Source organism: Diceros bicornis, chromosome 22, assembly GCF_020826845.1.
Source record: "Diceros bicornis minor isolate mBicDic1 chromosome 22, mDicBic1.mat.cur, whole genome shotgun sequence".
NCBI classification, from domain to species: Eukaryota; Metazoa; Chordata; class Mammalia; order Perissodactyla; family Rhinocerotidae; genus Diceros; species Diceros bicornis.
The window spans coordinates 37,552,703-37,674,598 of NC_080761.1; the positions used below are offsets into that span (position 1 = coordinate 37,552,703).

The 121,896-nt window shown below is 36.4% G+C and overlaps 1 protein-coding gene across 3 annotated transcripts; it reads right to left on the reverse strand.

Annotated features, from left to right (window-relative positions):
• Window positions 1-34,816: 34,816 nt before the first annotated feature.
• ZDHHC21 (zinc finger DHHC-type palmitoyltransferase 21) lies at window positions 34,817-120,553 on the reverse strand. Of its 3 annotated transcripts, XM_058565825.1 has the most exons (10): window positions 120,475-120,495; window positions 111,155-111,250; window positions 108,766-108,897; window positions 102,358-102,555; window positions 101,014-101,112; window positions 94,619-94,730; window positions 91,431-91,569; window positions 61,615-61,731; window positions 49,159-49,202; window positions 48,288-48,612 (listed from the first exon to the last, which is right to left on the reverse strand). In XM_058565825.1, the coding sequence occupies exons 4-10, from the start codon at window positions 102,509-102,511 to the stop codon at window positions 48,480-48,482; spliced, it is 798 nt and encodes a 265-aa protein (XP_058421808.1). In that variant the 5' UTR covers window positions 102,512-102,555; window positions 108,766-108,897; window positions 111,155-111,250; window positions 120,475-120,495; the 3' UTR covers window positions 48,288-48,479. The 3 variants fall into 3 exon arrangements, with proteins under 3 accessions (XP_058421810.1, XP_058421808.1, XP_058421809.1); XM_058565827.1 differs by lacking the exons at window positions 48,288-48,612; window positions 49,159-49,202 and adding an exon at window positions 34,817-35,119 and having other exon boundaries at window positions 120,475-120,510; XM_058565826.1 differs by lacking the exon at window positions 111,155-111,250 and having other exon boundaries at window positions 120,475-120,553.
• Between the last annotated feature and the right edge of the window lie 1,343 nt (window positions 120,554-121,896).

Here is a 121,896-nt window from a genome sequence, read left to right on the forward strand (position 1 = left end):
CTGGAGAAGGGAATCCTCTGGGAAAATCACAGAGAGTGTCCCTCGAGGAGGTGAGATCCGAACTGTCATAAGGATGAGTACGTGTTTTTTAGCTGGAGATGGGAGGAAGGGATTTCATGGTGGTAGAAGAGCATTTACAAAAGCACAGAGGTGTGAAAGACACAGCAAGGCCGGGAATGACGACAAAGTTTAATAACCTGGGACACATAATACGCCCGAGTTGAGTCCAGAGGCGAGACCAGAGAAAAAAGCTATCTCTGATTTTGCAGAACGTTGTAGGTATTGCTAAACACATGTCCTTTCTCCCTTCTTCATAGAGAAAACATATGCTGACATATTTGTGGAAATGGTGTGTTCTACTCAATTAAATGCAGCATATATACCTCAAGCAATCCTGAGGACACCGAGATGAACACAAGAAGAACCCAATGGTCGGACGTTAGCAATGTAGTGGGCCCGAGTTCTTCCACACAACTTTGGAATTCACTTTAATCATTTGTTACTCTGTCGGTTGGTACCACACCCCATATCTCACTTCTGAGGTCAAGAGCAGTAAGGCACAGTGGGAGGCGTGGGGCTCTAGCATCAGACTTCCCGGGCTCGACTCCCAAATCCCACAAATACTAGTCGCGTGACTTTGGGCAAGCTAATGGGGTTTCCACCTCTGGGAGCCCTGACAGTTCAGTCTCAGGGCTGTTGTGTGGATGAGGAGAGATAATGTAGGCACAGCACTCAGCGAGGCACCTGGCAAGTTGTAAGTGCTGGAGAAATGTAAGCTGTTATTACGGGCACGTTAGATGGGCATCTGTGTTCCGCTGAAGAACCATATGGCTCCTCCCAGCATCGTGTGCGGCTCTACAGGGAAGAAACAACCACTGCTGATTGCTCGTGTTCTGTGACTGCTCTCTGTCCTTTGCAAGATGAAAACAGATATAATTTGGAGATGTTTGTTCATTATCTTCTGTAGAGCCATTGTCATCGTCACCAGCATTGTCATCATCCCCTCATGTACTGATGGAGGAGGCTACAGTTTACACGTGGCTTCCAGCTGCATGTAAGTGGACACGAAACCAGTTAGAGAGCAAACCCCAGGCCGTACATCCCAAGCGGACATGCAGTACCATGGCAGAGGAAATAAACTGGTGAATTCTTTTTTTAAATAAAGTAAATGGAGATTAAATCTGGAGAAAAGTGTTTTCTCTTCCCTTCAAATGGTGTACTTATTTTTGCTCCTGAGTGCATTTTCCTAACCTCATTTCTATTCACCCAAAGTTGAAAAATCAGATGAGGAGACAGAGGGGTTCAGGAAGATGAAGTCCAAGAATATAAATAAAACAGACGGCCTACCTGACATGTGTGATATATTGAGAGGATATTTTAACTTCTGGCAACGAGCTTAGGACTAAATCCCTGACTGGTATATTAAAAAGTAAACAATTTAAAAATCGTGGCAATTATTAACTCCAGGGAAAATAAAAAGTTATTCAAGAAAGGAAATGCAGTCATAATATATAACATGGCCCAGATGTGAGAAAATATTCACCTAGTTATGTTAATGTAAAGTCTGACTGTGTATCTACCAAACTTATGATATAACCATAGCGAGAGGATGTGGCAGGGAAAGTGTGTGTGTGTGAGTTGGGAAGGCAGGAGAGCGCAAAAATAAAGTAAGAATGTTAAATCTGAAAAATCAAAACAGGACACTTAATCATGTTATTTAGACGCATGCAGGGAAACACAAAAGAAACAGCTAAAAGAGTCAAAAATGGAGCAGGAGCACAGGCAGAAGTTACTGTTTTTCATAATAAACCTTGTAAAGCAGGAATTTTTTCACTATAGAAACTATGCACATGTATGAATTTAATGCAAATAAACATTAAATATATTTAAAGGCATAAAGATAATGGTACTTAGTTTGAAGTATTTGAATCAAGGGCTGCAAAGAGTGATGAATTATGATCGAGCCCATTGTGCAGGGCTTCAGAAGGCAAGGAAAAGATGCACGTTTTTAGCAAAGGAGTCATATGATCTGACTATACTCTGGAGCAACTTCTTAATATACATATATAAATATAAATTTACAATTATTAAATATATATTATATATAAGTAATTATATTAATTATAAATTTATATATAAATATGTATATAAAATAAAAGCTAACCATAAGGGAGTAGGAAGAGTTTAAAAACGGGGAGGCCAGTCTGCAAACTTTTGCAATAGTCCTGGCAAGCAGTGATAACTCTCAGAACCAAAGCAGTGGATGTGGGCATTGAGAGAAGAACATGGATCTGAGTGATATGTACAAGACAGGCTTGTTTTGCCGATATGGGGAAGAGAGGAGGGCAAAGTGAAGACCCCAGGTTCCTGGCTTTGCAGACTGGGAGGATGGGGGTGCCGTTAACGAAAATGGAACTTCAGAAGAAGAGGCAGGTCTCTAGAGGGGAGGCCAGAGAGAAAAGATGGTACACCTGTTTCTGTACACATCTGAAATGCCTGAGGGACATTCAGAGGAAGAACTTGTAAATGCCAACCAGGTGATCTAGATGGGAAAAGGACCAGAAGATAGATATTTGGGAGTCCCTGGTTTTTACGTGGTAATCAGAGCTTCAGGAGGCCATCACAATGCCCAAATGATGCTTATGGTATAAGTCAGGGCAAAGAGCTGTCCTGGGGAATAAAAATTTTGAGGAAATAATCAGTTGGGCACGGGCCAACAGACAGTAAACTGTAAACGCAGAAGTCAGAGAGAGTGGCACCACTGAAGTCACAACGATGAGGGTTTTGGAGAAGGAAGGAGGGTTTCACTGGGTCAAAACCCCTGGGAAGAAGTCAAAGACAGTGAAGGAAGATATCAGCGACCTTCACAAAGCACATGCAGTCATGGAAGGGGAAAGACAGAAGCCCAAGCAAGTGAAAGTGGATTAAGTAGATACAGAACGCACGGCAATGCCTTCAAGAAATTTGGTAGAAAAGGAAAGTAGGAAGATAGGGTATATCATGAACATCCATTTACTTCCACTGCCCAGTGCCCCTCCTTTCTTCTGGTTACAGTAAATCCGCCTTCTTTTGGAGATCTGCTCTATCCACATGGTGCAGAGAACGTACAATCAGGGTACCCACCACAGGGTGACACAAGGCCCAAGAAAGGCTGATTGGAGCCCGTCTCTGGGGAATTATTAAATTGGAACTGAGAAAAGTTGGTTGTTCCTCTCTAGTGGCAATGCTGAAAAGAGATGACCCTGGGAGATGCCCACAGCCATGTTTCCAGCCTGGTGGAGAAACACGGTCTGAGTGGCGGAAGCCACGCAGAGAAAAGCAGAGATAAGCAATATAGAGAAAGAGCATCCTATAGAGTAACCCTGGGGCTCCCCTGGTTCTCCTTGGGACACCTGAAATGCCCGAGGCTGTCTTTCCTTGAGCCTGGCTGCTCAGCTCTTTTGGTTCTCGCTTCAGTTCTCTGAGCCACCCCAGGGTGGCTTCTTCTAATCAATCGCTCTTTTTACTCAAACTCACTCATTGCTTTTTCTGTCATTTACCACTAAAAAAAAAAAAAGTTCGAATAGAGAGTGGTAACTTGATGGAAAGGCAGGTTGAGGAGAGAGATGACAGATAGATAGATAGATAGATGAGTATTAACGTATCAATATATCTGTATCTATCTATACATATCTAGAGACATATATCTATATGTATATCTATCTATCTAGATATGTATAGATAGACATCGATTTATTCAGGGAAGTAAGCATCAGTTGAAAGCATAGGGAAATGAGCCAGAAAATGAAAAGGCTAAACATATAAGGAGAGAGGACAGCTGACGGAGTGTCAGAGAAAGTAGGATGAGATGGAATTGTGAGCCCAGGTGGAGGGAGCAATCCCTCTAAGACAGAAACCAAAGATGGAAGCAGTTAAATTTGGTAAGGAAGGAGCTTGAAGAAACTCATCCTTGTGCTACATTTTATCCCCCCTGTGAAGTGGGAGGCTAGAGTATTTCTGAAAAGTGAGTGAAGGTTTTAAGGTAAGAGAATCTGAGGCAAGTAGAAATAGTTTTAAGCCACTGCCAGGAGCCATGAGAATAAGAGTTCGCTAGGGACAAGAATCCAAGTCTTAGCTTCCTTATCTGTAAATACTCTACCCTGGCACCACGTATTAACGTTTGTGAAAGTGATCATTTGTGAAATTATGTGTGAGGTGCTGTGTATACAGTCTATTCATTTTCAACAAGATGAATGACACTTACATAGCCAATTCTCAATTACCTAAAGCAGAGGTTGGCAAGCTTTTTCTGTAAAGGACCAGATAGTAAATATTTTGGACTTTGTGGGCCATGTGGTCTTTGTGATTGTAGCTCAGAAAACACCCTCAGCTAATATGTAAATGAATGGGTGAGGGGGTGTTCCAATAAAACTTCATTTCCAAAAAGAAGCCACTGGCACAACCCAATTAAAAAATGGACAAAGGACTTAAATAGACATTTCTACAAAAAAAAAAAAGATATACTAATGACCAATAAGCACATGAAAAGCTTAACATCACTAATCATTAGGGAAATGAAAATCAAAACCACAATGAGATATCACCTCACATCCGTTAGGATCCCTACCCTCAAAAATACAGACCATGACAAGTGTTGGCAAGGATGTGGAGAAATGAGAACCCTGAGCACTGTTGGTGGAATTGTAAAACGGTACAGCTCTGTGGCAAACAGTATGGCCATTCCTCAAAAAATTAAACATAGAATTAACATGTGATCCAGCTATTCCACTTCTGGGTACATACCCAAAAGAATTGAAAGCAGTGTCTTAAAGAGACACTTGTACACCCACATTCATAGCAGCACTATTCACAATAGCCAAAAGGTGGAAGCAACCCAAATATCCATTGACAGATGAATGGATAAACAAAATATGGTGCATACATACAATGGAATATTATTGAGCCTTTAAAAAGGAAGGAAATTCGGACACATGCTACAACATGGATGAACCTTTGAGGACATTATGCTAAGTGAAATAAGCTAGTCACAAAAAGACAAATACTGTATGATTCTCCTTATATGAGGTTCCTGGAGTAGTCAAATTCATAGAAATAGAAAGTAAAAGGTGGTTGCCAGGAACTGGGGAAAGGAGAAATGGAAAGCTGTTGCTCAATGTGTATAGAATTTCAGTTTTACAAGATAAAAAGAGTTTTGGACATTGGTTGCACAACAAGAATGTATTTAACACTGCTAAACTGTACACTTAGAAATGGGTAAGACAGTGGATTTTATGTTATGTATATTTTACCCCAATTTTCTTTTAAAAATTAAAAAAACAAACAGGTCAATGGCCAAATGTATCCCTCAGGCCATCTTTTGCCAGCCCCCGATCTAGAGATTCACGGGGTAATAATGATTAAAGAGTAGGAATAAAAATTTCCTTCAGAGCCATGAGTGCTGCAAAGGCAGGGCATTTTCTGGGCCTCTCTGCATCTCCAGTACTTAGTCTTGTGGGTGGCAAATCATAGATGCTCAGTACATATTCACTGAATTGCACTGTAGTTTCTCTGCAGCAAACTCCTGGAGAGGGTTGAGTCTGGAGTGAATCAAATGGGGAGGGAGAGAAGGAAAGAAGTAACAAACATCATTTCCTTCAGAGGAAAACTGGTTTCAATAACACCTGGGCTCTCCCTCAAAAGTAAAAGTTCCAGTCGCCTACATGAAAGGTATCCTATGTCCAGGGACCCTGTAATAAGCCTCTGAAAAGGTCTATAACCTCCACAGAGCTGCTTTGTCTTCTGCGCTGGCTTTTTTTAAGGTGTACCTAAGATGATGTCAAGAAATCTTTTGATAGGGTTTCCAACTGTCCCGCTGTGCTGCAAATGCAGGGTTTCTGGGTTTAAAGAAGAGAACAAAGTTACCAGTGACCTGAAGGCCCACATTATACACATCCTCTTGGGAGCAGGTTACCTGAGGGGGGGGGGTGGCCGAGGTGAGGGGGATGGCTAGATTTTCTAATGCACAAGTGCTGGCAGTTGTCATCCTCAAGGATGGCATTTACGTCCCTCCATTTATGCCCAGGCCTCCCCATCCTCTTTGAACTACCTGACGGCACAGGAGTTTGATCAAGCCTTTAAAGGATACCTCCCCTGAAGTTTAGAAAAGATTTTAATAAGAAATGAGGGATGGCATAGGGTCACCAAATGATCAAGGGGCATCATAAAGGGATTTCTGGAACCTTCAGAACCAATGCCCATTTCTTAGCCTTCCTCTTAGAAAGCCAAACCCCCAGGTGGGGAGCTGGAGAACTCTCAAATCCACGTCCAAAGTTGAAACCTGCTCACATTTTACAAGGTTAAATGTTGAAAGTGAAGGTTTGATTGTTGGCTCTCTAAAAATGAGAAAGGAAGAAAAGGGACAAAAATGCAGCTTTTCAGGGTAAGACTTTTATCGAAAGCAGGTACATTGTACAACTCCAAGCCGAGAAACAAAGGGAGCCTTGTGCACCTCCCTCCGCAGGTCGTTCTAAGGCTGCGATGGAAGTAAAAGGAGTCAGGGAAATGGCTTTTGTGTGCCCTGGAAAAGAAAGAGCAATTCATGAGCACTGCAAACGGGGGGCTTGCTCTGAGGTGCGCCTGCAGGCCTGGCTTGAGCAGCGGTCATGTTTCACGTAAGCAGAGGAGGCCTGCTGGGCACTGGAACCTGAGGGAGGCTAAGGTCTCCCTGCGGCCTATCAACCAGCGACAGGAGGGTCGGACGATGCAGTCTCTCCCTGAAAACGTAATAAGAGTGGGAGTCCAGGACTCGTTGGGGTGAGGCACCCAACAGAGAGGTACCGGTGATGAGAAACTCGCCCTGTTGCTCAACAGTCTGTTCCCTGAGGCAAACCCAGGGGAGCGCGCTGTCCAACACGGCAGCCACTAGCCAAAGGTGGCTACTGAGGACTGGAAAAGTGGCGGTCCGTAATGAGGTGTGCTGAAAATTTAAAAGCTACACCATATTTTGAAGAAGAGTGTGCACAAAAAAGGAATGTAAAATGTTTCAGCAGTGTTTGTATTGATTATATGCCGAAAGGATCACATTTTGGATACACTGGGTTAAATAAAATATATCATTGATTTTACCCGCTTCTTTTTACTTTTTAAAAATGTGACAGCTAGAAAATTTCAAATTATATATATGGCTTGCATTATATTTCCATTGGACTGTGCTACCTTAGAGAACAGTCAGAATGGCTCTGACATTCTCAACTAAATTTCTTTTGGGTATTGGATAAACGGGAGACTAGGATTGTGGACAGAGTCCTTGTGAAGAATGTACTTATGGTCCTAAAGCCCATGGCTCCTGAGTTGAGGTAGGTAGTTCCTATGGCACAGATCCATCCTGCTCCCTTTCTCACCATCAAGCCCCTTGTATCTGATTCACATTGTGATCCCAGCCCCAGCCTGGCACCGAGAGGCCCCTGTGTTTGTCTAACAAAGGGGTGTGGCTGGGTGGATGAATGACTGTTCATTCTGTAGAGTTTTTCCTGTAGTTCTCCATCTTTCCCTCCCCATCCCTGCCTCCAATTTGTGGAGAGAGAAATTTGAAAATGAATATGCAGTTACAATTCCTTATAATTACTACAGACCAAGCCTTGGGGAGTTTCTGTGTGGAAAAGACTGAAAACACAGGTAGACAAGGATGTCAGCTCTCTTGGGGGTGGCTTCATTTTCCAGGTGACAGTGTGTGGTGTAAAGGGCTCTGGTGAGGAGTCCAAAGCCCTAATTCTAGTGTAATTTCACCACCACTAGCCACGTGACTCTGGGCAAGTGACTTAGAGTGGCAAGACCTTATCTTCCTTTTCTGTCCAACAAAAATGCTAATCACTGCCCTAATTTCCTGTTAGGATGAGAATCAAATGAGAAAATGTACTCCAAAGCTCATGCAGGCATTGGAGTTGAACAGTTTAATGTTATTTGGTGTTGGGATTCTATTGAATAAAAAACAAAGGTCACAGTGTTTCCCTCTGAAGCAAGAAATGGTACCCAGGACAGATTGGAGGGCAGGGGAACTCGATTCTGATCCCAACTCCATCAGTCAGTCAAGAACTCTGGATGATTACTCTGTCTACACTCCCCTCAAGCTACTGAAGGACGGGAGCAGTCATCAGAAATGTGTTCACTTCACCAACGTTGGAGCTAAAAGAGCTCTCAGAATCATTTGTGCTACACCCTTATGTATGAATAAGGATCATGACAGGCAAGGAGGATGAAATGGTGGTCTTGGGTCTCTCAGCCAGTGGACACCAAGCCCTTGTGGAACTCACTTCCCCCACACAGGGCAGTGCTCATCCCATGGGGCCACATGTGGATCTTTAGACCCCATAGGCCCTACCACCGCAGAGCTTGTGACAGTGTGAGGGAGACGGGATCTGAAGGCCACATCAAAACGAATGTGAGGAAACAATCTGATCTGAAACCAGGCTGGTTCATCTGGAAACTGCTAGCAAGGATCTACCCAATTATAGAGAAGTAACTGAAACTCATGGCCAAACAATGAAGAAACTGAGTTATTTATGTTCAAGTATGAAAAAAGTCAATTTTATTAACATAATGTTGTGTTTAAAAGGAACAAAATTGTTAACAGATTATTTATTTTATCAGTGCTGGCTGAGGACACCGTGAGTGGCTGCACGCACCTAGAACGTTGTGTATGCCGCATGGGCATTATCTAATAAATCATCCTAGCTTCACAAGAAAAAGAGTTAAACTAACATTATTGGTCCCCACTAGTTTTTAAATCCTGAATAGGACTTGGAACCTATCTGTAAATTGTTCAGATTTGCTAGTTACTGTCGCCAGGAAGGGCTGACTCCCAGTGCAGAGGGGAATCCAGAGAAGGGAGGTGTAGCGCCAGACGCGGTCAGACTCTCGGGTCTCCCAGGATAACAAAGTGTGTCTCTTTCATCTCCCTGAGCTGAGGGCTCTCCAGCTCCCAGGAGGCCTGCCTCTTGCAAACCCGACCCACTGTGCTAAGGCTGGGAACTACTTTGGTTTTGCCATCTGCCTTACAGCTTTTTTCTGATGTTCTGAGATAATTTTTTTTCTGGCATGGGAGGGAGAGTATACAATATGGATGCAGTTTATGGAAAGTCTTCCTTCTCTTTTCCCCTACCTCCAGGACACACAAAAAAATGTGATTTGAGAATAAATGATAATAAGGCTTAGACTAAGACTTATTATTTGATTTGAGAGGTGAAGGTACTGGATTCATGGTAAAGCTGTTACCCAGGAGAAACTCTAATTTGGGAGACCTGGGCCTGGGGGAAGATCATTCCAGGTGATGCCCAGGGGCAGAAGATGGAGGTGTTTTTAAAACACTGGTTCAGAGAGCCTAAGAACATAGTTGATTGAACAAAGTGTGACACAGCACGGGGCTGCTGGCCACCGAACACTGGAAACCTGCAGTTGTTTATCGGAGAATCCAAAGGGCCATGGAATCAGTGACTTGAAGGATATGAGAAAGATGAATGGGTTTTCCATTAAGATTGAGAGATAAAGACAGCCCAGATAGAATGACCTTTTTCTTTAATAATTAAAAGAGTTCTTGGAGAGCTAAGCAGTAGATGTGGAATTGAGTGTAAAAACCAGCACTATCAGTAAGTTACATGCCTGGTAACAAAGTCACTGCTGAGGCGGTGAGATTGGGAACTTTAAACAGCTGCCTGAGCCTATGGGATTGGAGGGGGTGGAGAGAGAAGGGGAGGTGAAGAGCGATACCGCCCCAGTGGTGAGATGTGGGCAGGAGGAATATGCTGAGGAAGAAATCTAGGTACCTTAGTGTAGGCAGGAAGAAACATCTAAAGCCACAGCAAAACCCACTGAAAGGACTAAAGTTCACAGAGTTTTCAGCCCAGAGGAGACCTTGGAGATCTCAAGGTACCGTGGTTCTTAACCACTGGTGTCTGAAATGCCTGCTAGCCTGGCTGCACCCAAATCGCCAGGAACTATAGAAAATTATAGAGTTTTTCCAATCTTATAAGATTGGAGACAGAATTGCTATTTTTAACAAGCTATTAGGTGATTCACACATGCAAAGAAGCTTGAAAACCACTTATCTGGTCCACTTTCCAGCGTCTTTAGTTAACAGATGGAGAGGCTGAGGTTAAGTGACTTGCCCAAGGACACATAACTAGTTGGTAGCAAAGGAAGAAGTACAATCTGATCCTGTAATTCTAACCAGTATTCTTTCCTTGGCCCCACAATGCCTCTTCAATTTTCTAATTGGGGCTATATCTTAGCTCTAGTTGAGTGACAAACTGCCCCAAAACAGAGTCACTTAAAACAACCACCACATTTTTGGATCATAATTCTGTGCATTGGCAACTTGGACATGTCTCAGTTGGGTGCCTTTTCTGGTCTCAATTGGGCCCCCTCGTGTGTGTGGTCAGCTGCAAGTCAGCTAAGTGGTTGCCTCTGGGGATTGACTGGCTATGAGCTGGGGCTATGGGGGATGACTGGGTCACATGTCTCTCATCTGCTCCAGCAGGCTAGCTGAGCCTGTTCCCATGGCATCTCGGCAGGTTCCAGAACAACGAGTGGAAGATGCAGGGCCCCTCGTACATTATCACTTCTGCCACATTCTATCCATCAAAGCTCTCACAAGGCCAACCCAGATTCCAGGAACTGGGAAACAGACTATCCCTCTTGATGGAGGAAGCAGCAAAGTCACATTGCAAGGAGTGTACATAAAGGGAGGGAAATAATTTGGGCCATTTTTGCAACCAATCTACCACAGGGGCCTTGTCTACTTCCCTTAGATCCCCCTGTCCCTTATACTTTATACTCCAGCTAAACCGTAATCCCCTTTTCCCAAACATGATGACAGATCCTTTCAGAAATCTGTTTTTGGACTTGCTATTTCCTTGACCCAAAATGCCCTTTTCATTCCCCCATGACTTCACCCTTTAATTGTCCTTCAATGTGTAACTTAGGACTCCAAGTTAAAAGAGGCCAACTGAAGATGCATTCTCCTCTGCTCCCTCATGAAAACCTAGTAAAAGTATATAAAAAGCATTGTTTACAAAGATGCATAAACCCACAAGGGCAAAGAGAAGAGAAGACGACAGGTGATAAAATATTTCAACAAAACTTTGGGATATGGAAAGCACATGTATGGTGCCCATCTTAACAGATAGAAATGGCTGAGTGCCCGCGGGGTAGGGGAGCCAAGCAACAAAGTGAACCTCATCACAGAATCCAGAGGACTCAGGAACTAGGGGGCTGGATGCCTCAGAAGGGAGTGGGAGGGGCTGAACACAGGATTTGTTGGACATACAAGAAGCTGTTGATCCCTGGATCTACTCACTCTCTCCACACAGCCAGGTGAACACCGTTCTCCACCCAGAAGCCCAGAGGTTTAATCCTGGGGAAGTTAAGCCTGAGGAAACCTGGAGTTGGAAAGAGCAGGCATAGCTCATTGCAGGGGCGCCATTGTGAAAAGAGGAATTAAGGGCAAGTCTACATACTAGAAGGTGGAAATCCCAGCAGCATGCCGGCCTTGGCAACCAGACTTATACATCCCAAGCCAGAGACCGTCCGATTCCTCTTTAGGGAAACTGACCAGCCCAAAAGAGAAGAGGTAAAAATATTGACATTTGTGAGCTGCCCAGTAAAATGTCAAATACCTGCCTGATTCCTCCAGAGGGAAGCCTCCAGCCACAGGCCTAGCCCTCCACACAGATTGTTCCAGGCAGCTCTAAACAGGAACAATCTGCCAAAGTCAAGAGACCTTTGAACAAAGTCTCTACTATGACAGATGGCAACAAAACCAATCAAAGAGACTGGAGGTGGGCTATGGAGGTCAGGTAATAAGAAACCAAGTTCCTGTTTCCGTAGACACAAGTCAACACCCAATACTTACATTTGAAAAAATTAAGAAACAACATCATAAACATATCATTTAGAAATATATTGGTAGCAGAACTAAAACTGAAAAGTGCTGGAAATCATTGTCTTTAAGGAGTGGGACTCTAGGGAGGAGAGAGCAGAGCTTGGCTGAGTTCATGAAAACTTTCTAAAACTATTAGACATACTAAACTATGCACGTTCATTACTTTGATAGAATAAAAATTTATTATTTTTTAAATAAACAAAACCTACTTAAATGTCCTCTTTTCTTTAAAGACATCTCCATCTCCCAGGCAAGTCCAGGGCTCTGCTTTATGTGTTTTCACATGCATGTTCATAGGACTAGTTTATTGAAATATTCGTGAATGAATATATTGATGAGAACATATTCACGCCTTTAATCATGTTTTATCTGTAATGTATCTGTTTAATTGTCTATCTTCCTACTAGGCTTTACACTTTTTGAGGTCAGATTAAATCTTAATTTAGTGCTGGGTGTTCAGGAGACGTTCCCTATGTGTGATTGGGTGGGTGGGGGAGTCGTGATTAAATTACAGCCAGTTCATAAGGCAAAATTTTCTCCCTTTATTCATTGTCCTTCCATTTTATTTATTTTTAATGTATCTATTCATATTTAGCCTTGTTCCTAAAAAGAATTTAAGTTGACATAAAAACATATCCAATTATAAAAGAAAGAAATGAAGAAGTGAGGACAAATGGAAGCCTGTTTTTAAAAAGTCACACCAACATATTGTTGAAAACAAGAAAGCAAGAAGTGTGGGGAAGAAGGACAGGAGGAGGAAAGGAAGGGAGGGAGGGAGGGAGAGAGGAAGGAAGGAAGGAAGGAAATTTATTTATTTATTTTGTGAGGAAGATCAGCCCTGTGCTAATATCTGCTAATTCTCCTCTTTTTTTTTTTTTTTTTTGCTGAGGAAGACTGGCCCTGGGCTAACATCCGTCCCCATCTTCCTCCACTTTATAAGGGACGCCGCCACAGCATGGCTTGCTAAGCAGTGCATCGGTGCGCGCCCGGGATCCGAACCGGCGAACCCTGGGCCGCCGCAGCAGAGCGCGCGCACTTAACCGCTTGCGCCACCTGGCCGGCCCTGAGAAATTTAAATAGCTACTGCTTTCAGTCTTTGATTTTTCTCTTCTAGTTATTATTATGTGTATCCATTTAATATTTTTTTAATCATAGCATGATAAAATTTTGTATTACAATTTATTCTGTGCTAGTGTTCAAGTCACAAATTATATTCTTTGATGAGAGTAGTAAGTTGGTGAATTTCGATCTCCATAATTATTTTTAAGGGGTTATATTTATATTACATCCTATTAATATGCCATAATTTAATAACTTATTCTCTTATTATTATTGGACATTTAGGTTTTTAAATCAATGCCACAATGGTATCTTGTAAATATAGTGGGTTTTTTTCCTTTTTAAAAATTATTTCCTATAGACGAGCTCTCAGGCATGCAATTACAGGGTCTAGGATTTGCAAATTGCTTTTCATTCAAATGTTTTATGCTGCTAAAAGCAGTGCAGTAGTGTGCAAGTCAAAATCATCACTATTAGCAATTGGAGTTTTTTTCTAATTTAATTTTATTAACATTTTAACACGTTCATCTTATGAGCTCCATTTTTATCTTATGTCAATGTTATGTTTATTATGAGCTCCATTTTTATCTTATGTCAATGTTATGTTCTCCTGCCCTCTACTCATTTATCTGTTGTATTCTTGATGTTTTCCTCACTAACGTATGTAAATTATTTATATAATATAGATATTGATCCTTTTTCAATGTAGTTATAAATATTTTTTCCAGTTGATTTTCCATTTCATTTTGGCTTTATGTTTGTAACAGAAATTTTTCACGTTAAAGTAGACTTTAATCTGTAGATTTTTCACTTGTGATTTCTTCTGCCCCTCTGTTTGTTGCTTTGAGCCCCTGGACAGTTAGACATAAGCATCATTTGCTTTGTTTATAGCTGAGTTGAATGCCAATCATATGCAGTTTCTCATTCAAATAAACAGCATTCTGAAACTAGGAAACCAGCTCATCTGAACAACACCCAGAAGCTTAACTTAAACCAATTCTAAAGTTTTGAGTTAGAAATTAACCTAATCGAAGCTAGGAAAAATTCTCATAATGAGCATGAGTGATGCTGGGGTCAACCAAAAAAATACATGTTACAAAGTTGCCTTTTTTTTTAAAGTTCATTTAACTTTAAAAAACTTCCACTCCCTTTCCAGGTTTTAGGTTCAGAAAATTAAAATGTGAGACTGACCCCTGACTCCTCTAATCCTTGAATTTGAATTTAAAGATTCTAATTCATCCATTGCATTTATACACATAATTCTATGTGCTTTGCAAGCTTGGGAATCAAACTCCAGAATGTTAAAATAAGAATTTGGGGCCTGCCCCGTGGCTTAGCGGTTAAGTGCACGCGCTCTGCTGCTGGCGGCCCGGGTTCGGATCCCGGGCGCGCACCGACGCACCGATTCTCCGGCCATGCTGAGGCCGTGTCCCACATACAGCAACTAGGAGGATGTGCAGCTATGACATATAACTATCTACTGGGGCTTTGGGGGAAAAAATAAATAAATAAAAATTATTAAAAAAATAAATAAATAAATAAAAATAAAATAAGAATTTGAAGTGTTCTCAGACAGGAACTGAGAAGGGAAATGGAGCAGTTCCCTTGGATCACATCTTCCCCTCTTTCCTTTTGCATTGTGATCACAGAATATTCATGATTACAGGTTTGGAATGAGAGGAGGAGAATACACAGATTGAAGGAGAGAACATATCTGAGAGAAGAAAAGATACTGAAGGCGAAAAGTTGGAGGGAGTACTCAAGCATAGCTCACATGGGCCAGGAGTAAAAGACAGTCACTCAAATGTCCAAAGAATTTGCCCAATGCTTCCACGTCATCCCCAGCCCCACCCTCCACTCATGAAATCTCACGGCAGGCTGTATCTTTGCTCAGGATGTCCTCTCCACTGCCTAATCCCTTCCCTTAGCTGATGGCTGATGCTTATGCATCCTTTAAGACAAGGCCACTCAAAGTGTGGTCTATGGATTTGTGTCAGTCTGTGAACTGCGTTTTCTTTTGCTTTTAACTGGTGAATTAAGGTAAGTCTGGAGGTTGAAAGTAAGCATTTAGAGATGTTTTATAGAAATATGTTAGAGTAATTTTATATCTGTGTACTCGAATAACAAAATTGGGCTTGCAGTTTTTTATTTGACTTTTCTAGTCAATCATTTTTATTGTATTTACAAGGCAGTTTGGAAATTAAAAAGAGATAAAAGGTTCGCCCTTTAGTATGAGTAGTTTGAGAAGCTGCATAAGACTCATTCAAATATCTGGGAAACCTCACCACTTCCTCCCAGGTGGGGTGGGTGCTTTTCTTCTGTATTTTCAAATATCCAAGCAAACCTATAACCTTGTACAGTTGTTTTAATTATCTGTTTATGTGTCTATTTCCTCCAATAAACTGTGAACTTCTTGAGGGCAAGTCCTATATCTTCATTATCTTTGCATGCCCCACACCTAGTACAGTGTATGGCCCACAGTAGATGTTCAATAAATGTTTGCTGAATATAACTAACTGAATTGTCCTGCTTGGGAATGTACAGCCAACATTTGATTCAGTGATGCTTGCTTATCTAAGTTTCCATTATTAATCAAATCATCTTTTGATTGACAATCTTACCAAGCAGTGTTTTTCCCTCAAGAGAGAAGAACTGGTAAATACCAATCTCCCTTAGCCTTACTTGACAAGGAGGAAATCTTTGTGTCAGTCCCTAGGATGAGGTATGGAGAGTGAATGGGTGATTCAGATACAAAATTAAGTGAAAAAGAATACAAAATTATATTACCCTATGAGTACAATTATGTAATAAATATGCATTACAAATAAATACTGGATGGGAATACATCAAAATAAAGATTGTAGTCTCTCTTAGAATGTAGTTTTGGGTAATTTTTTCAGATGTCTTATAATGTAGTTTTATTAAAAATTAATGAAGTGACTATTTCACATTCTACAATTTTCTAAATAAAAGGAACACTTAAGAATAGGGAAAACAGGGGTCTCTCAAGTTGTAAGGGCGTGAAGCAAGGAGATCGGGTATGTAAACGGTGAGCACTTTGTTGGTTTCCTGATTCTTGGTGATGTACAGGAAGAGAGACAAACCCATCTAAAGGCAGCCATATGTCAAAATCATAAAAAAATGCGATTTCCATATCCCCCAAGAAGGGTAGGTCTTGTTACCTCAATAAAAGAACCAAGGATTGATTTTCTAACTGTACTATTTTAGCTTTTGTGTGTGTGTGTCTTTTGAGGTCAGAAATAAGTATGGACCATCTGGAATCAGAGTCTCTTCTTTGTATAACCTGGTTTTATTCCAGAAGCACATGATGGAGTTACCACATCCATACAGCTTATGAACTGGAAGTTTGTGTATCCTCTTCAAATACTCCAATATTGACTGAGTTAAAGGGCCCATTTTAATCTGACCATCACTGTAACATGTTACAGAGACAGCAGCTTGCAAAAAATAATAAGAGAAACAAAAGAATGTTGTCCTTTTGTTGTAATCTGTTGGAAGAGATGAGATGAATGCTTTGAAATGAAGCATTTAATAAGAGAACTCTGAAAACTGTGTCGCTATGAGGAAGCCGTCTTGTTTATCTACAAGATAAGGGCCATGTGTAGCCAGGTGCATTACTAGCTGTTTCCAGAAACTTGGCGTCTGGGTTGGAAATGACTTGAGTATTTTTTCTCCCAGAGGCTATAGTTTTCTCTCCTCTAATTATTACTGGAATGTTGTATAAAAGTCAAAGTTGTGATCTTTTCTTAAGTTTCAAGTTCATCTCCATCCTGTGGTATTGTATTTTTCATCCATCGTCTTTAGAATAACTGCCTTATAAGGCTCTCTCATGTTGGTGCCTAACACTTTTAAAAAAATTTTCTCCAATCTCCTGAAAATACAGATTCATATACAAAAAGACTTCTACCCACCCACTTTGGCTTGCATGCAGCATGCCATTTGGCATTGCAAAACAGGATTGAATTGATCTTGACTCTTGACTTGTATTGACAGATTTCTTGGGAGAGTTAGCGGTCCATTCATTCTGCCTGGTTCAGCTCGCTCACCTCTTAACCTCTGTTTTCTTGGCTCTCCTACCACCAACCCCTCCCTACTCACCACCACTCTGGAATCAAACTTGCTCTTAAGATCTTTTCTCTGATTTCAACTTCCTCGACTGTCGGCCCCATTTCCTAATGTCAGTCATTCTTTTTTTCTAGACACACCGTTCTTTGGTTTTCATGGCATTGTCCTTTCTTGGTTCTCCTTCTCCCTTTCTGCTACTTCCTGACCTCCTTTAAGAGCTCCTCATCACCCGCCTGCCCTCTATATGTAGGAATTTCCAAAGGGGAGGCCTTCTCTCTCCGCTTCTCGCGCCTGCTCCCTCAATGGCCCAATCCACTATCACCTTCATTTGAGCGCCTCCTCCAACTATATATTTGGTTGCACCGCTGTCCACTCAGGTTGATGTACTTCAACTTTAATAACCTGCCTGCACTTTGAAGTTGCCCTATTCCAAACTGAGATCATTATCTCCCTTCCTAAACTAACTCTTCTTTCTTAATTCCCTATTTTCATTTATGGCAACCCAATTCTTTCAGGGACCTGGACTCAAACAGATCTATATTTGATACCTCACTCTCTGTGGCCCCAAATATCTAGACAGTTGTGAGGTTCTGCCAACTCCACGTTGCAATGGTTTTCTGAATTCTCCCCTTTCACATTTTTGACACTGGTTCAGATCCTCCTTCTATCCCAAGAACATTGCAATGGCCTCCTTCTAGTCTCAGTGTTGCCTGCCACAATGATCTTCCTTAAAGTATGGCTTTGATCATGACACGTTCCTTGCTCAAAAACATTCAATGGCTCTCCATTCTCCTACAATGTCAGAGCAAATCCTTCAGACTTGCATTCAAGCACAAATAGCTTTCTAGTCCAGTCTCCCAGAACACCCCATGTGCACGTCATACTGTGGTGAATTTATGAGAGCGTATCTGTTTCTTTCTGAATTCTCCATGTCTTGTGCTTTTGCTCATTCTCTTGTATTCATCTGAAATAGCCTTCCTGGTTATTTCTGTTTCTATAAATCTTACTCATCTGATTAGGCCCAGTTCACTTCCTTCATCAGCCTCTCCCTTTCTATTTCCTTTCCTATTCTGCCTTTTAGTATAGTTGTTTGTATACATGTTTAATCCTCTTTACTAGATTGATCAGAAGATAGGGGCTTGATCCTCAGTCTAGCTGTGATACCCAGGGTAAGTCTACAACCCCTTTGAGCCCTGGTTTCCTCATTCACAAAATGCAGAGAATGATACAGTATAACAGTGATTAAGACTTTGGGATCTGGAGACGGGCAGACCTGGATGTGAGTTTTGATCCCAGAATCGCGACATTGGTTGCAGTGGCCTTATGTGTAAAATATGGATGAATAGGTCCTAACAGCTATTTTAAGGATTAAATGAGACAATATGGAAATCTCTTAGCTTAGTGCCTGGCACATGATAAGTGCTTACTAAATATTGCACACCATTATGATTGTTGTCAGTTCCTTCATAACATTGTTGTGATAATCACATGAGATAAGACAAAAATACTCCCTTAGTACCAAGGCCCCCACAAATGCGGGTTATTATCAGCTCCATAAAAGCAACATGGAATACAGGACAGAGAGCAGCTCTGGGATCCAAGTCTCCATATAGAATGTGGATGTGCAGGTAATTACAAACCATAATATACCATATAAATAAGGTCAGACCCTGTTCCATCTTTGTTTTTGAAACTTCTGAGGTGGTATGACAAAGTAGAAAGAGTAGAGCCTTGGGTTTTATAAAATACTAGGACAATGAACTCTAGGAGTCTCTGTTTCTTTATCCGTAAAACACAGCTAACTGTATCAATCGCAGACACTAAATAAGGTGATTACAAAGTCCTTAGTCCAGTTCTTGACATAAAATAGCTGCTCAATAAATGTCAGAATTATTTCTCTTTTTTCCTCCTTTTTCCAGAAGTGCCTCTAACCTAGTATAAACTTACCAAATATTTGTTGAAATTAATTGAACTTAAAAAATACTAAGAGGGCCGGCCCGGTGGTGCAAGTGGTTAAGTGCGTGCGCTCCGCTGCGGCAGCCCGGGGTTCGCGGGTTCGGATCCTCGCGCACCGATGCACTGCTTGGCAAGCCACGCTGTGGCGGCGTCCCATATAAAATGGAAGAAGATGGGCACGGATGTTAGCTCAGGGCCAGTCTTCCTCAGCAAAAAAAAACAGAGGAGGATTGGCAGATGTTAGCACAGGGCTGATCTCCTCACACACACATGCAAAAAAAATGCTAAGAGTATGTGCCTAGAATATGTCTGTTTGTGACAGGGAGATTGGTGCCTTGTTTAGCTAACAGGCTGACTCTGAGAGAAGCCAAAAGTAATCTCTTTAGAGCTTTTTTAAAAGTAAAATTAACTCTTTATTAAAATTGGGTTCCATAAGACAGTTTTTAAGGGAGATATAAATTAAAGCAAGAATTAAAGGAAAAATCTGGCACTGAGGGGTAACTCCATAGACTCTTTCTATGCCTGGATATTGTAATGGCTAGACAGAGGTAGAGCAAGGCAATTTCCTGTTTCCCTACAGGATTTAAACAAAATAAACCTCAAGCAAATATACAGCTATTTTTTCTTTCTTCTAAATAAGTTTACACTTAAAACAGTTTATTGAGGGAGTGCTATATTCTAAGTGCTATAATCTAACTGCTATATATGCTATTTCATCTGATCTTCAAACCACCCCATGAGGTAGGTACTATGATCATGCCCATAGCAGAGATCATGAAAATAAGGCACAAAGAGGCTAAGTGTCCAAGATCACACTGCTAGTAAGTGGCAGAGCCAGGATTGGAACCTTCGCTCTAGAGACCTTTCTTGTAACTCTTACAAAGAATACATTTTGTGTCCCATTCTAGAAAGCACAAATGTAGTGGTTCTCAACCCCAGCCACACATCTCAATCATCTATGGATTGATACATGGATGCAGATTCCCAAGCCATCAAGACCTACTGGATCAAACTCTCCAGGTGAGGTCTGACTGTGTGTAGTTTTGGAGGCACCACTGGAAATTCTATAAAGGTGGAGCATAATGGTACTAAGGCTTGGCAAGCTGATTCTGGGGCAGGAAGAGTCTGGGGCAATGAGATATCATTGTTGGTGGCTCTGGAAGGCATGTTTCCTACTGTGGGCTTAACCTAGGACTGGCAATATATCTAAAACCTAGACCAACTTACTACATACCCATGTCCTCTAAGGTGCAACTGTCAGGGGCTCTGCAGCATGTATAAGAGACTGCAGTCACTGCACGCAGAGTTAAAGGCCAGGCTGGGTAATCTTATTGTGCCCACATAAACGTCTCATCAGTGCTTGTGCCAGCCATAAGGCAATTCCAGGTCCCTGTGAAATTCCCAGAATCCAGACACTGACTAACTGCAGATGCTGTAAGATGTGCTCACGCATCTTAGAGAGGGCTGCTGCCATGTGACCGTACATCTCCTTGACTGTCTTTTCAGCCGGATAGTGGTGAGTGCTTTTCTGTTGGTTAGGGTTTTTTTTAGGGGCTGGGGAACAGGATGGGAAAGGGTCTTCATTTCTGTATTGCCGCCGCTGCCACAAAGAGGCAAAGTTGAGGGTAACTGCCAAGAGCTTCCCCCTTCTCTTCTTTTTGTTCACTCGATCTGTCTGGACCAATGCACAAGGAAAAAAGACAGAAAGAATGGCCCTCCAAAGTTGCACTCTGTTTTAAAGCTGATAAAGGATGTTTCCCACAGCTTAGGAGAAAAATATATTATAAACTGCCTAAGCAATTAAACAAATGGTATTTGCAAACATCTGCTGTCCAGCACCGTTGCCTGTGTTCAAACAAAGCCTCACAGTGTCTTTGGCAAACCAGGGTGAGAAAAGCTGGGTGCCATTTGCTAAATGAACTCTTCCAGATTAAAATTCTGTGGCCTGAGGGAATTCATTCAAATCCACATGGGGAAATTCATTCCCAAAGAGGTAGTTATTCCCTAAGAGAACCAAAGAAGCTAGGACCAAGAGTAAAGTTGGCAGTAAGTCAATGAGTGTTTTATTAACCTCTACTAAATCATATTTATTACTTATGTCTGAATCACAGAATCCTAAAGTTAAAAAGACTGCAAGGGTAAAATGAGATTCCCCCATAAAGTATATGTTATTATTATTAGTTATAAAGCTGATGGAGCAAGATTTAAAAAGAGAACCATATATAGAGGCTTCAATTCACAACTGACTCTGGCTTTATTTCATGAAACAGAAATAGCCTGAGAAAAGGCATAAAGGTTCCACATCTTTCCACCATGAGCCCACTGACTCAGATGACCAAGCCTATACCAACCAGGTAACCGGGCTCCTATCCTTCTCTACCCATTGGGAATTGCTCTGTGAAAACAATTCTTCCTATAGTGGTCTTTATCAGCATTTTCTTGCAACCAAGCAGGTAACACGAATACAAAAAAAAGGCCTGGCTCAGAAATTAGAGGGCAAACTGTGGGGCTGCCTGAAATCTGCAGCCCCACTCACACAGCGCTGGGGAGAGCGGTAAAGGGGAAGAGCCTCAACAGCAATGTGCTCTGGTCATTGTACTTCTCCACGCCTTCTCCTGGCTCAGAACACCAGAGAAACACATGGGAAAAGAAGAAGCAACTGCTGAGAGCAGAGGTTCACTAGGTCAGAGTCTCCTGGAAAGGAAGCAGCGGAATGAAAACAATATAAACTAATTTGTCTTTCAGCTAAAGAACGATCAAGTCAGTGAGTCAAGTGAGGCCTATGACCACTTGAAACAGAGATACAATCTAGGGAATGAATTCAAGAGTCCAAAGTATTCTTAAAATAGAAGATTTTAAGATTTTAAATGTTTTTGTAAACTACTTTATTGAAGTGGGAGACTGGAACGTAAAAAGGTATACACATTTAATGTATACAGCTCAATGAGTTTGAAGATAAGTATACACCTTTGAAACCATCACCACCATCCAGACCATAAACAAGAAAGAAATCTTTCCATTTGGGACAACATGGATGGACCTGGAAAATATTATGCTAAGTGAAATAAGCCAGACACAGAAGGACAAATATTGTATGGTCTCACTTACATGTGGGATCTAAAATAGTCAAACTCATAGAAACAGAGAGTAGGGTGGTGGTTGTTAGGGACTAGAGGGAGGGAAAAATGGGGAGGTGATGGTCAAATGGTACAAAACGTTTTGGATATGCAAGATAAATTCTGGAGGTACACTATAAAGCAATATGCCTATAGCTAACAAAACTGTATTGTACACTTAAAATTTGCTAAGAGGGTAGGTCTTATGTTAAGTGTTTTTACCACACACACAAAAATAATAAAGAAGGTGGGAGGAAACTTTAAGTCGTGATAGATATGTTTACGGCCTTGATGGTGAAGATTTTAAATGTTTAAAAAGTAATGTAGGTCCCCATAACAACTAAAAAACCGGACAAAATATATGAAACAACTGTTTTCAGACACTGGCTGACAAGCAGTACAGAGCTAGGACCTCTTAAAAAAAGGAAAACAAATGAGGTAACTCCTAAAATCCCCTGCTGTGTAAGGAGGGCAATCCCAAGCAGAGCATGGCAGTCTCACTGAATTGAGGAGACAGAGACTGGAATCTAGGGAGGCAGAGGAGGTTGGAATTTGCAGAGCAGAGAACCACAAGGAAAGGTATCACACAGAGCAAGAACTCCAGAAATCTTCCTGGGGATCTCTGAGACCATTGCTGAATACTGAACCATACTTGTGTTGGGTGAATTTCCACAAGGCTGAGCAAAAAATGACTGGGAAATTGTGACCTGAATAATTTTCAGAGTTCACACAATATTGGAGATGTTCAAGTTGAACACTCATGCCTTAATACTAGGATCAAACTAGCCTTTTTAACAAAGGTTAAAAACAAGTCTTGGAAAGGTCAAGCCAATCAGCAAGTAACATAACTGCCTGTCATAACCAAGTCCAATATTCTTAGAGGAAGACAACATCCATCACTCAAAATTGTGAAATTCAAAAAGTTTCCAGCATCTAAGCAAACATTACTAGACACAGGAAAAAGCAAGGACATGTAACTCATAATGAAAAATTAGTCAATAAAAACAGATGCAAAAATGACAGAAATGGGGCCGGCCCCGTGGCTTAGTGGTTAAGTGCGCACGCTCCGCTACTGGTGGCCCAGGTTCGGATCCTGGGCGCGCACTGACGCACCGCTTCTCCGACCATGCTGAGGCCGCGTCCCACATACAGCAACTAGCAGGATGTGCAACTACGACATACAACTATCTACTGGGGCTTTGGGGAAAAAAAAAAGGAGGAAGCTTGGCAATAGATGTTAGCTCAGAGCTGGTCTTCCTCAGCAAAAAGAGGAGGATTGGCATGGATGTTAGCTCAGGGCTGATCTTCCTCACAAAAAAAAAAAAAATGACAGAAATTATTACATTAACAGAAAAGAGCTTAAAACACAGCTGTTATAATCATGTTTAGTATTTAAAGGAAAACATATACATCACAAAGAGAGGAATGATATAAAGAACTAAATATAACTTTTAGAAATGAAAAGTATATCTAAAAGGAAAAATTCACTGTTATGAGATTAACAGTAGATTAGACACTGCAGAAGAAAAGAGTGAACTTGGAACATCACAATATAAACTATTCAAACAGAAGAACAGAAAAAAAGACTGAAAAAAATAAACAGCCCCTCAGTAACCTACAAAACAATACCAGATGGTATAGCATATGTTTAAAAGTGATGGAGCAGACAAAATATTTGAAGATATAATGGTCAAAGTTTTCAAAATTTGGTGAAAAAAATAAGCCCACAGATCTAAGGTGTTCAATAAACCTAAGCAGGATAAACACAAAGAAAACCACACCAAGACACATCACAATTAAACTGCTAAACAACACAAATAAAGGGACCATTTTAAAAAAGAGAAAAATGACACACTGAGTAGAGGGGGAAAAAACTAAAGAACTACAAAGACTTCTCAGCAGAAAATATGGATACCAGGAAACAATGGAGTGGAAGGGGCTGAATGTGGGGCGAAGAAATCCCATCAGCCTAGAATCCTAAATTCAACAAGAATAGCCTTCAAAAATGAAAGTGAAATAAAACCTTTCCAGACAAACGAAAGTTGATTTAATTCATTACCAGCAGAATTGAATCACAAGAAATGCAAAAGAAAATTCTCAGGCAGAAGGAAAAAGACATACATAGAAACCAAAATCTGCAAAAGGAATGAAAAGCACCAAAAGTGGTAAACAGATCAGCAAATTTTAAAAATATTTTTCCTACTTTTAAATTTCTTTAAAGGATAATTGACTAGTAAAAGAAAAGTAATAACAATGCATTGTGAGGTTTATAACACATGTACCAGTAAAATATATGACAACAATATCCAAAAGGAAAGAGGATGGAAATGGAAGCAAAATATTGTATAATTTTTACATTATATCTGAAGTGGAATAATAATATTTGAAAGTAGACTGATAAATTAAAAAAGCATATTGTAATTCTGAGAGAAATCATTAAAAAATTAAGAGGTACAGTTAATTAACCAATAGCAGGGACAAAACAAAATACTAAGGAAATGCTAAATTAATCCAAAAGAGGCAGGAAAACAGAACAAAGAAGAGATAGGACAAACAGTAAACAAATAGCAAGATGACAGATTCAAACATAACCATATGATAATTATATTAAGTGTAAATGGCCTAAATCAGCAGTTCTAAAACTGTGGTCTATGTCCCCTCAGCACAAATCAAAACAGAACATCAAACTGTACTAGCAATCATTGTACTGTTTATTATCATCAAATCTGTAGGGGGAAAAAGTCAGTCACTTAAGAAAATCCTTCATGAAGCAGTAAAAATGATTGGTATTGTTAAATCATTACCCTTCAGTATACCTCTTTCATAAAATATCCCTTTGTCTCTAGTAATACTTCTTGACATAAAATCTATTTTGTCTGACATCATTATAGCTATTCTAGCTCTCTTATGATTACTGCTTGCATGGCATATCTTTTCTAATCCTTTTATTTTCAATCTATTCACGTTTTTGAACATAAATTTTGTCTCTTTAGAGAGCATATAGTTGGATCTTGCTTTTTTATCCAGTCTGATCATCTGTGCCTTTTGATTGAAGTTTTTATTCCATCTATATTAAAGTAATTATTGATATGGTTGGATTTACATGTACCATTTTACTATTTCTTTCCTATGTCTTACATCTTTTTTCCCCTCTGTTCCTCCCCTACTGCCTTCTTTTGTCTTACATATATTTTGTAGTGTGCCAATTTAATTCCTCTACTGGTGGATTTTTTTTTTTTTTTTGGTGAAGAAGATTCACCCTTAGCTAACATCTGTTGCCATTCTTCCTCTTTTATTGCTTGAGGAAGACCAGCCCTGAGCTAACATCTGTACAAATATTCATCTAGTTTGTATGTGGGATGTCTCCACAGCATGGCTGATGAGTGGAGTAGGTCTGAACCCAGGATCCAAACCTGCGAACCTGGGCCACTGAAGCAGAGTGCACGGAACTTTAACCACTCAGCCCTGGGCCGGCCCCTCCTCTACTGGTTTTAAACTACATTTTACTGGATTATTTTCTTAGTGATTACTCCAGTGATTAGAACGTCCATTGTAACTCATCACAATTTACTACGGATTAATACTAACTTAATACAGTAAAATACAGAAACTTTTTTCCAATATAGGTCCATTTCCTCTCCTCCTTTGTGTTATTTTGTTGTGTGTATATATATATATATATATACATATATCATATATATTATACATACATATTAATATATTATATATGTATGCAATATGTATATATACATGTCAATATAATATCAATATATTATATGTAATATATGTATGTAACATGTATATATACATATTTTATATATATATAAAATATATGATATATATTACAAACCAAACAGTATGACAGTATGGAACACAACCAGGAAAATATAGCAATTATAAATCCATACTTACCTAACAATAGAACACTAAAGTACATGAAGCAAAAACACAAAGAATTAAAAGGAGAAATATACAATTCAACAATAATATTTGGAAATTTCAATACCCTAATTTCAATCATTGAAGAACTAGACACAAAACCACTAAAGATACAGAAGACTTGTACAAACATATCAACCAATTTGCCATAACTGACATTTATAAAATGCTGTACCCCAAACAAGCAGAATACATATTCTTTTCAAACACTCTTGGAACATTCTTCAAGAGACATCATATGCTAGGCCACAAAATAAATCTCAATAAATTAAAAGGACTGAAGTCACACAAAGTGTGCATTCCAACCACAATGGAATTAAATAAAAAATCAATGGTAGAAATAAACTTGTGAAATTTCTAAATTCTTGCAAATTAAACACACTTCTAAATAATACATGGTTAAAAAATAAATCACAAGGGAAATTAAAATATTTTGAATTGAATGACAACAAAGACACAACATATCAAAATTATGAGATACAGCTAAAGCAGTACTAAGAGGGCAATTTATTGCTTTGAAAAATCTATGTTAGAAAAGAATAAAGGTTTCAAATCAATGATTTAACCTTTCACCTTAACAAACTAGAAAAAGAAGAGCAAAGTAAACTCAAAGCAAGTAGAAGAAAAGAAATAGAGTGGAAATAAGAAATTTAGTACAAATCAATGAAACAGAAAACAAAAAACAGAGAAAAATCAATGAAAACAAAAGTACGTCTTTTAAAAAGATTACAAAATTGACAAAACTTTAAGTAGACTAACAACAAAACAAAAAAAAGGAAGACAGGTTACCAAAATTAGGAATGAAAGAGGGGACATCACTACTGACACTATAGAAATTAAAAGGCATCTAAGGAAATACTATGAACAATTTTGTGCCCACAAATTAGGCAACTTAGATGAAACAGACAACTTTGTAGAAAGACATAAATTCCCAAAACAGACTTAAGAAGAAATAGAAAACCTGAACAGACCTATAACAAGTTAACAAATTGAATGAGTAATTAAAAATATTCCAGCAAAGAAAAGCCCAGGTCCAATTAGCTTCATTGGTGAAATCTATCAAATATTTAAAGAAATAATATGAATCCCTCATAATTGCTTCAGGAAGTGAAATAGATCATAAATTGAGGATTATTCATACAACAGAATACCACTCAGCAACAAAAAAGAAACAAACTGATACAACATGAATGAATCTCAAAAACATGCTGAGCAGAAGCCTATTATAAAAAAGAGGACATATTGTATAATTCCATTTATGTGAAGTTCTGGAAAAGGCAAATCTAATCTATAGTGAGAGAAAGCAGATCAGTGTTTCCTAGAGCTGGGAGTGAGCTGCCCCAGGGAACTTTATGGGATGACTGAATATTCTATATCTTGATTATGTTGGTAGTTACATGGGTGTATATATTTGTAAGAGCTAACTGAAATATACACTTAAAATAGGTACATTTTGTGGTATGCAAACTATACCTCAATAAAGTTGATTCTAAAATGGAAGATATAAAATAATCTGACTAAAATTCTAAATTATAATCATAAAAAATCAGTGGGAATGGGGAATAAAAATATGACAAATTTCTTGTTTCAAATGGATGGGGGTATTAAAAAATACAATTTCTTGGAGTGACATCAGCATCATGGCGGAGTGAGCTTTCCCGTGAATTCTTCCCCCACAAGATACAATAAAAGCAACAGCCACAGACCAACAACGGAATCCCACAGTGAAAAGCTAGAGCAGAGGGATCCACACTGCCGCACATCTGAGAGCGGAACGTGCTGGGCCCCCGGAGGAAGTGGGGAGAGGTAAGGAGAACTCCGCTCCCTCCCCATCAGATCAGCGATCCGGTCCGCGCGGCTCCCAGAGAGGGGGGAGGGGCGGCCCTCGGCGGGGAAACTGTAGCTCTTCGGGCTCTCTCAGCCAGTGGGAAACTCCCGCACAGAGGGCTCAGAGGAGCCACAGGGCTACCATCAACATCTGAGCACCCCAGAGAGCGGATAAAGAGGGGCAAACGAGAAGCCTCCCACGTCAGGGACCCAGAGGGCAAAAGAGAGAGCTCCCCCCTCCCCGCAACCCAGAGTCTGCAGCTCGACCAGATCTAGTGATCCGAGGCAGACCTGAACAAACTGGACTGGACCCGTGGATCGCAGTGGGGAAAAAAAACAAAACAAAACAAAACAAAACTGCGGATCGCAGCAGAAAAACTGGGGCAGAGCGCAGGGGGCTTAGACTACACAGCCCTTTACCACCACACAGTGGCGGCAGGTGGAAATTGCAACCAGAGACTTCCAGGATGAGGAAAATCAAAACCAACACAGGAACCACAATGCAAAAATATATGAAATCACCAGACCAGAAACAAAATGACAAGCACCCAGAAATCAACCCTGAAGACACAGAAATCCATAAACTAAATGACAGAGATTTCAAAATAGCTATCATAAAAACACTCAACGAAATACGAGACAACACAGACAAACAATTAAATGAGATTAGGAGTTTCTTCACAAAAGAGATTGAAATCATAAAGAAAAACCTATCAGTGCTGATGGAGATGAAGAACACAATGGAGGAGATAAAGGAGAATCTGGAATCTTTAAAGAACAGAGCTGACAATATGGAGGAAAGAATTAGTACTTTAGAGGATAGGAATACAGATATACTCCAGATGGAAGAAGAGAGAGAACTAAGACTAAAACGAAATGAAGAAAGACTCCGAGAAATATCGGACTCTATTAGAAAATGTAACATAAGAATTATAGGTATTCCTGAGGGAGAGGAGAGGGAAAGAGGAACAGAGAGCCTATTCAAGGAAATAATAGCTGAAAATTTCCCAAATCTGGGGAAGGAGCAGGAAATACCAGTAAGCGAAGCCAACAGGACGCCTATATATATTAACAGACAAAGGCCTTCACCACGACACCTAGTGGTAAGGCTAGCCAGGGTCAACGACAAAGAAACAATATTAAGGGCAGCTAGACAAAAACAAAAAATAACGTACAAAGGAACTCCCATCAGGCTCTCAGCGGATTTCTCAACAGAAACTTTTCAGGCTAGAAGAGACTGGAATGATATATTCAAAATACTAAAAGACAAAAACTTTCAGCCAAGAATACTCTATCCAGCAAAAATATCCTTCAAATATGATGGAGAAATAGTAACTCTCCCAGATAAACAAAAGCTAAGGGAGTTCATGGCCACGAGACCGCCGCTACAAGAAATACTCAAGAAGGCCCTCAGGCCTGAAAACAAGAAGAGAAAGGGAACACAAAGCTTGGAGTAAGGAGAAAAGTAGGTAGACAAAATCAGAGAAATAGTAGATCTTTACCGGAATAGGTTAGCAACCACTTAAATACTAAACTCAAAGATCAAAGGAAGAAATTCACCCAAAATAAATTTAACCTCATCACTGTAAACACACAGCCACAACACAAGATAGAACAAGGTATAACAAGAGCAACTTAGAAGGGGAAGAGGAAAGTGACTGAATTGACTTAGTATAAGGAAATAGGAGGCTATCAGATAATGAACTATCTCATACAGAAGATTTTTTGCCCAAACCTCAAGGTAACCACTAAACAAATAATCAAATTAAAACCACATATGATAAACAAAGAGAAAACTAGAAGAATCATAAGACAGAACAACCAAACTGAATTGGCAGTCCAAAACAAATGGGACAAGAAACAAAGGAAATGCAAAAGAACCAGAAAATAAGTGACAAAACAGCAACATTCAGCCCTCATATTTCAATAATTACCCTAAATGTAAATGGATTGAACTCTCCAATCAAAAGATACAGAGTGGCAGGATGGATTAAAAAGCAAGACCCAACAATATGCTGCCTTCAGGAAACACATCTTAGCACTAAAGACAAGCACAGGCTCAGAGTGAAAGGATGGAAGACAATACTCCAAGCTAATGGCAAACAAAAGAAAGCAGGTGTTGCCATACTCATATCAGACAAAGTAGACTTCAAGATAAAACAGGTTAAGAAAGACAAAGAAGGGAAATATATAATGATAAAAGGGACACTCCATCAAGAAGACATATCACTTATAAATATATATGCACCCAACATAGGAGCACCAATGTACATAAAACAACTATTAACAAACCTAAAAGGAGACATCAACAACAACACAATAATAGTAGGGGATCTTAACACCCCACTTACAGCAATGGATAGATCATCCAGACAAAAAGTCAATAAAGAAATAGTAGACTTAAATGAAAAACTGGACGAGATGGACCTAGTAGACATATACAGAGCACTCCACCCAAAAACAGCTGACTACACATTCTTCTCAAGCGCGCATGGAACATTCTCTAGGATAGACCATATGTTGGGAAACAAAGCAAGCCTCAATAAATTTAAGAGGATTGAAATCATAACAAGCATCTTTTCAGACCATAAGGCTATGAAACTGGAAATGAACCAGGAAAAAAAAACTGGGAAAGTGACAAAAATGTGGAGATTAAACAACATGCTACTGAACAACCAATGGATCATTGATGAAATTAAAGGAGAAATCAAAAACTATCTGGAAACAAACGAAAATGATAACATGCCATATCAAACCATATGGGACGCAGCAAAAGCGGTCCTGAGAGGGAAACTCATAGCGATACAAGCCCACCTTAACAAACAAGAAAAAGCCCTAATAGGCAACCTTAAATTACACCTAACAGAACTAGAAAAAGAAGAACAAACAAAGCCCAAAGCCAGCAGAAGGAGAGAAATAATAAAAATCAGAGCAGAAATAAATGATATTGAGACCAAAAAAACAGTAGAAAGGATTAATGAAACAAAGAGTTGGTTCTTCGAGAAGATAAACAAAATAGACAAACCCTTAGCCAGGCTAACTAAGAAAAAAAGAGAAAAGGCTCAAGTAAATAAAATTAGAAATGAAAGAGGAGAAATTACAACGGATACCATGGAAATACAGAGGATTATAAGAGAATACTATGAGAAATTATATGCCAACAAATTGGACAATCTAGAAGAAATGGATAAATTCTTAGACTTATACAACCTCCCAAAATTGAACCAAGAAGAAATGGAGAATCTGAATAGACCAATCACAAGTAAAGAGATTGAAATAGTAATCAAAAACCTCCCAAAAAATAAAAGTCCAGGACCAGATGGCTTCTCCAGTGAATTTTACCAAACATTCAAAGAAGATTTAATACCCATCCTCCTCAAACTATTCCAAAAAATAGAGGAAGATGGAACACTTCCTGAATCATTCTATGAGGCCAACATCACCCTGATACCAAAACCAGACAAAGACAATACAAAGAAAGAAAATTACAGGCCAATATCGCTGATGAACATTGATGCAAAAATCCTCAACAAAATATTGGCAAACCGAATACAACAATATATTAAAAAGATCATACACCATGATCAAGTGGGATTTATACCAGAGACGCAGGGATGGTTCAACATCCGCAAATCAATCAACGTGATACATCACATCAACAAAACAAAGAATAAAAACCACATGATCGTCTCAATAGACGCAGAGAAGGCATTTGACAAGATACAACATCCATTTATGATAAAAACTCTCAATAAAATGGGAATAGAAGGAAAGTACCTCAACATAATAAAGGCCATATATGACAAACCCACAGCTAACATCATACTCAACGGGGAAAGACTGAAAGCCATTCCTCTGAGAACAGGAACGAGGCAGGGCTGCCCACTCTCACCACTCCTGTTCAACATAGTACTGGAGGTTTTGGCCAGAGCAATTAGGCAAGAAAAAGGAATAAAAGGAATCCAAATAGGTAACGAAGAAGTGAAACTCTCACTATTTGCAGATGACATGATTGTATATATAGAAAACCCTAAAGAATCTGTTGGAAAACTGTTAGAAACAATCAACAACTACAGCAAAGTTGCAGGGTACAAAATCAATCTACAAAAATCAGTTGCATTTCTTTATGCTAATAATGAACTAACAGAAAGAGAGCTCAAAAAGATAATACCATTTACAATTGCATCAAAAAGAATAAAATACCTAGGAATAAATCTTACCAAGGAGGTGAAGGACCTATACAATGAGAACTACAAGACATTATTGAGGGAAATCCACGATGACATAAAGAAATGGAAAGATATCCCATGCACGTGGATTGGAAGAATAAACATAGTTAAAATGTCTATATTACCTAAAGCAATCTACAGATTCAATGCAATCCCAATCAGAATCCCAATGACATTCTTCACAGAAATAGAAAAAAGAATACTAAAATTTATATGGGGCAACAAAAGACCCCGAATAGCTAAAGAAATCCTAAAGAAAATGAACAAAGCAGGAGGCATCACAATTCCTGACTTCAAAACATACTACAAAGCAATAGTAATCAAAACAGCATGGTACTGGTACAAAAACAGACACACAGATCAATGGAACAGAATTGAAAGCCCAGAAATAAAACCACACATATACGGACAGCTAATTTTCGACAAAGGTGCTAAGAACATGCAATGGAGAAAGGAAAGTCTCTTCAATAAATGGTGTTGGGAAAACTGGACATCCACATGCAAAAGAATGAAAGTGGACCATGTGCTATCGCCATTCACAAAAATTAACTCAAAATGGATCAAAGACCTGAAGGTGAGACCTGAAACTATAAAACTCATAGAAGAAAATATAGGCAACACACTATTTGACATTGGGTTTAAAGGAATCTTTTCGGATGACATGCCTACCCAGACTAGGGAAACTAAAGAAATAATAAACAAGTGGGACTTTATCAGACTAAAGAGCTTTTATAAGACAAATGAAACCAGAATCAAGATGAACAAACAACCAACCAGCTGGGAGAGAATATTTGCAAAACATACATCTGACAAGGGGTTGATCTCCATAATATATAAAGAACTCACACAATTGAACAACAAAAAAACAAACAACCTGATCAAAAAATGGGCAGAGGAAATGAACAGACACTTCTCCAAGGAAGATATACAGATGGCCAATAGGCACATGAAAAGATGCTCAACATCACTAATCATCAGGGAAATGCAAATCAAAACAACACTAAGATACCACCTCACGCCCGTTAGAATGGCTATAATCACCAAGACAAAAAACAACAAATGTTGGAGAGGATGTGGAGAAACAGGAACCCTCATACACAGCTGGTGGGAATGCAAATTGGTGCAGCCTCTATGGAAAACGGTATGGAGATTCCTCAAAGAATTAAAAATAGAGATGCCCTAGGATCCAGCCATCCCACTACTGGGAATCTATCCAACGCACCTGAAATCAACAATCCAAAGAGGCTTATGCACCCCTATGTTCATTGCAGCATTATTCACCATAGCCAAGAAGTGGAAGCAACCTAAGTGTCCCTCGACTGACGATTGGATTAAGAAAATGTGGTATATATATACAATGGAATACTACTCAGCCATAAAAAACGACAAAATCGTCCCATTTGCAACAACATGGATGGGCCTGGAGCGTATTATGTTAAGTGAAATAAGCCAGAAAGAGAAAGACAAACACTGTATGATCTCACTCATATGTGGAATATAAACCAACACATGGACAGAGAAAACTGGACTGTGGTTACCCGGGAAGTGGGGGTGGGGGGTGGGCACAAGGGGTGAAGGGAGTCATATATGGGGTGATGGACAAACAAAAATGTACAACCCAAAATTTCACAATGTTAGAAACCATTAAAACATCAATAAAAAAAAAATATGCACTGTTCATTTTGTGGTTAATGAATAATTTTTTCCAAAAAATATTATGTTAATAAACTACCTTACCACTCAGAAAAAAAAAAAAAAATACAATTTCTTACATGAAGGTTACAATTAGAAAAATATAGGTGAATGCCTCTGAAATTTTTTTTTTTTTTTTTTTTTTTTTTTTTTTTTTAATTTTTTTTGTGAGGAGATCAGCCCTGAGCTAACATCCGCCAATCCTCCTCTTTTTTTGCTGAGGAAGATGGCCCTGGGCTAACATCCGTGCCTATCTTCCTCCACTTTATATGGGACGCCGCCACAGCATGGCTTACCAAGCAGTACTTCGGTGCGCGCCCAGGATCCGAACCAGCGAACCCCGGGCCGCCGCAGCGGAGCGCGCGCACTTAACCGCTTGCGCCACCGGGCCGGCCCCTCTGAAATTTTTAACAATAATTATTAGAAGAATTAAATGCATGCTATATATCTTCAAAAACACAAGAAGTATTACAAATCAGATATGAAAAAATGAACCGTGTAAAAAATTGCATTGGTGATATTTTGTACATTTAAAAAAATTAAAGGGGCCGACCCAGTGGTGCAGTGGTTAAGTGCGCGCGCTCTGCTTTGGCAGCCCAAGGTTCACAGGTTCCCATCCCGGGCATGCACCGACGCACTGCTTGTCAAGTCATGCTGTGGCAGCGTCCCATATAAAGTAGAGGAAGATGGGCACAGATGTTAGCCCAGGGCCAATCTTCCTCAGCAAAAAGAGGAGGATTGACATTGGATGTTAGCTCAGGGCTAGTCTTCCTCACACAGAAAAAAAAAAAAATTAAAAGTTAGTCTCTTGCTATAAACTTATTACATGGTAAAAGTTTACAGAAATATACAAAAACATTGAAATTCATAAAAATTAAAGTTACATTGGAGTTTACAAAAACAGACTTCAAATGGATTCAACAGCATAATACAAGAGTAAAACTATCAAAAGTTTTTGAAATATAAAGGAAAATACATAATCTTGATTTAGGAAAGGCCTTTTTAAATAAGACAAAACCTAGAATTCTTAAAGAAAATGATTAGATTTCAAGACAGTTTAATTCCTCCATGAAACATCATGATTGCGGCAAATTTTATTTTCCATAGATATCCTCAACATCTCCCACCCAACATGCTTTTCTTGTGAAATGTGACTTTGACACTCTTCCCAAGAGGTGGAGTCTACGTTCTCTTTCTCTGAATCTGGGTAGGCTTGTGACGTGTGATGCTAGGTCTCAAAAGATGATATAGCTTCTGCCTGGTTCTCTTGGGCCACTCTCTTCTGGAACGCAGCCACCGTGCTGTGAGGAAGCCGAAACAGACATAGTCATCAAGACAAGGTGTTCTTGATGACAGCCCCAGCTGAGGTCCCAGCTGACAGCCAGCATCAACCATCAGACATGTGAGTAATGAGACTTTGTCTGCAGTCCCCAATAAGAGACTCCTAGCAGTCTTTCTAGTTGAGGCCTCAGACACCAGGGAACAGAGAAAAGCTGCTGTGCCCTTTCTGAATTCCTGACCTACAGAACCTGTGACCATAAAAAATGGTTGGTTGTTTTCTGTCATTAAGTTTGGGGCTGCTACACAGCAATAGTTACAGGAACAATCACCATAAAGAAAAACAAGAGACTGGGACTAAAATTTAGAAACATATTGAATGAATAAAAAATAATATATAGAAAATATAAAGAGTTACTAATATTCAACAAAGAGAAGTAAACTAACAACCCAGTCAAATGCCATAAACAAGGAATTTGAAGAGGAAAAAAAATGAACAGATGCTTATCTTTATTAGATTGACACAAATTTTAAAGATTAATAGTATCAAGCGAGGCTGTGTGTAAATTAAAGAATTCTGGAAGACAATTTGGTATTTCCTACCAAAATTTAAAACACGCACATGCTTTGACTTATCAATTTCACTTCTACGAATTTACCTACAGAAATACCAGCAAAGGGGCACAAAGATTTTTGTGCAATTGTGTTTACTGTAGTATTGTTACTAATAGCAAAAAAAAAACGGGGGCCGGCTCCGTGGCTTAGTGGTTAAGTGCGTGCGCTCTGCTGTTGGCGGTCCGGGTTTGGATCCCGGGCGCACACCGACACACCGCTTCTCCGGCCGTGCTAAGGGGGCGTCCCACATACAGCAACTAGAAGGATGTGCAACTATGACATACAACTATCTACTGGGGCTTTGGGGAGAAAAAGGGGAAAAAAAAGGAGGATTGGCAATAGATGTTAGCTCAGGGCTGATCTTCCCCACAAAAAAAAAAAAAGAAAGAAAGAAAGAAATTTATTTGATGTTCATTATAGAGGCATGGTTAAATAAACTATAGGATATTGATATGATGAAATCCACAGAAATGTAAGTAAGAATGGGGTAGACTATTATGTCTTGATATAGATGATTACCAAGACATATTAAGTTAAAAATGCAAATCACAGAAAAGTTAGTAGGGTCTCCCTTGAAAACCAAACAGCCATGCATGTGACAGATACATATATTTCACATACATACATACATATATATATATATATGATATATATTATATGAAAAGAAGAGGAATGATGGACACCAGATTATTGCCACTAGCTACCTTTAGGGAGGACAGTAGGGGTGGGGATTTTTCACATTTTGTTCTAGATGGTGATAAGTGCTGTGGAGAAAATTAAAATAGCAGGAATGAAAGATAGCAACTGCTGCAAGGTTTACGTAAATTTTAAGAAATTGATCAAACGATAAAATATTTTTCACGTTTATACATATAAAAGTATAAAAACCTGCATGATAATGATCCATTCCAAATTTAGAATAGTGTTTACCTCCACTGAGGGTAAAGGAGAAGATTCTACAAGGGTTTGAACACCAGGAGGTGGGGATCATTGGAGGCCCTCTTAGAGGTTACCTAGCACAGTGATCACCCAAATTATTTAAATTATTTTTCAAATATAAAAAATGCACTTGGAAAATGGATCTCAAAAATTAGAGCACTTTGGGGGCTGCCCGGTGGCACAAGTGGTTAAGTGCGTGTGCTCCACTGCGGCGGCCCGGGGTTCACCAGTTCAGATCCCGGGCGTGCACCGACGCACTGCTTGGCAAGCCATGCTGTGGCGGCATCCCATATAAAGTGGAGGAGGATGGGCACGGATGTTAGCCCAGGGCCAGTCTTCCTCAGCAAAAAAAGAAGAGGATTGGCAGACGTTAGCACAGGGCTGATCTTCCTCACACATACACACACACACACACACAAATTAGAGCACTTTGGAGGAATCCTTATTTTCCACATGGTGGGTACTTTTCCATGTTGAGTACATTTGAAATGCTTTCAAACATTCAAGAATTCTCTAAATCAGACATCAAGCTATAACAAGTGTAGACCACCCAAACAACTTGGATATCGGTTTCTTCTAGTTGCCATTAAAATATGAACCTGTTAAGTGGAATGAGGGTATTTGGCCCACAGCTGCACAGCTTACACAATTTATAGAACAAACTTCACTAACTTGATGGCCATTACTTATTCATCAAGGATTACTCATCCATAGTTTCAATGTGGAACTATAAAGCCTCCATCATGTTAGATCCTCAATCATTCAGTTTCTGCCAAGAAGCATCACAGCAGAGAGGTAGGGAACACTTCTAGCTATAAAAAGAGTCAATTTCAGTATCAAGAAGGATAAATGTCATCCAGATCATGCCACAATTAAACTACTACTAACAAGACACTTAAGTGCATATGTACAGGAGTATCTGAATGTTTGGGTTTGTATATTCCAAGTTCTCTAATTCCCGAATGATACTGGCTTTTTTACATGCAAAACACATTGCTATTTGGGTGTTTGATCTTTAAGCAGAGGCGCTTTTTTGTTTGGAGAAGAGGGCTAATTTGAAAAATACTAGGCAACCAGAGCACATATAAAGAATGTGCTGTGACTGATACAAATATTTTCTTAAGTAAGCTTAGATGTATTTTTTTTAAAACTAACACACATCCTCTATCCTTCCTCAGTCCTGTTTGCTCAGCTGGATGTCCACAGGGTCCAATTTTCCCTCCAATTGCCCTTGCACGCTAATATAATTGCTGCTCATATGGGTAATTGGTCAGCCTAGAGCAGCATTTGTATGCATTTGTTCATTTGGCAGCTTCTCAAATGATTTGCAGTATTATAATACTATCATGTATTTTCAGTTTTTGTCTCTTTATAACAAGGCTAAATAGATGTGAATCTTCATGGCTGCTATATTTTTGAAGCTAGTGCTTCAAAAGCAGGAATATTGAAATACAAATTTTCTTTTCAAGCAGCTGATGTTCCTTTTCACATATTAAGTATAAAGCAAATGAATTTGAGCTTCAAATGCTTCGTGTTCTGCCCTATCTTCCCCCATTGATTTCCACCCTAAACAGTGCTGAATTAAGTAGACTCAAACAAACTTCAGCGTAAGAAGAGAATGACAAGGGGCTGGCCCGGTGGCATAGCAGTTAAGTGCGCGTGCTCAGCTTCGGCGGCCTGGGATTCGCAGGTTCGGGTCCCGGGCGCACACCAAGGCACCACTTGTAAAGCCATGCTGTGGTGGCGTCCCATACAAAGTAGAGGAAGTTAGCCCAGGGCCAGTCTTCCTCAGCAAAAAGATGAGGATTGGCAACGGATGTTAGCTCAGGGCTAATCTTTCAAAAACAAAAAAAAAAGAGAAAAAGAATGACAAGCCAGTTTCACTTAATAATGCCCTTGATGAAGCAGTAAAAATGATTAATTTTATTAAATAATGATCATTAGTATATTTTTAATATTCTGTTTGACAACATGGGAAGTACACACAAAGCACTTTACCTGCGTTCCAAAGCATGACTGTTTATTCCCGAGGGAAGGCACTGGTGCAGCTGTTTGAGTTGCAAGCTGAACTAGCCATATTTTTCATGGAACAGCATTTTTTACTTGCAAGAATAACTGACAAACTACGGTTTTTTTAGACGTGGGTATTGGCGAACATTTTCTCAAAAATGAGTGAAGTGAACCTTCAAGGAAAACCACTGACAGTATGTGGTTACCGATGATAAAATTCAAACTCTCAAGTAAAAATTAGAATTCTGAAAAATGTATTGTGTCATTATGAACTTAATAGTTTTCTAGTACTTGCTTTTCTGACAAGATCAGTGGTAATATTAATTTTTAAAATTTAATTTAATCTAATTTTATTTTATTCTACAGAATAAAATGTGTCAACACTTGAAGATCTGCATTATTCCAATTTTTTCCAGATGAGCAATGAATTATGTCACAAAATCATGTACAGGTTAAGAGAACTTCCAAAGTGAAAAGGAGACCAGTGGATTTTAATGTAACAGACTATGAAAAGTTCCTTGGAATTGTTTCTGGTTATACATTGCAACTAAAGTTTAAGAAACCATCACTTGTTGAGTTTTTGTGTACTATCAAAGAAGAATATCCACAGCCATTTGAAAAGACTATTAAATACTCTTCCTTTTTCCATCTACATTATTTGCATGAGACTGGATTTCTCCAGATGCCTCCTAACAATGCAACAGATTGAAAGAAGCAGCAGTTGAGGGTCCACTTTCTTTAATGAATGCAAATATTAGAGCTTTGCGAAAAATGTGAAATCATGGGTCTCTAAATAAAAATACACTATTTACGTTAACAAGCAATGAATTTATTGTTGTTGAAATGAATTAATAAGCATTTGAAATACTTCTCATTTTTTATTTCTAATACAGTCAATACCGATAAAGACAACCTACATAAGCAAAAACTCTGGGGCCTGCAATAATTTTTATCAGTGTAAAGGAGTCCTGAGACCAAAAAGTTGAAGAATCATTGTAATTTATCATCACTAAGAAAGCACAATTATTGCGAATGCTGCTTAGAATCAGAGCAAATGAAACTGATCCTTGAACGTTTGCTGGAATGCGACAATTTGCTTTGATATACCAATGCAACATTCACAGTTTTATCTGAAACTCTGCCCAGTCACTTATCTGTTAATCCAGACTATTTATAAGCATTGCTTTCCTAGTAATAAAAATTTAAGAACAAATTTTAAAAATAAAGGTAAGCTGCTTTCAACCTCAGTGCAGTTTCTACTCCTTCACTGTTTTAAGACATACTGATTTCTCTTTTCAGATGATATTTCTGACCAAGTTATCTTCACTAATGTACACTTCTGCTTGTGACTTCTTCCATGTACAAGTAAAGCAGTTAGTTGAGACTTAGGAGATTTGTCAATAAAAAGCTATCCAGATACTCTTAGACTATAACTCCTTAAGAGCAAAGGCTTTAAGTAATTCAATACCCCTAGATCTGAAATAATGCCTAGGCGTATACTTAAGCTGTCTGAGTTTTCTTCTATGTAAATTATTCCTCAAAGAAAAAATATTTCCATAAAATGGTGCCTGGCACAATAAATATTAAATAAATTGGGTGACTGAATCCAGCCATCTGGTTCACCTCTAAGACAAATATGCCTCACTAGGAATATTGTGCTTGGCTATTTTAACCCTAGTATGTATACCTAGTTCTTCTTGAATACATAATGAATTTTGAGATTATGGTAGGATAATATCCTAAGGCTACTAAGTAGGAATAATCATCCAAATTGCATAAAACTGACAAAGTGGCCTATCACACTGGTAGTTCTGAAATCTAGAATGTGGGATGATTTTAATAAAGAAAGGTGGAGGAGAAAACCAGTCCTATGTTTTTAAAAAATATTTATTTAAAAATAAGATTTCTAAAAATACAGTACATAATACACTTCAAGAGAAGTAAAAATTCCACAATTTAAATTAAAAACAATCTGCAAAGAAAAATAGAAATGTAACATGAATAAAATTAAATCACTAAAATAAATTTAAAAAAAATCCAAACATTATTCTTAAGGTAGATACACGGTTTGTTTTCCATTTTAAGAACCAGTGTAGACTTTTCATTTAAACAAGTATATCTCACATACACGGCTCCCACTTGTCATTCCCACCACCCCCCTTCTCAGTCTATTCTCATCTCTCTCAACTACCATTTTCCTTATTACCATTAGCATTAGAAATGTTAGTGAAGATTTTCTTTCAACGCTCTCGGGGGAAGAGACAGGTAAAATAGCAGACAATGCAGCAAAATAGCCCTCAGGTTTAAACATATTCACTGAATGAAAGAATGCCTGACAAACCTAAAAACAGGATCTTCATACAGCACTTGGAACACACCACTATTACAATAAAAGTCTTTTATTTTAGGAATATAATTAGATACAATTTGAGGTTGAAACAAAATTTTAGGAGCCTCAAAATATCACAGATTTTACCTATTCATTCAACTTGCCAGTCAGACTTTAAAAAAGACTAATTCAAGGGTCATTTGTGCTCAGTCCTCCCAACAGCCTGTCCTGTTCCCTGCATATCAGACCTGCACTCACACTGTCTGAGTATTTCTGATTGTGGTGAAAATTCTTCCTAGGATATCATTTAGTTGCTTTATTCTACCTACGCTAAAGTAGAAATTTCTTTTTAATATTCATCTCAGGAGGACAGCAGACAGTGGTGAATTCTCTACTATTCAATACCGTGAACAATAGCTGCATTCAGCCACTTTAAGTTAAATAATACATAAACAAGCTGGAGAACTCAGAACCGATACTGCGGCAACAAAATCTAGGAAATATATTGTTGACAGAGAGACATAATGTTGCTGCTTCTTCCCATTTTGCTTTCAAACAAATTTTGCTTTTACCTCTAATGACACATACATCTGTATTTCTATACATCATTAAAATGATCCTAAGTCAGGTTTCACATAAATTTCAGACTTGATTCTTTTTTTCCATTCAGAACTCACTGCAAAACCATATACTGTATCTACATTCAAAGAGAAATTGATTTTAATTGATTGAAAGTAATGCAAAACATTCTCAAATGTGATTGTCTACTTTTCCAATACATGCATGCTGTATCTTCTTGCCAGAAGTTTTAACCATTTCAGCTACAGTTTTAAGGACACTAAATGAGTGTTTTGAAAGTTTGTGGAAAAAATAGGGAATCAGAATAGTATACAAAGCAGTACTACATTTAGACAATTACAAGTACTTCTAAAGTGTGTTTTCTCCCATTTTTTTGTAAAAGAAATCACTAAGCAGAATTAGTTTTTAAGATAGTCTTACTCTAACTTTTTATGTAAAGTGAGTAACAATATCCAGACCTTTTATTTTTGTAAAGTTGTTTTGCTTAAATCAAAGTATATTTGCATTTCCTCTTGGGCAAGTGTTTATAGATATATGTATATGTATACTTTAAAAGTGTTCTTTAATTTTGCAAATATTATGTGTATATTTTAAAACTGTTCTTTAATTTTATCTTTATTTGCAAAATAGACAAATAGCAATATCTTTCTTTAATGCCACTAAGGATTACACACACACACACACACACACACACACACACACACACAGAATTCTTGATTTGTAATCAGAAGGGCCCTTAACTTTTCATTTTTGAATTTTGGTTCAGCATCCATTAAAAGGGCCCCATAACCTATATAGCTCATTTACAGAAATAAAAGTAGAGTTATTATTATTTCTCATTTTCCCGCAGAAATAAAACAAATCTTGTGAAAAGTGCTTCAATTATCTTTTGTAACCTATTAAAATACCTTTTAAAGTAGCCAATCTGTGCTAACATACAAAATGAAAAACGATGCTAATCTGCCTAACTTAAAAATAAATGTCCAAATGAGAGACATTTAAAACCAATTAAGTTGAGGCAGCAGTGTGCAAAAACTAAGATCTATTAATCAAAATTATTCTTAGTAACATAAAATTCTACTTTATAAACACAAGGATGTGAGAAGAAAAGTCTCAGTCAACCAAAAAGAAAATGAACTCTTTGGTACAGGAATTAAAAATGTCACTCAGAGCTAGAGTAGCACCAGGATGTGTTAGTTGTTGAGGGTGTAAAACACTAACGTCAGGCACCAGTAGGTTCAATATCACCCCATGCACACAGGCAAGAACACAGAGCTTACACCCTGCAGACAAGCTGTCCCTTTAGCTAACAGCCTAAGCAATTAAACCCTGTACTTGGTCCAAGAGACAAGCAAAGCCACAAAAAGAAACACACTTTTTCTTGTTGCTGTTTTGTCCACATCTTACATATAAAGCTATCAATACCAAAAAGACCAGAGGGTTGAACAACTGTGGCAAGTGCTACGTTACATGCTACAGGTATTCCCGATACCAATAGATATGGAGACCTTCAAGTATCAAGAACTCCAAAATAGCCCAAATTTTAAAGTGAAAATCACCCTTTATATACAAATTGTTGATTTTTCCTCTGTTAACAAAATTTACTACAATGCTTAGTACCCTTTCTCGACAATAGGGCACTTGGAAAAAAGGTCCCAGCTTTTTCAATCAAACTTTGGACAACCTATTCATTTCTCCTCAGCATTAAACACCTGCACCTTTCACATTATTCTTAACACTTCAGATTAGCATACACTACACAATTAAGATACTTAAAATTTTAAATAATGTTTCAAAGGCATCTGACCAGCTGAAAAGAATCAGCAATAGAAATTCCTTAGATAAAATAACTCAAACTAAATGCTTATGTGCATTCACAACTCTTACAGTAAAACGGTATCAACAAGAGATGAGGCTACGATGATTGTAGCAGGGGATTTTCTGACGTCACAGAAACTATCCAGTCAACTCTGCTGCTGAGATGTTGATTATCCATGTTCCATCTAGCCTTTGCTCCATATTAATATAAGTTCCTCTACTCTCTTTATCTAATTTTGGCTACTCACTACTGATTTAAACCTGTCTTTTATGGTGGACAAGGGAAAAATGACATAATAATAGTAAAAAATATAATGATAATGGAAAATATTGCCAATACCAATGACTTAAAAATTTTAAATACCACTGTTATCTCTGTTTCAAATTAGCACTAGCAGGCAGTATTACAACATTTGAAGAACAGACAAAAAGGCAGTAAAGTTTGCTGTTAAAAATTGCACAATGATAATGAAAGGAGAAGTCAGAGAAAACTGTCACTTTCCTGAAGCTGAATCAACATCATCCCAAAGGCAGCAGAAATGCTAAATATTGACTGATATGTAGAATAACAACGTTGGTTCAAAATACTTCAAGCAAGTTGGTTCTATTACTTTCTCACATTCAACTGTAGAATATTTTAGAATTCAATTGAGAATGGCTAACTAAAGTCAGAGCATAATGAAATTTGTGATTGATAGATAAATCCAGAGAATTCTTAGAATAGAAGGTAACAGATGTGGACATTAAATAATACACTCATTCATTTGTTAATTATATGGTTAATAATACTAGCAAGCAGAACACACTAAATGTACATGACTTACTAACTACATTTGCCAATATTTATATTTTTGAAAGTAATAGTAGTAGTGTTGGGTAAAAAATCTAATACTTGTATCTATTAGTAAACTATTTAATGTTCGTAATTGTAAACTTTACCAAATAAATTCTGGATATATCTACGTATATTAGAGGTCACATCAAAAACCTACTTAATGAAGCAGCAATAGTTTAGTAAACTTGAGCTAGGTAATCTATTCACACATGAAGCACAACGGGAGAAGCAGTCAGAGACTAGAGAAAAGTCCAGGGAGAGACTAGCAGCTCTGTTAATATTAACGCCACTGTAACCAGGGCTGGACACACTGATTTCATAGCAACACATGCGAGAACACTTGAACTGCCCCATGGTCTAACACATAGAAAATTGTGCAGCCATAATCTAAATTACTTCACATTTCCTGGCTAGAAGTGCTGCCCTAACTTAAGTCTTCATGATTAGCATTCAGAATTAACATACCCTTTTGAGTGAAACATATCTTCAACTAATTACATCTATGTAAGTGACCTGAAAAAGGCTGACGAAGAAAAGTTATAACTGGCCACCACCCTTAGAGAACTGGCCACTACCCTTAGAGAAAAATCTAAGCATTAGCAAAAATGCACTGATGTTCATTCTGACAGAAGTGTTAACTTAGCTGTTATACTGAACTTTATGCATGCTTATGTTCTCTACTTCTTACTATTAAAAGTAAACTATGCTTTCTTCTGTTAAAAGAGATTAATATGTTAACTAAAATTTTAAATATAGCTGTCTCTTATATTAACCACCAATATTTTTAATCCAACTCAAGCAAAATAGCCTTTTTCTTACAATGGAACATCAGTTAACTTAATATTTTTAAACTATAAGTCTTGGTTACAAAGTACCAAGAGCTCTTTAACTGAATGCCCACTGTTTGGGGGATTCTGAATTCAGGCAATTTTTGCCTATGATCTTGAGCCCATAAACACTTTTGTTTACAGAAAAGAATAACAACAAATATAATTGTTCAAGAGGTGTTAAGTTATAATACCTAGGTAAAAATCTTCCATTTCCAGTTGCCCAATTAATGACTTTGCTGATGTAACACATCCTTTAACATACATTTTGCTTAAAATGAAATGGAATGTTTATAAGAAAATACTTCACCCAATATTTAGATTGCATCAGTAATCTCACTGCTCATAATTATTTTCTAATACTCAACATCATTAGTTATTTGCAAGGTTAGCCAGAAAACAGAATAAATTGGCTACTAAAGCTACAGCTATAACTCTGAGTAGGCAAGTTAAAAAAGAATGAAGAAAAGTATAGAAAGAATTATCAATCTCTTACTATTTTAACGCAATAGAATCAATTAAAAAAATCATTCCAAAACTGAGATTAAAAAAAACTAAATGTTTTTTTTTTGCAGATATTCAGTAAAACACATTAGATACTTGCTTGTCATTGTAACTACAATAAATTTCTGTGTTTTGTAATAAATTGGTAATTTTAAGGTAATGGCTTTTCTAACTCTAAGGACTTAATTTGCCAAAATAAGGTTTAAAATAAAGTTCATGAAACGGTTTACATTTGCTCATCCTGATCTGATATAAATTTATAATTGATAGTACAAAATATAAAAAGAATATACATAAATGAAGCAAAGTAGTCATCATATTTGTATGAACTAGACATTGACATCATAAATAGGAACACATTCATTTTCATAAAATCTTACATTTTTGTCCGTACACTCCCCCTAAGTTTGCACCTTTGACATGTTCAGAATCTGGCTATACAACTTACTTGTGGGGCAGTAAATCTCTAGAGCCACTATAATTACATCAATTAGCCAAAAGAGGGCGCAGAGAGAACACTAGCCTGTATGTACTTCCCAGGAAACTGCCAGCAGGTTTCTCTCGTCTACCAAGAATTAGAAAACCCACAGTTAGGTGTGCTAACTTGGGAACACTGAAAGTTACAGCACAAATATATATAGATATACTTTAATATAGATTCTTATATAAATATATTGATATATAGCATTTCTGCCATTCAAACAAAATAAATATTTGCCTTGCCTAGTGTATTAGTTGGTATTCCAGTGACTTAGAGGAATCAGGTACAGAGGGATCAGGACCAGGGAGAATAAAGACAAAGGAAGGAAGAGAATGTGTCCTAGCAGTGGTAAATCTAAGAACAACAAAAACAAAAGCCCTCAGAGTGGGAAAGGAACAGCCTCTAGTTCTTATTACTGAGGCAGAGGTTGGCACTGAGTACCTCCCAGGTACTTTTCAAAGGTAGCTCCGGCTACTATATGAAGTATAAATACGTCCATAAAGCTCTTTAGGGTGTTGTCACTTGGCTTTGCTGTTTTCTCAAGGTGCTCATTTGAAAGGAATGTATACAACATAAGGCATTCAACTGATAGTTATCTATATTATCTCTACATTGCTTCTTTATAGCAGTTCTGCCACCAGACCAAATTGGTCAGTACATTAGCTTGCACAAAACCCAACCCATGTGCCTGACACAAACATACTAATTTTGTGGTTCATTAAGCTCTATAAATATATTTCTCATATTAAATTTACTATGCATCTTATCGGCACCAATAAATATTTTCATCTGCCACTTGTAAGTGCTTAAATAATAAAGCATTGTAATCAGAACATGAAAGACATGGTACTTATATCTCTGAGAAGAGCTTATTCCATTATTTTAGAATATATTTACAATTTCTGAAAGAACTAACCACAGTATAGTTAATTGGCTGACAATGGTAACCTTCTGTTTCATGATTTCTTAGGTATGATTCCTTACTATCCAAACTAACTAAAAGGAAAATACTGATATGCTCCAAGAACAGTAGACCTCTTCAATCTTCTCTTCAAGGGAAAGACTGTGAGTACATAAATATCTTTAAAAGATATATGGATTTTGCAGTATTCTAACGGAAAAAATTTAAAAGCTGAATTTTTTTCAAAGCATGCTAAATGTCTTTTCACACAAACATTCTATGCTTTCCAAGAGACCATCACTATTAGCAGTTTAAATTTGTATAAAGCTAATGATAACTCTAGATCATTATATTTTCTTATTTTTAAGGTCATTCCCTAACATTAGCTACTAACAAAAGGTCTCTCAATCCAAATTATAGTTGGCCAATTAAAATTTAATTTCAATTTGGGTCACTACAGGCACACAAAAGTTACTGACTTACTTTTACTATAAATAAAATTTCAATATTAGTTGGCCGATATCTATTATATATAAACCTTCCATGTATAATTTTAGATCTACTAGTAGGAACATAAAAGTAAAAAGTATATATATTTTTTCAAAAGCACAATATTCCTCTTTATACTGTACATTGTGTATTATCTAGTTATACTAGCATTTTAAAACATACACATTCTAATATAACTGCACTGGAAAAGGTATCTGTGGAGTTACTGCAAATTCTCTACACTTTTTGCTCATCAAAATCTTGGGGTAAAATAGGAATACATGCCCATTTGGTCAAAAATTTCTCCTTGGAGCAAATATTTGAACAACCATCAATAATTACAATGGTACAGGGAAAACAAACAGGAGAGTTAATGTGAAAAAAATTTTAATCTTTCCTTTAAAATAAGGTAGGTAGTTGGTGTTTTATTTTAGTGGTGTTTTTATTTTGTTTTTGGTGAAGAGAAAAAGAGACAACATTAGAAAGCTACTTCTAAGAAAGCACTGCCCTTTTTTTGTTGTTGTTTTGTTTTGCTATGCTGCATTTTAAAAAATCTTGCAGCACATATAAAAGGAAGTATTATGTATTTTAAATTCTATTTGAAAAAGAAAATTTACATATAAGGTATATCAACTTTTGTAAAACCTGAAGAATTAAATTCAGATTTGGTTAATACTGCTTAAGAGTGAAAAATTTAAGTAAACATCTGAAATTTCCCATAAATTAAAATCTGTAACATTATCAGTACTAAAAGAAATTATGTACAATTATTTCATCCCAATCACTGCCTTTCGAGTTTAATAACAAAAGCATTTAAAGAAATCCCTGTGGAACGCTAATTTGAAAGTAAACATGCTTTAAAACTTAAATATAGATCTTTTATTAGTCCCACAACAGGATCAAGATCACTATTAAAATAAAGCCTGGGGCACATTATGATGCCTAAGATTGGTGGGTGGATTTTAATTGACTTGAAGACTGTCATAGTTCTATTATCAGAAAACCTGTAACGCATTTCCAGCATGGAGGACCCATCTGTGCCCACCATCCATCTGTTTAGACGTGATTGGCAAAGTGGTAGGGAACTCGCAGTGGTTGCCTCTGCCTGAAAGGAATAAACCACAGGATCTTCCAACGAGTGCCAAAAACTTCTGAGAAGGTCTGCTGCCATGGCTTTCGGGGCCTCGATCTACAGAAGACAGCATTATTAGTGAAAGACAGCACTCCCATGGTGCACTTCAGTCAGCTAAAACAATACAGGTTGGCTGGGGATCCATTACTGGACTCTGATGAATTGTGTCCCAGCATCACAAATACAGCTTTTCTTTCATTATGGCATGCAGCTGAGTTTTAACTCTGGATAGCAGATATTGTATCTGTGTCGTCAATCAACCGAGGGCAACTTTTGAAGCAGAGGAGAATCTCAGGATTAACAGAATGTGTGTCAACAACACAGTAGCAAACTTCTTTTGATGTACTTTCAGGACAAATAATTTAACTTACTTTAGTTAGACAAGGAGCAAGAATGATCAGCACTTATTTTGTTTGAAAACTATCATGGCTAGAAGACCCCTACTGTAAGACTGGGTATGCTTGTCTAGCTCAGGCCTTAGACAAGGCAACAAGAAAAAGCCATCATTATATTATCTTTCCACTACACACACACATTTTTCAAATGGAGCTAGTTGTTTCCATTTTTAAATAAGAACACTACAGACTTCACTTTTATACTTACATTTCTTCACAACAGTTCGACATCTTTTCAATAGATGTTGTATCCTATTAAAAATTGAAAAAATTATACTTCAGATGCAAGAAAGTTATCAAGGCTTTATTCCATATCTATTTTATGATGTTTTTCATCTATTCAGAGAATATTCAGAAGATTTAAACAGTTTATATGGGAACTAAGAATTTTAAATTATCTACATACATTGCTGAAATTCTTTTGGAAAAATAGAATCAACATTACATTGTGCCAAAAAAAAAATTTATTCAACTACAAAACTTCACAAAAATTGTAGGATTCTCATTTTATTAAAATATAACCTTTTATTACACTTGCTTTCTTGATAATCCTTTTAAAAGACTAGTGTCTATTTTTGATTCAACTGTCAGTGAACATGCATTAAAAAATAAATACCAAAATGACAAATGAAGGGCACTAATGAACAGAAAACTGCCAAGAGACAAGAGTGCTACTGGTTCTGGATTTCTGTAAACACACACAAATTCAACAAGGCAATCTATGCATCAGCCACACTGCAACATCTATTTCTCTGAAAAGTAAAGTTAACTGATTAGTGTTCTTTGGTAACAACTATTTCCTTTTTTTCAACAGAAAAATCAGTCTCCTCATAATAACACAATTTCTTAGTATGTGTTCTCTATAAGGCTCTAACACAAACAGATAAGAAAAACAACTCAGCAAACAGAAGATAGCTCCTAGACACGTTGGTTTAATTCATGTTAACGGAAGATCTATCATTAGATTGAGAAACCGTGATGATAAGTATTGTCCAAATAATCAAAACGCAAATTACACAACCTTATTTTACACATATATTGACATTTTAAATATACTTTAAAGTAGTACAAGAGAAAATATATTCTTTTAAATATATAAAAAGGTTAGTGAAGTTTTCCTCCTCTTATCCTTTACTTTAATAGCTTGTTCACAAACAGCAGGTGGACTGTGCTGTTATTAAGCAGTACTATTCATGCAAATATTTGTGGTTGCAACTCCAATCCCAAGAACTTCTTTGGTTGTAGAACTTTCTTCCAATGATACTACGAAAAAGCTTTTACCTTAAAAAAACCTTTTATAGAAGTTACATGAATAGCTCATAATATTACATTCTCATGTATGAACAGCTAAATAACTAGTTAGCCCACAAAAGGGAAAATAAGTCCATTTTTTAGATGACTAGTAACTAATAACAGAGTTTCATTTCCAGATTTCCCAGGAATTTGCAAAGAGATTGTAGGTTAGCTATATATTCTATATTCATTAGTTTTCCTATCATGCTTTGAAATTCGTGGTATCCAATGACAATTCTATTTATAATTAACCTTTCTTGGTTCTGTTGCATAATTTCCTCATAATGATGTTGTACTTTGTGAAAACAGTCTGCAAACACATGAGAACACTGATTAGAGACTTAGAGAGAAGTTGGGTGTCTGGTTCCACATCTGTAAAGAAAGTGAATGAAGTAATTTTAATGGTTTCTTAGAACTGATGGGTAACAGGTTGTTCCAAAGCAATGAAGATAGCTTGTGCAAAAACACAAAGGGAAAGATAGGACAGAAGTCAAGAAGTACTATTAGGAAAGGTATATAAATGGCCTAAGATCGCAATTGTGGATAATACTTAAAAGATGGAAACTATTTCAGGATAAGGAATGCAATTACAAGGTCAGACTACCATAACTAGCTAATATTATACAAAATTTGTACTATGCAGAAATTTACAACTTGATTACAACTTGGAAGAACTTATTAAGGGCAATAAAAGAATCAACTTTAAAGACTGCGGATTTAGACTTCATATGGGAAAAGCTTTTATTTTCAAGTGCTTTTGACATCTTTCTAGAATCTGGTTCAAGAAATGAGTAGAATACTACCTAGTAGGTCATCATAAACACATGGTTATTCTATCAAAGGATGTGATGTTTACCACGACTTTATGAACAGGATTTGCGAGGCTAGCCAAAAAGGGCTACATTTTTCGTCTAGAAATGGCAAATGCTTATTTCTCTGAAACTCAGCTATCCAGAATACTGTTATGATATAAGAAAAAAAGTACAATTTGTATCTGAACAGCCAAACATGTCACAAAATTTTTGCCCTGGCACTTACACAACACACCCAGAGTAACACAAGTTATCACACTATCACATTCATAAGCACAACACAAACAGCAAACTAGAAGAGGAGAGAGGTTACTGCTGGGAGGACACTGAAAACCACAAGTTATTTCCAAGTGCCAAACTAGGTTTAATGTACTTTTTGTTTGCTTTTTTGAAGCGGGGAAATGTGGACTATTTTAGAAAAAACAAACTAAAAATAATTAAAATAGATTTTGCTGCAGAGAATTACATTCAATACAAAAGACTCAATACCTTTAGTGACCACCAGTAAGATAATTGCTATCTTCAAGGAGTATAAATGCAATTGATAAATTCTTAGTTATACGTAAAACTCAACTACCCAGAAAAATTTATTCTTCAAGGAACGATAAGAAACAGTTTATTGTATGTTGTCTACAATCAGGATATCTTATTTCCAGTGAAACACTTACATTTTGATTATGGTCTAATGATAAAAATATCTAAGAGTTCCATCAGTCTGCATAACTAAGAGATATATGCGAATGCTTTCCTATTTTAAAAACTGTAGGTTTATTTTCTAAAAAAAGAATAAACTAGAAACAGCAAGACTTACAGAAATATACGCCTTACCTATATCATCAAACAATACTTTATCTTCTTCTGATGGCTGATCTCGCCCTAAGAAATGATCTTTTAGGTTCAGTCTAAGAAAATGTGTTTGACTATAAAAGAAAGCTGTACCCTAACTAATAAGATTACACCTGGAATGGAAAAAAAAAAGTTCCGAGCAGAAAGGGAGAGGGAGGTATTTATTGCCTATTAAAAAAATTGGAGGGAGGGGGCAAGAGCAAGAACTGATCACCAGAGGTTTCCTGGTTAACAGACCCGAGAACCTAGTCCTCTTGGAATAGACGGCTTGATGATACAATCCACCCAACGAACTCATCCTGCTTTGAGGTCATTCTCACCAAGCAACACTCTGCCATCTATGTTGTATGGGAGACAGAATGTGCTGAAGGGTCCTTTGGCACACCTGACAATTGTACATAAGGGAATAAACAGTCCATCTGGTTTGTGACTATTGCTTTTGAGTCTGCAAGTAAGAGTCATTGGGCCTGATTAACTCTGGAAACATTTTCACAATGTTTCTAGACCTGCCAAACTGAAGACCTGATGAAAGTAAGAACATTCTATCAGAAAGATTCCTTGAAGACAGTTCAATCTAACCTCAACGATTGCCTACACTCTTTCAATGCTTTTAACTCTGTTGTGCATACCTAATTCAATAACTCTGTTGATTTAACCTGGATTTAAAAACACTATTCAGGAAAGTTTTTCACAACCAGAGATTATATACCTGTTTTTATCAATTACTAATTTCTACTAATTCTAAAATAGACTTTTGCTTGCCTTCCAAGCACCTCTGATCAACATACGGACAGCAGCTCATTTAGCTTTGCATCTTCCATAGCACCTGGTAGCATATATTGTTCAAAGTGGGTACTCAATATGTGTTTGCAGCACTAAACTAATTGAACATGGACAGAAATAGCACGATTCCTTATTTTTAATTTTTTTTTTTGCAATCCAAAGAGAGAAAATTTTCTGTTAATCTTAGCTTTCTCCTCCTTTGAAGCCAGAACTCAATATATTCCTCATTTGAAACACATGGTTCTTTAAGCACCCATCTCCAAAAGAGGACCAGCTATATCTTTTCCTAGAGATCTTAAGTTCACATAAACATTTAATCAATCAAGGAACCAAAGTGAGAGGGCAGTAGATCTTACATTTATAGCCACTGAAAATCTCTTTCCAAAATAATTCCCATACTTCTCTTCATCAAGACACTTTCTGGCTGTATAAAATCTTAGAAAAGTTACCAATACTCTGTATCTCCGTTTTCAAATAATACTATTTAACCTCATAGGTTTTTGTAGGGATTAAATGACTTAATAAATGTTAGAGCCCTTAATAACTCCTCAATAAATGGCAGTCCTAGTTTTTATTGATACTGCCTATTAAACACTTTCTGAGAGGGATTGGAGATATAATATCTCAAGTACATCAGAATGTAACCTTAAATAATCATGTTTAAACTAGAAAGTGGTTTTTATAATGAAAGATAAAATGACAGGGACTATGGGAGACTACACAGATAAAATCCAGTGTCCACAAGGGGCTTAAAATCCAGTTGAAAAAACAAGTACTAAGTACATAAACCATGATTTGTTTACTCATTTAACCATCTATCAAAAATGTACCAAGTACCTATTATGACACAGTCCTTGGCATCAAGGAGCTTATAGTCTAGGGAAAGTAGTCAAGTATACCATTTTATACTTGACTACTTTAATTTATATAGATTTATAGAAATAAATCTACAGGAACATACAGAAGATGCCAGAGGATGATTACACCCAGTAACACATCACATCAATAAACCTTACACTAAATGTTTGACACAGCTGAAAATTACGTTTGCATCAACACTCAAGGGCAACTGCTCTTACATTTTTAATACAAAATCATGGTTTCAATAAGATTTTTGGTTATCAGCAGACGTAAGATGGGCTAATGTGCCCCTTTGGCTGGGATTTGGGAAGTAACTCATATACTGATAGAATGTGACAGAGAGAAGCATATGAATCATTGTGGAAAAAGATATACAAGTTAACTATAAATATAAGATTCACTGTTTACTCCAATCCTATAATGTTTTAAAGTCAGATTAAAAATTCATGTGGATTCAGACATGAGATAATAAAATGAACGTCTGGGGAAAACTGCAAGTAAAAGGAAAACTCATAAATGTTTAGCTTCCTTCCAAAAAAAAGGCATCTATTTAATTACTCCAGCAATTAGTAATGCTTTAAGAAAATTAAAATGTACTATTCCTATTGAAAAAAATTACAGAAATACATTTAAATTGTTTTTAATTACTTTCAATCTTATCAGAAATACTTCCAAGGAGTTTATTATACTGAGCAAAGAGGGATGATGCAACACAAATACATTTTCACACAGGAACATGTTTATGCTAAAGAGCAATCCAATTCCACACATAATAATTCTGATGTTAACAGGCATTTTTTTTAAAAGAATGCTTTTATATTACTATGCAATGTAACTTAGCATGTATTTAAACTAATTCCTTGGCAAGAGGGAACATAGTTTCTATAAAGTTCTCTATTGTATCCAAAAGTCAAAGAAATACTATAGCCAATATTTGTATATGACATTAAAAGCATATAAGAAGTGACATTTTAAATTTTTATAGTTTTTCTAGGTTTTTAAAAACTACTGAGAAGATATCTCATATAACGATTGGAAACACTGTATTAGAAATACATTTTGTTTTTATTAAACAAAAATATGATCCAGAAAGGAAAACAAAATGCTGTATAGAGCTCCCTTTATGGAAATGTAAGTGAGCTAGGTTCAGCGTAATTGCAATGATTTCCATATTTGCAATGCTGATTTGGAGTTGAGTAAACCAAACATAATTTGTACAGAGATTGTACTGAATGCTACTAATTCACCACTTTGATTCAGTGGGATACTTTGAAAAATTTAATTATAAGGATTAATAATCTCAGAACTACATTTCTGGGTACATATTAAAAGGCAGGTAAAACCACTAATTGTCTGATTAATGAGAATGCTATTTAATAGATAATCTCATTTAAACTAATCTAACATTTTGAACATAAGATACTTTTCATTGCATAAGATAACTAAGTTAAAATTAAGTCACCCCTGCATTTGTGATTCTTTCTGTATTTATTTAGGTAACCATGAGCCAGTATTTAGGGGGAAATATTTTCCCCTTTTAATTTGAAAAGCTCTACATTAAGCTATCTTCAGTAACTCAAGTAGAATCCAACAATAGTACCTGTGAGACCAAAAGCAAAAAGCTCAGTTTTTCCTTTGAGAATTTAAAGCCTTTTACAAAACTGCAACTAAATACATCTTCCTCATCCTACCCTCAACCTCACCACAACTGAGAAAAGCACTAAGCCCCAGAGACGCCAGCAAAAGCTTAAGCTACTACATAAACTCCACGGTGCCCAGAAAACAAAAATGCTTGTATACAAAATTTAGATAAACTGTCAGAGCAGTGTCATGGTACACAATAGCTCACTGTCAGAACCGCACCAGAAGGCGCTCCACCAGCTGTTACAGGGCTTCTTGATGAACTCTCTCCAAGCCCAGGGACGGAAACATGACTAATACAATCGCCCAGCACTATTAGTACTGGTGCTCATCAGAATGGACTTATTCTTGGCTGTGTGTGAACTACTGCTCAATAAGAAATTCTGACAACATCAATTACATTAATAACAACATCACTATCCATTTCATTCAGAAACAGAAAAAAAACGCTAAACAGCCTAAGTAAGGAATAATTAGAATAATCTGTTCCCTAAATAAAGAATGCTTCAAAGCAGACTGCTTTGAAAACACTTTAACTTCAATATTAGTTTTAATAAAAATGCACAAACACATATTTAAATCCTGTTTAAAATTAAATCTAAAAATAATCAAAGGTAATCCTTTCAAATTGGGTTTAAGATTAGTCTATTCCACAGAAACATCTGGTTGTGTTGAGATCTTTTAACCTGGGAAATGAGATTAGAAATACAGTATTTTTAAATTTAAGTTATTTCTAATTATTTTATCTGGGTCACAGATAATCTGCTCTTGCTAGGTCTAAAATGACATCAGATTATCATTACCATGATTATCCTGTTACCTTCTACTATCAATAAGAAGATGGGATTTTTCCTTTTACACAGAAGATAAATGATTTATTTATTCCAAGTAAGAACAAATAATGAAAAAGAAATTACTGAAAATTGATATGCTGCTTCCTCAAAACCTTAACCTAAACCTAAAGAGATAGCATCTGTTTTGCTTGTTTGTTTTCTAATAGGTCTGCATTCAAGCTACAGAATTACACCGTTTATATAATGAAATGATACTCCTACCAGTGTTTTCCCAAAATGCCTCTTGGTCTTTGGGATGCAGGAGTCGGGGAAGGAGGAAGACATCAGTGAAAGGATTAAATATACTGTAATTCCTTCTGCCCCTTTTCTTTCTTATGCTACCTGATAAATTCATCACTTCTTTCACACTGTAAAGAGAGATCCATGGATTCAGATGATGACAAAAAGATGTTCAGGTGTTAAATTTCCTGTAGGTAGTATTAATATTTTCATAAAATGAAACAGCAAGCATGTTTTATAAAGAAAGTAAGCAAAATACTGAATGTACAACAACTTTAAATAATTAAGCCTTAAAGAACCTGAAACCAATGTGGCGGGGAGTGTATTCTGAAAATCTTTTAAAATTTTTCTTTAAATCCAAAAAGAGTGGTGCCTGAAGTTCACCACGAAAGCCCAGGTAAATGGAATTGAAATTTACTGTAATTTTTCAAAGTACCTGGGTTCAAGAAGAAGTACAGAGACTAAAGGTTGGACTAACAAATAGAATATATTCTCTCTCAATATTTGCATTCTTTTTTGAATGTTTCACAAAGATATAATTTCTACAGACATCAGACCTGTCTAGTACAGATTGTTCTGAGAGGATACTATCTGTATACAGAAAGAGATGAAACTTCTGGACAGAGCATTATTCAACAAATGTGGTTTCTACTGAGATTTAGAAATATCAGAACCATCAGAACCATCAGAAACATCAGAACCAATCTCCCTATATTAAGACAATGAAATGTTGTTCAAGATTATAGCAAAGGAGAAAACAGTGCAATTTGAAAATTAATATTAACATGTAGTATGGAATCGAGTCAGAATAGAACCTGATGTTATACATTCTTTAAAAACCAAAATATATGATACATAACTTTATGTCCAACTCAGAAGTGAATGCTAAAATTTTAGAGTAGGGATTCTTAAAAGATCTTGAAGCCTTTGCTGCCAAACTCCACTCTCTGAAGCTAGCAGGGCTGCCAGGTGAGAAGGAACTGTTACCCTCAGCTACAAACCCTGACGGCCCTCCTAAGCAACTTGACACCTTAGCAGGGATGTTCCCAAACGACCATTTCCAGTCATTAATCATAAGAAAATGGGGAAATCTGAGAAATCCTATTCCACGGGACATAAATACATATCAACGATCTTAATAAATTTACAAGTGGAAATCCAAAAAATGCAAGCATAATCTGGAAATTTTGACATGACTTCTGAACAGACTCTAAAGTAATTATTAATTTGTATAAAAGTAAAGAAAAAAGATTTGAGGGGAAGACCTACTCTCATCCTCAGCATTGTTATTAATATCATCATCAAAGAAATCACAAGAGGTAGCAGAAAATATTTCAAGTTAAATAATAATAAAAATATATTTAAACATTATATAATCTATGAGCAGCCAATAAACACATGAAGAAGGGTTCAATATCAATAGTCATCAGGGAAATGCAAATTAAAAAAAGATACTATTAAAACTACCAGAATAGATGTAATTAAAAAGACTGACAATAACAAATGTTGACGAGGGTGTGGAGACCAGAATTCTCATACATTGTTGGTAAGAGTGCAAAATGGTACAGTTACTTGGGAAAAGGGTCTGGCAGTTTCTTACAAAATAAAAGATAAATCTATCTTAAGTGACCCAGCAATTAGTCTCCTAGATATATACCCAAGAAAATGAAAACATGTTTCACAAAAAGACTGGAACAAGAATGTTAACAGAAGTTTTATTCATAATTGCCAAAATCTGGAACCAGACCAGTTGTCTATAAATAGAATGGATAAATAAATTGTGGTTTAGTCATACAATGGAATACTACTCAGCAATAAAAAGAAATTATCAATACATGCAACAACACGGATGAATCAAAAAACATTATATTGAGTGAAAGAAGACTTCCATAAATGGGTACATATGAAACTCTATAATCAATATTAACCTATGGCAAAAAAAAAAAAAATCAGATCAATGGTGCCTCTGCGGAGGATGCGGACTTACTGATATGAGGCATGAGGGAACTTCCTGGGGTGATGGTAACATTCTGTATTGTGAAAGGGGTTTGGGTTGCACATGGGTGCACTGGTTAGAGCTTATCAAATAGTACACTTAAATGTACGCCTTTCATTGTATGTAAATTTTGTCTCAAAGGAAAAAAATGTAAACAAGCATTGAGCTCTAATTAATGATTTGCATGGTGAACTATTTGATGCCTGCAATTTACTTTGATATGTATCAAAACATATAATGGATCAACAGATGGACAGTTTGAAATGAGACAGAGGGATATAGAGATAGAGAGATAGATATCTCCTGTATTATTTCTTTTTCTGAAAGTTAATGTTTTGTTTTTTTTTAATATTTATTTATTTAGTGTGTGTGTGTGTGGGTGGGTGGGTGGGTGGGTGTGTGTGTGTGTGAGGAAGATCAGCCCTGAGCTAACATCCATGTCAATCCTCCTCTTTTTGCTAAGGAAGACTGACCCTGAGCTAACATTCATGCCCACCTTCCTCCACTTTATACAGGACGCGGCCACAGCATGGCCTGACAAGCGGTGCGTCCGTGCACCCCCGGGATCCTAACCCCGGCCACCAGCAGCAAAGCGCGCGCACTTAACTGCTACGCCACGGAGTCGGCCCTGCAAGTTAATGTTTTTATTAACATTTCTTGTTAATGAATAACAGAAAAGGACCTTAACAGAAAATAAAGGAAATCAACAAACTATATACAAAATGAACAAATGAATGAAAATGAAAAAATGAATAAAATTAACATTTAACTTATGCTAGAAATATTCTCTTCTTTTTTTTGATAACAGCTTTATCGAGATATAATTCATATACCATACAATTCACCAACTTAAAGCGTACAATTCAATGGTTTTTTAGTATGTTCACAGAGTCATGCAGCCATTTACCAAAATTAATTTTAGAACATGTTCATCACCCCATGAAACAAACTCTGTACCCTTTAGCCATCACTTCCAGCACTCCTAGCTCCCCAACCCTAGGCAACCACTAATCTACTTTCTGTCTCCACAGACTTGCCTATTCTGAACATTTCATATAAATGGAATCAGACAAATATGTGACTTTTTGTGACTGGTTTCTTTCACTTAGGATGTTTTCAAGGTTCATCCACATTGTAGCACGTATCAATACTTCACTTCTTTTTATGGCAGAATAATATTCCATTGTATGGATATACCATATTTCTTGTATCATTTCATCAGCTGATAGATATTTGGATTGTCAGTTTTGGGCTATTACGAATAATACTGCTATAAATATTCAAGTTTTTGTGTGGACATAACATTTCATTTTTCTTGGCTACATACCTAGGAGTGGAACTGCTGAATCAAATGATAACTCTACGTTTAACTTTTTAAAGAACTGCCAGACTGTTTTCTAAAGTATTTGCACCATTTTACATTCCCACTAGCAGTGTATGAGGGTTCTGATTCCTCTAAATCCTCACCAACCTTTGTTATTATCTTTTTTTATTATAGCCATCCTACTGTGTGTGAAGTGGTACCTCATTACAGTTTTGATTTTCATTTCCCTGATGACCAATGATGTTGAGCATCTTTTCATGTATTTATTGTCCATTTGCATATCTTGTTGAAGAAATGTCCATTCAGATCCTTTGCCCATGTTTTAATTAGGTTATCTTTTTATTATTGAGTTATAAGAGTTCTTTATTCTAGATACAAGTCCCTTATCAGATATATGATTTGCAAATACTTTCTCCCATTCTGTGAGCTTTCTTTTCAGTTCCTTGATAGTGTCCCTTGAAGCACAAAAGTTCATAGTTTTGATTAAGCCCAATTTTTTTTTTCTTCCTTTGGTTGCTTGTACTTTTGGTGTCATATCTAAGATACTATTCCCTAATCCAAGATTTATTCCAATGTTTTCTTCTAAGAGTTTTATAATTTTATTATATTTTTTTATTTATTTTTTTGTGAGGAAGATCAGCCCTGAGCTAACATCCAATGCCAACCCTCCTCTTTCTTATTTTCTGAGGAAGATTGGCCCTGAGCTAACATCCGTGCCCATCTTCCTCTATTGTATATGGGATGCCGCCACAGCATGGCCTGCCAAGCAGTGCTTCGGTGCACGCCTGGGATCTGAACTGGCGAACCCCAGGCCGCCGCAGCGATGTGTGCACTTAACCGCTTGCGCCACCAGGCCGGCCCCAAGAGTTTTATAATTTTAGATCTCACATTTAAGTCTATGATCCATCTTGAGTTAATATCCATTTATGTATATGGTGTGAGGTAAGGGTCCAACTTCGTTCTTTTGCATGCGGATATCTATTTGTCCCAGCAGCGTTTGTTGAAAAGACTTTTCTTTCCCCCACTGAATAGTCTTCAACCACCCTTGTTGAAAATCAATTGATATATGTGTATATTTCTGGACTCTCAATTCTATTTCATTCATCTATATGTCTATCCTTATGCCAGTACCACACTTTCTTGATTACTGTTGCTTTACAGTAAGTTTTGATGCATTTTTTTCTTACTACCTGATTTTTTCACTGAATATATTCTGGTAAACACAAGTTTTCATATACAACATATGTTATATATAATATAATAATGGAGATCTTTTTTAACATACGTGTTTATTTACAAACATATGAATAAATAGTCCCTACAAAATAAATTTGCAGAAGTTGGTCAAAAGGACTATGCATTGTAAATTTTGACAGACATTGATAATGTGCCCTTCAAAAAAGTTATACCAATTACACTCCCACCAATAACGTAGGAGAAAGTCTTTCATCCTACATCTTCTGCAATGTAGTGTATTACCAAACATTTAAATCCTTACTCAATATTTTTCTCACTTTTTGATCTTCTCTGTTGTGATAAATCCCATTTGGCAAATAAATACATGCAAAAAAATTAAGACAATTACTAATAAAATGTTTCTACTAACAACTCCATTTTTGGGAATTTACTTTAAATAAATAGTTTAAAGAGGAAAAAAAGAGGTGTTCAAAGTAATGTTATTTGTAATACAGAAAAAAATGATTGCATACTAGAGGCTGATCGACAGGAAAATGGTTAATTAAAATATGGTATATTCACTAAACAGAGTATATCCAACTATTAAAAACTAAATGTCTGTAGCCATATAAAAATACTTTATGTTAATTTTTAAAAGCAGGATACAAAATCATATGTACACTCTCTACACTGATTATAACTATCTTAAAATTACACAGGGATATGGAAATGAGAATATATAAATGACTAGGGGTAATTTCTCCTTTAATTTCTAAACTTTCTGTAACTTTTTAGACTTAATTTCATAATTAGGGAATATGTTCATAAATACATTACTTTACATTAAAAATATACTTACTGTGATGATGCCAATTAGTTGAGTATAAAAGAGTCCAGTTATTCCAACTAACATACTAATGCCCATAAAGGCAGCTAGTCTCATTATGGCCAATTCATGTCTAACAACAAAGAGGTCCTATAAGAAGAAAAAAAAGAAAGTCTTAAAAACAATTCGATAAGTTACTTATAGTTATAATAATAATCAAGAATTGAGCCATAACATTTCCCCTTATTAACTTAAAAGAACTACTCTCCTCGTTTTTGAGTTTATTTCACTTAATACATAAATATTTGAAAATTTCAAAAACAATTGTTTTTAATTCATAGTAGCAAGCTGAAAAACAGGATTTTACTACTCTAGTGTGTCAAAAAACCTCAATTCTAAAGTTGCAAATCAGCCATGCTCATTTACTATCTGTAGAAAAAATTCTCCAAAAACAAAAACAAAACATGTTGAATCTTTGATTCGACAAAAGGAAATTTTAGTATTGTATTGCTAAAAAGCTTGAATGCACAAGCCTGATTCATAGTATTAAACTTCAAGTGACCAAGATACCTAGAGATTATCTAACTTAGTCAAAACGAGGGGGAAACATAAATAACAGGATCATATAGACAGCTCTCTTCAAGCCCACTTCATTCATTCATCCATCCACTCACGCAACTACCACTGCCAAGCACTATGCTACGTAGTAGAAATGCAAAAATGATAAAGATATGGTCCATGGCCTCAAGAAGTATGCAGTTCATTTAGAAAGAGAGTCCTACTTTGCAAAACTCCAAAACAATGTGATATTTGCTCTAACAGGGATGTGTGCAGAGAGGACAGTAGAAACATAAAGGAATGCCTAGACAGGAGGAAGAAATGGAAATGCTGTAGGGGAAAGCTGATTTTCTGGCTCTGGGTATAAAAATGAGGGTCTTGAACGTGAACCAAAGAAATCATGGTGGAAGGACAGGAAAAAAAGGAGAAGCATTTCATGACCCTCACTGTTACCAAGCAGACAGACCAGAGTGAGAGAATGAAAGAGCAAAGACTTCTCCTGAACCCTGTTGTTGCTAAGCTTTGGAATAAAACAGCCACAGGAGAAAAAAGCAACAAACGAACAGGAAGGACCCCAAAAACATAACCACCAACATGCTTTTTAATACTGATTCAGGTAAAGGCTTAGAGGTATCCTGGTAGCAATACCAAAGACAGGGAGGTCACTGAACATAACATAATGCACTTGCTCGAAACAAAAGAACTGATGCTCTTCTACATATCACTGTGATCATTCACCAGACAAGCAAAAATCTGATTCCACACCCAAATCACTCAATTCATCAGCCTGGAAAAACTGAAAATTCACCAAGACACTTAAGGTGCTATGTAGCAGTCATTTCAAAACTTCAGTAAAAAGAACCTAAAGCAGAATCCTTACAAAATATGTAAAGATGAAAAGATGGGGATAAGAATAACATAAAAAATTAAGTACAGTAAGTTCTGCTGTAATGCTGTTTGGAAACACAAATTGGTTCCAACATGACGGATATGTTAAGCAAAAATTTGAGCATAGCAAGTTTTTTATGTTTGCTTATGCATGATTTTATCTGCAAGAAACCCTAGATGAAACGAGGAAAACTGCACCCAGCCAAACCAAGCTACAGAGGAATACACAACACACACGCTCACCCCTCAAACATCTACCAGCTACCTCAATATCATACGTTATGAGCCACCCTCATCCAGATCTGCTAGTATAACTTTAGTACAACTAAATTCAGTTTAGAGAAAAGTAACACCACCTCTCAAGAACAAGAACATTTGAAACCACACAGAGGCTTTCCTCTGTGCATTCCTTTCCCATCACATTCTCCCCCTCATCCCTACCCTAAAGGTAAAGCTTCCTGATTCATTTAGATACTACCGTGCTGCAGTTGCATATTGCAAATATCTTCTCCTGCTCTGAGTCTATCTTTTCACTCTCTGCACGGCATCTTTTGATAACCCCAAGTTCTTAGTTTTATTGTAGTCCAATTTATCAATATGTTCCTTTAGTGCTTTTTATTTCCTGTTTAAGAAATCTTTCCCAACCCTGAGGATATAACAACATTCTCCTATATAATCTTCTAAACCCTTTAAAAACTTTATAGTTTTGTCTTTCACATTTAAGTCACCAATCCACCTGGCAATGATGTCTATTCTTTTGTGCACAGTGAAATACAGGGGTCTGAATTTACTTTTACTATATGGATCCAATTGTTCCTGCACGGTTTATTTAAAAAGCTGTCCTTTCCTCAGTGATCAGAGGTCACGTGTCCATACAAGCATGAGTCTGATGTGGGCTCTCTGTTCTGTGTTCTCGGTTTATTTGTTCATCCCTGTACCACTGACACACATCTTGGTTACTATGGCTTTGTAATAACTCTCCATACCTAGTAGGCCAAGTCACCCCATTTGTTCTTTTTCAAGAATGTCTTGGGAGTGACGTCAGCATCATGGCGGAGTGAGCTTTCCCGTGAATTCTTCCCCCACAAAATACAACAAAAGTAACAGCCACAGACCAACAATGGAATCCCAGACAGTCAAAAGCTGGAGCGGAGGGATCCACACTGCCGCACATCTGAGAGCGGAACGTGCTGGGCCCCTGGAGGAAGTGGGGAGAGGTAAGGAGAACTCCGCTCCCTCCCCATCAGATCAGCGATCCGGTCCGCGCAGCTCCCAGAGAGGGGGGAGGGGCGGCACTCGGCGGGAAACTGTAGCTCTTCGGGCTCTCTCAGCCAGTGGGAAACTCCCGCACAGAGGGCTCAGAGGAGCCACAGGGCTACCATCAACATCTGAGCAACCCAGAGAGCGGATAAAGAGGGGCAAACGAGAAGCCTCCCACGTCAGGGACCCAGAGGGCAAAAGAGAGAGCTCCCCCCTCCCCACAACCCGGAGTCTGCAGCTCGACCAGATCTAGCGGTCCGAGGCAGACCTGAATAAACTGGACTGGACCCGTGGATGGCAGTGGGGAAAAGAAACAAAACAAAACAAAACAAAACTGCGGATCGCAGCAGAAAAACTGGGGCAGAGCGCAGGGGGCTTAGACTACACAGCCCTTTACCACCACACAGTGGCGGCAGGTGGAAATTGCAACCAGAGACTTCCAGGATGAGGAAAATCAAAACCAACACAGGAACCACAATGCAAAAATATATGAAATCACCAGACCAGAAACAAAATGACAAGCAACCAGAAATCAACCCCGAAGACACAGAAATCCATAAACTAAATGACAGAGATTTCAAAATAGCTATCATAAAAACACTCAACGAAATACGAGACAACACAGACAAACAATTAAATGAGATTAGGAGTTTCTTCACAAAAGAGATTGAAATCATAAAGAAAAACCTATCAGGGCTGATGGAGATGAAGAACACAATGGAGGAGATAAAGGAGAATCTGGAATCTTTAAAGAACAGAGCTGACAATATGGAGGAAAGAATTAGTACTTTAGAGGATAGGAATACAGATATACTCCAGATGGAAGAAGAGAGAGAACTAAGACTAAAACGAAATGAAGAAAGACTCCGAGAAATATCGGACTCTATTAGAAAATGTAACATAAGAATTATAGGTATTCCTGAGGGAGAGGAGAGGGAAAGAGGAACAGAGAGCCTATTCAAGGAAATAATAGCTGAAAATTTCCCAAATCTGGGGAAGGAGCAGGAAATACCAGTAAGCGAAGCCAACAGGACTCCTATATATATTAACAGACAAAGGCCTTCACCACGACACCTAGTGGTAAGGCTAGCCAGGGTCAACGACAAAGAAACAATATTAAGGGCAGCTAGACAAAAACAAAAAATAACGTACAAAGGAACTCCCATCAGGCTCTCAGCGGATTTCTCAACAGAAAATTTTCAGGCTAGAAGAGACTGGAATGATATATTCAAAATACTAAAAGACAAAAACTTTCAGCCAAGAATACTCTATCCAGCAAAAATATCCTTCAAATATGATGGAGAAATAGTAACTCTCCCAGATAAACAAAAGCTAAGGGAGTTCATGGCCACGAGACCGCCGCTACAAGAAATACTCAAGAAGGCCCTCAGGCCTGAAAACAAGAAGAGAAAGGGAACACAAAGCTTGGAGTAAGGAGAAAAGTAGGTAGACAAAATCAGAGAAATAGTAGATCTTTACCGGAATAGGTTAGCAACCACTTAAATACTAAACTCAAAGATCAAAGGAAGAAATTCACCCAAAATAAATTTAACCTCATCACTGTAAACACACAGCCACAACACAAGATAGAATAAGGTATAACAAGAGCAACTTAGAAGGGGAAGAGGAAAGTGACTGAATTGACTTAGTATAAGGAAATAGGAGGCTATCAGATAATGAACTATCTCATACAGAAGATTTTTTGCCCAAACCTCAAGGTAACCACTAAACAAATAATCAAATTAAAACCACATATGATAAACAAAGAGAAAACTAGAAGAATCATAAGACAGAACAACCAAACTGAATTGGCAGTCCAAAACAAATGGGACAAGAAACAAAGGAAATGCAAAAGAACCAGAAAATAAGTGACAAAACAGCAACATTCAACCCTCATATTTCAATAATTACCCTAAATGTAAATGGATTGAACTCTCCAATCAAAAGATACAGAGTGGCAGGATGGATTAAAGAGCAAGACCCAACAATATGCTGCCTTCAGGAAACACATCTTAGCACTAAAGACAAGCACAGGCTCAGAGTGAAAGGATGGAAGACAATACTCCAAGCTAATGGCAAACAAAAGAAAGCAGGTGTTGCCATACTCATATCAGACAAAGTAGACTTCAAGATAAAACAGGTTAAGAAAGACAAAGAAGGGAAATATATAATGATAAAAGGGACACTCCATCAAGAAGACATATCACTTATAAATATATATGCACCCAACATAGGAGCACCAATGTACATAAAACAACTATTAACAAACCTAAAAGGAGACATCAACAACAACACAATAATAGTAGGGGATCTTAACACCCCACTTACAGCAATGGATAGATCATCCAGACAAAAAGTTAATAAAGAAATATTAGACTTAAATGAAAAACTGGACGAGATGGACCTAGTAGACATATACAGAGCACTCCACCCAAAAACAGCTGACTACACATTCTTCTCAAGCGCGCATGGAACATTCTCTAGGATAGACCATATGTTGGGAAACAAAGCAAGCCTCAATAAATTTAAGAGGATTGAAATCATAACAAGCATCTTTTCAGACCATAAGGCTATGAAACTGGAAATGAACCAGGAAAAAAAAACTGGGAAAGTGACAAAAATGTGGAGATTAAACAACATGCTACTGAACAACCAATGGATCATTGATGAAATTAAAGGAGAAATCAAAAACTATCTGGAAACAAACGAAAATGATAACATGCCATATCAAACCATATGGGACGCAGCAAAAGCGGTCCTGAGAGGGAAACTCATAGCGATACAAGCCCACCTTAACAAACAAGAAAAAGCCCTAATAGGCAATCTTAAATTACACCTAACAGAACTAGAAAAAGAAGAACAAACAAAGCCCAAAGCCAGCAGAAGGAGAGAAATAATAAAAATCAGAGCAGAAATAAATGATATTGAGACCAAAAAAACAGTAGAAAGGATTAATGAAACAAAGAGTTGGTTCTTCGAGAAGATAAACAAAATAGACAAACCCTTAGCCAGGCTAACTAAGAAAAAAAGAGAAAAGGCTCAAGTAAATAAAATTAGAAATGAAAGAGGAGAAATTACAACGGATACCATGGAAATACAGAGGATTATAAGAGAATACTATGAGAAATTATATGCCAACAAATTGGACAATCTAGAAGAAATGGATAAATTCTTAGACTTATACAACCTCCCAAAATTGAACCAAGAAGAAATGGAGAATCTGAATAGACCAATCACAAGTAAAGAGATTGAAATAGTAATCAAAAACCTCCCAAAAAATAAAAGTCCAGGACCAGATGGCTTCTCCAGTGAATTTTACCAAACATTCAAAGAAGATTTAATACCCATCCTCCTCAAACTATTCCAAAAAATAGAGGAAGATGGAACACTTCCTGAATCATTCTATGAGGCCAACATCACCCTGATACCAAAACCAGACAAAGACAATACAAAGAAAGAAAATTACAGGCCAATATCGCTGATGAACATTGATGCAAAAATCCTCAACAAAATATTGGCAAACCGAATACAACAATATATTAAAAAGATCATACACCATGATCAAGTGGGATTTATACCAGAGACGCAGGGATGGTTCAACATCCGAAAATCAATCAACGTGATACATCACATCAACAAAACAAAGAATAAAAACCACATGATCGTCTCAATAGACGCAGAGAAGGCATTTGACAAGATACAACATCCATTTATGATAAAAACTCTCAATAAAATGGGAATAGAAGGAAAGTACCTCAACATAATAAAGGCCATATATGACAAACCCACAGCTAACATCATACTCAACGGGGAAAGACTGAAAGCCATTCCTCTGAGAACAGGAATGAGGCAGGGCTGCCCACTCTCACCACTCCTGTTCAACATAGTACTGGAGGTTTTGGCCAGAGCAATTAGGCAAGAAAAAGGAATAAAAGGAATCCAAATAGGTAACGAAGAAGTGAAACTCTCACTATTTGCAGATGACATGATTGTATATATAGAAAACCCTAAAGAATCTGTTGGAAAACTGTTAGAAACAATCAACAACTACAGCAAAGTTGCAGGGTACAAAATCAATCTACAAAAATCAGTTGCATTTCTATATGCTAATAATGAACTAACAGAAAGAGAGCTCAAAAAGATAATACCATTTACAATTGCATCAAAAAGAATAAAATACCTAGGAATAAATCTTACCAAGGAGGTGAAAGACCTATACAATGAGAACTACAAGACATTATTGAGGGAAATCTACGATGACATAAAGAAATGGAAAGATATCCCATGCACGTGGATTGGAAGAATAAACATAGTTAAAATGTCTATATTACCTAAAGCAATCTACAGATTCAATGCAATCCCAATCAGAATCCCAATGACATTCTTCACAGAAATAGAAAAAAGAATACTAAAATTTATATGGGGCAACAAAAGACCCCGAATAGCTAAAGAAATCCTAAAGAAAAAGAACAAAGCAGGAGGCATCACAATTCCTGACTTCAAAACATACTACAAAGCAATAGTAATCAAAACAGCATGGTACTGGTACAAAAACAGACACACAGATCAATGGAACAGAATTGAAAGCCCAGAAATAAAACCACACATATACGGACAGCTAATTTTCGACAAAGGTGCTAAGGACATGCAATGGAGAAAGGAAAGTCTCTTCAATAAATGGTGTTGGGAAAACTGGACATCCACATGCAAAAGAATGAAAGTGGACCATGTGCTATCGCCATTCACAAAAATTAACTCAAAATGGATCAAAGACTTGAAGGTGAGACCTGAAACTATAAAACTCATAGAAGAAAATATAGGCAACACACTATTTGACATTGGTTTTAAAGGAATCTTTTCGGATGACATGCCTACCCAGACTAGGGAAACTAAAGAAAAAATAAACAAGTGGGACTTTATCAGACTAAAGAGCTTTTATAAGACAAATGAAACCAGAATCAAGATGAACAAACAACCAACCAGCTGGGAGAGAATATTTGCAAAACATACATCTGACAAGGGGTTGATCTCCATAATATATAAAGAACTCACACAATTGAACAACAAAAAAACAAACAACCTGATCAAAAAATGGGCAGAGGAAATGAACAGACACTTCTCCAAGGAAGATATACAGATGGCCAATAGGCACATGAAAAGATGCTCAACATCACTAATCATCAGGGAAATGCAAATCAAAACAACACTAAGATACCACCTCACGCCCGTTAGAATGGCTATAATCACCAAGACAAAAAACAACAAATGTTGGAGAGGATGTGGAGAAACAGGAACCCTCATACACAGCTGGTGGGAATGCAAATTGGTGCAGCCTCTATGGAAAACGGTATGGAGATTCCTCAAAGAATTAAAAATAGAGATGCCCTAGGATCCAGCCATCCCACTACTGGGAATCTATCCAACGCACCTGAAATCAACAATCCAAAGAGGCTTATGCACCCCTATGCTCATTGCAGCATTATTCACCATAGCCAAGAAGTGGAAGCAACCTAAGTGTCCCTCGACTGACGACTGGATTAAGAAAATGTGGTATATATATACAATGGAATACTACTCAGCCATAAAAAAAGACAAAATCGTCCCATTTGCAACAATATCAATAAAAATCAAAAAAAAAAAAAAAAAAAAAAGAATGTCTTGGCTATTCTAGATAATTTTTATTTCCATAAAAATTTTAAAATTAGATTTTCAAGTTACAACATACACTTAGATGTACACACACATATAACATCGTCTCTCCATTAGGCTTTACAATTTTCCCCCTAGAGGTTTTGTCTTTGTTTTGTCACATTTAATTTAGGAACTTTCAGTTTCTTGATTTTATTATAAATGGTTTTGCTTTTAATTTCATTGTCTAAAGGTTGTTTGTTAGCATATAGAAATAGAATTGTTTTTTTAAAATCTTGTTTTGTAGTCACACTTCTTAAACTTGCTTAGAAATCCAAAGAATCTACGGATAAATTATTTACACAATGATATCATCTAAGAGTAATGACAGTTTTCTCTTTCAGTAGTTATACCGTTTCTTTCTTTCTCTTCCCTCACTGCACTGACCAGAACTCCTAGCCCTATGTTTAATAACAATGGTGATGGGGGCATAGTGGGCGTCAATGCCTTGTCCCCCAGCTTGGAGGGAAAGAGGTCAACATTTCACCATTAAGCATGCTATAGTTCTTGTGTTGTGTTTTGTGGGGTTTTTTTTTTTTGGAAACCTTTCATCTCACTAAAGAAGTTCTCTAGTTCTAGTTGCTAAGGGTTTACGATGTGAATGGATGCTGAATTTTATCTTTGTCTTCATACATTGCTACATATATTGTCTTCAGATATATGATTTTGTTTCTAATCTGCTAATGTCATAAAATATACTGACTGATTTTCTAACTTAAAAACAACCTTTCAGTCCTAAGATAAACTCAACTTGATCAGGACGATTATATATAACCAGATTCAGTTTGCTAATATTTTATTTAGGAGTTGTTTATCTATGTTCATAATCAGACTAGTCTATAGTTTTCTTTCTTTCTCTTATCATCTTTGATAGGTTATGTATCCACCATATGCTATACACATAAAACGAGCTGGGGAGAGCTCCTTCTAATTTTCTATTCTTCACCCCCCCCAAAGCCCCAGTAGATAGCTGTATGTCATAGTTGCACAGCCTTCTAATTGCTGTACATGGGACGCGGCCTCAGCATGGCCAGAGAAGCAGTGTGTCGGTGCACGCCCAGGGTCCGAACCCGGGCCGACAGTCGCGGAGCACTTAACCGCTAAGCCACGGGGCCGGCCCTCTATTCTTTTAAAGAGTTTGTATAAGACTGGAATTACTGTTTCATTTTTTTTTTTTGTGACCAAGATCGGCCCTGAGCTAACATCTGCCAATCTTCCTCCTCTCTTTGCTGAGGAAGACCGGCCCTGGGCCAACATCCATGCCCATCCTCCTCCACTCCATATGGGACGCCGCCACAGCACGGCCAACAAGCAGCGCATCGGGTGCGCCCGGGATCCGAACCGGCGAACCCCAAGCCACCAAAGCGGAGCGTGCGCACCTAACCGCTTGCGAGGCCGGGCCGGCCCGTTTCATTTTTGATAGAGCTAGAACTCACTGGTAAATCTGTGAATATTCTTTGCAGGAAAAGTTTTAACTACTCACTCATGATTATAGAACTACCTATGTTTCCAATTTCTTCTTGAAGCAAGTTTCTTCTTGAAGCTATACTATGCTTATGACCAGGAAACTCAGTAATGTAAAGATGCCAACTATCCAAACTGATGTATAGAATTAACACAATCCCAATAAAAATCCCCCACCAGTAGATTATCTACTCTACTGGTGTGGGAGTTTTTTATTTCACTTTGATTTGTAGAAATTGTTAAGTAAGCCGTTTCTAAATTTCATAAGAACAAACACAAAGAATAACATACCACTCCTATATAAAAAGAACAAGGTAGGAAGGTTTGCTTTACTGCACGCATTCTCAATAGGGGTAGTATCACTCCCAGGAGGGAGAAAATTGGTTCTTGGAGGAAAAAAAAATCTTAGCTATTACAATGGTTTGTGGCTGTACACAAATCAATCCTTCTTGACAAAATCTTATTCCTTAGTATTTAACTTCATAGAGGGAAGGAGAGAAAATGTCTAAAAAGGCTCCTTAGGGGAGCAATAATAATGACAAAAAAGGTTGAGAAATACTCTTCTACTGGACAACAAGATTTATTATAAAACTACAGTTATGACAGTGTGGTACAACCACAAGGACAGACAAATAGACCAATGGACTAGAAAAAAACCAGAAACAGATATATACATGCATGACTCTTGGTCTATGACAAAGATGGCACTGCAGACCAGAGTGGAAAGAATTATCTTTTCAATAAATGGTGCTAAATCAATTGGATATCCATCTGTGAAAAAATGAAACCCTGATTCCAACCTCACAAGAATCACAAAAATCAATTCCAGGTGGAAATATGAAAAATATAATACTTTGAAGACAACATGAGAGAATTATATTGATGATCTGGGGATAGAAAAATATTTCTTAAATTGAACCCAAAAAAGCACTAACCAAAAAGGAAAAGATTGATCAGTTGGAGTACATTAAAATTAAAAACTTCTGTTCATCAAAAAAAACCATTAAGAGAGTGAAAAGGTAAGCCTCAGAGTAGAAGATATTTGCAACACACATAATCAGAAAAAAGCTCGAATCTAAAATATCCCACAATTATCAAAACAAAAAGTCAAATAACTCCCCTTCCAAATGGGCAAAATACCTAGGAGCACTGCACCAAAGAGACTATTCATATGGTCAGTAAATATATGAAAAGGAGCTCAATACCATTAGTCACTGGAGAAATGCAAATTAAGACTCAATAAAGTACTGCTCATCCCCACCGAAATGAACAAGTATTAGAGAGGCTGTGAAGTAACCTGAATTTATACTCCACTAGTGGGGGTTAAATTGGTACCACTAATTTGGAAAATTGTTTAACAGTATCTAAAGGAACATATACATAACCTTTGAACACTACCACTTCTAGCTATACATGCGAGGGAGCAAGAGACATAACAAGGCTGCTTCTGGCAGCACTATTTGTAACAGCCAAAAACTGTAAACAATGTAAATGTCCATCAATAGAATGGATAAATTTTTTTATCTTAAATGAAATATTAGAATATTTATAGTAATATTCATAGAAATGAAAATAAACAAACTATATCTAATGTAACAAAAAGAATAAATCTTATAAATATTGCTCAAAGAGGCTTTGTGATAATTCTGAGCTGTATGTTTTTATTTTTGTGCACTCCTCTCTATGTGTATTATATTTTATAATACAAAAGGTACAAAAAATGAAATTATAGTAAAAAGAAAGTTATGATTGTGAAATATAAAATATAAAAATACTTTCTTAATTTTAGAAATAGAAACAGAATTCTTTAAAAATACATATAACAAAATGTAAAATAAAATTTAGTTACATATGGCCTGTGAAAGGAGAGACCAGAAAAACATCAAATAAGTTACAGAAAAAGATACAACAGACAGAGGGAAAAAAGAGAGCTGAAGAGTCAGACTGGCTCTCTGATCTCATCCAGCATTTTCCTCCTGGCCCACTCTGACCCAATCACATTGATCTCCTCGCTAGTTCTCAAACATAACGTCAGGGCTGCAATATTGTTCTTCTCGCAAACTCTTTCCTCAGATATCCACATTTACTCCCTCACTCTCCTCAGGTCTCTGCTTAAAGACCACCTTATCAGACACTCATTTTTTCCGTGACCAAACTACTGAAAAACCCCAGTGTTCCCTATCCCCTTGGCCTATTTCATCTTTCCCATAGTACTCACCTCCATCTGATATGTATTTATTTATGTGCTGTCTGTCTCTCTCAGTAGTATGTAATCTTAAGATGGGGACTTTTGCCTGTTTTGTTTAAAGCTGGGTCTCTTTTTTTTTTTTTTTGAGATTTTATTTATTTATTTATTTTCCCCCCAAAGCCCCAGTAGACTGTTGTATGTCATAGCTGCACATCATTCTAGTTGCTGTATGTGGGACACGGCCTCAGCATGGCCAGAGAAGCGGTGCGTCGGTGCGCGCCCGGGATCCGAACCCGGGCCGCCAGCAGCGGAGCGCGCGCACTTAACCGCCAAGCCACGGGGCTGGCCCTGCCTGTTTTGTTTAATGTTGAGTCCCTGAAGCCTAGAACCAACTCTAGCTCACAGCAGGTGCTCAATAAATATTTACTGAATGAATGAATGAAAATGAGGACGAAATCTAAATAGCAGAGTCTCCTCCCCCAAAATGTGAAGACACAGAGAGCATTACCTACAAAGACTGTTACTCACCTGTAATAGCAGACATAAACACAGACAAAAACCCACACAGGCAACATGTACTATGCAGACATACATGTCACACAAACCAACAGAGGAGGAAAGGGGCACCTACATGAAATAATATTTCTATAGTCCTATCCGGTAATCTTCTGGAATTATATAATTTAAAATTTCAAAATGTTACAAAACTAGGGAGTGGGGGGGCATTACCTCTTGATGCAAGCTAAATGAAAATAATCCAAGAGTCAGATTTGGCTACTTATGATCTAGCAAATAATGCTTCTAATACTTGGTCTGTGATTCTTTGAACTGATTTCTTTTAATAATCTTATCTTCTACCCTAATCTCAATCCAAATTATTTGATTATATCCTATACCTTATTATTTCTCCTAAATGTACCCATAACACAATTGCAAATTCAGCACACCGCCCTCTGAATACAGCTCCTATCTTCCGAGCTAACTACCTGTAGGCCATCAATGCAGATAAATTCTCAACCTCCATGGGACCTCCAATCTGTTGACCCAACCACCATTTCACTGTCCATCACTGCCTTCCCCCAATACTTCCATTTGACTCCCCACTTGTTTACAGTCCATAGTACATTGTTATAATTTCTCCTTTAACACACCATCAACTTCCTTCACCCTCTCTTTCACCATGGTTCTCCCCCTGTTCCACTGGCTGCCCCTTCTTAGTCCCCTTTCTGGTTCCTCCTCATTTTTCTGACTTCCAAAATTTAACAGTGCCCAGGGCTTCATCTTCAGAGCTTTTTTCTTCTCTATCTATACTTACTCCCTAGAAAATCTCCTATCAGGTCCCATGGCTTTAAATACCATCTTTATGCCAAAAGCTCCCACATTTATATATCGAGCTCAGACCACTCCACTGAAATCCAGATTCCTATGTCTGTCTAGTTACCATCTCTTCCTGGATGTGGAATAGGCATCTCAAAGTAAACATGTATAAAACCAAAATATTTAATTTCTTCCTAAAACCTACTCTTCCTCCAGCCTTCTCCATTTTTGGTAAATGGTATCTCAATTCTTCCAGTTGTTCAGGCCATGAAACCTTGGAATCATCCGACTTGTCACTTTTTATCTCATACCCCACATCCAAATCATCACCAAATCTTCTTAGTTCTACAAACTGTAATGGACCACTTCTCAACACTTCCACCACTGCCATAGTCATCTCATGTTTTGACTATATTTTAACAGTGTAGTAACTGGTCTTCCTACTATTATCCTTCTCCCTCAATTTATTCTTCCTAGCAATCAGTTTTCTTTCTAAAATGTAAATGAGGTTGTGTAACTCTGCTCAAAACCCTGCAACAGCTTCCAAAGTCCCGACCACTAAGTATCCTAACAAAACAAAGTCTCCACCTCCAATTCTAGCCCTCAATTCATCTCCTACTACTCTCTCCCTAACTCACTCCACTCAAGGTACACTGGCCTCCTTACTGTTCCTTGAAATGTCAAGAATGCTCCCAATTCAGGGTCTTGGCATTGGTTCTTTCCTCTCCCTGGGTAGCCCTTCCTCCTAATATCAGTGACTTCCTTGAGTCTCAGGTCTCTGCTCCAGTGTCACTAAGAGAAAGGCCTTCCCTGACTATACCATCATTATTTCTTTATCACTTACCCAGCTTTATTATACTTCATAACACTTATCTTGTATACCATATATTTGTTTATTGCCTGTCTCACCAATAAGAATGTAAGCTCCTTAATGCAGGAACTTTCTTTTATTCACTGCTGCATTCTCAGAGCAGGGATCAGTGCACACAGTAGGCACTCAATATTTGTTGAATGATTGAATGAGTGTTCTTCATAATTTTTTAAAATAAACAACTTTATTTTACAAACAAAATTTTACATTCAAAATGGTGATAGTTTTTACATCAAACTATCCTTTTTATGTAGTTTTTTCCATGTTTTTATGAGACTAGTCCAAAAATTAACAATATGTGAGGTATTTGTGATCTTCCTCCTACTGAAGGGTTTCTCAACCTCAGCACTACTGACACTTTGGGCTAGATCATTCTTTGTTGTGCGATACTGTCCTGTGCATTGTAGCATATTTAGCAGCATCCCTGGCCTCTACCCACTAGATGCCAGTAGCACTCTCCCAGTTGTGACAACCAAAAAGGTCTCCAGACATTACCAGTGTCCCCTGGGGGGCAAAGTCTCCCTCTTTCCCCCACTGTACTACTGGGAGAGATGTGGTTTTGTCTGTTTCTCAAAAATGAAAATATCTTAGATCACAACTGAGATATCTAAAGTAAACAAATTTGTATTTTCAAATGGCTAAATAGCCAACTTCACATGCTGAGGTTAGGTTCCTGTGGCAATTACCCTTGCATAAAATAAAATCCTCTTATATCTATTTGGTTATCAGCACTTTTTGGAATGGACCTTAGCTTAAGTTTTATCATTATGTTCAAAAATACAGGAACAGAAGGTACAGAACTATTCTGTACATCTCTCTCTCACCTCCAGCCCCCAGATAAAATGCACTTTTTCAGTCTTGTTAAATCCTAATGAAAATTAATAACTAAATGAAAAAAATCACTAATCATACCTACCTAATGACTATCACTGTTCAGAATTATACATTAAATTTTGATGCAGATACAAATGCAGCTTTCTTAGAGAACAAAATTCACTGGCACTTGACTGCCAGGTTCATGGCTGAGGGTAAAATATTTCAGAAAAAATCATTTTGTCTGCTTTCTCTTATTTTAGCAGTAAAAACTATAGAAAAGTTGGAACAATTCAATAAGAAAACGATAACATATTTGCTGGCTAAATTTACCATTTAATATGGTGCTATAGTTTTTGGTAAAAGTAAAAGAGAAACCAGACAATAAAATTGCTGCCAGGGTTTAACTATTTAAACTCAAAGTGACTAAAACATTCTATAGAGAAATAAAAACTGCTAAACCTTTTATGCTAACTGCTATAATATTCATAAATAATCAGCCATATAAACAAATTTAATGAGGACATATACTCAATAGACCTGGTAGTGCAGGGCAATGTCAAGATGTATTATAAGGTTTCTGTGTTCCATCTGTCACTAAAGTCACAGGGATATACTGACACATAGAATTGACAATTGTTAGAAAAATCCGATATTCTAAAACTGTTTTTTTCCCTACAAAATAAAAAGAAAAATTTTACCAAGAGATAATATCTCCACTAGCATTTCAGGATATATGAACAAAAATGCCAAATTATCTTTCTACTAGCCTTAAAAATAATTTTCATCTCACATTATATTTATCTTAATTCCACACTATTCCTGGCTATTCTTCATTAGTCTTGCCAAAAAATCCAAAAAGCTAAACATATATTTCAGCAATTTTATCCATTCTAAAGTGACTATGATAAATAACCCTATAGATAACAAAAAACAAAGGTTATTGAGTAAAGCCTAAACTATTTTTTAAAATAGTAATAAATAACAGAAGTACTCAGGATACTTTGATTGTATAAAAAGATTAAATAAATTATAAAGAGATCTATCAATATTCAAAGCTACCTGCAACCAAGTCTTCTGGCTATTTCTATTCTTTGTTAGCCAAAAAGCTAGGCAAATAATTCTGTGGCATGGTTATATCTGACATCAAATCCCTGGCAACACTATTAGATATGAGCTATTTGGAATACTAATGTATCTTCCTAGCTGAAGAGTGGGCTGGACTGCTAAACAGTATTTATTTTCCCCTTCTGAATACTGGCAGAATGTCCTTTATTGAAATTCTCTCCCTTCCTTCTCCACTTCTGTCACTCTCCCCACAGCCTTAAATGCAGTTAGTATATTAGTTTTTGCCCTTCACATAAAAACAGGTATAAAAAAATCAATTAGAAATTATCTGAATCTACTTCATCTGAAAACAATTTGAAAAATATAACTTTAGAACTAAAATGGTATGCCACAAATGATTAGTTGCATAATCTCTACACTGATAGCCACAAATTATTTATTTAAAAAGAAAGCAACCTCTTATTTTCTCATGTAGAGACAGTATCGCCTAGATTGCCAGCAGGTATATAGTTTTAAAAATATTTTTAACCCACTATAATGCCTTTATAAGATGTATTTTGACATTCTTTGTATTACATAAACTACTAAAAATGGGTTGCCTCAACGAAAAATGAAAACTGCCAAGTATGAATTTACCAGTCAGGAGATTCAATGAGCTTTCTCTGAAGAGCAGATTTTGTGATGCTTGAGTATTTTTTAATCTGTATTGTTTTTAAATGAACAATGCTACAATAATATTGCTAAAAAATTTCCTCAGGGAAAAATGCAAAAATTGGAATAGCAGCTTGATAGCATAGAAAGAACACTGACTTAGGGAAAGACAGAAATCAGACCAAATCACACCCCTGCCAAGGGGTAATTCTCTGCTTGGACAAGTTATTGGACCTCTCTGAATCTCAGTCATCTTATCTGTACAATGGGAACCATATATTTATCCCCTCAGGGATATTTTAAATGAGTTGACATTTTTCAGTAATCAAATGTTTACACATCCGGAATAATATAAAGTAAAAATCATGAAATATATGACTAATGAAATATTCATGAATCAACAAATAATAAATTTTAGAAAGTATACTCTCTAAGTATAGTGATACCTTCCTTCATATTTAATTAAAAAGCTATAATTTTCTAATATTGGTTTTGGTAAACAACTAGCATACAATGAAATTAAATACATTATTATAATTTAATAATATGCTAAATGACCAGGCATTTACTTATAAACATTTAAAATAACTATGTAAAAAATAGTCAAATATGGACCTTGGTCAGAGAAAATTCATTTTCCTTAATATCCATCTATTTTATTCATTTAAAATGAGAATCATTCCGCAATCTACAGATTTTGAAATAAATTTAAAATAATTTTCCTCTCAATAACTACTTAAAGCAAGACATTAGTCTCAAGAGCAGTTTTAAGTAAAATTTAACATTATATTGGCATGATAAGTGCAAATCATGGTCAAACTAATTTGACATCTAACATTTGAAAATCTCCAAATATCTCAAAGTAAGCTTGTAACTCTTATTGATTTTGGATTCTGTGATTCTAACTAAAAATGTTTAATTCATTCCCATTTATTTAGAAAGACACCTATTAAAGTTTCTGTAATTTGTCTAGATACGAATTTTTCTCTTAATATTAAATGAGAATTTTGAGATTTTTTTTGTTACTCTTCACAAAGAAGATAGTAATACTAATTCTTCTTAGGTTTGCAAGTCTTCAGTATATAACTTAGAATATAAATCAGTATGTACAGCTTAAAAATAAATCCTTATTTTGGGCATTGATCCATGATGAATAAATTCCTTATCTCCTACACCTTTTACCACCTCCTTCCCTCATTAAAGGATATATTAAAGTATTTCCTCAAAACTGCACATAGTAAAAACATATAAATCCTTGCAAGTCCATGATAGATGGGTATTTTAAAAGTAAAGATGAAGAAGAAACCTAAAAAGCATTAAGTTACTCTAAAAAACAATGAGGCAGTTGCAAAGCAATGAAAACAATCCAGCACAGAAAGAACTCCCCTTAAAAGAGAAAGCTAAGAGAAGAGAGAAATGGGAGAAAATCAGGGTCCCAAACCCTTCATTACCCAGGGTGTGTGAACAGCCTGCTTTCTCTCAACTCCCTCTTTCCCATGTGCCTAACTGTAATGTACCAGTTTTCTACTGAATACAGGTTAAGTGCCATTACAACAAAGTTTAAAGGGCAATCCATTTTTTCTTTTGTTTAATGAATAAACACTTTCATCTTAAAAAAACAAAACAGAACAAAAGAAACAAAAACCTAAGGAAGAGTTAACACTTTCTTTTCCTACTCAGAGAGCAAGCATTGAGCTTTAGAATTTAAAGACGGGCTAGAAAAGCTACTATGCTGCCATCTACCTACCTGAAAGGGTATAAAGAAGAATGCCCACAAGCTTTCATATCCTCTGGCTGACAGAGAAAATAGGGTCAAAGCCCATGGCATACTTTAACTGTACTTACCTCCACAAGAAAGATGCATGGTACTCATTAATATAATCTTCAAAGATAATTAGGGACATTTGGGGATCTTTACTCCATATCCCAAATAATGGAAAAGATAACAAGGTCAATGAACAAGGTTTCTGACACTATCTGGCCAGCTTTACACACAAAATGAGGAGCTGGATATAGTTCTTTGTTTGTTTTAGAGAAAAATGAAAGAAACACACACAAGGACTTAGGAAAAAAACTGGTGGAGTAGGATTGTTTGAGGAATATTCCACTACAAAACATTATTTTTTTTTATGTTAATGGTAACAATGGTGACTTTTATATTGAAATTACTGGTAATTTTTTCTATCTTTATAAAAAAATGCAATAAATGTCATCACCAAAAGAAATGCTATAGAAAGCACAACGTTATATTATTTAGCCTTAGAATATTTGCTACACAGTATATTAGTATTTTAGAACAGATTTGACCTTAAACCCAATTATTCCAATTTCTGCCTCAAGCCTTTTGTTGTTCTCTTGTCCGGCAATGACTTCCTTCATCACTCCCCCTAGTTAATCTCTACCTATACTGTAAAGTCCATCACAAGTCTCATCCCTACAGCACTACAGCTCTCAAGCCTTAAGGCTACAGGAGTATTGTTCTGTACCCCTCCACAGCATGCTGTTTACGCAGACTATGACCTGAGTTGTGCAGTTGGCAGCACTGATTAGAATCTCTTGGGAAGACATGTTTAAACAAAATGCTACTGCCAATGACACCTATAAGGGAACAGACTGTGTGAGACTAACTCTCCCAGTAAGAACACTACTAAAAGCCAAATAACATCCAACTAATTGTTAAATAAACAGCAGACTGAAGGCAAGAGAAAGTAGCCAAACTAGCCAGGACTTAAAAGGCCAAGATTCCAGAGAGAGTAGAAATGTATTAAGGTGAGTCCTATAGTCTACACTGCTTTTTACCTTAAGGTACTTGCCAATTTATAGGCAGTATTGCATGAAAGGTCGAGTAGAAGCGGAGATTCAGAGCGTTCTGTAATCTCACAAAGCTGGGAGAACAACAAGGAGAAGGCACAATCCACAGTGAACACCTAAGTTTTTCAGCTGAGACTCTCGAAGGCTATATATAAGAGAAAAGGCAAACTGAAACTAGACCTTCACAAAGACAAAACCAATAATCATAAATCCTTGCAAAATCTCAATAAACACAATAAATGTCATCTTCAAAAGAACTGCCGTATTAAGACCAATGAGCTATTATTTAGCCTTAGAAATATTTGTTATACAAACCCTTGATTGGATCAAGATGAGCCTTCTCCTATTGCCTGTCCAAAAAAAGGAGTAAATCATATCTTGAAAAAGAAAACATCAATCAGATCTTCTACAATTTGTCATACAAAATGCCCAGTATCCAACAAAACTTATCAGATCTGTCAGAAGAAAGGACCAAATATCTGGAAACTATGAGAGAGAAGAAAAAAAAAGTCAACAGAAACAGACCCACAAATTGATCTCAATATTGAAGTTATCAGACATAGATATTAAAATTACTTTAACTAAAATGTTCAGAAATATAGATAACAAATGGAGAATTTCACCAGAGAAGTAATCTATGAAAAGAAGTATCAAATGGAAATTCTGAAAGTGAAAAACATAACTGAATTAATAACTCAACAGTTATAAAAACATAATAACTGAATTAATAACTCAACAGAAAGTGAAAAACATAATAACTGAATTAATAAAAACATAATAACTGAATTAATAACTCAATAATTGACAGTAAATTAGAGCAGAAGAGCTGATCAGGTTAGTAGAAAATAGTCAGAAGCACAGAGAAAAAAAAAGAAAATGCAGAAAAGACTGCAAAAGTTACACAGTGCAGTGAGATCTCATGTACATATAATTAGAATCCCAGAAATGCAAGAGAAAAAATTAGGCAGAAGTAATATTTGAAGTGACTTACCATGAAATGTCCATAACTTAACAATGTCATCAAGCCAGAGTCAAGAAGTTATATAAATTCTCAAATAGGAAAAATGCAAAGAAAACAACAATGAAGCACATCATAGAATAACTGCTAAAATATAAAGACCAAAAAAACTCATAGGAGTTCTGATCCAAGATGTCACCAGATGAGGCTCCTGAACTCAACTCTTCCCACAGACATGCTGAATCTACGGCTACACATGGAGAAATTCCCTTTGAAAAAAATCCAGAAACTAGCTGAGTGACCCCTACACATCAGGCACACCACTACAGAAAATCACAAAGGAAGAGAGCAAGAGAAGAAGAAATAACACAGGAATTACAAAACCGCCAGAAAACAATTAACCAAGTGGCAATAGTAAGTCCATACCTATCAATAATTACTTTAAATGTAAACAGAATAAACTATCCAATCAAAAGAAATAGAATGGCTAAATGGATACAAAAAAACAAGACTCAACTATATGATGCCTATAAGAGATTCATTTCAGCTTTAAGGACACACAGACTGGAAGTGAAGGGATGGAAAATGATATTTCACGCAAATAGAAACCAAAAGAAAGCAGAGGTAGCCATACTTATACCAGACAAAGTAGAATTTAAGCCAAAGACTATAATGAGAGACAAAGAAGGTCAATATATAATAATAAAGGGGTAAAGGGGTCAATCCAACAGGAGGATATAACCTTTCTAAATACATACACCTGCAACATATGAGGCCTAAATACATAAAGCGGATATTAACAGACCTGAAGGGAGAAATAGACAGCAATACAATAATAGTAGGGGACTTCAATACCTCAGTTTAAACAATGGATTGATCATCCAGATAGAAAATCAATAAGGAAACACTAGACTTAAACTACACGTTAGACCAGATGGACATAGACATTTACAGATCATTCCATCCAACAGCAGCAGAATACACATTCTTCTCAAGGCATACGGAATATTCTCCAGGACAGATCATATATTAGGCCACAAAAAAAAAAGTCTTAATAAATTTAAGAAGATGGAAATCATATCAAGCATCTTTTGCAACCACAATGGTATGAAACTGGAAATCAATTACAAGAAGAAAACTGGAAAATTCACAAACATGTGGAGATTAAACAACATACTACTGAACAACCAACAGGTCAAAGACGAAATCAAAAACTATCTTGAGGCAAATGAAAATGTAAATACAACATACCACAACTCATGGGAAGCAGCAGAAACAATTTTGAGGGAAGTTCATAGCAATAAATGTCTACATTAATTAAAAAAAAAATCTCAGACTTATACCTCAAGGAACTAGAAAAAGAACAAACCAAGCCGAAAGTTAGTAGAAGGAAGGAAATAACAAAGATAAGAGCAGAAATAAATGAAATAGAGACTAAAAAGACAATAGAAAAGATGAAGAAAACTAAAAGCTGGTTTTTTTTAAAGATAAAATAGACAAACCTTTAGCTAGACTCGCTAAGAAAAAAAGAGAAGTAACTCAAATAAAATCAGAAATGAAAGAGGAGACATTATAACTGATACCAAACAAATACAAAGGATCATAACAGACTACTATGAGAAATTATATACCAACATACTGGAAAACCTGCAAGAAATAGATAAATTCCTAGAAACATACAACCTACCAAGATTGAATCATGAAGAAACAGAAAATCAGAACAGACCAATTACTAGCAAGGATATTGAATCAGTAATCAAAAACCTCCCAAAAAAGAAAAGTCCAGGACCAGATGGCTTCACATGTGAATTCTACCAAACATTTAAAGAATTAACACCAGTACTTCCCAAACTTTTCAAAAAAGTTAAAGAGAAGAGAACACTTTTAAAATCATTTTACAAGGCCAGCATTAACCTGATACCAAAACCAGACAACAACATTAGAAAAAAAAAAAAATTACAAGCCAATATCCTATGAACATAGATGCAAAAATCCTCTACAAAATATCAGGAAACCAAATTCAACAATACATTAAAAGGATCATACACCATGATCAAGTAGGATTTATCCTGGGGATGCAAAGGTGCTTCAACATCTGCAAATCAATCAATGTGATACACCACATTAACAAAACAAAGAATAAAAATCACAAGATCATCTCAATAGATTTAGAAAAAGCACTTGACAAAATTCAACATCCATTCACGATAAAAACTCTCAAAAACAAAACTGGGTATAGAGGGAATGCACTTCAACATAATAAAGGTCATATACAACAAGCCCACAGAAACATCACACTTGATGGAAAAAACTGAAAGCTTTTCCTCTAAAATCAGGAACAAGGTAAGGATGCCCACTCTTATGACTTTTACTCACATAGTACTGGAAGTCAGACCAATTAGGTAAAAAAAAAAGAAATAAAACACATCCAAATTAGAAAGGAAGAAGTAAAACTGTCTCCACTTGCAAATGACATTATATTATATACAGAAAACCTAAAGAGTCCATCAAAAATCTTACAACTAATACATGCATTAAGTAAAGTTGCAGGATTCAAAATCAATATAAAAATATCAGTTACATTTCTATATACTAATAACAAACTATCAGAAAGAGATATTAAGAAAACAATGCCATTTACAATTGCATCAAAAAGAAAAATACCTAGGAATAAATTTAATCAATCAGGTGAAAGATCTGTACAGAGAAAACTATAAGACATTGATGAGAGAAATTGAAGATGACACTAATAATAATAAATGGAAATCTATCTTGTGTTCATGGATTGGAAGAATTAAATATTCTTAAAATGTCCAAACTACTCAAGCCATCTACAGATTCATTGCCTTTCCTATCAAAATTCCAATGGCACTTTTCTCAGAAATAGAACAAACAATCCTAAAGTTTGTATGGAACCACAAAAGACCCTGAATAACCAAAGCAATCTTGAGAAAAAAGAAAAAAGTTGAAAGCATCACATTTCCTGATTTCAAACTATATTACAAAGTTATAGTAATCAAAAACAGACACACTGATCATTGGAACAGAATAAAGAGCCCAAAAATAAATCCATGTATATATGGTCAATTAATTTTTGACAAAGGAGTCAAGAGTAGTCAATGGAGAAAGGACAGTCTCTTCAATAAATGTGTTGGAAAAACTGGATGGCCACATGCAAAAGAATGAAACCATACACAAAAACCAGCTTCAAATGGATTAGAGTTGAATGTAAAACCTGAAACCATAAAACGCTTGGAAGAAAACATATTGGGTAAGCTCTTTGATGTTGGTCTTGGCAAAGATTTTTTGGATTTGAGACCAAAAGCAAAGGCAACAAAAGCAAAAATAAACCAGTGAGACTACATCAAACTAAAAAGGTTTTTTTGCACAACATAGGAAACCATCAACAAAATGAAAACACAACCTATGAAATAGGAAAAAATATTTGCAAATCATATTTCTGATAAGAGATTAATAACCAAAATATACAAAGAACTCACACAACTCAATAGTTAAAAAACAATTTGATTAAAAAATGGGCAGAGGACCTAAATAGACATTTTTCCAAAGACATACAGATGGCCAATAGGTACATGAAAAGCTGCTCAACATCACTAATCATCAGGGAGATGCAAATCAAAACCATAATAAGATATCACCTCACATGTGTTAGAATGGCTATTATCAAAAGACAAGAGAAAAGTGTTAGCAAGGATGGGGAGAAAAGGGAACTCTTGCGTACTGTTGGTGGGAATGTAAATTGATGCAGCCACTATGGAAAACAGTATGGAGGCTCATCAAAAAATTAAAAATAGAACTACCATATGATCCAGCAATTCCACTTCTAGGTATATATCCAAAGGAAATGAAACAGGATATTGAAGAGACATCTGCATTCCCATATTCATTGCCGCATTATTCACAATAGCTAAGATATGGAGGCAACCTAAATGTCCATCAATGGATAAATGGATAAAGAAGATGTGGTATATAGACACAATGGAATATTATTCAGCCATGACAAAGAAGGAAATCCTGCCATTAGCAACAACATGGATGCACTTTGAGGGCATTATACTAAGTGAAATAATCCAGGGAGAAAGATGAATACTGCATGGTATCACTTCTATACGTGGAATTATCTTTTAAAAAGTCAAACTCATAGACATAGAGAGTAGAAAAGTGGTTGCCTGGGGCAGGGGGTGGGGGAAATTGGGAGAGTTTGGTAGAAAGGTACAAGCTTTATCACAAAATGAGTAAGGTCTGAGAATCTAATGTAAAACATGGTGATCATAGTTGATAACACTTCATTGTATAACTGAAATTTGCTAAGACAGCAGTTCTTAAATGTTCTCACCAAAAAAAAAAAAAAAAAGATAAATATATGAGGGGATGGATGTGTTAATTAACTAGATGAGGGGAATCCCTTCACAGGGTATATGTATATCAAATCACCATGATATACAATTTAAATATCTTAACAATTTTATATGTAATTATACCTCAATAAAGCTGAAATAAAACAAATAACTAACTAACTAAATCATAAAAGCAGCCAGAGAAAAAATACATTACTTCAATGGAGTAACAATAAGACTAACAACTGACTTTACAACCGAAACAATGGAAACCATGAAACAATGGAATAACATCTTTTAAAAATTGAAACTCCAACCTATTATTCTATGCCAAGCAAATAAATCCTTCAAAAATGAAAGAGAAATAAAGATTTTTGGAAGACGTAATCAAGAGGACATGACTGTCAGTTTACCCTCGAGCTGAACCCAGGCAAGCCCCTGTCCTTGGAATGTAAGCTCTGCCTACTGTTCCCACACTAGGAGCTGTTTCAAGGATGCAGCCTTGAGAGAGTAAGGTGTTGCTGAGACCACCTGGACAGTTAAGACCTCTATATAAATTTTTAAGATTTGGCAGGTGGGTACAGAGATCTACTCAACTTGTAGCCACCCAAGACAAGTCTTGTATGTAAGTTCCCTTGCTCATTAAACCTGCCACCTACCAATCTGGAGTGGTATGCCTCTTCAGTCTCTCCCTGCCCTGTGTGTCTGGAGGCCAGTTTCAGATTACACCTGGGAAGCTCCTGAGGCTGCAAACTAACAAGGCATTCTCAGATGAACCAAAACTGGGAATATTTGTTCCAGCAGACTTGCACCAAGAGGCAGAAAAAAATACTCCCAGAAAGAAGCTGAGAAATTTATGAAGACATGAAGGACTAGGAAAAGTATCAATATGCGGATAACTCTAAATGAATACTGACTTCATATAACACATGCATTATAACATATAATATATAAACAACAATAATAATGTCTTACTGTCATGTGTTTTAGTTCTACATCTATTTTATACCTCACAATACGAAAAATGATGATGATAAGAGATATTCTAAGGCCACTGTATTCATTATCTGGGCAATGGTCAAAGTACTAACTTATATTAAACTTCAAAAAAATCAACAAAGAATATTTTCATCTCTGGGAAACCCATTAAAAGAAGAGTAGAAAAAGAAAAGCCATCACAAGAGATAAATTGGATTTTTTTTAAATTGAAGATTCCAAAGCAGGCAAGAAAAGGAGAAAAATGGAAACAAAGAAGAGATAGGTTAAACAGAAAATAAACAGTAAGATGATAGAATTAATATCAGTTACACTAAATAAAAATGGACTGAATATTCAATCAGAAGACAAAGATTATCACACTATATACTTTTTAAAAAATGACATATTTGGTATCTACAAGACACACGGATAAGACATAACAAGTGAGAAACACTGAAAATAAAAAAATAGAAAAAGATACACCATGAAAATACTAACTGAAAGAAAGCTGATAGAGCTAAATTAATAACAGAAAGAAAAACACTTTAAGACAAGAATCATTACTAAGATAAAGAGATGTCATTTATAATGATATAAGAGTCAATCTATCAGAAAGATATTAGAATTCCAAGATTGTATGCATCTAGTATTATAGCTTCAAATTATCAACATCTAAATGAATGAAATGACTAGAACTCATTTCAATGATGATTGAGCACCTACTGAACATTCATTTTGCTTCAGATCCTTGGAATATTTGGGTGTATATAAATTATAAAACATTTTCTCGAGGTTTAGTTATAATTCTGGTCCTAGAATTTTGCTTTATTCTAGTAAATTTAAGTAGGTTAGAAACACCAACAACAAACATTCTATTCTTATGAATTTAAATTAATCAAACAAAATTGTCTTTCCTTATATTGCACAACATTATGCATACATCTCTACATACCTAACTTGAAAATATATGAATCACTTCATTCATTCGGAGGATATATCCTAAACAAGGTTAAAATGTACTGGATTCCTCAACAGGATGTTAAACGATCTTGGAAATATCATAACATAACCTCTTTGGGTTTCAATTTCATTATCTCTGACGTGAAGGTAATTATAAAAGCATCCTACTTAATAAAACAAGGATACTATAAGACTTGGTCTACGACAACAATTCCTGCTCAGCACTATTAGTAAAATAACTCTGTCAGGTCCCTAGAACTATTTATAATTTACTGCTTATTACCAAAGTAGTTATATTACAACCAGTATGATCTAGCTAATTATTTGATTTTCATTTGGTAATGCTAAACTAACATACATTATTATGATTTTCAAAAAATCATTGCTTCTACAATTGATTGCTCTAAGGAAAACTTGGTTTGAATTTTCAAAACCCAACTTATACTCATTTTTTTTATATTTTATCCCTAAATTTTTAATCTCTTAATAAACTTTTACTATGCTGCTAGTCTTTTGTCAACATTCAGTATGTATGTAAATATATACATATTTCTAATTATTCAAATATTATCATCTATAATCAGTTTTTCCATTTAAAAAAAAGTGATTGCTTCTCTAATTGGTAGTAGTTTTACCAGTTTCTGTCTTTCATTTGGAAAGGGAAATCAGTTTATAACTTCAAATGTCTTAATCATTCAGTTAAATAATACTATTATATTCCTTTTTTTTTTTTTCACTGAGGAAGATTAGCCCTGAGCTAACATCTGTGCCAATCTTCCTCTATTTTGTATGTTGGTCACTGCAACAGCATGGCTTGCCCAGTGGTGTAGGTCTGTGCCCGGGATCCGAACCCATGAAACTGGGCTGCAGAAGTGGAGCAAGTGGAACTTGAACCACTGGGCCATGGGGCCAGCCCTCATTATGTTCTTATTTGAGTATTGGAACTTCTTTAGTTGTTCATCAGCCTCCCAGTAATACTGTTAGGAAGTCTATGAAATTTTCATAAAAATTAATAGGCCAAAGAAAAATTGTTCCCTCCCTCTGAGAGTTTTAACTAAAATCAAATGTAATATAAATTGAATGTCTGTTATATACCAAGTACTTTTACATGTGTTATCTCATTTAATCTCATTCTTATTCACATTTTTCAGAAGAGGACACTGCAATTCAGAAAGGTTAAATGATGTGTCAAAGGTTATACACATAATAAGAAAAGCCAGGTTTTGATCCTAGGTGTGTCTGTTTACAAAGCCCAGATCATTCCACTACCAAGGGTTGGCAAATTCAATATGAAAAGCAGATAGTTCATATTTTAGGCTTTCCAGGCCATATGTCTCTGTCACAACTACTCAACTCTGCTGTTGTGCACAAAAGCAACTGTAGACAATATATACACAAATGAGAGTCGCTGTGCTTCAGTAAACCTTTACTAACAAAAACAGGTGCAGGGTCAAATTTAACCCAAGGCCCATAGTTTGCCAATTCCTTCACTATACTACAATGCGGTCCCTCCTAGAGAATCTCTACTACCTTTTCATTAACCAATAAATTTTCTCTCTCTCTCACTTTCTAAAAAATTATGATCTTAATCTTACTGGGAAATTTTATTTTAATGCTTTTCTTATTAACTCAATTATTTGAAACAGGTTACTCTTAGGTAAATATGTACAACCTTTTACATAGTCTAACTATAATACCAATTATATCAGAAATTAATCTATATTTAATTTTAATTGCTTAAAATTAATATCTAATTAAAATTAATATCTAATAAGCATAATCACCACAAGGCAGTGAAGCAAATATTCTCTTTTAATTATATAAAATGATCATGTGCACAAAAAAAGATCTAAATACACAGAACTTAAAGACCTCCTCAAATTTGCTTCCTTATTCCAAAATTTAATTGTATGTACCACCACTGAACTTGTTATTTTTAATATAAAAGATTTAAACACTATAAAATGATATAAATAGGAAAGAAAAATTCTCTTTCTCCATCAGGGATTCTATTCTTTCCTCCTCTCTCCTTCCCTACTTTGCTTTTTCACACGCACATTTGCACACTTATGACTGCTCTCTTTCTCTGTCTCACACACACATACACACGTGAGCACACACACAGGGTATTTTAAAAACAATCCAAGTCCAAATAACACACAAGATCAGGCTCAAATACCAGCCCTATATGTAAAACAAAAGATAAGATTCAGACACAAGATCAATTCAAATACCAGCCCTACAACTAAAACCAGTTGAATAATTACTTCCCAGCTTTGTGCTTCCAGTAACTACTTATTTAACCTCTATTAGTCTGTTTCCTCATCTATAAAAATGGGGAAAAAAACTGTACCCACTTCATGCAGTTCTGGTGAGCATTAAAGTGAAAATTAAAATGACACACCCACAGCATAGTGTTGATACATAGTTAAGGACTTAAAACGTCTAGTTGCCGCTATTACCACCATCACCACTACCATCACCATTTGGGGCAAGTCTTATTAACATCTACTGCAGTTCCTCCACAAAACGGGAAAAGCATTGTCTCAAATGGTATATATAACAACAACTCTTTAAAGCATCCTGCAAATTCTTCTTATCATTATTGTTAAAAGTCAGGGAGAAAAAGTTCTTTTTCACAAGAATTTAACATGCCTTTGAGAACTTTTACAAAATCAAAGTCTATTTTCATTCCTGAAAAGAGACAAAAAGTTAACGTTTCCCTTTGTTTTTCATTATTGTAGATATTTTTAAACCACAACATATAAATTGAAAGATCTAATATGTTGCTTTTCAAAGAAAGTCACTTAACACTAACAAATAATCATAAATGGATTTGGTTAAAAGGGAACATCAGATTAGAGTCTACTTTCTCAATCCCAATATATTTTAAAATTCACCAATTTGGGGGTTTATTTCTGCTATTTTTGTTTTCAATCTCCTGCACTTAAAGGAGCCATATATTAATAACTGTAAGCTACAGCTGCTCTAACATTAGTGGACATAAACGTTTCTTACCAAGTTACGCTTTTTTAGTGGAAGAAAGTAATAATAGTGGCAGAAAGAAAACATCAGTGCGTAGCAAGTAAGAAGTTCAGTGTAGAAACACAACTGCAGAAAAAGCCAATGATTATCTTCACCAACACAATTGTTAATCCTGAAGAAAAAGAATAAAAAAAGAATCAATATTCTAAACTTGAATAAGACATCAACTTCAGGATTGGTAAAACTAAAAGTAAGTACAAACAATTTCATGTATGCTTAACTTCATGGAGATATGCTAAAGCCACTCAAACCTAAAAGCAAACGGTGCATGGGAATAGACATAATAAATATGCCATCTCACATTCGTAAAGCACTTTCTACTTTACAAAGGAAGTCCCTGTGTGTGATCCCTGTTCAACTCACAACAACTCAGTGAGACAGGAAGAGCAGATGGCAGTCTCCTTGTTTCACTGATACGGAAACGGGAACAAAGGAGTTAAGACACTTGCCAGAGGATGCACAGTAAGAAGAGACGGCGGCCAAGAGGACAGGAACCCTCTTCCACATATTGTGCTTCCACTACAGCATTCTAGCCGTGGAGAGCAATTTGAATGGTGCGAAGTAAAATAACTTAAACCTGCCACTCTGGCTAAGCATCTACAGTTTTTCTGACTTTAAAAATCTATCCTTGGTTGCCAAAAATAAACACATATCCAAAACTACTTATAAATTCTTAGAGCTACACTTCCACCAACACAATAGTGAACCATAACTAGGAAAAAAAGATTAATGTTATAATCCCAAAATTGTCAAGGCTAATGCAAGCTGAATATTCTACTGTTCCAAATTTATTTATTGTACCCAATTTTCAAAATATTTTATAATTGCAGCACAAAATCCTAGTTCAAAACTATAAATTACCTTGCACAAATGTTTTCATTTTAATATAGCGTTATACTGCCACTGTTTGAAAAAAAAAATGATACAATAGGTTCAATTCCTAACTTAAATTATTTTAAAGACGTGTTGTTAAACTATCATTTAAAATCAGATATAGAACTGAACCGAAAATCTTGCCGAGACTGTTCTTAGACTTAGAGTTCATGCTTTGTAAACAAGAAAATGTCCTGTGTTTGGTTATTTGCAAGCAGGGCTATCAGAGAAGCACGCTTACCTATGCACTCAAAAAATACTCAACAGCTGTTGTTTGAAAGATGACTTATCTCTGTCCCATTCTCCCTGTCCTCCCAAAATTTGAGAAATAACTGCTATGATCACGGCATTCTTCTTAACCAGAGAGCTTTAAGAAACACTAAGGTACTCAATCTACATGTAAGAGTTCTTTTAGTAACAATTAAACTACTTAGAGAGACTGATCAGAGCCAGCAATAGAGAAAATCTTGAGGTGATCTGAGAACTGACCTCCAAATCTAGACCTGTTAGGCATTTAGGATAATGTGGTTTCTGACAATATCAAAAATTCTCCTTGCTTCCAATTTACACTGTACATTTCCCTCACTCTGAATATCTCAGCAATACTCTATTAGGGAATTCAATCTCGCAAATCTCTAAATCTATTCAGGCCCCTGGGCTACCCTCCTTTCCTATCCTGCAACTTTTTCTACTGTCACTCTCCTTGCCACCAATATCTGAAAAGTTGACTAAAACTGTGGAAGCAAGCAGCCTAGAAACAGAGAATTCACCCAAATCTTAGAATTCAGGTTAATGAGCACTTTATTGTGCCACCAAGTTAGTTTTTATTCCTTAAAAATAAGTAAATAATATCACTAATCTCTATGTACCAAAGCATTTCCTAGCTGATTGGTTTTTTCTTTTTTTTTAACTTAAACTATTGCCTTCTTTTAAAAGGAAGCACCTATTACAACAGTATCATGAACATTTATTATATTTTTAGTTAACCAGAAACATGACTCTAAAAAGTGTATAAAATTGAGTTTTTCAGTGTGATTACCACTTATTTGAATACGTTTTACCTAGCTTTTTAAAATCTATTACTATTGTAAACAGATCATGGTGGTTTAGGAAATCACTTGAGAATTAACCTGTTTAGATTCAAGGCACATTTTTTAAACACCAACTATACGTTATACACTATACCATCCTGTTAATGGAATTAGACAATTTTAAACTGTTTTATATAGTAACAAAGTGCTTTTATCTAAAATGCTTTTATTTTTTCCTGATCTCAGGAAATTACCTTCTATTTAAATAACCAGTTCATAGTAAAAATCAAATTTCCACTAAAAGATTGCTAATAATAACTTGTGCTATCAAAAATAAGTAAAACTCTAAATTGATTTGCATTATTAAGCAAAGCTAAACTCTACCCTTTAGTCAACTTTATATACGCAGTTATAAATTTAAGAAGCCCGTTATGTAGTTAACTTTGTATACATGCATGCATGTGTGTACAAACATACATATATATGTATATAGATATATTTATAAAGTGCTACATTATACCAGTTTAAATATTTATACAGAGATTTCATGCTAGGAAAACAGAATTAAATACAATATCTTGTTCACAGATTTTTGTGACAGCTTTGAAATGAGATACAATGCAGAATTCTCACAGCATTTGTTTTCAAAAATTCTATTTCTCAACCGAACATTTTCTTTAAATAGTACAAGAGTGCCCCCTATTGACCAAAAGTGTTGGTAGTTCAGCAGAATCAGCTAACTACCACTTATACACATTCAGCATGCATGCAACATTAATACGTATATCCAGTACACAATACTGAAAAGGCTTCAAGGGAAACAAATGAGGTATCAGGGTATCTGAAATGTTTTATTCTTTAATCAAACGAATGGGAAGGAAAATACAAACAATGGGATGTACATGGTTTATTACAGTTAGAAACAATAACCTACTATTTAAGTACTTTTTCTATGTGTCAGATGATATCGAATGCTTTAGTACCTTGCCTCATTTAATACAACCACCTTACTTATTTTGTATTTTTGGGTGCATGTTAATTCTTAGTTTTCTTCTCAAACATCTCCTTGTTAGAAAAGACAGGATCTCTGTGGAAAAATGACTTGGGGAGCTGACAGAACCATATGATCAAATAAAGATATCCTTTTAAGAGAGTTTTAAACTGTATAACTTTAATATAACTTTTGCTTAAATCTGCTACGTACTAAGATTTATTTTTCCTACTTTTTTTCCTAAAAGTGAATTATTCATTTCTTACCATGGACAGTGATGATCCATTCTCCTAACACAGTGGCCGCAGCGGCTGCAGTGATGCGAACGCTTTGGTCTCATCAAATTACATTTGTTACATAATTCCCAGAACTCCCTTTCTAGAGAAGGAAATTAAAATCCATTTAATGAAGGCAAATGAGTAATGCTGAAATTCATCAACAACTGTTTAGAAGATTTTATAGGAAGTTTTCAATATATATGTCTATAGATTCTTCCTCTAAGTTTCCAGTGCAAATGTGTTTGCTGCTCTATTCTATCCATATCATACTTTGTATGTTTCTAATTTTAAACAATATAAAAATAAGAAACTATTAATAATGAAACTAAGGGAAAGACAACCAAGTATCTGGGTTATGGATATATTGCTATAATAATGTAAAACTGAACGACAAAAACCCTAAAGTAGAACCAAGTTATTATATTAAAACAGAATTTTATTTAAACAAATTAATTTCTAGAAATTTTATTTTCTAAAGGTTCTAAAGAAGAAATAATACTGAGTCCTGGTTTCATAGATTAATAAGTCAAAATCAATCCTATAAACTCATTACAAAAACAAGAATGGCATCCCCCCACCCCCAAACCATTTTATTTTTTTAATATCAATGGATTCATTGGGAATATTTATGGGAAAGCATTGGAAAAGAATTTCAGATGGGTTTAGGAAGTATCAGAATAATTTTAGAAGTAAAGAAGATTACAAGAAAATTACTATTTAATGGAAATGAAGTTCTTTACAAAACTCTGTCCTACCACCAAAGAGGAATTTCCTCTAGCCTGTAGTGAAAGAGCACACAATTAAGTTTCGTGCTAAAAACATGAAGTTTACATAAATAAAGAGAAAAGTCATTTGTTTTCATTATAAATTGTTCTAATCAGATCCATAAAAACTATTTGGGAGAGTCATCTACCAAGAAAAGACAACTGCTTTATTATACAGAATGTACCTTTTTAATATTTGTTGAAATGGAATTTTACTTTTACAAAATTCTTAAACCCTCCATCACTTTATGTTTAAACTACACCCTAAGCTCATTAAAAATATGGGCATAGGGGGCTGGCCCGGTGGCGTAACAGTTAAGTTCAAACGCTCCACTTCAGCGGCCTGGGGATCTCGGGTTAGGATCCCGGGCACGGACCAAAGCACCGCTTGTCTAGCCATGCTGTGGCGGCATCCCACATAAAAGTAGAGGAAGATGGGCACAGACGTTAGCCCAGCGTCAATCTTCCTCAGCAAAAAAGAGGAGGATTAGCAACAGATGTTAGCTCAGGGCTCATCTTCCTCAAAAAATATGGGCATAGTAAAATTAACCTAACTCCTATATTCAGAGTGAATATTAGTATATGCAAAGAGTGGCCCTGGCACACAGTAGGTGGTCACTAAATGCTTGCTAAAGTATGAAAAGTTTAAAATTTTAAAAAATGAAAAATTCTAAATATAAGTAAAGAAGATAATAGCAGGTAGTCTTCAATTTTCTAAAATGATATTCTGTTTTAATCCCATTATTTTAGTTTAATGGCCAGGAGTAAAATCAATATACTGGAATTCTGTATAGTAAGGTACTGGAAAATATTCTGCTACATGAAGAAAACTTGTATCAAATTAATTGTTTTTTCCAATAATATGAAAGTTGGGAAATTATCTTTTACATTTAAAATCTCATTTTAAAATAAAATCCTCTTTCATTTCTTATTTATAAATCTTATTTTAACGAAAACATACAAGAGAGCAACAATATTAAAACTTAATTTAGATAGAGTTAAACCAGTATTATTTAACAGCAAGTGAAATGGAAACTCATTCCATTGGTAGCAAAACACAATGTCACAAGCATATCACTTTTTTTCCCACTTAAATAGTTTCTCCCAAAGATCCCAATGTTAAAACTTTGAATTCACCTATTGCAAGGAATATAGTCAGAAAAGAGACTCTCTTCAATGAGCCAATTTTCATGAAAAGACAACATAAAAACTTTATTTTCTTAAACCAGTCCCTTAAAACATAAATATGGTGTATTCATTATTGGCGATTTCAGGATGTAATATTCTAGAGAATAAATTCTTTATTTCATACTTAAAATGTTGTATCCTCAGAAAAGAAGAGAGCATCTGGCTATAGTCAGAAAAAACCTGTAATTCTGTAGTCTAGACCACAGGTTGGCAAAGTACAGTCTGCAGGCAAATCCAGACCACCACCTGTTTTTGTGTGACCTATGTATGAGCTAAGAATGGTTTTTATAATTTTAAATGATTGAAAATAATAATAATTTGTGGCATGTTAAAATCATAAAATTCAAATTTCAGTGTCCATAAATCAAGTTTTATTTGAACACAGCTATGCCCATTCATTTACGTATTGTCTATGGCTGTTTTTGTGCTACAATGGCAGAGCTAAGGAGTTGTGACAGAGACCATATGGTCCATAAAGCTGAAAATATTTACTATCTGGCCCTTTACAGTAAAGAAGGGTTTGCTGATCTATGGTCTGCACCATAAATTTGTTTAAAGAAAGAGCTTGAGCCATTCTTTCGGCTAAATTTAAGATACCATACAAGTATCTAAAATGAGAAATGCCTAAGAAAACTCACATTTTCGCACACATGCATGACCACAGGCACACTTATGTGTTTAGAGAAGAAAGAAAACACTATTGCAAAAATCTACAAATTTAAACTATCGCCTACGTTTTTGCCTTGTATAATGAGAAAAAAATCCATCTATCTTAACCTATATCTGTAGGCCATTTCTTGGTCCTTTCACTTTCCTTATTCAGGGTTTATTCATATCCAAACAGGACCTTAGTGACTGATAATTCTGATGTCTGATGATTACCTACAAAACTTTTGTACTGGCCATCCACTAATATAAAATAAAAGCCTATTGGAGAGAGAATCCAATTGCTAATTTATGTTAGCTGTAGAAAAATGAAAAACTAACAGGCACATTTAAAAAAAAAAAAAGAAAAAGAAAAACATAAATCGAGGAAAAAAGACAAACTCCATAAATGATTGAGGCTGTTCCATGAAAGTAAACAACATCACACTGTTTAACATGGATCCTTATTAATGCTATATATGCATGAATAAATATAAAGCATGGTTTTGTTTTGTTTATCCCTCAGAAAGGAAGGAATCACCTTCTGTTTGAGTCTTTTTAAAAGACTCGCATATTAGGAGGCCCTCTCTCAATTACGGTATTTCAAATCACAAAGTAAGGTTTTGGGGAGAAAAATAAAACTTGAAACTACCAAAACCAATACAAGGTTTGGGTCTTAATAGAGGTTCCCTGACAGAATCGGTTCTCGAGGTAGGAAATAAATGTCCTTTAAAAAGCAATATAAGAGGGGGGAACAAAAACAAAGCTATGAGTGTATAGGGGACCCTGAGCATTAATAGCACACGCATCCCTACAGCTTGGGATAAAATGTCACGGGACAGTATCAGACAAATTTAACACAAGCTCTATTTTTAAAAACTTGGAAGATTTTGCTCTGCAACAGTGTATCAAAAAGTGGCTCTAGTAATGACAAAAATACTGAAGTCAAACTTGCAAGTTAAGAGCCTGATGATGAAAATGTTCTAAGATTGTGGCGATGGCTGCCCAACTCTGTGAATATACTAAAAGCCACTAAATTGTCCACTTTAAATGGGTGAAATATACAGCATGCGAATTATACTCAACAAAGCTGTTCAAAAAGTTGAGATTGAATAAAATGATTTCATAAAATTTGAAAGTGACAAAAAGTAATATTCCTATATTTCAAACATGGAGTAATTTGAATAATATTAATAGACATTGAATGATTTCATTTGACTATTTCATCTATATACCCAAAAGTTTATAACATCAAATTCTGGGGATATTTGTGTGGGAGAATGGAACATTCTCTTACATTCAAATTACCTCATATTTGGTGGGTCATATAGACACTAAATTTACTCTGTTTAAAAAAACAGAAAGGCATGTAAAATATTTAAGAGTAATTCAATAAAAAATCGTTAAAATCATAAAACTATTAGGGCTTAAGTTTCCTTTTCTAAAGAATTCAATTATATAACACTGCTCAACCTTAAAACAATGCTGAATAAATGTCACTACCATAGACCCAACTCTTTAGTCATGCTATATCATTCTTTACTGTTAAAATTTTATATTTTTTTACTAAGTTAAAACCATATTTACAAAATAATCAGGTATCCAGCACCCGAAATCACACAATGACTTCAACTTTCCCCGAATCAAAGCAAAGGTGAATAAAGAGCTAAAATTATTAATCTGTATACAGATCCATGGTAAAAAGATGATGGAGACAAGGATCTGGGCCTCACAGCAGCTCCGTAACAACCTGCTGTGTGGCCTATAAAGGACAACCTATGTTCCTGATTACTCAGTCTACCTACCTCACACAATTACCACATGGATCAGATGATATGAGATACCGAGGGACTTCGGAAACATTAAAATGTGATAAACGAATGCATTTTTTTTTCATTTGGGCAAAAGGGAAGTCTTCTGGACTAAGTGAAGCAAAATAGGCCAAATGTCAACTGAGACCAGATATTATGCAGACATCCAAAGAGTCAGCAGGATGCCATGGTATCCTCCATCACTAGAGTCTACAAGCTAAAGGTAACACAGTGGTTTCATGCAGATTCAATTAGCCCCACAGATATAATCTGTTCAGTATTCATTTAAAAACAATGTTTTTAAAATTTTGAATTAGCTGCCAACATTTTTTAAAAATCATGAAATTTCTCATAAAAATTGAGATTCCCTGGTTTCTCTTTAAAAATTGTAAGATCTAAGAATACTGGGCCTGCAAGACAATTTCATTGTAGCTGAGTAGCAGTCACTCTCTTTAGATAAGATATGAGATTTTCAATATGAAATACTTCCTATCTGGCCCCTTTCACTGATTTGTAGTATCTGACACATGCAGGCATTTGAGTGTTTGACCACTGCAAACTAAAGATTTCATCAGAAATGGGTCCTGAGTTAGGAAAAGTGTGCTTCTTTGATTTTCTGGAAACATTGGGTTTTAGAGTTGAAGTAGACAACACATGTATCAATATTTTACGTAGAGCCTTTGGTTTAGGCCAGTTGAGAAGAGGGATTCTATGCAAATTGCAGAGTGCCACCCTCCCTGCCTAAACACATGTGCACGTGCACTGTCTCTATAAGTTAATAAAAACTAAACACTTAACATAGTTTTCAGAAACTTCTACGGCTATGTAAACATCAGTGTCACATCATTCCCATTTAATCATCAAACTGGCAAGGTCAAGTAAGCCCCTAAATGATGGGTCTCAAAAACAGCAATCAGGAACTCAAAGGAGGCTCTATAAGTGACTTGCCACATAATCTAATTTCAGAAGGAATTACTACATTGGTTCTCAAACTTTGCTACGCATTGAAATCACCTGGGATTATTCAAAAATACTGATGTCTGGCTCCCACCCCCAGAAATTCTGATTTAATTAATATGGGATGCGATCTGGATGTTGAGAGTTTTAAAAGCTCCCCAGGTGATTCTAATGTGCAGCAAGTTTGGAAACCACTGAATTACTATAAAAAGTATTCTGGTTCTATAATGTACAAAAAGATATAAATTTCTTACAAAGAAAGTACAGAGAGTTCTCAAAGCTTATAGAGCAAATGATCAAAAAGTGAAACTCAGGAAAGAGGGTAAATGAGGTTCACGATACCTGACGTAATAAAATGAGCAACACATTTTCAATGCATTTTTGTGGTCTGAATGGTTACTATACAATAAGGTGATCAAAAATTATCTTCAATTAACACTACAATAAAAAGTTTCAAATTTTTCACTGAATTGTTAGAACTTGTAAAAATATAGGCAATAGTACCATAATTCTACGAACATTTACTCTAAGCAATATTATATTTATAATATCATGAGGTAAGTGGCACCATCAAAAAAAATTCCTTTATTAAATAAAAATATAATTTCTCAGATAATTATATATCATTCAACAAATATTTACCCAGCATCTATTAAGTGACAGAGACTGTTCTGGGCACTAAGGATACGGCACTGAACGAATGAAGAAAACAAAACAAAAAATCTGCACCTTCACAGAGGTTATATAGGTCTAGAGTGGAGGAGGGAGAGACAAACCAATAAACAAACGGCAAAGGAGAGCCAGGGAGATATGTGCGGGATATGAGCAGTGAGCTGGGATTTGTAATTTTAAATTTGTAATTTTAAATAGAGAAGTCTGGAAAGGAAATATCTGAGAAAAGATTTGAAAGTGGTGTTAGATGACATATATAACGAATATATACTAAAGGCAATAAAATACATTAATAAAGACAATAATTCTGGCACAGTAAAACTAATAAATCTGAAGAATACCATACCTCCATGTGGGATCTTAGGATTCTCAGGGAGTCTTCCTGGATCAGCTATTGAGGCCCTCACTAAGGCAACCAGACAAAATATGGAAATGCCATAGAATACTTTGAAATAAATAAATAAATAAAATTAGTCATTTACCCTTCAAAACATTTTATCAACAAGCATATGTAAACATTAAATGTATATTTTAACTAATGCCAACAGGATAAATAATTTTTAAAAGATAAAATTAAAAAATTAAATGATTAATTCATTTCACTCAAAACTGTTAAGAGAACCATGTTAAATGCACTAATTTTAAATATTGTTTTGCATGGTAATAACTGATAAACGTGTAATAAATCAGATTCTTTATTAACAGAGATTCCCTATCAATAATGGCATAAATGAATGGCTTCCCTTTTAACTACTACATGTGCTATATTTGAAAGAATCAAAGCAACATTTTTAAACCCATTCTACAACTACACTTTTTCATTAACTCTAACTGGCTATCTTCAAAATTACTTTGAGTTAGTGATGTTCAATTGCTCCTTTCAATAGATCTTAAGATATTTAATTCGAAAATAAAGAATCTAGAAACTTTTGAGTTTTAAAATGAATAACTAGAAAAAACAACAGTAAGAGAAAATAGATTCGTCATAATTCTACCTTTTAAAGAAATAAGAAATAGACATTTTGTTGGGGGGGTGCTGTACCTGTAATAGGAAACTTAGTTCGAGTGCTAACTCCAGGACTGACTACGTGGTATTGGTCAGTTTTATCATTTATATTTCCCACAGCTCTTGTGAGGTCAAAATGACATAATGTACATGGAAACCGTAAGTGCCACATACATGTAAAATACCTCATTTCAATATTATTCTTTTAATCATAAGCAAGCCATCACCAACGAACTACATCAGAAAACAATTATCCAGAAGTTCAAAGTGTTATCATAATCAACATCATAAGCAATAATTTTTGTATCATGAAATTCTCATTTCTCAATAATGTATACCATCTTCATTCTTAAAACTCCTTCTACATTTGCAATAAGTACATAACAGAAACATTAAAAATACACAGACACACATAAATTAGCACCACTGTATCAGTTTTTTTCTTAATCAAAATGGTCTTTATATATTTTGCAGAGTGAGATATGGAGATATCACATTTATCTAACCCTGAAAAATACAGAAAGGCCATGCTTTTTTCAAAACTTCCATAATTTAGTAAATAACTTAATATTACTAGCACTAATAATATTAAAAGGAAGGTTATCATAGTGGCACTATACTCCAAAAACATCCAAAATAAGAAAAACCTTTAATTAAATAAGAAATAAAGATCTAGAAACTTACTTATTATTAATATGCCTGGAATATGTCCTTCTTCATAGTGAGGAAAGAGGACAATTTTGGGAATTAAAAAAAAATTGTATAACCAGACAAAGACAATCAAACCCATGCAGCACCAACCATGTGGGTCAACAACAAAGTGAATCCGGAGACCCATTTTGCAGTCCTACAACTGCTGCCAACCCACAAGGAAAGATGATCCTAAGGAGAGGAAAAAAAGAAAACAGGTACTTATATAGAAAAAATTATTTGACTAAAACAAAACTACATGACTGAAAATTATAAAATGACACTTACTGAGTCTTCTTTGTATATTTTTGACAAAATAAAACACTTTGGAAAACAAAAAGAACAGTCAGGATACTCAAATTTCATGATAAGCTTCAAATAATTTAATTTCAATTTTCATTATGAATTGCTATCATAGAACGTAAATTGGCATTCCCTTCTGAAGTTAAACACAGTCTGTCCCTAACTTAGCAAACCCAAGAGAAATGAGTGCACATATCCACCAAAAGTTACCTACAAAATTTTTTAGTAGCTTCAATCATAAGACTAACTGATGGTCATGTAAGTCAAAAGAGTGGTCATCTTGTGGTAGAAGGGATGTTTATTAAGTGGAAAGGGACATGAGGGAAACTTTGAGGCCAGAAATGTTCTATATCTTGACCTGGGTGGTGCTTTATGGGTACATCCATATGTAAAAATTCACTGAGCTGTACATTTAAGATTTGTGCAGTTTAGTTTAATTTTAAACCATAATAAAATGCTTAAAAAATAATTTTGAAAATTGTAATAAAAAGTGAAAAGTAATTACAAATTGCCAAAAATATTTAAATTAATGGAATGAAGCCCAACTAATCTTATTACTATCAATTCAAGAAGACATTTGTTTAAATGGGGCTTTTTCAGTTGAGTGTTAACAAAATGCTAACACACATCCCAAAGAGACACGAAGCTAAGAAACTTCAATACATATGGTACCAAAAAAGTGACTTAAAATATTTCCATATTTTAGTAGATAAAACTTATAAAGTTTAAACAACAAATTACTATATAAGGTCTAGGGGACACCTTTTACATAAAATACATAAAATGGAATAATACAATAATAAACTAGGACAACATTTCTCAAACCTATAAGCAAGCCAGAATCAACTGAGGAACTTTTTAAAAATACTTATTCCCAGGCCCCATTCCAGATCTATTGAATCATAAGTCTTTATGGAGTAAAGCTCAAAAATCAATAAAGTGCCTCTGATACAGCTGACTGGTACCTGGGAATCAGTGATCCAGGAGCTTCACTAAGACTTCAAGGTTACAGCAATGAGTTGAACTCAGTTTAACAAATATTCATTAAGCCTCCACTTGCTAGACATTGTAAATACAATGATGAATAAGACACAGTCTTTGCTTAAAAGAACTAACAGTCTAATGGGGAAAAGAGTCATAAAATGGGTTTAATATAATACGGTAAGTTCTAGAGACGTGGACAAGATGTCACTAGAGGCACAGAAGACGGGGACTAGTTAAATCAGGGCAAGTCTTCCTGTGGGGGTGAAACCTGAGTTCAGTTGTACAAGTTACCCAAGCAATGACAGGTGACAACAATACTGCAAACAGAAGGAAGAGCAGGAGTACACAAGAGTAAAAATTGTAGGAGGTATTACAAATCGCCATCAAAAATCTAAAGCTTTCAGTGGAGAGTGAGTAGTGAGAAATAAGGGGCCATATCATGAAGGACATCAAGATGCCATGTTAGAACACTAAGACTTCATTCTTAGGCATTGGAGAGCTACTGAAGCAGGGGGTTAAGATAACAAGATTTTTACTTTAAATAAATTATTGAAGATCTGGTTTGGAGGAGAAAATTAAAGACAGTGATCAGTTAGGCTGAGAGAAGACAAAAGCCAAAATTAGTTTTGGAGCAGAGATCAGTTGAAGAAACAGTTAGAACCTAACCAGTAAGTTTTACTAATTGACTGGAATTTAGGGGGTCACAGAGGAAAGGGTCAAGGATGACTCTCAGATTTTCAGCTTATGTCCCAGACTACTTCATCCTAAGAATAATTTATCATGAGTTGAAGAGCCTCAGGGTACCATCCCTTAGAGGCCTTGCCGATGTTCTATAAAGCTACAAAGTTACCAAAACAACAACAACAAAATATGAAGGATTACTTCATTTTAAAGGAATACCCCTATCCTATCACCCCAAGAACCTACAAATATTGGGGCAGCAGAAAAAAAGACAAGAACTCAAAAGCAACACCACCCAACTGTTTAAATCAGATATGGTCTAAATTAGTACTTATGTGAGAATTCTAAAATAGGAATAGTGCCTAGGCCTTCAAAAAAGTAAAAGTTGAACTTCATTACCCTTTAATTAGAAAATTAAAAGACCTATCAGTATCATTAAAATGAGGAAAGTCACAAAGGATAAAGCATGCTATTTAACTTGCTAGGTATCATGATTTTGGAAACTAAAGGAGCTCAAATAGAAATGATAAGCTATCAACAGCAAAAACCAGAAACATTAAAAGAATGTTTATTTTTACAGTCTTGCCAACCAAAAAGTGCTAAAGGAAATGACAGAAAGCTCTGTCACTCAGCCTGGTCAATACTATTAACTTCATGTACCTTCTTTCTTTTAATGTTTCAGTTCCATTCAGGACTGAAAAACAGACTATGAATTCCAATAATTATATATCGGAACAAAGTAATTTCATTACTTATTTCTAAATTTATTAATATTAGAAACCGGAAAGCATAAATTTTAACTGTTTTTGTTCTCCTCTACCAGAAAATAAGTTTTTCTCATTCATTTTAACTGTTTTTGTTCTCCTCTACCAGAAAATAAGTTTTTCTTATCACTATAAGAGATTCCTCACAACAGAAAATATTAGATAATGAACAGTATAGTTAAAAATGTGACTGTTTCCTGGATGTAGACATACAGCGACAACAAGCTCTAAAAGAACAAGCATCCCCAAGGAAAAGTGAGCAAAGGATAGAAAAATAAAACAATGAACAAATAAGATGTTATTTTTACAAAAGTACCTGATTCGTGAAAATTACTGCCTCATAATCCTTACAATTGGATTGTAGAAAAGAAAACAGTAGTCTTCCAAGAGCTCCAAATCAGATTACAACCTGAAACACGTAACTGGTCGAGTTGCAAGACTGCTCCACTTGGTAATATCTACCAGGTGTGGCTTATGGCTGAACAGAAACTATTACACGTCCTGAGCAACAACCCAGCTGAACGCAATGCTGCTACTCGGTCTTAAGGGTGGCATTTGTAAAATACTTTCATTAGCTAGAGATTCCAACATATTAATCTGTATATTAAATGGTGAGCTCATGACTCAAACTTTGAAGCAACTAGTGGACATACTGGTACTTCAACATTTTTTAAGATTGCTATTTGGTAACTATACTTGAGTGCTGTGACTAACTTCATTAATGATGCAAATTACCACAGCACAGACTTTTTTTTTTTTAAAGAAATTATAATTCAATTCTAATAAACCAGACTATGTAAATATTTACAATGTTCAAACTATTTCCTTTCCTTTTTCCGCCCTTTCAGGCAACTAAATTTCACCATATATTTTCCTCAGGAAGAAACTCAAGTCACTATGAAAAGAAAGTGACACGGGCCGGCCCTGTGGCTTGGTAGATAAGTGCGTGCGCTGCGATGCTCGTGGCCCGGGTTCGGATCCCGGGCGCACACCGAGGCACCACTTCTCCGTCCATCCTGAAGCCGAGTCCCACATACAGCAACTAGAAGGATGTGCAGCTATGACATACAACTATCTACTGGGGTTTTGGGGGGAAAAAATAAATAAATAAAATCTTAAAAAAAAAAAAAAGAAAAGAAAGTGACAGAAAACTGTAACATCAGAGTGCAGATTTTAGAAAATGATAAAAGTCAGCCAAAATAATTAGCAAGAAATCTAGCCACATGTATATCTCTAAACTTACAGTTTTCTATGAGGCTCCATCTCAGCCAGTGGTCTTATTCCTGCTCCATGAATGTGAAAAATATATTCCCTCTTCCATTTCTCCTGTCTGAAATGTCCCTACAATTTTGCTTACTCTATTTAAATTCAACTCATACTCCAAGGTCAATTTGAATCTCACTCTCCATATAAAATTTTTCCTGGCACCTCAGTTCACAGTAATTTTTCTTTCTCTTCTAACTTCAAAAAAAAGCAAAACCAGTAGAAGAAAACAGCAAGTGGTTTTATAGTCTTGGAATGAGAAAGGCCTTCACAAACAAGAACCATAAGCCAAGTCTGACCACATAAAGATTAAAATTTCTGAAGCCAAAAACAATGTTAAAAGACAAAGCAACCCTGGAAAAAATAATATAACATATGACTGATAAGTGGCATACAAATTAAATACTTAGGGAGTCAATTCACAAAAGAAAAAAATTCAACGGCTAATGATTAGGAAAATGTGAAATAATAAGGTATATTTTTCATCCTTTGTATTGACAAAATTTTAGAAAGACAGAAGATACCCAATGTTGAGAGGGCACAGGGAAAAGGACACTCTCCTACATTACTGGTATGCATGAAACTGATACCCCCATCTCTGCAGGCCAATTTGGCAATATCTATTAAAATGTCAAACTCTTTGACCCAGCAGTTTTACTTCTAGTAATACCTACAAAAGTGCTCATTAGTGTGTACAGGTGTCTATACATACAAAGATGTTCCACACAGCACTTTTTTGTAATCACAAAAATACGGCACAACCTAGGGGCCAGCCCAGTGGCATAGTGGTTAAGTTCGTGCGCTCCAATTTGGCAGCCCAGGGTTCACTGGTTCAGATCCTGGGCATGGACCTACACACCACTCATCAAGCCATGCTAAGGCGGTGTCCCACATAGAGCAACTAGAAGGATGTACAACTATGACATGCAACTATCTACTGAGGCTTTGGGCAGAAAAAAGGAAAAAAGGAGGAAGATCGGCAACAGATGTTAGCTCAGGGCCAATCTTCTTCTTCTTCAAAAAAAACAACTTTACATCAAAAAAAAAAAAAAATACAGCACAACCTAAATGTCCACGTAGAGAAAGGGGAACGATCAAATAAAGTATAACACATCCATAGTACAGACTATTTCCAAGCCACTGCAACTTTAAAAGAAAAAAAAAGGGAAAAAAGGAGGTAGATCTAAACCTGCATATGGCTACCCACACACAGTGCTGAGTGAAAAAAGCAAATTACATAGGCAAAATCTACAGTGGGGGGAAAAATCTTTAACACTGGTTTCGAGGAGGGGAGGATAAAGATAGACTAGGAAAGGGCATAAGGGAACTTTCTGAGGTGCTGATAAAGAGCTTTACCTTGAGTTTGAGATACACAGATTATGAATTTGTCAAAACTTGGCAAACGTATACTTAAGATTGATGAGTTTCATGATATGTAAATTAACCTTTAAAAAGCCCTGTAAACCAATATTGAAGCCTAGTTAATGACAAGTATCCTCAAGTACTGGGGAGAGGAGAGAGGAAGTGTACTGCTTGTACTGATGTCTGCAATTTAGTTTGAAATAGATCCAAAAAATAAAAGTGGATTGATGGATGGACAGAGAGATGGATGAGGAGGTAATGAAGTTCAGTAAAACATCAGTTGTAGAATCTAGGTGGTAGGAATTCAGACGTCTCACTATAAAATTCTTTCAACTCTTCTGTTTACAATTTTCCATAATATCACGTTGGAGGAGAAAGCAAGTTATAGAAAAGTTTGTATAACATGATTCTTTTTCTGTTAGAAAGAAATATACATATAAGTAACTTCTGTATACATATAGGAGAAAAGGTATGGAAGAAAACACATCCACCAAACTGTTAACAGTGGCTATTACTGGGCTGAGGAAGGAAAGAGTAGTGAGAAGAAAGGCTTTCACATTTTATGTACGTATTTATATGTTCTTTTAAGTTTATTAATAAACATATGTACTTCTAAATTCCTTTCAACCGACTGAAAAATAAAGGTAGCCTAAGGGGCCTGATTAGGCACTAGAACCTTACAAACGAAATGTTTAATTTAAGCCTTTCTTTATCATTATATATTATCCTTATACTAAATGCTTTGAAAATTAATATTTTTTAAAATGCAGTGCAGAAACATCAGCTGTAAAGCCATATAAGATTTATAATTCAGAAAGATGTTTCTGAAACTCATATTACTTATAAATTATTTTTCTCTATGGAAAAACCCTTATTTAACAAAATGTTTAAAATTTAATATGAAAAATTTTAAGTAAACATAAAGTAACTACAATTATTCTTTTGCAAATGAGCAATTGTTAAATGCATCTAAACATAAGACTTTAAGGATACTATGTCACATAAGTCAGAAACATATTCCCATGTAAAATTAATGCAGACTTACCACTTGCAAATTCACTGAGATGTGTTGTAATTTTTCTGGTACTTGCATTTAGAGGTTTTATCTTGATTCACTCTTTTTTTTATTACATCCCAACAAATGGATCTCTTCTCAATAACAGTTCTCCATGAGAATCTATTAATGGTTTAACAAATAATGATTCGTCACAAAGATAAAAACTGTAAGCAGCTGAATACTCTAACCGTGAAAATGTCAACTACAAAAGTTTAAATTCAGAAATAAGATGATTCAGCTCTACTCAATTCCGTACTTTCATATCCCACCCCATCCCCCCAAAATCTGCATTTGATTACCATTACACAGGAAAGTTCTCTCTTTTGAAACCACCCAGTTTCCATAAAATCAAATTAGCATTATGTGTCTAGCATTTGGGCTTCATCAAACTTCCTGACCACAAATCACAAAACGACAATAGATTCTGAGGTCAGTGATGTGACAAAATGCAATGTAATATCTATCAAGGTGTGAGGCTAGAAGACCTAATCACAATTGATAAATATAAGATAAAGAATTTAAAATAGAAGCAAGTTTTAGTTTAAAATGTTTTAAGGAAAAAAGTTATCCTCCTGCAATGAAACCATTAAGAGAATCAATCATAAGTTAGTTTCTACAGTTCAAGCTTAAACAGCAATAGTGTAAAGAGTTCTAGAGAACATATACAGATTCACTATTTCATGAAGTCAATCAACATCTATTGACTACATCCTATGCCTCGGCACTAGGTATAGATAAAAAAGAGGTGGGCCCTATCCTCAATAGACACAGACTAGTAAACAGACAAGATCAATACCATGTAAGACAAGAATGAGGGCAAGGAGGCAAGAATCTATCTCACACAGAAAGGATATTGGTTCATGGAACTTTTTTCAGTTATGTGAATTATTTATGTATGTACTAGGTTGCAGTAAAAAATGTATTTCTTATGGTAAGTTGCCATCAGGAAAAGATTTCTGGAGAGAGTGAAATCTGTGAGTTAGCTAGATGAAGAACAGAGGCTCTCCTGAACAAGGGAGCAGAATAAGGTATAAAAGCAGGCAGAGGAAATCTAAGTAAACAGAAATGACGGGAGTCATTGCATATGGAACAGGGGAAAACATGTCTAACCTTTGACCACAATCAACCCTAAGAAATATATTTCATAACATTACCAGTACACACAGAAATACATGATATATGAGAAATATATGAGTATATATTAAATACGAAACTGAAAAAGTTTAATGAAATGATATTTACCCTTACTAAATGTGATGCACTCTGATACCGTTATTCTAGTTTATTCTATTTCACTTTAATAAAAATATATAATGCTGCTCACAGCCTACTAAACTGATTTCATGACCCACAATTAGAGAATGATCATAGAGTGAAAAACACTGTTAAACCATGCCAATGAGTTTGGACTTCACCTTGAACGGTGGGAAACCATTGAAGGATTTTAGGCAGAAGACCGTGATGAAATCTGCATTTGGAAAGAACAGCAACACTCTGAAGAATGGACTTGGGTGGATGGATCAAGTTCCAAGACTGACTACATGAAATAAGCTGGACTTACTGGTCACCCGGATGAGAAATGAGGACACATAACAAGTATCCCAAAAGTAGCAACTTATAAGGGGAATGGGGAGGGGAAAGGGTGAGGAAGGAATACTTTAGACAGGAGGCACGCTGGAAAAGGGCAGGTTAAGTACGTGATGAGTAAAACTGATAGGACTTGGTGATCAACTGGAAGCAAAGGGCAGATTCTAGGATGGCTCTCAAGTTTTTGGCTTGGGGACTATGTTGTATCCTTCTCCAAGACAGGAAATAAAGGATAAGTTATGAGTTTGTTAAGCATACTGCTTACCATAGCAACAGGAAACTATTACATACTGAAGATGCGAAAAATACATCAAAATCATTACCATTACATTTTCATTCCCTTTACAGACTTTTTAAATAAAACTATATTTTCTCTCAGGCTCAATTTTTCTATGGTCCATGATTGTCAGGATTGTCAAATGTAATTTGTTTCTACTCTAACTTTCCAAGCTAATTTAAAGTGGTCTCCTTGGCTGCTCCTTTGCTTCTTAGGACAAAATATGGAATTGACAAAGTAAAGGAGCTGCTAATCTAATGGCAAATGAAGGATTCATCTTATTCTAGAAAAAAACCTCAATCAGAATTAAATGTGGTACAACAAATGTTCTGAAACATAGCCAAAGTCAATAATGCTGCTAAGGCTACGACTCTGGTGGCTTCCTAATGTTTTAGCAAAACAGTAGTTTCTGTCGGGAACATTATTAGGTAATAGCACAGGTCAACAATCCATGAGTCAAACCCCAGTCACTCACTGGCTGAAAATCAAGGAAAAATCCTACTTTACATTTACTGTTTTTAGAGCTACACTGCAGCCATAGCATCCAGAATGAGATGAACATTTCATCTAGTTCAACAACATCACCACCATTGTGGAATGAAATATTACCTATGTGGTAGAAAAACAACACAGGGCTTAAAAATCCAAGAAATTCTGGGATAAGGAAGAATATCCCAAAGTTTCATAACTATAAAATGTCATTAACTGTTTTTAACACTGCTATGTTTAAAAGAATACAATCAACAAGTTACAAGGCGGCATTACATAATGATCAAGGGACCAATCCAACAAAAGGATATAACACTTGTAAATATCTACCCAGCCAATGTAGGTGCACCTAAATATATAAAGCAATTGTTAACAGACATAAAAACAGAAATAGACAGTAACACAATAATAGTAGGGGACGTTAACACTCCACTTACACCAAAGGATAGATCATCCAAACAGAAGATCAATAAGGAAACATTGGCCTTAAATGACACACTAGAACAGATGGACCTAGTAGATATATACAGAGCATTCCATCCAAAAACCGAAGAATACATGTTCTTTTCAAATGCACATGGAACATTCTCCAGGATTGATCACATATTAGGCCACAAGACAGGTCTCCATAAATTTAAGAAGACTGAAATAATACCAAGCATCTTTTCTGACCACAACGGTATGAAACTAGAAATCAACTATAGGAAGAAAATCAGAAAAGCCACAAATACATGGAGATTAAACAAAATGCTACTGAACAACGATTGGGTCAACGAAGAAATCAAAGGAGAAATCAAAAAATACCTGGAGACAAGTGAAAATGAAAATACAACATGCCAGAATTTATGGGATACAGCAAAAGCGGTTCTAAGAGGGAAGTTTATAGCAATACAGGCCTATCTCAACAAACAAGAAAAATCTCAAATAAACAATCTAACAATGCACCTAAAGGAAGTGGAAAAAGAAGAACAAACAAAGCCCAAAATCAGTAGAAGAAGGGAAATAATAAAAATCAGAACAGAAATACATGAAATACAGGATAAAAAAACAATAGAAAAAAATAATAAAACCAAGAGCTGGTTCTTTGAAAAGATAAACAAAATTGACAAACCTTTAGCTAGACTCACCAAGAAAAAAAGAGAGAAGGCACAAATAAGTAAAACCAGAAATGAAAGAGGAGAAATTACAACAGACACCTCAGAAATACAAAAGATTATAAGAGAATACTATGAAAAGCTATATGCCAACAAATTCGACAATCTGGAAGAAATGGATAAAATCTCAGAATCATACAACCTTCCAAAACTGGATCAAGAAGAAATAGAGAATTTGAATAGACCAATCACCAGGAAGGAGATCGAAACAGTAATCAAAAACCTCCCCAAAAATAAAAGTCCAGGACCAGATGGCTTCCCTGGTGAATTCTACCAAACATTCAAAGAAGACTTAACACCTATCCTTCTCAAACTCTTCCAAAAAATTGAGGAGCGGGGGAAGCTCCCTAACTCATTTTACAAAGCCGACATTACCCTGATACCAAAACCAGACAAGGACAACACAAAAAAAGAAAATTACAGGCCAATATCACTGATGAACATTGATGCAAAAATCCTCAACAAAATACTAGCAAATTAAATACAACAATACATTAAAAAGATCATACACCATGATCAAGTGGGATTTATTCCAGATATGCAGGGATGGTTCAACATTCACAAATCAATCAACCTAATACACCACATTAATAAAATGAAGAATAAAAATCACATGATCATCTCAACAGATGCAGAGAAAGCATTTGACAAGATACAGCATCCATTTATGATAAAAACTCTGAATAAAATGGGTATAGAAGGAAAGTACCTGAACAAAATAAAGGCCATATATGACAAACCCACAGCTAATATCATCCTCAATGGTGAAAAACTGAAAGATATCCCTCTAAGAACAGGAACCAGACAAGGATGCCCACTGTCACCACTCCTATTTAACATAGTATTGGACGTCCTAGCCAGAGCAATCAGGCAAGAAAAAGAAATAAAAGGAATCCAAATTGGAAAGGAAGAAGTGAAACTGTCACTATTTGCAGATGACATGATTTTACATATAGAAAACCCTAAAGAATCCACAAAAAAACTTTTAGAAGTAATAAATGAATACGGTAAAGTTGCAGGACACAAAATCAACATACAAAAATCAGTTGCATTTCTATACACTAATAAAGAAGTAGCAGAAAGAGAATTTAAGAATATAATTCCATTTAGAATTGCAACAAAAAGAATAAAATACCTAGGAATAAACTTAACCAAAGAGGTGAAAGAGCTGTACATTGAAAACTATAAAACATTGCTGAAAGAAATTGAAGAAGACACAAAGAAATGGAAAGATATTCCGTGCTCTTGGATTTGAAGAATTAACATAGTTAAGATGTCCATACTTCCTAAAGCAATCTATAGATTCAATGCAATCCCTATCAAAGTTCCAACAACATTTTTCACAGAAATAGAACAAAGAATCCTAAAATTTATATGGAACAACAAAAGACCCTGAAGAGCTAAAGGAATCCTGAGAAAAAAGAACAAAGCTGGAGGTATCACACTCCCTGATTTCAAAATATACTACAAAGCTATAGTAACCAAAACAGCATGGTACTGGCACAAAAACAGACACACAGATCAATGGAATAGAATCAAAAGCCCAGAAATAAACCCACACATCTATGGACAGCTAATCTTTGACAAAGGAGCCAAGAACATACAATGGAGGAAAGAAAGTCTCTTCAACAAATGGTGTTGGGAAAACTGGACAGCCACAGGCAAAAAAATGAAAGTAGACCTTTACCTTACACCATACACAAAAATTAACTCAAAATGGATTAAAGGCTTGAATGTAAGACCTGAAACTATGAAACTTCTAGAAGAAAACACAGGCAGTACGCTCTTCGACATGGGTCTTAGCAACATCTTTTCAAGTACCATGTCTGACTGGGCAAGAGAAACAATAGAATAAATAAACAAATGGGACTACATCAAACTAAAAAGCTTCTGCACAGCAAAGGAAACCACCAACAAAACGAAAAGACAACCTAACAATTGGAAGAAGATATTTGCAAACCATATATCTGATAAGGGCTTAATCTCCAAAATATATAAAGAATTCATGCATCTCAACAACAAAAAACATAACAACCCAATTAAAAAATGGGCAAAAGACCTGAACAGACATTTCTCCAAAGAAGATATACAGATGGCCAACAGGCACATGAAAAGATGTTCAAAATCATTAACTATCAGAGAAATGCAAACCAAAACTACAATGAGGTATCACCTCACGCCCATCAGAATGGCTATAATTAACAAGACAGGAAACAACATGTGTTGGAGAGGATGTGGAGAGAAGGGAACTCTCATACGCTGCTGGTGGCAGTGCAAACTGGTGCAGCCCCTATGGAAAACAGTATGGAGATTCCTCAAAAAATTACGGATAGAACTACCATATGATCCAGCTATTCCACTGCTGGGTATTTACCCAAAGAACTTGAAAACACCAATGCGTAAAGATACATGCACCCCTGTGTTCATTGCAGCGTTATTCACGATAGCCAAGACTTGGAAGCAACCTAAGTGCCCATCAAGGGATGAATGGATAAAGAAGCTGTGGTATATATACACAATGGAATACTACTCAGCCATAAGAAACGATGAAATCCAGCCATTTGTGACAACATCGATGGACATTGAGGGTATTATGCAAAGTGAAATAAGTCAGAGGGAGAAGGTCAAATACCGTATGATTTCCCTCATTAAGTAGTAGATAATAACAACAACAAACAAACACATAGAGACAGAGATTGGATTGGTGGTTACCAGTGGGGAAGGGGGGAGCGAGGAGGGCGAATGGGATAATTCGGCACGTGTGTGGTGATGGGTTGTAATTAGTATTTGGGTGGTGAACATGGTGTAATCTATGCAGAAATAGAAGTATAATGATGTACACCTGAAATTTATACAATGTTATAAACCAATGTTACTGCAATAAATAAAAATTTTTTTAAAAAAGTGAAAAAAAAAATTACAAGGCAAACCAAAAAAAAATTTTTTCCCCCCACAGGGCCAATAGAAAACGATTAATATACAAATATATAAAATTTAAACCTTATAATTACTGCTTAAAACGAATTAAAAAAAATAAAGTTACAACTATATACTTTAAACTATTTATACAGCTATTTAACTTCTGATTTTATCTACTCTGAAAATTGGTCAAGTTAAATAATTCTACCTGAAATATCAGGCTATAGCTGTCTCTAACAATTAGTCAATGAGGTAATTCAATTTTTTAAATATCACATATGTATTCAGTTTATTTCAATAGCGTAGGACATTAATCTTGTACAGATATTAAAAAGACAACCATTCAAATCATGACGCAGCCTCTTATTAGCTCTCCAAGCTTCAGTTTCTTTTCAAGCTTCAGTTTAACCATCTGTAAAATTGTGACAAAAATATCAACTCACAGGGTTGTTGTCACGCTTCAATGAGAAATGGCCCGGCAAATGACAGGCACCTCCAAAAACACTAACTTTAAAGGGGTGTGGGGGAGGGGAAAGGAAGGGAGACCGAAACTGTTTTACTTCTCGTCTTAAAAAGTCCGGAATGAAACCATGTTTCTGGGTTCCCATGATTAAGGTAGTGATACAATTTAACCCCAGCTATCTACTTTCTCTAACACTCAAGTCTGAGAACGGCTCGTCAGAGATGAGAAACAGCTAGAACAGTCTTTCGGCTAGTATCACACTATAAGCATGTAGGGAGGTTGTATTCCCACATGTTGGCATGAGTTCTCTTCAAGCAGAACACCAAAAATAGAGTTTTGATCTAAAATAGATTGAACTAAAAGCCTGTGAACTAAATCCCTTTCAAGTATAAGAAGGACTGGTGAGTGAAGGAATGAAGCACAGGACAGAATCAGGACCTGATTTCAGAAGCTGATGTAGAATGCACAATTAAAGTTGGGAATTCTGACTCAACTGCTGAGTTCTTCAGGAAGACTCTGTGAACGTGGGCAAAGAGTCAAAGTATAACATACTCGCGCCATCCATTTTTTCAAGAATCCACTTCCTAAAACAAGGCTTTAAATCACTACATTCTGGGTAAAACTGAACATAAGCCATTGTTCTTTTGTGTACCTGCCCCAGAGGGGAAAAATAAATGTAAATTCATACCTCTATTTAAAATATTGCACTACACAGCCTCCATGGAAAACAGTATGGAGATTCCTCAAAAAGTTAAAAACAGAAATACCCTATGATCCAACTATCCCATTACTGGGAATCTATCCAATGAATCCGAAATCAACAATCCAAAGAAGCTTATGCACCCCTGTGTTCACTGCAGCATTATTCACTACAGCCAAGAAGTGGAAGCAACCCAAGTGTCCCTCGACTGATGACTAGATCAAATGTGTATATATATATATATATATATATATATATATATATATACACATTTGTATATATATATATGTACACACACACACACACACAAAATGGAATACTACTCAGCCATAAAAAAGACAAAATTGGCCCATTTGCAACAACATGGAGGACCTGGAGGGTATTATGTTAAGTGAAATAAGCCAGAAAGAGAAAAACAAACACTGTATGATCTCACTCATATGTGGAATATAAACCAACACATGGACAGAGAAAACTGTATTGTGGTTACCAGGGGTACGGGGGGCAGGAGGTGGGCACAAGGGGTGAAGGGAGACATATATATGGTGATGGACAAACAAAAATGTACAACCAAAAATTTCACAATGCTATAAAGTATTAAAACATCAATAATAAAAAAAAATTGCACTACAGTGACACACTTCATCAGAATCTCCTAACAAAAGGTACAAATAACTTGGAAGGTGTGGGATGATATGAATTAAAGACTACCAAATATTGTTTCCATCAGTACAGAATGTCCATATGGGACTCTTCACGTAGGAAGGTAGGGCTGTGGGAAAAAAGGATAGAAAAGGCAAGAGAAGAACTGGAGTTAAATGTAAGGTAGGGACAGAAGGCAACAGATAACATTTGCTCCAAAAACAGCACAAGGAAGAACCTTCAGAGACAGTAAAAGCCAGAAATGAAGAGGCTCTTGCATTTCCTAGGCGTGAACCAGGCATGTTCTTCCAAGAGAGAAGGGAAGCCAGCTACTTACCTCTAGTAAGTACCACTGCACCAAGAAAGATTGAAAAAAACAAAAGGACTATTTCCTTCACACTAGGCTTTATCAAAGCAGGCATGATTTAAGAATAACACTAAAAGAAATCTCTCCTTTGTTGCTTGCTGAAGCTGAAATCATGCAGCAGGTAAACAAGTTCTTCATTCCATCATTACAACAAAAGGCTTGAAATCAGAAGCCTGATTGAGATCACACTTGAGCATGTTAAGTTAGAATTAAAATAAAATTAATGAGTGAGTGGTAAAATACTAATTTTTACCTAACCTGCCCTTTTGTGGAAGTGGCAAGAGATACATGAAGATGGCAGAGACCTATTAGGCCTCTTAAATGGAGAAGGTTAGTCTACCTTAGAGGAAAAGCACAGGGAAAGAGGGGGCCTGAAAGGCAGAAGACAAACAAAAAATGTCAAATTTTTGCCCACGGTACATCAAAAGAGGGAAATAAGTAAATAAACTACCATCACACTAAGGTACTTTTGATAAGGCAGCTACCAATGAGAGCAGTGCTACTTCACGTCTATGAAGATGTGCTTCTTAAACTAGGCTAACTCAATTTACCAAGGATTCTTAACCAAAAAAATCACTAGTCTGACAATAAAAATGACGGGTGTGTTTCCATTTATTCTTGTCTTTCACCTATATCTTTCATCAATTTCAAATAGTTTACAACTTTAATAAGAGGTATGATGCACCAATTATTCTACTAGATGCTAAAAGGCCATTTATATCTAGTGCATTTGCAAAGTCAAATCTGAGCCCTGATGTTTTACTAAAGCAATATAAAATGTCTCCATTCCTTAATATGAAAGTAAAACTGAGCTTAGGGAACACTTTCTAGTAATAAAAATAGCTTTTCCTCTGCTCTCCCTGTTACACCTGCTAGTACCGACACCACCACTATGTAGCTTTCTAAGCTGAAAAAGATTTTATGGACTCAATTACAATTCCAGAAAAAAAGCTCCATGGAGACATTACTAGACTTCTCAATTTGTTTCTTCACTAATACATGGCATTATGTTATCCACATGCTTTTGCACAGGTTCTAAATCAGTCCCTATGAATTAAAGAAATCAGGCCCCGGGCAAACAAGAAGTAAAAATTTTATGCTTTATTGATTACTTTTTCATGTTTTAAGACCTACCTGTTAAGCTAATGGTTACATGCACACATTTGAAAACGCTTAAATTTCGGGGCCGGCCCAGCGGTGCAGCGGTTAAGCGCGCGCGCTCTGCGCCCCTGCTGGCGGCCCATGGTTCGGATCCTGGGTGCGGACCGATACACCACTTGCCAGGCCATGCTGTGGCAGCATCCCACATAAAGTGGAGGAAGATGGGCACGGATGTTAGCTCAGGGCCAGTTTTCCTCAGCAAAAAGAGGAGGATTGGCAGATGTTAGCCCAGGGCTGATCTTCCTCACACACACACACACACACAAATGCTTAAATTTCTTTTATTTCTGTAAAACACCGCAGAGATAGGCAATGTGACAGTTATCGTCATTTTATTTAAAATATGCTCTATTTCATTTATTCCAACTACAACTTCTAAAGTATGTTAAGTTTAACAGAAATCACAACAGTTTAAAGGGACCTAATATAATCCTATTGTTTTACATCCAAAATGAGGAATTCTGGAATAGTCCTAGACCAAAGTCTATTCCAAAAGCATGGAATTATACATTTTTGAGTTATATTTTGATATAATTGTACTAATACTTCTTCAGGTGTTTTAAATGTACCTTTAACATGTTAAAGGGTCTTAAATTATTTCCAAACATAGCATATGCCAAGCAAGCATGGAACAGCTAAAGTAAGCCTTGAAGAATACAGCCTGACTCCCTAGTAGCACAGATGAGACACAGCATGGGTCACTGACTGACCCATGACCCCACAGCCAGATTGTGACAGCAATGGGACTAGAATCTAGTTTTTCTTCCACAACATCACATCTCATTTGGTTCTTTCTTTCGATTGACCTCTCACCTCACCTCTTCTTCAAAAATCTTTTTGCCATTAAGACGTGGCACAACTAAGGCAAAATAAAGCACCTCTCTGGATTTTGTCTTCAAAATAAATAAAATCTAAAGAGTTGGAAGGATTTAACAAGATATTACACGAAAAGCCTTTTAGTCCAGGGATGGCACATACTAAGCAGTCATCAAAAAGTAACTATTATTATTATTTTTTTTTTACAGCAAGGAAGGTGGTAAATTTTTTTAAGTACACATATTATACTAGGTCCAGGATCATCTGCCACATCTCTTTAACTTGCACTTAATTATCCTTAGTCATCTTTATTTTAGACTGTAACTTTACACTATGATTTATTACCCGCCCACATGACCTTGATATTTTTTTTTCTTCTTGTACTTTTATGGACTGCTACATGGCAATATTTTCAAGTAATAACTGATCAGGTTCTCTCAGCCCTAGAGATCCAGACATCCTCCAACTGACTCACAAGCGGTCTTAAAATGTGACCCAAATATAGGTTGAGAAGGACCACAACTTTAAATGGCCTTTCCAGTTAAAATCCAGCCACCTATTACAGTGAACGGTAACAAGTGCAAACTGCTGCCATCTCTAAGCCATTTTCTCAAAATCACTCTTGGATCTGGGAGAGGGAGGCAGAAGGTCTATAACGGAGCAAACTATTTGGCCTCCTGCTCATCCTCTGCAGCCTCACACCACCGACGTGGAAATGAATGAAAGGCAACGATCGCAGAGAGAAATTAGAGATCCCTGCGCAGGCCTCCGGGCGGGGCTACAGAGAGGAAAACTGTAGTTCACAGGCGAGAAACTCAGAGCCAGATTTCATAAATTAAAAAAAACTACCACAAATCATCCCGACTAGAGCAAGAACCCACCCACCCCCAGATACGGGAGGGCCAGCCGGCGGGCGGCTGCAGCATCTGAAGATGCTCCGAGAAAGGCCAGGCCGGGGGCGAGCCGGCCACCAAGAACGCGCGGGGTTCCGAGCGGGCCGAGGGCAGGTGCGGGGCGGGCGCGCGGCCAGGTGAGGCGGCCGGGCGCCGGGGAGCAGCGGCGGGGCCGGCGGGGCGGGGGCCGGGGGGCGGCCGCGGGACCCCCGCGCCTGCACACACTCACCGGCGCCGGCAAGCTCGCCTCTCGCCGCCGCTGCTCTCGCGGCGCCAGCGGCTCTTCCCCCTCCTCCTCCTCCTCCAGCGCCGCCGCCGCCGCCCGGCCGGGCCGCGCTCCCCTTCCGCTTCCGGGAGCCCGAGGGCCAGGGCCCGCGGGGTGGGTATCCGCCCGCGCGCTGGAGCCACCCGCGGCCGGCGTCGCCGTCTCCGCTCGCGCCCGGAGCCGCGATGGGAGCCGCCGAGGGCCGGAAAACCAGGAATCGCGCCCAGGGCGGGAGGAGACCGGCCGCGCGCCCCGCCGGACCGCCGTCACCCGAACGCTCCGTACCTGACGCACCTGGCCCTCCGCGGCTGCCGCCTGCCCACCTCTGCCCACGCCGTCCTTCTCTTTGCCCCACACCCTCCCCGTCCCCCCTCTCCGGGGGACCTGCAGAGGGGCTTTCCTTTAAGCATTGCATTTACCCTCCTTCCTTCCGGGGAGATGACCAACACGTTCTGGATGTCCGTGGTACCTTAACTTCAAAATGCAGTTCCCGGCATCAGCATCCTCTGGGAACTTAGAAATGCACAATCTCAGGCCTGCTGAAGCAGTATCTGTATTTTAACAAGATCTCCACCTGATTCCTACTGTGTGCACCTTAAAAATTGAAAAGCACTGGCCTCTACTGAATGGTCTTGCCCACTTCAGACCCTCTATGGGACAAAAGCCAAAGTTGCCCCAGCCATCCAAGACTTTTCCTATTCCTGTCGGCAACTCAAATCCATTTCCGAACAAGCCTTACTTAGTATTTCTGGAGACATCCAAAAGTTGCTAGCTTACCCATCCCTGCAACCTAGAAGAAATAAATTGACTCGACATTGCAAATAATGCACTTCTCAGTCTAAATTGGTATCTTCATCAAACACCAGAGATATACTAAAACCTCTCCCCTCCGTCCTTCCCTCAGCTGAAACAGTACATACTTTGAGAAGATTAAAATGTTTGCAATAATATGGAGCCAGATCTTTGTGCCTGCATGCCACAGGAGGTAATGTGTGGATGGAAGAAATATTACCTGCTGCTTAAAATCTGAACTCTACGTGTCAGTATTGAAAGCCCTCCACAAACTGGTCCCTACCTACCTCTCCAGTCTTAAGCTCTAACTAACTTGGTTCATCTGCCCATCCTAGAACACCCTCCATCTTCCTCTCTGATGATCTTAATTCTTTTTTTTTACAAAGTGCTCAGATACATTTATTGAAAGCATAAATTATTCAAACTCCAAAAATTTAGTTTCTAAATATTTCAAACATATTCACTTAGCTACAATTATACAATTATATATTTTCAGTGGCATGCTACAATTATATTATTAATTATTGCCTAATATTTCAAATCTATTCTCCCTGTAATCCAATTATAACACTTTAGTCACAATAATCTGTTTGA

What these genes read in the sequence shown, in the direction of transcription:
- ZDHHC21 (XM_058565826.1), bottom strand. Translation starts at nt 102,511, where the DNA reads ATGGGTCTCCGGATTCACTTTGTTGTTGACCCACATGGTTGGTGCTGC. An exon ending in TCCTAAGATCCCACATGGAG is followed by an intron (nt 94,731 to 101,013) that starts GTATGGTATTCT and finishes TTCCTTCTCTAG; the next exon opens with AAAGGGAGTTCTGGGAATTA. An exon ending in TCGAACTGTTGTGAAGAAAT is followed by an intron (nt 48,613 to 49,158) that starts GTAAGTATAAAA and finishes TGTCTTCTGTAG; the next exon opens with ATCGAGGCCCCGAAAGCCAT.